The 144,179-nt window shown below is 37.3% G+C and overlaps 9 protein-coding genes, 1 long non-coding RNA gene and 1 pseudogene across 20 annotated transcripts in view; 4 read left to right on the top strand and 7 right to left on the bottom strand.

Moving 5' to 3' along the window:
* LOC109053195 (ras GTPase-activating protein 3-like) overlaps positions 1-16,800 on the bottom strand; it is a 79,595-nt gene extending 62,795 nt beyond the window's left edge. The window contains exon 1 of one of the 2 annotated variants that reach the window (XM_042751567.1): positions 16,613-16,800. In XM_042751567.1, the coding sequence (XP_042607501.1) occupies positions 16,613-16,667 (55 nt within the window). In that variant the 5' untranslated portion in view covers positions 16,668-16,800. The remainder of the gene's footprint in view (positions 1-16,612) is intronic. The other variant, XM_042751647.1, reaches the window with a different exon arrangement.
* An 8,441-nt stretch (positions 16,801-25,241) lies between these two features.
* On the top strand, positions 25,242-49,601 carry LOC109082630 (tripeptidyl-peptidase 2-like). Of its 3 annotated transcripts, none has more exons than XM_042751473.1 (29): positions 25,242-25,539; positions 26,382-26,510; positions 27,486-27,581; positions 27,688-27,792; positions 27,995-28,119; positions 29,479-29,642; positions 29,717-29,871; positions 31,156-31,232; positions 31,551-31,678; positions 32,062-32,310; positions 34,106-34,221; positions 34,297-34,468; positions 35,711-35,868; positions 35,954-36,030; positions 36,103-36,209; positions 36,318-36,472; positions 36,591-36,707; positions 37,309-37,409; positions 37,750-37,846; positions 37,960-38,097; positions 38,610-38,854; positions 38,929-39,007; positions 40,455-40,493; positions 41,390-41,538; positions 41,617-41,713; positions 41,790-41,920; positions 42,963-43,170; positions 43,252-43,371; positions 46,764-49,601. In XM_042751473.1, exons 1-29 carry the CDS (start codon positions 25,375-25,377, stop codon positions 46,851-46,853), a joined length of 3,789 nt encoding a protein of 1,262 aa, XP_042607407.1. In that variant the 5' UTR covers positions 25,242-25,374; the 3' UTR covers positions 46,854-49,601. The 3 variants fall into 3 exon arrangements, with proteins under 3 accessions (XP_042607407.1, XP_042607323.1, XP_042607473.1); XM_042751389.1 differs by having other exon boundaries at positions 40,452-40,493; XM_042751539.1 differs by lacking the exon at positions 40,455-40,493.
* Positions 49,602-54,152: 4,551 nt separating this feature from the next.
* LOC109082629 lies at positions 54,153-60,250 on the bottom strand. 2 transcript variants are annotated; one of them, XM_019097479.2, is made up of 8 exons: positions 60,119-60,250; positions 59,631-59,780; positions 59,032-59,174; positions 56,679-56,796; positions 55,841-56,590; positions 55,618-55,772; positions 55,283-55,406; positions 54,153-55,203 (listed from the first exon to the last, which is right to left on the bottom strand). In XM_019097479.2, exons 2-8 carry the CDS (start codon positions 59,731-59,733, stop codon positions 54,671-54,673), a joined length of 1,926 nt encoding a protein of 641 aa, XP_018953024.2. In that variant the 5' UTR covers positions 59,734-59,780; positions 60,119-60,250; the 3' UTR covers positions 54,153-54,670. The 2 variants fall into 2 exon arrangements, with proteins under 2 accessions (XP_018953024.2, XP_042607244.1); XM_042751310.1 differs by having other exon boundaries at positions 59,032-59,171; positions 60,119-60,203.
* Positions 60,251-64,787: 4,537 nt separating this feature from the next.
* mettl21e (methyltransferase like 21e) lies at positions 64,788-65,568 on the bottom strand. Its single transcript, XM_042773595.1, has 3 exons — positions 65,408-65,568; positions 65,242-65,359; positions 64,788-65,081 (listed from the first exon to the last, which is right to left on the bottom strand). Exons 1-3 carry the CDS (start codon positions 65,528-65,530, stop codon positions 64,798-64,800), a joined length of 525 nt encoding a protein of 174 aa, XP_042629529.1. The 5' UTR covers positions 65,531-65,568; the 3' UTR covers positions 64,788-64,797.
* An 11,028-nt stretch (positions 65,569-76,596) lies between these two features.
* Positions 76,597-94,665, bottom strand: ercc5 (excision repair cross-complementation group 5). Of its 4 annotated transcripts, none has more exons than XM_042750979.1 (16): positions 94,643-94,665; positions 93,384-93,486; positions 93,071-93,246; positions 92,874-92,989; positions 90,451-90,552; positions 90,311-90,365; positions 89,538-89,681; positions 89,229-89,430; positions 87,579-88,412; positions 87,010-87,239; positions 86,806-86,925; positions 83,895-84,108; positions 82,086-82,230; positions 78,365-78,565; positions 78,186-78,270; positions 76,597-77,406 (listed from the first exon to the last, which is right to left on the bottom strand). In XM_042750979.1, exons 2-16 carry the CDS (start codon positions 93,469-93,471, stop codon positions 76,963-76,965), a joined length of 3,156 nt encoding a protein of 1,051 aa, XP_042606913.1. In that variant the 5' UTR covers positions 93,472-93,486; positions 94,643-94,665; the 3' UTR covers positions 76,597-76,962. The 4 variants fall into 4 exon arrangements, with proteins under 4 accessions (XP_042606913.1, XP_042606733.1, XP_042606788.1 ...); XM_042750799.1 differs by lacking the exon at positions 94,643-94,665 and adding an exon at positions 94,134-94,247; XM_042750854.1 differs by lacking the exon at positions 94,643-94,665 and adding an exon at positions 94,200-94,229.
* Positions 94,666-94,708: 43 nt separating this feature from the next.
* blzf1 (basic leucine zipper nuclear factor 1) lies at positions 94,709-102,665 on the top strand. 2 transcript variants are annotated; one of them, XM_042751072.1, is made up of 7 exons: positions 94,709-94,821; positions 96,018-96,073; positions 96,180-96,604; positions 97,128-97,327; positions 97,565-97,693; positions 100,645-100,864; positions 101,499-102,665. In XM_042751072.1, exons 2-7 carry the CDS (start codon positions 96,049-96,051, stop codon positions 101,682-101,684), a joined length of 1,185 nt encoding a protein of 394 aa, XP_042607006.1. In that variant the 5' UTR covers positions 94,709-94,821; positions 96,018-96,048; the 3' UTR covers positions 101,685-102,665. The 2 variants fall into 2 exon arrangements, with proteins under 2 accessions (XP_042607006.1, XP_042607083.1); XM_042751149.1 differs by lacking the exon at positions 94,709-94,821 and adding an exon at positions 94,879-95,094.
* A 1,215-nt stretch (positions 102,666-103,880) lies between these two features.
* On the bottom strand, positions 103,881-106,525 carry LOC122141922. Its single transcript, XR_006158210.1, has 2 exons — positions 106,370-106,525; positions 103,881-105,142 (listed from the first exon to the last, which is right to left on the bottom strand). It is a non-coding gene; the product is annotated as an uncharacterized LOC122141922 (long non-coding RNA).
* A 152-nt stretch (positions 106,526-106,677) lies between these two features.
* On the top strand, positions 106,678-113,700 carry txnl4b (thioredoxin-like 4B). 2 transcript variants are annotated; one of them, XM_042750654.1, is made up of 4 exons: positions 106,678-106,925; positions 107,795-107,946; positions 108,381-108,564; positions 113,490-113,700. In XM_042750654.1, the coding sequence occupies exons 1-3, from the start codon at positions 106,794-106,796 to the stop codon at positions 108,544-108,546; spliced, it is 450 nt and encodes a 149-aa protein (XP_042606588.1). In that variant the 5' UTR covers positions 106,678-106,793; the 3' UTR covers positions 108,547-108,564; positions 113,490-113,700. The 2 variants fall into 2 exon arrangements, with proteins under 2 accessions (XP_042606588.1, XP_018973619.1); XM_019118074.2 differs by lacking the exon at positions 113,490-113,700 and having other exon boundaries at positions 108,381-108,706.
* A 588-nt stretch (positions 113,701-114,288) lies between these two features.
* si:ch73-41e3.7 (uncharacterized protein LOC572312 homolog) lies at positions 114,289-116,205 on the bottom strand. 2 transcript variants are annotated; one of them, XM_019111857.2, is made up of 2 exons: positions 116,049-116,188; positions 114,289-115,379 (listed from the first exon to the last, which is right to left on the bottom strand). In XM_019111857.2, the coding sequence occupies exons 1-2, from the start codon at positions 116,156-116,158 to the stop codon at positions 114,452-114,454; spliced, it is 1,038 nt and encodes a 345-aa protein (XP_018967402.2). In that variant the 5' UTR covers positions 116,159-116,188; the 3' UTR covers positions 114,289-114,451. The 2 variants fall into 2 exon arrangements, with proteins under 2 accessions (XP_018967402.2, XP_018967398.1); XM_019111853.2 differs by having other exon boundaries at positions 114,293-115,379; positions 116,053-116,205.
* A 3,014-nt stretch (positions 116,206-119,219) lies between these two features.
* Positions 119,220-121,356, top strand: LOC109091038 (annotated as a pseudogene).
* A 16,846-nt stretch (positions 121,357-138,202) lies between these two features.
* On the bottom strand, positions 138,203-142,101 carry LOC109095383 (C3a anaphylatoxin chemotactic receptor). Its single transcript, XM_019109091.2, has 2 exons — positions 141,911-142,101; positions 138,203-139,909 (listed from the first exon to the last, which is right to left on the bottom strand). The coding sequence occupies exons 1-2, from the start codon at positions 142,084-142,086 to the stop codon at positions 138,832-138,834; spliced, it is 1,254 nt and encodes a 417-aa protein (XP_018964636.2). The 5' UTR covers positions 142,087-142,101; the 3' UTR covers positions 138,203-138,831.
* Between the last annotated feature and the right edge of the window lie 2,078 nt (positions 142,102-144,179).

Here is a 144,179-nt window from a genome sequence, read left to right as displayed (position 1 = left end):
TACCGACATGGTTGACAGCTGTTAATACACAATTGCCATTTTAGATCGACAAACTGTACTATATAAGATTTCTTTTCAAACTGAGACCATGAATCTAGGCTATCCCATGCCATTTTCAAAGCACAATACAAAACTGTGACATTCATTCACTGATGCTTTATAATCAGCAGCTGCGCTAAATCCAGAAGCATGTATACTTACTTGCCGGCAACCCGCCAAAATAAAAGCCTACTGATTTTAAGTTTGAAAATGATGAAAACACTTTTATTTATTTATTTTTAGATGCTTTTATTCAAAGCGACTTACAATTGGGGAATATATAAAGCGATTCTTTTTAAAAAGGGGAAACAAAAAGTAGTAGCAAATATTTGCATTTTATTTTTAAGTTTACTATAAAATATTTGTATTTGATACTAGGCCTACCTTTAATTTTTAATAATATTATCACGCATTATTATTTCGTTTATTATTTTATAAAAAATAAAAAAACTAATTAAATGCAAAGTGCAATAATATTATAATTATTATTAATATTTTTTTTATAGTTATATTTAATGGGTCACGCTATATGCAGTGTGAGGACCAAACCAAATCTCCAACCAAAGAACCAGGCTGAAAAAAATATGTGCACTCCTGTATATATATATATTAACTATTATTAATGATTTTATATATATATATATATATATATATATATATATATATATATATATGTTATATTATTATTCCTATGATAGTAATGGCTATATATTGTAAAACAATTACATTGTGAAATAAATGAAAGTGATTTTTTTTGTAAAGACTAACTACCATTTAAACACAGATTTAACATCTACCTTTCCAGCATGACAGAAATAAAAACCAGCTGAAATGTGAAATATTTCATAAAAAACACTTAAACATTTGATCATCGTATAAAATCGAATTTAATATAATATATTAGATGAGATTATAAAAAATACTTTAATATAATTTTAATTGATTTATCATTATAACATAGAAACAACAGCTAACACATTAATCCCCAAATGTCCCACGCATCATGTATGTCGTCACGCGTTGACTTCATCAAATTGCGATCTGTTTGTTAGATCGGCCAAGTGTAGCGAGCACCGATCAAGTCATAAAATGTGATTATCGGCTGTACCAATCTCCAGCCGATTGATTGGAGCATCCCTTATATATTACAAGTAAATGAATCATTTTATTCAGTGACTTATTAAAAGCTTACACATTTCTTGTGTAAACCTACACATTTAACTGCTTATCAATTTTATATAGAGCCTATATAAAGTTGATAAGCAGTTAGATGTGTTGGTTTACACAAGAAATGTGTAAGCTTATAATAAGTCACTGAATAAAATGATTAATTTACTTGTTAAATGTTAAATTTGATTTACAGAACTTTTTATGCTGTTTTCTATCAGTTTGGACTTGAATAAAGAGAGAAAACTTGCATTTATTCTCAGCACACAGAGACTCTTTCACCTAGATATCACACTATAGAGACTGTGTCTATTCTCTGAACTAGAAAATACAAAAAACGTCCAAACCAATTTAAGAGTAACGATTTAATTGAGGTTCAACAAATAAACAGATGCAATACGGATAAACAAATGATAAAGCTTGGCTTATTGAATATCAGGTCCCTTTCTACAAAAGCACTTTTTGTGCTGATCATAATCTAGATGTGCTCTGTTTAACAGAAACCTAGCTAAAACCTGATGATTACATTATTTTAAATGAGTCTACCCCCCAATATTAATGTTATAAACATGAGCTACATCCAAAAGTGGGGAGATGTTGCTTCAATTTATAACAATGGTTTCAGTATTTTTCAGAGGGCGGGCTTCAAGTATAACTCGTTTGAAGTAATGGTGCTTCATATATCATTGTCCAGAGAAACGAGTGTTAATGATAAATCCCCTGTGATGTTTGTACTGGCTACTGTATACAGGCAACCAGGGCACCATACAGACTTTATTAAAGAGTTTGCTGATTTTATATCTGAGTTAGTGCTGGCTGCAGATAAAGTTTTTAATTGTTGGTGATTTTAAATATCCATGTTGATAATGAAAAAAGATGCATTGGGATCAGCATTTATAGACATTCTGAACTCTATTGGGGTTAGACAACACGTCTCAGGACCTACTCATTGTTGAAATCATACTCTAGATTTAATACTGTCACATGGAATTGATGTTGATGGTGTTGCAGCTGGAGGAAAAAAAAAACTAGAGGTATTTTGTATTGCTTGGCGGGAAAGTAGCCTATCCTACAGAAAAGCATTAAAAACTGCTAGATCTGATTACTTTTCGTCTCTTTTAGAAGAAAACAAACATAACCCCAGGTATTTATTCAATACAGTGGCTGAATTAATGAAAAATAAAGCATCAACAAGTTTTGACATTTCTCAACAGCACAGCAGTAATGACTTTATGAACTACTTTATTTCTAAGATTGATACTATTAGAGATAAAATAGTAAACGTGCATTTGTCAGCTACAGTATCGCATCAGACGGTGTACTATAGATCCCTGAGGAACAGTTCCACTCATTCTCTACTATAGGAGAGGAAGAATTGTATAAACTTGTTAAATCATCTAAACCAACAACATGTATATTAGACCCTATTTCATCTAAGCTCCTAAAAGAGGTGCTTCCAGAAGTCACAGATCCTCTTCTGACTATTATTAATTCCTCATTGTCATTAGGATATGTCCCCAAAACCTTCAAACTGGCTGTTATTAAGCCTTTCATCAAAAAACCACAACTTGACCCAAAAGAACAAGTTAATTATAGACTGATTTCGAATCTCCCTTTTCTGTCCAAGATACTAGAAAAGGCAGTATCCTCACAATTAAATTCCTTCTTAGAAAAAAATGGTATCTGTGAGGATTTCCAGTCCGGATTTAGACCGTATCATAGTACTGAGACTGCTCTCCTTAGAGTTACAAATGACCTGCTCTTATCATCTGATCGTGGTTGTATCTCTCTATTAGTGCTATTGGATCTTAGTGCTGCGTTCGACACTATTGACAACAACATTCTTTTGCATAGACTAGAAAACTTTGTTGGAATTAATGGAAGTGCCTTAACATGGTTTAAATCGTACTTATCCACCTTTTTCCTCAACGCGGAAGTGAGCCAATGGGTGAGACTTCCGTTTCATTATCCACCATAGGTAAATAACAAGGAGAATAACAACGTGCAGTAAATGGTAAAACGGTTCTTAATTAAGATAACAGATTAAAATAATATCAATATCAAACAGCAAAACTAACTGTTTTGTACAGCTAAAAATAGCTGGACGCAAATGAGACCGGAAGCTTTACCCATATAATTTACAAATGGCGGCACCGATTTTTACGTCAGGAAAAAGGTGGATATGACCACCATCAATTCATAGCAGTGAATGAAGAGGTATCATATCGATCACAAGTGCAGTATGGAGTACCTCAAGGCTCAGTACTAGGGCCGTTACTCTTCACGCTTTACATGCTACCCTTGGGAGATATCATCAGGAAACACGGTGTTAGCTTTCACTGTTATGCTGATGATACTCAGCTCTATCATTTTTCGCGGCCTGGCGAAACATACCAATTTGAAAAACTAACGGAATGCATAGTCGATATAAAAAACTGGATGACGAGTAATTTCTTACTGCTAAATTCTGAAAAAACAGGTGTTAATTATAGGACCTAAAAACTCTGCATGTAATGACCTAGAACGCTGTCTAAGACTTGATGGCTGCTCTGTCAAATCTTCATCATCAGTTAGGAACCTAGGTGTGCTATTTGATAGCAATCTTTCCTTAGAAAGCCACGTTTCTAGCATTTGTAAAACTGCATTTTTCCATCTCAAAAATATATCTAAATTATGGCCTGTGCTCTCAATGTCAAATGCACAAATGTTAATCCATGCAATTATGACCTCAAGGTTAGATTATTGTAATGCTTTATTGGGTGTTTTTTCTGCACACTTAGTAAACAAACTCAAGTTAGTCCAAAATGCTGCAGCTAGAGTTCTTACTAGAACCAGGAAGTATGACAATATTAGCCCGGTTCTGTCAACACTGCACTGGCTCCCTATAAAACATCGGATAGATTTTAAAATCTTCCTTATTACTGATAAAGCCCTGAATGGTTTAGCACCTCAGTATTTGAACGAGCTCTTGTTTAAAAAGTTAATGTACTTGCTACATCATTAGAAGAATGGCATCTACGCTCATATTAGTCTGTTTCTCTCTTATTCCGAGGTCACCGTAGCCACCAGATCCAGTCTGTATCCAGATCAGAGGGTCACTGCAGTCACCTGGATCCAGTACGTATCCAGCCCAGATGGTGGATCAGCACCTAGAAAGGACCTCTACAGCCCTGAAAGACAGCGGAGACCAGGACAACTAGATGAGCTGCAGAGACAGATCCCCTGTAAACACCTTGTCTCAGACGACCACTGGGACTAAACCACAAGAAACAGATGATTCTTCTGTACAATCTGACTTTGCTGCAGCCTGGAATTGAACTGCTGGTTTCGTCTGGTCAGAGGAGAAGTGGCCCCCCGACTGAGCCTGGTTTCTCCCAAGGTTTTTTCTCCATTCTATCACCGATGGAGTTTTGGTTCCTTGCCACTGTCGCCTCTGGCTTGCTTAGTTGGGGACACTTCATTTACAGCAATGTCGTTGACTTGATTGCAAATGATTGCACAGATACTATTTAAACTGAACTGAGATGAATGACATCACTGAATTCAATGATGAAATGCCTTTAACTGTCATTTTGCATTTTTGACACACTGTTTTCCTTATTAATGTTATTCAGTTGCTTTGACACAACATTTTTTGTTTAAAGCGCTATATAAATAAAGGTGACTTGACTTGACTTAACTTAATCTTTTCCCAGGCATTTTGTTTTCATAGTTAGACAGATACCGCTAGTATCATTATAGGCAGGGGTGCACATAATTTTTATTCATAAGAGAACCTGGAGATTTGGTTTGGTCCTCACACTATAGCGTGACCCATTAAATATAACTATAATTTTTTTTATTAATAATCTTTATAATATTATTATATTATAATATTATTGCACTTTATTATTTAGTACTTTTTTAAAATAAAAAATAAACTTCATAATAATGTATGATAATAGTATTAAAAATAAAAGGTAGGACTAGTATTAAACAAATACAATTATTTTATAGTAAACTTAAAAATAAAATGCTAATATTTACTACTACTTTCTTTGTTTGCCTTTTTAAGAAGAATTGCTTTATATATTCCCCAACTGTAAGTCGCTTTGGATAATAGCGTCTAAAAATAAATAATAAAAGCATTTTCATCATTTTCAAACTTAAAATCAGTAGGCTTTTATTTTGGCGGGTTGCCGGCAAGTAAGTATACGCGCTTCTGTATTTAGCGCAGCTGCTGATTATAAAGCATCAGTGAATGAATGTCACAGTTTTGTATAGTGCTTTAAAAATTGGCATGGGATAGCCTAGATTCATGCTCTCAGTTTGAAAAGAAATCTTATAGAGATTTGAATTATAGAGAAATGAGAATTGTTAACGCTATTGTTAACAACCATTTTAGTCGCAGTTTGGAGCCCTGTAATACATGAACTAACATTAACTAATGGAACCTTGTTGTAAAGTGTTTCTGCTTATTTAATAGAATACAAGATAACAAAGGTCAAAAACAATTATAACAACAACTATTTTATGTTTGGGGACAGAACCGGTGAAAATGTTGGCAGGGCAAGTAAAAATGTGAACTGGGCCAGTAGAAATAATCCTTAGTGTTGAGCCCTGAAGGGTATTTTGAAATATGTGATATTTAAACATTTTTATAATATAATATTTCTTTAATGTTTTATTTCTTAGCGTGACAGAAATAGAAACGAGATGAAAAATATGAAATGTTTCATAAAAACATTTGATCAATGTTTAAATATGAATAATATAATACACATGCTGAAAATAAGATAAATACACATACACACTTTTCTTACACAAAAATTTGTTAAAAGAAATTGATATTGTTCTTGTTATTATTGGTAAAAATGGTACAATTATATTAATAACAATATTTGTGATAAAAACAATTAACACTTTAATGTTAGCATTATCTTTTGTATTATATATTTTGTTATTAGTCAATGAATTGTTAAGACAACTCATCCTAGTGTGTAAGCAAACTAAAGCCTACTCTTGCCATTATGACTTTGCTGGTCCATAAACCATGCAGTAACAAAGTTATATTGGATTTGCTCTGTTAACTTCTGAAGGATATGCGTCTGTTTGCCCTCATGTACACTGCGAGAGTGAGAGACATTTCCTCACCTGAATGAGTGCGGGAGGTGGAAACAGGGACAGAAAGTACAGAAGCAAGGGAAAACATGCAGAAATCCGCCATCAACATACACAGATATTCCAAGGAGACTTGAGAACATCTGACTATGTTAACAGGAAACGTGTATTGAGGTTTACATGAAAACACTGGTAAATTTTCAGTCCACGTATAGCAGATGAGCACAACACAAAGACAGGAAACCACCTCATTCATTTAACTCATTATGCTTTGATGGTTTTCCCAAATACTCCAAAACCACTGCATTTCTCAGCAGTATTCCTGGAAAACTAGTCCAATCCATTCGCCTGAGTCATCTGTGTCATCTGTCCTCTGGAGGATAAATAGCATCTGTGACACATCCCTATGAGCCGAGTTAAACATTACTGAAGAGGAAGAGTCGTGTGTCATTAGAGGTCAGGTCACACCCTGCTAGAGACGCGGTCAGCGTGCTGCCAGACGGGCCTGTGGAAGTGGAGAACACCTCATGAATGCACCCCTGACCTCCTTCAAATGCAGCACTGGGACATTTTCTTCCTCTGCAAATCAACACTGGACAAACCACTGTTTTACTGACCGCCCTCCTCCTCTGACGCTCTGAAAGCTCCATCTATCCTGGTTTACTACAACATTCATTACATTAACCAGCATTAAACGGCTGCGTGGAGAGTTTAGAAAGGTGCATCACAACAATAGCCTAAGACAACAACTAAACAGACAGTTGACTAGTTAACATTATTTAAATCTAATTGTAATTTTTCTGAAGAAAAAAAAAATTAAGGAATTATGATTCATAGTTCCAGGTTTGCTTGTACTTGTTTGTAGAGTTGCACAATTTGGACAAAAAAATTGTGATAATATAAGTAATATATAAGTAATAATAATAATAATATCAAATTACAAAACCAATATTTATGCCTGTCTTAGTTTAATTTCAAGTCTGTCTCAGTTTCACTAAGTACTTCTGATTACAACTTTGGGAAGATGGTTTGTGCATGTTGGGTTTCCATGCATGATTACATTTATTATGTAGGTCTAACATATTTCACAATAAGATCATGAACATGAATTGAGAGTAAATACAGACAGAGTTGATCTGAAATGTGAGTGAAGAAAGGAAACATTGACCCAAATTCGGAAATAGTGACACAAATTTTGATTCTTCATGTGATATTTAAAGTGAACTTCCATCTGGTTTGCATTATCTCACTGCTTCCCAGGAATATGGAAAAACAAGCAGTGCTGCAGTTCATTCAGCCAAATCAGGAAGTGATTTGGAGCAGTTTCCTGTTTCCTTGTTGCTCCCTCTTCCAGAAGCTCCTGACCCCTGAAGGCCCGACAGCATTTCCTCTAGACACAAGCTCCCTCAGGAAACTCCATATATGTATGCAACCATGCGGTGAGCCTCTGCTCCCTTCCGTCAGCACATCAGCCTGATATTAGTCTGCTAACCATGTCACCATTATTCACAGAAGCACTCTACAAACACCCATAATGCATTTTGTGAAGAGAGATATTAGGATTTAAGGACGCCAGTTCAACAAAGAGCATTTAAACATGACCTGACTTTCAGAAAAATCAATTGTCTATGTGTACAAATAAGTGCATGTGGCAAATAACTTGGTTAGTGGAGTGTAAATTTCTCTGTAAATCAGTCATCAGTTTATTTCCTGAAGAGTGAATGACCAAGGACAGATGGGTGTTTGAAAACATGTTTTCAAACAGTTGTTATACAGCACAACAGATGTACAAATCCCATTCATTTTTACCATAGGGGACTGATTTGTAGCAATAACTCATAACCCGTTAAAGACAGACCTACCTTGAGCTACAAGGTTGTTAACTGATGGTATTTGCTTCAGCTGAAGCCATTAATTTTTTAAATAATTGTTTTTACCAGTGGAAATCGTCTCCAGTTACTCGTGTAACCTTAGTTCCCTGAGAGGAGGGAAGGAGACATTACGTATGGGGAAACCCTTCCTCAAAATGCTGAAGCCTGATTCAATCACTCTATTGCTCTGCAGTAGCCAATGGCATCCGACCATTCGCCTGATTGGCTGGCTCAGACCTATATAAGTGATTCTGAATACCTCAGAATCTTTTGACTGAGCGAGAGCTATTGAAGCCGTAAGGAGGTTTTTTCTTTTTCCCCTCACACGGCCATCTACATAATGTCTCGTTCCCTCCTCTCAGGGAACTAAGGTTACACGAGTAACTGAAAAAGTTTCCTTAGCCGGTCTCTCTACATTACGTATGGGGAACGTATAATATCCCGCCGTGTGAAAAATAGTGCCGCCAAACTCGCACATAGCCGATGCAGAGGGCTAGGCACTAAGACAGTTCAGCGCGCTCGCCCCTCCCCCTCTAGGTCGGGTATCGGACCTAGTTGAAAACTCAGATGCAGTTTTTGGCAGTGAGCTAACACGGCACCGGTCGACTCCCTGCACAGTCAAGCAACATTGAACTGGTGTGATATGGGAGTGGAAATAAGGCAGCAAAACTTGTTGGAGCTTGAAAAACACTGCCAGCCTTAATAAGTGGGCATAAATAAATGGGAACACTTCAGGATGTGTGCTTGTTTCACTTGGTAAATGACTTCACTTACACAAGAGAATAAATATGATGCTGGACCGTCTCGCCTAGACAACCTAGTTGAAACCATGTTCGTATATAGCTGTGCCAAACCAGGGCGTCAGAGCCTCGAGACATGAATACGTTATGACAAGGCGCTCCATCCCTCTCTTCACGCCTGTGGTGGGACTATTTGCAACGGCCTCAAATGCAGCGAGCCCAGCCAGAAGGTGGAGGCTGCAGCTGCCATTAGACCAAGCAGTCTTTGAAACATTTTCAGAGGAACCGCCTTGCCTTGCACAAAAGAGGCGAGTGTATTGTGAATGGGCTGGATTCTCTGCTCTGATAAGCACACGATCATCGTGACGAGTTCTAAACCAAAAACTGGTGGAGCGCGACCAGCATATCTGGCCAATCACTGAGCTGATGACGATCTGGACCTTGACCTGGGAGAAGGAGTGTCAGATCATTTGGGGAGGAGGTGCGGTAACATCTTTGACTGCTTTAGTGCTTCTGTATACTTCTCAGAATAAATCTCCACCACGACTCCAAAGAGACCCTGCGGGCTCACCGGGGCATCGAGGAGCTGCCTCTTCTCTGCATCTCACATCTCCATCAGTCACAGGTGACGATACAGAACCACAAGGCTGCCCATATTGCGGCCAATTCCCTGGGCGACCTTTTTAGATGTGGCCAAGGCTAGATCAGCTGCTGTCCGCAATTTGCAGAGTGACTCTTGGACCGGGCCTTCATCGTCCAGGGACCTCAGCAGTCGCTTCTGGAATACCTGCAAAACTGCCATCGTGTAGAGGGCAGATGCTGCAGAAATATTTGCTTTTTCAGTGATGTGAGCTGTGGCCTGACATGGCTTAGAAGGCAATGAGACGGTTTTCCTGCCTCAGGACGGACATAGGTGAGCAGCAACGGCATCCTCAACTATAGAGGCGGTCGTGTGTACCCTCTTTTCTCCGCCTCCTCCACTGCCGTGAGAAGCTAAGTTCCTTGTGCATGAGGCTCGGGCTGAGTGAGGGGAGTGCCATGAATGAGTGAGCTTCTCATGGAGCTCAGGGAAGAAAGGGGCGGGTCTCTGTGGAGCGTCCGCTTGGCGGCTCGCGCAGAGGAAAAACCCGTCCATCCAAACGTTTTGACAGCTGTTCAGGGGCTGCCCAGTCCAAATCAGGTGAAACCTTGGACGCCATTGGCTATCGCAAAGCAATAGAGTGATTCAAACAGGCTTTAGCATTTAGTTGAAAAGGGTTTCCCCATATGTAATGACGAGAAACCCACTCGAGAAGGGAACCAATTACTTGTGACTCTTCAAAAAATCTCCAACAGAGAATCGAAACAAGCAAATCACACCAAAAGCACTATGATTGATGTTATTGAGTCAGAGAGAGAGAGGTTGCCAGGTCTATGTAACAAAACCAGACCAAAAATAGTCCTATCCAAATATCAACATTCAACATATGCCTGTCCCATACCTAAAGTACATATTTTACATTCAATGTTATAAGTTGTCGACAATTTCAACTAGCAGCAATCATAAACCATCTGTTTTCATAAATGAGCTCAAAGGCCCTCCCTCAAACAGCTCATAATCTAACACAGTTTTATCATTGGTAGAACATAAAATATTTCAGTGTATGCTTTTCAGTCAATTACAATGCATGCAATATGACAAACCTTTAAAACATAGGAAATAATCAGTTTACAAGTATCGCAATTGTGTGGGAAAACTGCAAACTTGGCAACACTGAGTGAGAGAGAAAGAGAGAGAGGAGAGAGAAACATAAAACTTATTTCTATATAATCAAAATCTTTAAATCAATAGTTTCTCCTAGGGCTCGCGATATAATTTTTTTCAATAATGGTAATATGGTTTTTAAACACATTTCCGATATTTCGATATACATTACCAGTATTTCACATACACTGATTTACAGTGGGGCTCGAACGTTTGGGCACCCCTTGCAGAATCTGTGAAAATGTGAATAATTTTCAAAAAATAAGAGAGATCATACTAAATGCATGTTATTTTTTATTTAGTACTGTCCTGAGTAAGATATTGTACATTAAAGATGTTTACATTTAGTCCACAAGACAAAAAAAATTCTGAAATTATTAAAATTACCTCATTCAAAAGTTTGGGAACCCTTGGTTCTTAATACTGTGTGTGGTTACCTGGATGATCCACGACTGTTTTTATGTTTTGTGATGGTTGTGCATGAGTCCCTTGTTTGTTCTGAACAGTTAAACTGAGAACTGTTCTTCAGAAAAATCTTTAAGGTCCTGCAGATTCTTCAGTTTTCCAGCATCTTTGCATATATGATTTTTTATGTTTTTTAAGAGAATTCTTTAAAAACATAAAAAATCTTACTGTTCAAAAACTTTTGACTGGTAGTGTATATTAGCCTATAGTTCGAAGTTAAAGATATTAATTTTAATTAGGTAGTCTGAGACGATTATTTAACAGTGTTTTCACATTTATTGTTTGTATGAAGGCTAAATAAAAAAATTAAAAAATATGTTTTTTTTTCTAAAATATTATATGGTTTTAAATGAGGTGTCATAGACTTAGCAAATTAATTTTTCATAAGTTTGTATACACAGACATCTGTAGTGGGCGTTATTGGCCATTTTTACGAGGCTTTTTTAATAGTGTTCATATTGATATCGGAATTATAAATATAATTAAGAAATATTTCGTGATATAAATTCTGGCCATATCATCCAGCCCTAGTTTCTCCATTGTTTTTAATTGGATGTCAAGTGAAACGGATTATTTTTCTTGTCATCACAAAATTATTATTGTCAGCTGCCAGCCACCATCCAGATATTAGGGCTGTGCAATTAATCACATGCGATTGTCAAGGGCATCTTGTCAGTAAAGCCGGTTCCATGATTAGTAGTAAATGTGCATCACCTGCTTTCAGATGGAGCAGCATTTAATACACAGAGCCATAGTTCACTGACAAGCTAGGCAATATCACGTTCATAATCGAATGCCATTCATCTGCGATTATGAATGCGATATTGCCTAGCTTGTCAATAGCGATTAATTGCACAGCCCTACCAGATATTTAACATACTAAAATGAAATATCAGTTGCTCTCACAGATCTGATGAGATTCTCCATTCTCCAATATGACTAAACAGCACTGAAAAAAGCATAAGCATTCATCAGTCAAAGACAACTTAACAATGCAACAGTTGACTAGTAGAGCGAGACATTACTGTACACATGGCCAATGAACTGGACATGAGACTTTCTGTAAAGCAGGGTGTGACCGCCAATAACATCTACCACAGACGAGATTTCACTCAGAGAATACACTGGTTTCCTCTGCTGTTTGAAGGTGCGTGTTGTGGAGCATTGAACCATGACGGGACTGTGGCTACTTCTCCAAAACATGCGCAATTCTGTCAAATGCTGGTGAAGCAATCAGGTTAAAAATAACAAACTGCCACACAGGGACATGAAGATGTTAGCAAACAACACTTGCAATCACAAATCAAGCACAAATGTATTTGTTCTACTCATATCTATCAAAGTACAATGTAATACCATCACTATTGCTGCATCATATTCACAAGTGTTTATATAAGTATAATAACGACAATAATAATAACAAGCACATAACACTTAATTGCACATTCATTAAACAAATACTTATGAGTCCTCCCCTTATGAACATTTACCATAGTAATCACAAGTGGAATATGGTGAAAGTACTATGATTAAAGTTTATTAAATGAAAGTGGGATAGTTTACCATCAAAGTACAATCTAATTCCAAAATGGTATTATGGTACAGTATTTTCACAGTAAATTCCTTTTAAGAGTTAATAATAATAGCAAACTCTTTTTTTTCATCAGAAGTGGAGAATAACTTAATTGCTGCACTTAAAACATAAACAAATACTGCCTGCCAAAATACCATAGTACTATGGTTATATTTTATAAATGAAAACGGGATCTTTATCAAACAGGAGTTTCTCATTTTAATAACAGTGGTTGTTAGTAACAAATTACCAGTTATCACAAAATACTGCATTATATTTTTGGAAAAATACAAAAACACTGAATGTGAGATAAAGCCACTGCTTTACTAAAAAAATAAAATTAGTATCATTGAGACATTAAGCAGTTTAATTCAGAAATATTTTTATTTTATTACTTATTACAGAAATTGTAGTTTTAGTAATTTTGTTGTGTTTTTATCATTTTTATTTGTTACTGACTTGTTACTGACTGTTTTTGTTTTGTTTTGTTTTTTATATGTCTTTTTATTGATTTTTATTTCAGTGTTGTAGTTATATTATTATATGAAGTTAAAGGGATAGTTCACCCAAAAATCAAAATTATGTCATTAATGACTCACCCTCATGTCGTTCCAAACCCGTGAGACCTCCGTTCATCTTCGGAACACAGTATAAGATATTTTAGATTTAGTCCAAGAACTTTCTGTCCCTCCATTGAGAATGTATGTATGGTATACTGTCCACGTCCAGAAAGGTAATAAAAACATCTTCAAAGTAGTCCATGTGACATCAGAGGGTCCGTTAGAATTTTTTGAAGCATCGAAAATACATTTTGGTCCAAAAATATCAAAAACTACGACTTTATTCAGCATTGACTTCTCTCCCGGGTCTGTTTGGAGCTCGTTCACAGCACATCCGGTTCGCGAACGAATCACTCGATGTAACCGGATCTTCTTGAACCAGTTCACCAAATCGAACTGAATCGTTTGAAACGGTTCGCGTCAACAATAAGCATTAATCCACAAATGACTTAAGCTGTTAACTTTTTTAACATGGCTGACACTCCCTCTGAGTTCAAACAAAAACCAATATCCCGGAGTAATTCATTTCCTCAAACAGTACACTGACTGAACCGAGCCAGATAACGAACGAATGATTGACTCGTTCTCGAGTCAAGAACCGTTTCTGTCGGACACGTGCGATTCGAGAACCGAGGAGCTGATGATACTGCGCATGCGTGAAGCAGACTGACACACAGCGCGTCTGAACCGAACTGGTTCTTTTGGTGATTGATTCTGAACTGATTCTGTGCTAATGTTATGAGCGCGGGGTAAACCGAAGGCTTGAATCAAGGGCAATCATCGCCAATGAAGTCATTACGTCGACCGCGCGCAAAAAGAACTGTGTGAACCGTTTTCGGCAACCGGTTTATTGAATCAAACTGTCCGAAAGAACCGGTTCGTGGAGAAGAACAGAACTTCCCATCACTACCGGTGATCCGAAAAAAACCGATGCAACCGGTTCTTGACTCGAGAACGAGTCAATGTTTCGTTCGTTATCTGGCTCGGTTCAGTCAGTGTACTGTTTGAGTAAATGAATTACTCCGGGATATTGATTTATTTGAACTCAGAGGGAGTGTCAGCCATGTTAAAAAAGTTAACAGCTTAAGTCATTTGTGGATTAATGCTTATTGTTGACGCGAACCGTTTCAAACAATTCAGTTCGATTTGGTGAACTGGTTCAAGAAGATCCGGTTACATCGAGTGATTCGTTCGCGAACCGGATGTGCTGTGAACGCGCTCATAACAGACCCGGGAGAGAGAAGTCAATGCTGAATAAAGTCGTAGTTTTTGTTATTTTTGGACCAAAATGTATTTTCGATGCTTCAAAAAAATTCTAACGGACCCTCTGATGTCACATGGACTACTTTGAAGATGTTTTTATTACCTTTCTGGACGTGGACAGTATACCATACATACATTCTCAATGGAGGGACAGAAAGCTCTCGGACTAAATCTAAAATATCTTATACTGTGTTCCGAAGATGAACGGAGGTCTTACGGGTTTGGAACGACATGAGGGTGAGTCATTAATGACATAATTTTGATTTTTTGGGTGAACTATCCCTTTAAACTAAATAAAATTGAAACATGTTGCTTTGGCAACTAGCTGAAATAAAGTTTAAGGTTTTTTTATATTTTACTTTATGTCAGTTGATGTTTATTTTATTTAAGTAAAATGTTTTTTTTAATGCTTTTAGTTTTAGTTAACTATAATAACCCTGGTAGAGGGTCAGTGATTCTAACACATCATGTTCAAGAACTGATGTTTGTCTTACACTGTACAATAGTTCTAAAATAACATTCAATTTCAGTTTTCTACTTCAAAATTTAATATTTAGTTCAACGTGTTACTGGTATACCAATTTACAAGTAATTTCTGAGTGAATATTAGGTGACACTTTAGTTGAAGCCTTTTTATAAAACATTATAAAAGGTATTCATAAGGTATGTTGCAAATATAATGCATTATATCTTTTTATAAAAAAAGTGTAACAAAGGTTAGAATGCATCATAATATTTGCAGATTCCTTGTTACATCTGAAACTGGTTGTTTGTCATGTGGTTTAATGCATAATACTTTCTAAAGGCGTAACTATGAATAGATAAGGTTTATAACTGTGGTTACAGTTATTCATGAGATCATTATGAGGTGTGTTACAAGGCAAAATTAATGCATTAAAACACTTTTATGATGCATTATATATTAAGGCTTCAAGTTTTAGATTAGATTAAACTTTATTGTCACTGTGCAGAGTACCAGTCCATGTACAACCCAAACTGAGTGATATTTAAATGCAAAGCTGTTACTCGACCTCATATAAACGTGTCCAGCTGTACTGTGGTACATATGGAAATGAAGAGCCTCACGCTCAGAGCCAAACACGTGCCCAGGCGATGCAAGCTCTTGCAGCCGGAGTGCGTTTACTGTGCCGTACAGAGATTAGATTAGACCTGTGGGACTGTGTGTGTGTGTGTGTGTGTATATGTGTTCTGCTTTTAATCTGAGTCAAATAACAACTCAATGACAGCAGCAAACACGCATTCACCTCTTGCATAAGACCTGTATGAAGCTAAGGAACAGAACAACAACATCACACACACACACACACACAGAGAGAGAGGCTTCACAACACAAATGTTCAATTGTAAATGTCATGCACACTCAAAAAGAAATTGAAAGAGACAAATGGTACAGAGAGCATCTTCCCAGTGTTTATCGTGTTTACATCAGTCAAACCACATGCCAGCAGTCAAACTGAGAAAACAGAACACATGTCTGTCTGTGTCTCTAGAAAATCACATGCATTTCTGTTTTAGTCGGAAAGAATGATTCCATCAGCATGTTCTATTTGTTGCAATGCCTGTATAAATGATTTCAGATGCAGAACAAACTGAGAAAAAAAAAGAAGAAAAAAAAAACAGCCGTAACGTTTATGAGTCCAGGGCTAATAATGCTCTGCTGTTTCTAAACATCCACAGCTGAAGTGAGACACACACATCTGTGCACTAATCTGTGACTATGTGAATTAAAATACGTTTAATACACGAATATAACGATCTGAACGCACAGTCTCAGTATTTTCACGCATCTGGATTTGCAGCTATTTGAGGCTCACTGCATTCAAACTAAGCTGAGCGTCATTCAAACAAATAAGACATTATTTTCCGTGTGATATGATAAAAAAAAATGATTTATACATATCTGCACTGACAGCTAAATTACAATATTACGCATTCATTTGTGATTTTTATTTATATAAATGTCCACAGATTCTTACAATAGACAGTGAGCGCGCAGAGCGCGACGGTGCGATTTCACTCAGAATAGGGAAAGCGGTCTCGCGCAGAAACCTGCGCGCTCCAGAACTTACCGATTTTTATTTTGACACTCTGGAAAACCCGAAGACCTTCCTCTTCGACCGCCATGCTCGCAGCTCCAGTTCTTTCCCGTTCACTATCCGCCTCTTTCTCTCTCTCTCTCTCTCTGTATTCCAACGCGGACGGTGACTCACCGGACTGTGCAGGACGCCGCGAACGTAAAGCTCAAACGCGACCGTTTCTCGAGGGGGAATGGCCTGGAAAAAGCTTCTCTCGTTCTAATTGGATGACAGCGCGGGCGCGTCATTGAGTAGGCGGAGAATATCACATTACATTCTGTCTACAGTTAAAGCGTCGCGTCAAAATCTTTCTAGTTTCGTCGCGTCGCGTTGATTGCTGTGTGACATGTTACCCAAATTAGTCATCCTTACAGCATTAATAATCTTTGATTTTCTTTTATTTCTATTTAAATGCCATACTGCTCTCCTATGCTCGCTGTAATTGAACTCTGACAATGAAGTTCAATCTAAAAATTTCTTTCTTGTTTGGTTCTGCACAATTCTGAGACTTTTGTACTTCTGAGTTCTGCCCTACTTTGTTTCTATTAATAACACAAGCATGTTTTCGGACAAGAGTCATCCTTGCTCAAGGCGTAACCAAATATTCAGAATAGAGGGAAAAGCCAAGTGTGTTATGAATGAAAACCTCATATTAATCGTTTAAAAACGATGGCATAAAAAAAGCATAGTTTCCATTATACTATAGTTATTGTTACTGTAAAATCATAATATATGAATGTGGGATCTGCACAGTGGCAGAATCGTTGTCTCTTGAATAACACCACTCCGTTCCCATTTAATACAAATAACTGACATTTTAGTGTATACTAGTACTCTGGTGAATCCTGTGGCGAATGTAGGTGCTAGATCTGATTCTCATCAGGCTCATTGAAAATATGCTTATACACAAAATAAAAAAACATGGGAGCAATGATAATGTGAAATGCAATCCACTGAAAGTTCATCTACATTGTTACCAGTCAATGAAATCTCATCTGGCTTGTGAAGAGAGAACGAGAGTGTAATTTAAACCTGTGAAACAGATCTCATGTCATATGTCCATTCAGGCTACAAAGTGCAGATTTGTCCGTGAGCCTCTTACTGAAGGATCATGAAGTCCAGGGTGATGTTTTAATAACTCTGTACCTGCTGTTATCCGGACTAGAACTGTTGGGCCTCTATCATGTGGGCTTTTCTGGGCTAAATGTTGGACTTAAGCTCACTGAACCGATTCCCTAATTCTCACCAGATGCATCATCCTTCCAGGACAGGCGGCAGTCTTGTCAGCAGTGAAGAGGAAGACACCGAGAATGGACTATTGTTGCCACACTGCTTCCATTAGCTGTGGCTGTAGGTATTAGTGTCTGACCCTTTTAAAATAGCACCAGGGCTAATTGCATTGCTCCAGCATGTCAGCATGCAACAGTCAATGCGAGGTGTTTCTAGAAAAGGAGTGATGTCTGCATGGATGAAATTGATAGACTTCTGAAAATGAGCATGCTTTGACGCATATACAAAGCATGCTGAGACAAACAATACTTTGTCCCACAAGTAGCCACATGCAAATTTCTCAGTGAAGGGAGTTTACAGACACACGCAGGGCACTGTGTAATGGGGGCAATGTAACCGTCTATTTGATGTTTTTACTTTAGTCAAAACAGCACTGACTACGCCCTGTGGTAAACCACCAGGAGTGTGTGTGTGTGTGTGTGTGTGTGTGTGTGTGTTTGTTTGTTTGTGTGTGTGTGTGCATCAGCATCAGCACAATGACTAAATCTAAATGTAATTTAGCACTCACTTCTATCCAAAGCACTAGTTTGTGTAGCCACATTTGCACTGTCAAATTATTATTTCACTCATGGATTTTGATGATGATCAAAAATCATGTTCAAATGTGATTATCAGGCTTTTGAGAAACGTTTATTTGTTCATCTCTCAATCATAATTGTATTGCATTGCTTTATATATTTTGATCATAAAACTAAGCATTAAAGTATCATATTAATACATATTTTTGTAGAAATAGAGTGACGACCAATATTAATATAATTTTATGTAAGTTGTCTACTATACTGTTATAAAAATCTCAATGATTTACATTACGAGCATCATAATTTCCTCATATAAATATCAGCATCTGCACCAAATTCCATATTTTTGCTCCATATTCTCACTGTATGAGCTATAGCCTTATGGATCTTAAATGATACTCAACACAAAACACATATACATAGTTTTTCCTTTTAGACTTTTGAAGATATCATTCATATATATTCAATAAACTAGATTTTTTTAAATTATTTGATATATCAGACTCTACTGGGTTAAAATGCATTGTAAATCTGCTCAGCACACATAAAAATTACTTTAATGGATAAGTCAGGAATTTCTTTTGTTGAATGAACTGTTTAGGGAACACTTTCATTTCTTAATTTAGCTCATAAGCATGCACTCATCTGATGTCTGATAGGCCACATTTACACAGTCAACCCGATTATTCCACTGCAAATCTTGTTGCATGCATATAAACAGCACATTTTTCACATCCAATTTTTGCCACTTTCCAATGTAGTTATCTGATATCCAATCATCTGACCTAAAACTAAGTGCTCATATTCAATTTCCCTCCTATTTTTATATCAGTGGCAAAAAACATTAGCAGATATGCAAATGTCAGGTCTGTGTACAAGGCCTTGCCGTGTCCCTTGTCTCTGAATGTGTGAGGATTAGGGAGACAGATGTTCTTTTTATATACTGAGAGATCAGTGCTTTAATTTCACTCACAAGTCAAAGAAACAATAGACATGAGCTGGAAATAGCAGCTCAGATCAGCACGCACACACACACACACACACGCACACACAAAATTACAGAGCTGACATGTCTTGTTGCAGGGGTGGAAATACTTCACTGCGAGCACTGGATTCAGGATGAGAAAGCACAGAGATAGTATGTCCATATGGAGATTAACGTGAGAAATAAAGTGGATCTCTCTAGAATGAGGAATGTTTTGAGTCCCTAATACAACACATCCAAATGAAATGCGGAAAACACATCAGTAAAATCCATATTCATAAAGCTTCCGTTGTGCAGTTTTAATATATTTCTATAATCGCTTCCATCCCAGATTCTCATACTTCTGTACAGCAAACACTAGAAGTCATTACACGCTCTGTAGTTATTTTGTTTCACTTGCTTACATTCAGTGCTTTGGTAATACGAGTGTATTGTTGTGGTAATTGTGCAATTTGTTTTTGTAAACTGCACAGTAAATCCTTTTTAGCTGTCTCTCCTGTAAGAAAAGAGAAATCAGAAATGAGATCCTTTTCATTTAACTCCGTTGTTCTCCTTGATAGCAATTAGATTAAATAGAGAAATAGAGATGTTTGAGACAGAATTATACCGCTTCTCGGATGTTTTCTCTTGGAAACAAAGACTATTGTGTCACAGTAATCTCACATGTGTCTCCTTTAGAGTTCTTAGAAGAGAACAGCAATGTCTCAAACTGTCTGCAGTCAAATGTCATATTCTGAAATATGAAGAATATGACTATTTCTCATCAAAGGTTTCAACTTCAAAACACAAAAGTGCACAGTTTGGCACATAGAAAGTGAAACATCCTCTTAACTTTTGAAAACATTATGATGTAGGTTTTTGTTGTGTTTTTGATGATTAGAAACTAAATGAATATATGATTTTTTCTAATTCATGGAAGTGAATTCACTAGCAGTCAAAAGTTTGGACACATTGCTGAATCTATATGTTTCTGATCCAAACTTTTACACTGAAATGCTGAAACATTTCAAAACCTATATATTATGCACAATTTTTTAATGTATATTTTTGAGTAGATAGTAACTACTCATTATCAATTCATCATCAGCTACTCATCATCAATACATCATCAATTGCTCATCATAAATATAAACTCCTTTAGTGTTTAAAATCATCCCGGGAGTCCCAACTTTTGACTGCTAGTGTACATGTTAATACACAGGGTTTAACACACAAATGTTATCTGAATCATTCAAAATGATGTTCCTCTGAAAAGAGAATAAGTCCACGAATAGTGGAGTAGCAGCACACATTCAAACTCACTTATGCAATAATCACCAGTCTTTTAGAGTAGTGTGGTTCTGAACGATTTAACTGACCTTAAGATCACTAACACAAAGTGAAAGCTGCTTGTTTAACACAAATAAGCAATCAAAGCAGAAGAAGCTCTTTACCAAATGTGAAAAGACATGGTCGCTCAGGATGGGTTTCTAATATTTCTCACTGCCAGGTCAGCACTGGACGTACAAATGGAAGCCCTCTTGCTTTGGGCTATATATAATAATCATAGTGGAACAATAAAGCCATCTAGTGGTTGAACACATTTAGCCACACAGCTCAGGCAATGTTTCATGATCATTTAGGAAATTATGCTTGAAAATGGGGGGGTGGGGGTGGGGGTTAAATTTCCAAAAATCCACATTGCACTTACTGTTAATATTGCCAGATTACCATATTCACTGTAAATTGAATATCAAATATTCCTAGGCCTGATTTCACTGACAGGGCTTAGATTAAGACAGGATTAGACCTTAGGGAAATTGACACATTTAAGTTTCTTTTATTTATTATTATTATTATTATTGTTGTTGTTTTAATGTCCCTTAGTGAAAAAAAAAGATATATAAGATATGTCAGTGCAAGTTGCTTTCAGTTAAAACAGCTCAAATGCATTTTAGTCTGGGACTAGGGTTAAGCCTCTGTGAAACTGGGCACAAACATTCATTAATATCTTGTTGAATATTTCCCTATTACTGGCACATTTTTCTGTTAATTATTGCAATTTTGGGCATATTAAAAGAATATATTACCCGCAAAATGAAAATTCTTGTTTACTCACCCTCATGTCAGTCTAGATTCATATACTATTAAAAACATTATCCAGCTCCAAAAATGCCTTAAAAATATTCTGACAGTAATCCATACGACTTGTGCTATATTCTCTGTGTTCTGAAGTCATACAATAGTTTTTAATGAAGTACAGACATTAATTTAACTACATGATGTTTACTAAATGATTTTTGTGAACTATTAATTTAAAATTTACTATACATGTATTCATACCCGGTTAACGGGGAAATTCTCAGAAGGTTCTCTCAAAGTGGAACAAACATTCTTCCAGTTACATTAATAGATTGTTCATTTGGTCAGTTATTTGGTCTTTAAAAATGATCTCAAAATGTTAGCCCAAAAATAGCATCATTCATGGAACGTTTTATTTTCAGTAATTTCAGTAACTTTTTTGAAATGTTACTGCTTGTTTCAGAAGGTTCAGTGAACATTCAAAAGAAACATAATGTTTGCAACATGATAAAATTAAATGTTTCCTTACTGTTTGAATAACAACAACAACAACAACAACAAAATTTTTTTGAAACATTAAAAAAAAAAATGTTCTGAACATTCAGAAATAACTTAAAGTCCCCATGAAATCAAAATTAAAAATTACAAATCTAAAGTTTTTGGGTGTGAGTATCAATATGTTAGTATTAAGGTTATCTATAAAGCAGTGTGCTCCGAAACAGTGACAAAAGTCGCATTTAGAAGATATAAGCATTCAAAACTTGCAGTTCGTCACTTCTGCCAAAACGGCTCAACGCTTTTTTTGACGTCACATCGTACTTCATCTTCTCATCAAATCTTCTGGCCAATCAAATGCTCTCTCCGAAGCGCCCGCCCCCTGCACTATAAATTGACGCTGAAGCGCCGGTGTCCTGACATTTTATCCTACCCGTCAGATTTTCCTACCAGGGTTAACTGCGCATGCGCACAGCAATATCGCGTACTTTTTCTCATTCAATTCATTTCAATTCAAGTTTATTTGTATAGCGCTTTTTACGATACAAATCATTACAAAGCAACTTTACAGAAAATTAAGTTTCTACAATATTTAGTAGTAGCTTATCAGTGGTGACTGTCAGTTCATGTGCATATAGCAGAAATGTTCAGAAAAATCAATAAAAAGACGTAAACAAACAGACGATTAACACTATTAACAGCAATTATGCAATCAAACTTATAGCAAAATGTGGTAGTTCTGTATGTTGTCTCTGGGTTAGCATCATCTGAACCCTGAGGGGTTGGCATCATCTCTTCTCAGGTGTTCTGGATCCAGACTGGAGCTTGTGTAAATCCTAGTTACCACGGGATGTAAATCCCGTGGCAAAGCAGAGAAACAAATAGAGACATAATTAGCGTAGCTGCTGTTCCAGCCAAGTAAAATTAATTCGTTTAACCCAAGCTAAAGAATAATAATGCACATTTGATCAGATATAACTGCAGTCCAAAATTATGAGATGCATTATTTGAATGCTTGGCCAAAGAGGTGTGTTTTTTTAATCTAGATTTAAAACAGAGAGAGTGTGTCTTAGCCCCGAACATTATCAGGAAGGCTATTCCAGAGTTTGGGAGCCAAATGCGAAGAAGCTCTACCTCCTTTAGTGGACTTTGCTATCCTAGGTACTATCAAAAGTCCAGCGTTTTGTGACCTTAGGGAGCGTGATGGGTTGTAGCGTGGTAGAAGACTAGTTAGGTACGCAGGAGCTAAGCCATTAAGGGCCTTATAAGTAAGTAATAATATTTTGTAACTGATACGGAACTTAATAGGTAGCCAGTGCAGAGACTGTAGTATTGGGGTAATACGATCATATTTTCTTGACCTGGTAAGGACTCTAGCCGCTGCATTTTGGACTGCCTGTAGCTTGTTTATTGAGGATGCAGGACAACCACCTAGCAGTGCATTACAATAGTCCAGTCTAGAGGTCATGAATGCATGAACTAGCTTTTCTGCATCAGGAACAGGTAACATGTTTCGTAGCTTGGCAATGTTTGTAAGATGGAAGAATGCTGTTTTTGTAACATGGGAAATATGATTTTCAAAAGACAAGTTACTGTCTAATATAACACCCAGATTTTTTACAGTAGAGGAAGTAACAGTACATCCGTCTAGTTGCAAATTGTAATCTACGAGATTCTGTGTAATGTTTTCTGGTCCAATAAGTAATATCTCTGTCTTATCTGAATTTAATAGGAGAAAATTATTGGTCATCCAATCTTTTACATTTTTAACACACTCTGTTAGCTTAGATAATTTAGAAGTTTCACCTGGTCTTGTTGAGATATATAGTTGAGTATCATCAGCATAACAGTGGAAACTAATCCCGTATTTTCTAATGATATTACCAAGGGGCAACATGTATATTGAAAATAGCAGAGGACCTAGGACAGATCCTTGTGGCACTCCATATTTTACTGGTGATAAATGAGATGACTCCCCATTTAGATAAACAAAGTGGTAGCGATCTCATGATAAACAACTATATTTAATGAATTTGCATTACTGTAAGGGTAGGTTTAGGGTTGGGGTAGGTATAGACTTTTATAAAACACAATCTAATACGTAGAAAAAATTATTTATTGCTGGTTTACTGTAAATGTATCCCTTATTGCTTCAACCGCGAATATAACACATAATTACTGTATTTGCATTACTGTAAGGGTATGTTTAGGGTTATGGTATGTGTAGATGTTAATAAACCATAATTTTATAGGCAGCATTTTTCGTTGTCGAATTGTACTACCCACTGTTTTAATGGGAGGTAGGAAAATCTGACAGCGTAGGACAAATCGACAGAACACCGGCTGAGATCAGCCACTTTGTTCACGGTGTAGTATTTCTTGTACAGTGAATGGCTCGTAGTGCACAATGTAGTTAATAGGGAACGATACAGACATTATAAATAAGCTTTCTATTGGTGCAAATAAGGTCTGGTTTCACATCGTTTCACGCGAATTGCGGCAGCGCACACATCTGATCTGGACTTTGGCCCCGGCCAGGTACGCGATCCAGTCGGCATATATCAAAAACTTTTACAGCTACACAGCCTCAGCATTATTATGACCACTATTTTGTTTTAGTAAGAGTCTCATATTGAATCTAGGGGGTAATCTATTAGACGCCCAGACAGCAAGCATTTTCGGCCCAGATCCGGCCCACATCTGTCCCGCATGGATTTCACGCGGGCCAGATGTGGGCCGGATCTGGGCCGAAACTGCTTGCTGTCTCAAATGCAGCTTTTTACCGAGCTCAACTGCTCTGGCCCAAGCAGATATAAACAAAACGCTATTGGCTATTTTAAAAAGGGGGCGGTACATATAGATCAGTGGGCGGGACTACTCGATAAGTCCCGCCCTCTCTTCCTGCTCCAGTTGAATAATGTCCTCAATACATAAAATAATGCTGTGTGTTTCAAGGCACTTCAGGGGACCTTTAATGGGAATGTTAGCAAAATGTTCTTAGAACATATTTTTGTTTGTTTGGTAGACTTATTTATTTATTTATTTATTAAAAATTAAATTTATTTATAAATGAGCCTAATACAAGCTTAAATGTCCATAAAGGTAAAATGATTCAAGTAATAGGCACAGAATACCTGTAACGCCTGCAAAACAGTAGGAAACAAGTTATTAAAGTTATTATTATATAAGGTTATACGTTATTAAATACGATATTAAGGATATGAATATTATGTGTGCACGAATTATGAACTAAACCACATGAGACTGAGGTGGAGATGTGTGTGTTAACGGTGACTGAGACAGTGTTACTGCACCTTTAAGAGAGTCGCTCGGCTCTATCGCACATTGTGTCTTTACCGGTCCGCCGCTGTCGTGTTGTGTTTTCAATCTCACTCTGTACGGTCATGTCTGCTCATTCCGCTGAAGATCCGTTCCCGTTTCACGGGCTGCTTCCAAAAAAAGAGACTGGCGCTGCCTCGTTCCTCACTAAATTCCCAGAGTACGATGGCCGAGGGGTGCTTATCGCGATCCTCGACACCGGGGTGGACCCAGGGGCCCCGGGAATGCAGGTAAATTGAGCCCGCGGCTGCGGTTCATCACTAGGCCGCAGTGGGTTTTCCTCCCGTTTAAGGGACCACAAATGCTGGACATTACCGGAACTCCGGTGTCATATTTAAACAACGAAGCACTAACATATACGAAGTGAATCAAGGTGAATAAAGCTGTAAAATACATAAACGACATATTTGAAAGGACAAGCTGTGTCATGCTCATCAATGGTTCTCATTTACAAAGGACTAACGTTGCCGTAATATTACCATCGTTTCTTTGAACTACCATGGCATTTTAAGGAAAACATTATATGATATATACCGTGATAAATTAGTATGTTAGTCATTTATACAGTTAGATATCAAAGAACCTTTATATACGACAAAGGCTGTGTTTCAAAACCTAGTGAGTTGCCTACATAGACAGCACCATAGAATTTGATAACATGCTATTGATTTTGAGGCACAACTAGTTAGTGATGTTTTGTGTGTTAATAGATAGTGTTCACTTGTGATGTGTCTTGTGTTGTTGTGTTTAACTTGAGCTGTAAGAGGATCCAGCAGCTGTTTTGAGCTTTCACTCAACTGTCAGCAGTTCTTGTACACTACTGAGGGATTCATGTGATGTACATGTCTCATGTCTGTCCGTCCATCATCATTTTTAAAAGAAGAATGATCCTATAACGCTCAAATGGCAACATGTGAGCTGATCTGTGCACTTAAACACAGATTGTTTATCATAAATATACAGTCATGCATCTGTTTTTAGATCTCAGTTTTCAAACGCAACCAGCTGTGAATCTGATATGATTTGTCTGACTCCAGACTGATGCTGAAATATCTCATGCTCTTTCATGTAGACCACAACAGAAGGGAAACCCAAGATTGTGGACATCATTGACACAACGGGCAGCGGCGATGTGAACATGTGCACTGTGGTGGAGGTGAAGGAAGAGGTCGTGACCGGGCTGACGGGACGCACACTCAAAGTAAGAGTGCTCGTATTCTGCACCTTTATGTTAGGGGCCGCTGTCATTCATTACAGTTCACGCAAGCTTTCAGATGCTCAGGTTACTAAAACTATATCTGTGTGAACATCACAATACATTTGCATCTCATATTTCACTCTAAAATCAAAGGAAAGAAAATAAGAGATTATATTTTGCAGCCTGTTTCAGAACCATCAACATTTTTTTTACATTTTGACATTTTCATTTTAATTCTTAATGCAAAAGTACTCAGCAAACACTTAAAAAAATAAATAAAAATAAAAAATAACAGTCAACCCTACATCCATTTTTGAGTTTTTATCCAAAGCAAACTTGTATAGGTTTTTAAATTGATCTTTTATAGTATTTCAACTTGTTATTTGTCATGAAAATAGCCAAGGCATTAATACACCAACAAATGCAAAACATATCATTCTCTCATTACTGTGCATTACACAGAATGTTTTACTCTTTAGGATTTTTGTTTTTTTCTAAGTGGTGATTCTCATTTCCTAGTACAATATTTCTACTGTGGAATTGTAATACAAATTATTTTAATTCAGTATTACAACAAATATTACCATAGTATACAAATCATGTAGTTTGTTGCCAAAAAAAAAAAGTAGAGTGGTTTTTGCCATTTGAGAGCATGTCATGAAAATAATGTCAGATGTACAGTAGCATGTATTCCCTCATGCAATATTTATTTAATAAAGTGTCAAAGAATCCAAAAGAACAAAAAAAAAGATAATAACTTTATAAAAATATATATATATATATATATATATATATATATATATATATATATATATATATATATATATATATATATATATATATATATATATTTTTTATGTTGGGGTAAAATGTGAGACAGACATGTTCTCGACAGGCTGTGTGAGATTCACTCCACAATATTTTAATAACCAGACCCATGTGTTTCAGTAACACTAAAGGTTTCCTGTTTCTCTTCAGATTCCTGCTGCTTGGGTGAATCCATCCGGGAAGTATCACATTGGAATAAAGAACGGTTATGATTTTTTCCCTAAACCTCTCAAAGAGAGAATACAGGTAACGCGTGATGATTTGGTAGTGTTGATGTTGTGCACATGTCAGCTTCATACAAGTGCATGTTTTGACTTGTTTATACATAATGATTTCATGTCTGGTGGTTCAGAAAGAGCGTAAGGAGAAGCTGTGGGATCCAGCACATAGAGCAGCTCTCGCTGAAGCCAGTCGCAGGATAGAAGAGTTCGACCAGACTCACCCAAACCCATCACAGGTCAGATTGCTGCAAAGATTTGCATGCTTGAATAAGTGTTGACATTTTTTCTTTATGTAACTATGTCTTAGTAGCTGCTTTTATTATGTGAAGTCTGCAAATAAAACATGAGAAAATAAGGTATTATTCTGTGATGCTTGCGGATTGTTTTGCATGTTGAATATGGCTAAAAATAAATGAGGTTGTGTGTTTGTGTTGTCAGATGGAGAAACTACAGAAGGAGGAACTACAGTGTCATGTGGAGCTGTTAGGAACCCTGGAGAAGAAGTACAGTGATCCAGGGCCGGTTTATGACTGTATATCGTGGCATGACGGTGTCACATGGAGGTCAGAACATCCCCTACTAATCCATCAGCTTTAAAGGAATAGTTCACCCAAAAATGAAAATTTGCTGAAAATGTCCTCACCCTCAGGACATCTAAAATGTAGATGAGTTTAATTTTCATCAGATTTGGGGAAATGTAGTAGGGATGCTCATTTCGGTTAATTTTCCCGTCCGACAACCACCGCTCGTTCATGGATGAGCTAATGATTTATTAACATAGTAGAATGAGGCAGGGTGAGGCTGCTGAACGAGCGTGACACACGGCTCGAAAGCAGCGGAGCTTTTATTATTCCAGAGTTGACCGATTCCGCTCCTTCCGGTATGTAGAGTAAAGCCGCACTGTTTTATCTTACTAAATACGTTCTAAAGTTCTGTTATAATGCTACTCTGTGCGGTCTTCACCGGTCTATTAAAACGCACAACATATTAAAACTTCTCTGGTGTTTCCATGTTTTCTACAAATCAAAACCGGAAATCAAGGGGTTGGCAGGCAACACACTGACACTTTGGACACGGTCCATGTCACTAGTTAAAATTGCTTATATCTCTGGATTTAAACATTCTTCGAAACATTTGGGATAATTTAAGTACACAAGTCAGCAAAATATATAACACTGTTCTAGTGGTTATTAGATAAAAAAATCTTACATATTGTGCCTTTAACAAGTATGTATTGAATATTTTTCTTTCACAATGCTGCAAACTTGAAAAAAAAAACCTAAGTTTTAAAACCTTTTAAAATTGTTTAACTGATTGTATTAATCGGTCAAATTTTTTACTTTTGGTTAACGGTTAAATAGTCAATATGAGAATCCCTAAAAGGTAGCATTACATCACTTGCTCACCAGTGGATCCTCTGCAGTGAATGGGTGCCGTCAGAATGAGAGTCCAAACAGCTGATAAAACACAACACAATAATCTAAGTAATCCACACAACTCCAGTCCATCAATTAATGTCTTGACATCTAGTGAAGCCAGAAGTTGCGTGTTTGTAAGAAGTAAATCCATCATTAAGATGTTTTTAACTTAAAACCATTGCTTCCAGCTAAAATAGTCAGTAATAATGCTTCCTCCAGTGAAATATTCATCTGGTCTGAATCAGGAGAGAAATATGCACAGATCAAGCACGGTCTAATTGCTGAAATAGTTCTAAACAAATATGTGGGTGGATTTTGATGTGAGAAGACAACAGGGGATGGACTTTTTCATTCTGATGACACCCATTCACTGCAGAGGATCCAATGATGAGTAATTGATATAATGCTACAAACTCATCTATATATTAGATTGCCTGAGAGTGAGCACTTTGTCAGTGTATTAGTAAGATATTTATCTTGTCCAGAATCTTGTGTGTGTGTCAGGGCTGTGGTGGACTCTTCTGAGACTGGAGACCTGTTGTCCTGCACTGTCCTGAGCTCATATCGAGAGAGACAGGAATATGCCACACTGGGATATGCAGAGATGCTCAATTACTCCATAAACATCTATGACGAGGGAAACACTCTGTGTATTGTCACCAGCGGAGGTGAGACTGATGATAATGAAATGTATAGAAATTGGTCATTGAGATGCTTTACACTGATCAGCGTGTGTTTGCAGGAGCTCATGGGACGCACGTTGCTAGCATCGCAGCGGGTCACTTCCCTGATGAGCCCGAGCGAAATGGTGTTGCTCCAGGAGCTCAGATCCTGGCTGTGAAGATCGGAGACACCCGCCTCAGCACCATGGAGACGGGCACCGGCCTCATACGAGCTGTAAGAGACCCATAACACTCAGTCATCATGACATCACTGCATATAACATGAGTCCAGCTGACAGGCATCCATACATCATCAAGAACTATTAAAACTCTTAAGTCAGGGCTATTTTAGAATTATCTGTGATCTTTTACAGTAGTTTTTTTTTTTTATTCAATTCAGCTTTCATTTTAATTTTGGTTTGAGTAATTTTGTTATGCACTTTATCTTTTTTAATATTTAAAAAACATTTCTAATATAAAAGTGAATTATTTCTATTACATTTTTTTTATTTATGATTTAGTCATTTTAGTACTTCAAACTTAAAATTATTTTATTTCAGTTAGTTGCCAAACCAGCATTTCTAATATTTGTTCAAGTTTGTAATAGAATATTTATATTTTATTTCTGCTTTAAGTTAGCAAAAACAATTGTTAATAGTTTGTTTACAATAATAACACTTTAATCACATAATAAATGTCTCATGTTATTCATCAGATACAAAAAAAAAAAAAAAAAATTCAAACCATATGTAATTTTTTTTTGTATCTGTTATGATTTGTTTTATATTATATGGTACATTATTTTATGAATATTTGTAAAGATTGTTTTGAAAGGTGCCTATAAATAAATGCATTATTTATCTATTTATTTATTTAAAAAGAGATGCAGAAACACACTTTGTAGTCAGTGGGTGATGTTGATAGTTAATTATGCTGGACGTTATGGACCAAAAATTATATATCTGATATATTATATAAATGATATATAATATTGGCGATACATGATACATATATGTTTTTTTTTTTTTCTTTGAAGTGGGACAAATGTTTAGTTTTACAAAGCTCCATTACAATAGTGCTTTTGCTAATACTACTCTCATAAAACTACAATTACTTGTGTTACATGAAGGATTTAACATCCAACAATGAATAACTGAGCAAAATTAATATTCAGAATTATGATCCCAATCTATTGTGCGCAGTTTGATTGACATGCAACTTCGCTAAGATGCAGCCTGTGTTTTGAGAAGCACTCGGTGTCCTCTGTTATTTTTCAGGTTGCAACATCAATGTAATGATATATCTTACAAACTCTGCATTATGCCCAGCATTTACAGTTAATGAGTTGAACAGCACCAAACTTTTTACATCTACTAAAAATCCCCATCTGACTCAAACACGCTGAGATGAAGAAAAGAGACGTTAGAAGAAAGATCCTGTCAATACAGATACTTGATCTGATGAATAACTCCTTTATCATGGTTGCTTTATTGATGTTATTTGTGATCTTTGTTTGCAGATGATTGAAGTCATAAACTATAAGTGTGATCTTGTGAACTACAGTTACGGGGAGGCGACGCACTGGGCGAACTCAGGGTGAGGCACTCACACTGCGCTTCTAACGACAACTGACAGCTGAAAAAATACACATTCAAAGTCAAGTCAATTTTAAAGCAAATTCATTTCAACAGTAAAGCAGGATAATAGTGTCATTATTCAGATCAAGTTTTATTCTAATACATTAATTATCAGTGCAGTCAAATCAACAAAGCTGATTAGTAGTTGGATTGTTTGAACCACTTGTTAACTGGTTGGTGTTAAGAAAGCTCTGATCTTGTCCACAATCTTGTTGAAAAACAGCTGGATGGAGCATGACATTATTAACTTGAGCATGATCCATGTCCGTTTCTTCAGGAGAATCTGTGAGATCATCACAGAAGCTGTTCAGAAGTATAATGTGTTGTTTGTCTCGAGCGCTGGGAATAACGGCCCGTGTCTGTCCACCGTGGGCTGCCCCGGAGGAACCACCAGCAGTGTGATCGGTACTGACATATAATTCAGTTCTTCAGTTCAATTTATTGGCATGATTGTTTACATAGAATATTGAATTATACACAAAACCAGCAATGACAAGAAATATAACAATAACAAACAATGATAATTTTTTTTTATTAAAATAAGGAGATCTGCACATGGCATGCAGATAAAAATATAATTAGGGGGAAGTCATTTGTTCCATTCTTTTAGTTAAATTATGGCCACAGAATTGATACCCTCATTTTAGTAAATTGTGGCCACATTGTTCTAATTCAGGGGTCACCAAACTCGGTCCTAGAGGGCCAGTGTCCTGCAGAGTTTAGCTTCAACCCTAATTAAAATGTTGCATAATGCAATCAGAAAACATTTGATGGTTCCTGGTGTGCAGGTGTGGGCGCTTACGTCACTCCTGATATGATGGTGGCCGAATACTCGCTGAGAGAGAAGCTTCCTCCGAACCAGTACACATGGTCATCCCGTGGACCCAGTACAGACGGAGCTCTGGGCGTCAGCATCAGCGCACCTGGAGGAGCCATCGCCTCTGTACCAAACTGGACACTACGTGGCACACAGCTGATGAACGGCACTTCCATGTCCTCTCCAAATGCCTGCGGAGGAATTGCTCTTGTGCTCTCAGGTACTGATGAAGTTCGGCCTGTCAAGTTCATATTAAGGGTACTAAAGGTGTCATAAACCATAAGTTTATAGTTTATGACACCTATAGTATATTGACCAAAAAAAAAAAATCTTGATATTTATTGGGATTTTGTCAATAATGATAATTTGATGATATTTGACTGTTTTTGTGCTGGTTTAGACATGTCCTGGACAGATGACTCTCAAATCTTTTTATATTCTTCATGTTCTGTGCAGTGGTCCGTTCATAGCAGTGACAGAAATGACCTTTTCAACTATTAGTCAATATTTGTCAACGTAAATTGATTTCCAGGGGATTTTTTACTTTATAATGGCAATGTTTCCAAAACTTATAAGATGTATGCATAATATACTTACATTTAATCAATACATTCTATTTGAATAATAAGATACTCTAACCAGTCAAAAATCAGTATCAACAAAATCTGTCTTTCCACTACAGTAGTAGAAAATGGCATCTGAAGTGGCATTTATTTTAAATTAAAATGACTGTTTAAACTGCATTTACAATTGCATGAATAATGCTGTGAGATGTTTTTAATAAATATTTAATTGACCTATCGTTAAGCCCCTCCCAGAACACAGATGAGCCAATGGCAGTTGAATATCAGACATCTTTAGGTTTCAGCGCCATAGAGAAACATTGGAAGATCTGAATCTTTTATTGGTTTGATGGTGTTTATGCTACAAAAATGGCAACACAATGGGCCTGGGGTACTTATAACACTGATTCCAGGTATCCTGAGAGGATGAGCAATGGAATTTATTACATATCCTAAACCCAAACAAGACAGAGCAAAATGTCCCTGAGCATTCAACCCCAATCCCAATGAAGATGAAAACATTAATTTTCTGGTTGTCATACTCTCATTAAGTTACACTTTTCATCTGCTCATGCAGAACGTTAATGTCATCTTGTGCTTCAGCAAGGTGTCTCTGGCTAAACTAGCTAATGTTAAAGGGGTCATCGGATGCTAAATTCACTTTTACATGTCGCTTGAACATAAATGTGTGTACACATCTACTCTATAATGATAAAAATCCACTCAGTGGTTTTTATTTAATCCCTAAAAATAATATCCCCTTTTTCAAATCAGCCCGTTCTCAGCTTCTTGTCTCTGTGATGTCATGGGGGGGGGGTCTAAATGATTTTAGAAAAATGAAATAATTTTAATTTTGAAACTAAAACCACCAGTAGGTGGTGGCATGCTACTGTCATTGAATGTGAATGAGTCATTGAATTATTTAGTCAACCAATTCATTTAAATGGCTGATTCATTCAGCCACTGAATCATTTTATATACTGACTTATTTAAAACATGGATTCATTCAGTAATAAATCACTTCTGTGTGTTTCTCAGAGACGCAAAGCAGTTCTGCTGTGGTTTCATAAGGAAATTTTCATTGGCAAAATAAAGCAAAAACAGACAATACTGACAAAATATGTAGCGCAAAATGTTAACTTTTTGTTTATTGAACGGTTTTTATAACCAATATGACATTCACAGTCATGCTGATATTCTGGAAAACAGCACTGTTGCTTGTGTGGTATTGCTTTATTTTGATAGAAGACAAAACTCATAGCAAAAAAATGTCCATGTATAAGTTGAAGTTTTGGGTTGTTTTAACTGCATTAAAATGGGTGCATCGCACAGTTAAAGCATGAGCTATCAGGGCGTTTTGGCAAAGAGAGAGGCATCATGATGTGATTGCATAGCACACTCCTAGCTCAAACATTCGTAATCTAAATACTGAGTTGTGTGTGTGTTTGTCAGGTCTGAAGCAGAACGGCGTGCAGCCCACAGTGCCAGCAGTCCGCAGGGCTCTGGAGAACACGGCTCTGAAAGTGGAGGATATAGAGGTGTTTGCGCAGGGCCACGGCATCATTCAGGTACTGAGGAGCAGAGCAGTGATGCTCATGATGCATATGTCCATGCACTCATGATTGTGTTTATGTGATGCGCAGGTGGAGCGGGCGTTCGACTACCTCATGCAGCATGCATCGCTGCCTACCAGTAGCCTCGGCTTCACTGTGACCGTAGGAACACAGCGAGGCATCTACCTCAGGCACCCCACCCAGGTCACTGTACCATCTGATCATGGAGTCGGCATCGAGCCTGTGTTTCCTGAGAACACAGGTACTTGCTACAGTTCATAGTGGAGCTGAATGCATTGGAGAATATTTTTAGAGAGAAAGCTTAATCAGGTTGATGCCAAAACAAGCATGAAGTTTATTATTTGACCTGTTTGACCTGGTCAGTACTCAGTACTGAGATCCTCATGTCATGTATACCAGGGTTATTATCGTTAACTAAAAAAACAAACAAAAAAACATTTTCATAAAATACATTACCTGAGAGAAAATAAAACATGAAAAACTTTATTTTAGCTAGTTGCCAAGGTGTTTAATTTAAGTACTTAAAATAAACAGGACTTAATAAAATTTTATATTTCATTATAAAAATAATGAAAAACCGCAGAACTAAATTACTAAAACATTAATTAAAATTAAAATGGAAACAGAAAATATATAAATAAAATCAAATTTAATTAACATATCCTATAATGGTATATTTGTGATAATAAAATAACAAATGCATATGAGAGACTTGATTCAGTTTATTCTGAGAGAGTTTGCTGTTAACACATGACAAAACTAATGATGCAATACTCTGATATTCATAAAATTGTACAACATAAACCAGTATTGTGTACCGTCATACTTTTTTATTAGATTGAACACTTTTGTTTAAAAATTTACAATTGGTAATTATTATTTTTTTCATTATTATTTTCTGAAAGCAGTCTCTTCTGCTCACCTAGGCTGCATTTATTTGCTCAAAAATACATAAAAAAATAATATTGTGATATTACAATGTAAAATAGCTGTTTTCTTTGTGAATATTTTGTAAAATGCAATTTATTCCTGTGATCAAAGCTGAATTTTCGACATCATTACTCCAATCTTCAGTGTCACAAGATCCTTCAGAAATCATTCTAATATGCTGATTTGCTGCTCAAGAAACATTTCTGATTATTATCAATGTTGAAAACATGCTTCATATTTTTGTGGAAATCTTTTTCAGGATTCTTTGATAGATAGAAAGCTCAAAAGATTTTATATTTTAAAAGCAACTAAGCATATACCTGAAATGGAAATCTTTAGTCATTTTTTAAATGCCTTTACTGTTACTCTTGATCAGTTTAATGCGTCATTGATGAATAAATAGTGACCCCAAGCATTTGAACGGTAGTATATTTATGACCATCATTTCTCTCGACTTGTCCAACATTTCTTTAATTTCTGAAACAGATATCATTAGGGTGTGTATGTGAGTTTTTACCCATGTGTAAAGGATTGTGTGATGTTTTCTCTGCAGAGAATTCGGCCCGTATCTTGCTGCAGCTGCATCTGGCTCTCGTCTGCAATGCTGCCTGGGTTCACTGTCCATCACACCTGGAGCTAATGAATCAGTGCCGCCACGTCAACATCCGCATAGACCCGCAGGGCCTGAGAGAGGGTCTGCACTACACTGAGGCACGTTCGCAGATCTCATCTATGTGCATACACTATTTGACTGGCCTGATCTGTAACGATCTGTGTGTGTGTGTGTGTTTTCCAGGTGTGTGGATACGACACGTCCGCTCTCAGCGCCGGTCCTCTCTTCAGAGTTCCTATAACGGTTATAATCCCTGAGAAGTATGTCCAGCTGCTCTCTTCCGCTAGCATCTGTGTTTCTGCTGGTGTGTGACATGTGTTTGTGTCTTATAGAGTAGCAGATAGTCGCAGTCAAGAGATCACGTTCAAAGACGTCCACTTCAGACCAGGACAGATCCGGCGCCATTTCATTACCGTCCCTCATGGAGCATCATGGGCGGGTAATATTTGTGTGAATGAATAATGCATCACTGCAGTTTTGTGCACCCAAACATCACCCAGACATAGATCTATGATCTAATTGTTCAATGCATCCGTGTCTCTTTCAGAAATCTCATTAACGTCTCACTCTGGAGATGTGTCGTCGAAGTTCGTCCTGCATGCAGTTCATCTGGTGAAGCAGCGAGCGTATCGAGCCAATGAGTTTTATAAGTTCTCATCTCTGCTGGAGAAAGGCTCACTCACAGAGGCTTTTCCTGTGCTGGTACAAAATATGCATACTCTCATATACTTATTTCTGTGTTTATTTTACATATGTGATTCAATCCTAGTTTTTCTGTGTCTGTCGGGTCACATGTTCATCTGTGTGTATCTTTTTTTAGCCAGGACGGACTTTGGAACTCTGTGTTGCTCGCTGGTGGGCGAGTCTTGGAGACGTCACCATTGATTATGTCATTTCCTTCCACGGGCTGGTGACATCACCCTCTCCTCTTCATATTGTGAGTATCTTCAGGTTTTAGTATTTATCAGCACCTTTCTGTTCGGAGTCAGTAAAAAATAATACTTTAGTTCAGCGAAGATGCATTCAACTGATCAAAAGTAACAGTAAAATTTTGCAAAACATTTCTATTTCAAATAAATGCTGTTCTTTTGAACTTTCTATTCATCAAAGAGTCCTGGAAATTAAAATGCATCATGGTTTACACAAAAATATGAAGCAGCACAATCAGAAATGTTTCTTGAGCAGCAAATCAGCATATTAGAATGATTTCTGAAGGATCCTATGACACTGAAGACTGGAGTTATGGTGCTGAAAATTCAGCTTTGATCACAGAAATAAATTACATTTTACAGTATATTCACACAGAACACAGCTCTTTGAAATTGTAATAATATTTCATAATAATATTGTTTTTATGGTATTTTTGATCAAATAAATCCAGCCTTGGTGAGCAGAAGAGACTTCTTTCAAAAACATTAAAAAGTCTTACCCACCCCTAAATTTGCAAACTACTTTAGGTCCCTTAGTTTCATGGTTTTACTTTCAGCAGCATGTGTCAGATTCATTAATTGCTCTTGTTTTTGTGTTTCTGTATGTAGCATGCCTCTGAAGGGATTTCTAGTTTTGAGGTTTGTTCTCCGTTGAGATACGAAGATGTTTCTCCAACAATCACACTAAAGAACTGGGTTCAGCCTCTCAGGTAAACACATACATGTGCAGAAACATCTCAGTTTCACTCATCTGATGTCTGCTTATTTAATGTGTTGTGAAAAAAATGTCCAAAGTCTTCCTAAAGCCTTTGAAACCATAATACCATCCTGATCTAACACATTCATGTTTACTGTCTGAATGATGTTCAGTGAAGCCCAGAAATAAAGGTTAAGTAGGGACAGGGTTGTTGGATATGAAATGCTTTATGTCTCTTTGATCATAAAGCACCTTCCTATGATGAAGAGCTCCTAGAAGAACACTTTAGAAACAAATGTTTAAATACTTTCTGCATGATTAATCTCTTTACTGTGGGTGTTTCTCCTCCGCAGGCCTGTAAGTGCTAAAATAAAACCCCTTGGTGCTAGAGATGTGTTACCAAACAACAGACAGCTCTATGAGATCGTTCTCACGTATAATTTCCATCAGGTGAGTGTGATGATACCTGTATGTCCATGCATTTTTGATAGTGAATTATATTTTCTTTTACACAGTGTTTCTGTGTTTGCGTGGTTGATTTATTGCTGATCTTGTGCTTTCAGCCTAAGAGTGGCGAGGTGACGCCCAGCTGTCCGCTGCTGTGTGAGTTATTATACGAGTCTGAGTTTGACAGTCAACTCTGGCTCCTATTTGACCAGAACAAGAGACTCATGGGCTCTGGAGACGCCTACCCACACCAGGTGACCTGCTGCACCACCTTTACATGATCACATGATGACCTAAAACTGCAGGGTTTCATGATGTGATTTCAGATTGTGAAAGAAACACTTAAACCACATTCAATCTAAAGAAAAGTATATATATAATTATAATAATTTATAAAATTAAAACCATTCTGTGATGAAGCCTTTTCCAGTTTCAAAAACAACTTTTATTTAAGATTTACACCATTCAACACAATTTCTACTAAACTGGGCTGCACAATTTCACCATGAAGTCTAATTATTATTGTTGTTGTTGTTATTGTTATTAATGTATATTAATTGAATCTTTTACAAATTAAGACCTCTCAATATTACCATTGTACTGAGAGGTAAAAAAGGATATATTTTTTTAAATAAATAAGTAAACTAACTGTCAGAACAGAACACTTTCTCATCTTGTAAAAGTCAGTTTTAATTATGTACAATAACATGCAGATGTTGTGCGATTTGTTAGATCTTTTATTGGAGATGTTGTTCCTCTCTGACAGTACTCTCTGAAGTTGGAGAAGGGCGACTACACGGTGCGTCTGCAGGTGCGTCACGAGCAGCAGAGTGAGCTGGAACGTTTGAAGGACCTGCCGTTTATCGTGTCTCACCGTCTCTCCAACACGCTCTCGCTGGACATCTATGAGACGCACCGCGGTGCCATGCTGTCCAAGAAGAAGGCCAACTCCATCACGCTGAGCCCCAGTGCGACACAGCCCTTCTACATCACTGCCCTGCCTGACGACAAGTGAGTGGCCATCCCACCGCTGCTTTTGAGATCCGAGCCATCAGAGGATGCAGATGTTTGTCTTTGTGTTTCAGGATCCCTAAAGGTGCTGGTCCAGGCGGGTACATCACTGGCTCTCTGGTTCTGCCCAAGAGTGAGTTCGGCAAAAAAGCAGTGAGTCGCCAGTCTCTTCAAACCCAATGTTCATTCAGCTTGTATGTAGATGTGCAAGCTGCTTCACTGTGGCCGATGCTGCAGCTGCTTTTTCTTGTGTTTTTATCGCTCAGTCTCTCTAACGTGTGAGGGTTTGCAATATTGACAAGAATGACAATTTAATATTGTCTACCATTTTGTCTATAATGATAATTAGACAATATTTTGCTGTGTGTGTTTTTGGTCCATCGTGTCAGCTGACTCCCAAAGTTTTTCTTATTTTTCATATTCTCTGCAGTGCTTTGTTCACTGCAGTGACAGAAACATTTTAATTGAGGGGTGTCATTTGCCACCTTAAAGGGATACTCCATCCCAAAATGAAAATTTTGTCATTAATCACTTACCCCCATGTCGTTCCAAACCCGTAAAAACTTTGTTCATCTTCGGAATACTATTTAAGATATTTTGGATGAAAACAGGGAGGCTTGAGACTGTCCCATAGACTGCCAAATAAATAACAGAATAGTCCATCTGCCGTCAGTGATTCAACCGTAACATTATGAAGTGATGAGAATACTTTTTGTACACGAAGAAAACAAAAATAACGGCTTTATTCAACAATTCCTCTCCTCTGTGTCTCTCCAAATCAGCCTAGCAACATTTTGACAAATCTGAGCAGTATGCAGGCAGCTTACGCTCTTTAAAATCAAAATCACATTTGCAATTGTGCAGATATATGGAGAAAAACAGCTTGTCTTGCTTTTGTGATATTAAATAACTATATCATATATAAATATAAACATTTTGGCCCCATATATTGAATTTTTATTTATTCATTTATTTTTGCAGAGTGATTGACAGACTCAGTAATGTCAGCTTCCACATTGTTAAAACAACTATTATGATATTGTCATAGACAGTGCATATCGCACACCCCTACACATGTGTGTTCAATATTGGTTTGGTTCTGTTCTCTGTCTGATCAGCTGCTGTCGTCATGCTTCACTCATCCAGGGACTCTGATCATTGTGTTCTGTGCTTCTTAATGACTCCAGATGATTTGAGGTGCTGTCTAAAGCGAGTAACAAGAAACAGCACTATGAAACAAAAGCATGTCTATTAGCTTTATTCCTTTCCACTGTCATGGTGCTGGTGAACAATCTGACTAGTGTGAGCTGACTGAGTTCTCCAGAGCAAGGTACATTGCATCTCAGTTACGTCTGTCTTCTGAGATTGTCCACAGAGCGTCCAGCACCGTTTCAGTGGGCTTCCTGTCTGTTTAAGGGCTCATTTACAGGGGTTTTTACTGTCACTGTCCTGTATATAATCATCCTGTCATTGTCAACTGTACTGCTGCACCTTTCAGTGAATCATGATGATGTGAAAGAGTAGAGAGCAGAGTATAGTGAAGACAGAGTGTGTGTGTGTGTGTGATTCTCTCTCTGATGTGTGTTATTCTGACCAGCAGGGACAAGCATCAGCCAAACGACAAGGAAAATTTAAAAAGGTACTGGACGGGTAGAGAAAGACCAGAACTTCTGCCATGTAAAATATTTATATTGCAGGGGCCCAATTAAATGAGTCATTAATGACAATATTGTGTGAATAATACAAACAAACCCTAAATTCACACTCACACATTAGTGCTGGGCAGCATGACCAATATATTGTTTTTGCTGCAAAATTATATATTCAGTAACGGTGCGTTACTGTCTATTTTTGATAATCCAGCAAATTTAATTATGCATTTTTTGTTTTTATTCAGATTTTAATGGACTTCAATTAAATGACTCATCACTCTCAATAATGTAAATTAGTGTTTCTCAACCAGGAGGCCTCAGTAAATTTCCAAAGGGGCCACAGGATGATTTAAAAGTATTTAAGTTAATAAATTAATATATTAAAATCACTCTAAATTAAAATGTTTAAAAGAAAAATAACTACTGTTTACAGTGTTTCTGGAATCATAAAATTCCAGAATTGGAATATTATTATTATTATTCCAAAATCAATGAACTCTTTGTAATATTAATTAATAGTATATTAAATATAAAATAGTATTTGTAATATTAAAAGTTTGAGAACCACTGATGTGAATAATATAATTCAGCAGGCTAGCCTGACAAGGTTAAGCAGAATATACGTATATCATCTCACTGCCCAGCCCTCACACACACACACAAACACACACAGCCTTTATTTCTCATGTCAGTCATTTATTTGTTGCCATCTGTTTAAAAAAATTCAAAAATGATGATAGGAAATTAGTCTGGCTGTTTGAGATTAGTCTGATGATGTTAGAGTCAGCTGCATTCATCTACATGAACAGACAGTGCAGATGGATTTGAGGGATTGTGGATGATGTGATTCAGCAGTCACATCTCTGGTGTTGCTCTCATGCAGGATATGGTGCCAGTCTTTTACCACCTGGTTCCTGCTCCTAACAAAAACAAGAATGGGAAAGAGAAGGAGAAGGATGCCGAGAAGGAGAAAGACGTGAAGGACGAGTTCACTGAAGCACTGCGAGACCTGAAGATCCAGTGGATGACCAAGTCAGTCACACTCATTGGTTCGCACTCATTAACTGTGTTTTGATCTGTGAATCACTCTGTACTCACTGCGGTCCTCAGGTTGGATAACAGCTCGTTGTATGAGGAGCTGAAGGAGGTGTTCCCCACACACCTGCCGCTGCACGTTCAGAGACTCCATCAGCTGGACTCGGAGAAGGTACGGCTCACACATACAGCTCATTCTGCAATCGCTCACACAGACCTGTATGACGGACACTCTTCTATCTCCCCAGGAGCGTTTGAAGCGCCTGCCAGAGATCGCAGCTGCAGCGGATACAGTGCTGTCGCACATTGACCAGACGGCACTGGCGGTCTACCTCACCATGAAGACGGACCCGCGGCCAGATGCTGCCTCCATTAAGAGGTACAGAGACCGTTCATCTGTACATCACATCATTCTGTGATGGAGCCTTTTACAGTTTGAAAAATAACTTTTCTGTAAGATTTCCAACATTCAACAAAATATATGCTCATTTGAGCTACACGATTCTCCCAAAAAACTAATTGCAATTATTTTTATATACTGTGATTGCAATTCAAACTTAATTATTATTATTGCTGTGTAAACAATGTTTTAAAAAAGAATACAGCAATATATTACCAATGTACTATTATCAAAAAATTATAATTATTATTAATAATAATAACCATTAATATTATTATAATATTAAACAATGTTTTAAAAATGTCATTGTACTGTAAAAAGTAAAAAAAAAAAAGAATGTATAATAATAATAATAATAATAATAATAATAATAATTTATTATTATTATTATTAATTATATCAAACAATGTTTTTAAGACTACCATTTTACTGGTAAGTAAAACATATTATTGTCATCATCATCTTTATTATTTAAAATTAATTGTTCTAAAAAATTAAGATGGCAATATATTACTATTGTACTGTTAAATAAAACATTTAATAGTTATTATTATTATTTAAACAATGTTTAGAAATGAAGACATGCAATATATTACCAAAGTAGTGTTAAATAAAACATAATATTTGATAATTATAATTCAAGTTTTGATTTACAGGACAGTAATAAAAATTCTGTACTAATATTTGTATTCAGTTTTGTTCTTTTTAATTTGCGAAACTTTTATTTTGACAAAAAATTTGAGGGAAACAAAGCTTCTGTTTGGTTAACAGGTTTGTAAATGAGTCTCATTTCGAATCTGTAGAAATGCTGTAAACGTCTATCCACACACTGAATTATTAAATCACATTGCAGAGAAGTTAAACACGGCTGAGGACAGACCAAGATCCTCATGATGTTGTTGATTATGGAAACATTCATTTCAGGATTGTTGTGTTAAGCTTTAGTTGAAGTCATAGTTCACACACGTGATCATGTGGCACATGACAGAATGCAAAATGAGAGTGTTTCTTGTTCTTGCAGTGACATGGAGAAGCAGAAGTTGTCTCTGCTGGATGCTCTCTGCAGGAAGGGCTGTGCTCTAGCGGATCAGCTGATGCAGCCAGCAGCACAGGAGGGCGCCAGTGCAGGTGAGGTGGGCAGCTCTGATGACGAGCCGCAGAGCGTGGCCAAAGCGCTCACCGACATCTTCTGGGAGGTGCAGAAGTGGGCTGAGCTCACTGACTCTAAGGTACGGACGTCAGGCATTTACAGGTGTACTAGTAATTTGATTACTATTCTGTTTTATTTGACATGATGATTTTCTCTGCAGGTTTTAACATTTTCCTACAAGCACGCATTAGTAAACAAAATGTACGCAAGAGCCTTGAAGTACGCGACTAAGATTGTCGAGGAGAAACCCAGCAAAGACAACTGGAAGAACTGCATACAGGTTAGAATATCCCATATTCCTTGCATCTGCAGGGATGCAAACTTGCTCTGAACTAATTTTTGTTGGTGTAGTTTGAGTTCTACATGCTCGCAGATCTTCCTATTATAATGATTAATAAAGCATACATGGTGTACATAAGAGATTGATTGTGTAGTTAGTGTATATCATTGATTATATCAGGAGTTTTTGTCACTTTTTTTTTTTGATAATAATGACAAGCAATGTTCACTCTGATGTAACTAAATGACATTTTAGTTTACCCGAGAAAACTTTTTTTACAGTGCTGTTCCAAGAAATTGTATTTAAAAAAACATAAAAAAAAATCTCACACAGAAGAGTTAAATTCTTTATTATAATATAATATAACATTTACATTACATTTACATTTAGCAGACACGATTATCTAAAGTTACTTACAAATGAGGACAATAGAAGCAACCAAAACTAATAAAAGACATACAGTATATACACACACACACACACACACACACACACATACACACACACATACACACACAGTCGATTATAAATAACTGAGAGGCCAGGATGGAGTTAGGAAGGCTCAGTACAACAGGGTAATTTTCCAGTTGCTCGTATTTATTAGAGAGATGCCACCAACCAGTGATGATTTGAGGGTGATAATGCAAGAAAATGAAAATTAAAAGAAATAAACAAAAACACAACAAAACAAGTACTGAAACTACACAACACAAATGCTGTCAGCAGCAAAACCTACAGCTCAAACCAATTGCAGAGGTACTTCTTTCAGTTTATATACATCTCACAGCAGACATGCACTTCAAGTCAAATGGTTTCAGCCTTCTGCCCCCTCCCTTACAACTACAAACACACTGATTAAATAGGCTATTTTCCCGCCAGACATTAATGAATGAACCATACATGGGGGAGCACATATCCCAATGTACATCTCACAGAACACATTTCCTCAAAACAGAAATACAAAAAAACAAAACAAAGAAAAATACCTCTTATACACCGCATAACCACACTGAAACAGACGCATTCAAATAACCGATATGTTACCACATCTCCCAGCACCCTCCATTTAGAAAATGGAATGATCTTCCACTACTGGAGCACTAGGGATGGGCGATACCCCTTATTTTGTTATATGATACTTCTAAATACGAACTTTTAAATTATGAAATCTATTCAATTATTAAATTACTAAGAGTAAAATGGGTAATGATATCCACTTAACTTTATATTTGAAATCCATTTTAACATTCAGTTTTGGTAAGCCTTTTTCTGCAAGCGTCTGAGAAAACGAGCGCATCAGATTTCGCTCCCTTGGTGACGTGGCAAAGAGATCTCATTATAATATTACCGCCCCTTAATCTGTAAGTTTCCACCAATGGTGCCGTCATTTTGATTTTGCAAGCGACAATGGTGTTTGTCACCAGTTCTAATGCCATGACGAAGGTTTGAGCAAAACATGCTAACTGTTCTGTCTTTGGCTGCACAGACGAGCACAGAACACTATTTACAGTCCCAGCCTCAGAGGAGACAAGAACAGTGGATTTATTTACTTATATTACTGCTGCCACATATCTAAAATAAACATGCGATTTATTTCCCAGCAGTTTACCTTCACAGACATAACCAACTGTTTTTGTAACTCGTGTGAATTTAAAGTAAACTTCTGTGTGAAAGAGAACTTAGTTTAGTACTCACATGCTGTGATCGTTTCTTTCTGTCCATGTTCTTCGAATGTGTGCACTCAGAAAACCGTATATCTGAAGTTTAAACTCATATGGTTTAAAAAGCATGATTTCAGCATAATAAACATGATAATGAGAACCAAAACAGATGTTTTTGCAGGTTAGAGCTGTAAAGACAAGCTCTATTCTGGAAAAGCGGGTGGGGAGCAGCAGCTCATTTGCATTTAAAGACACAAGCCAGAAAAAAGTGTTTCTGCTTCCATTCAAAATAGCCATTTTTAAAATTATATAATAAATGATCTGTTGAGTATTTTGTGCTGAAACTTCACAGACACATTCTGGGGACACCAGAGACTTATATTACATATTGTAAAAAGGGGCATAAAATGTCTCCTTTAACTAAATGTAATTGCAAAAACTGTAGGCTACAATTTCAATTGGTTTATTGTGAAATAACTCAAATGTTTTTTTTTTTTTCTCTGTTAAGCATTGTTCTGGGCTGCCATTCCCAAAATCATGAATGCTTCCTTACGATACTTTTGGGAAGCGCAGCCCTGTTTGAATGCACTTTCAGAAGTGAGTTAACGCTCTCTGTGATTGATTGGTTCTGTCTTGCATCATTTGCGTGTGTTCAGATGAGCAGGAAAATAGTTCTATCCTACACAATTATCCACTAACATAGGTTATTTGTCCAATTCCATGCATATTATACTCATTAATTTTTTTGTTAAAGTCATTGAAAAAAAAAAAAAAAAGTCTCAATATTTTTGAGTATCGATACTTTCGATACTCGCATTAGTATTGATATATCGATACTTCAGGATCGATACTCCCGTCCCTAGGGAGCACTCTATGCCCAAACTGGAGCTGACATGTAAGACTGGTCTACACATCTATGACAACTACACTTATAAATATATTAATAAATTATACTCTACAATACAATAAAGTACTGGGAAAGACGCTGTCTCTTGTTGTTATTGCCTCTAATGTACAATCATTGCAAGTCACAGAAACAAAGCAACACTTACAATATGCAGAGGCACTGAGTGACGTTCACAAAGTTCTTGATATTCACAGTCCATGGGACATAATCCATACATATTTTGTCAACGAAAACTTTAAAAACATTGCTTCCTAAAAAATAAAAAATAAGATAAAGTAGAATTAAAATATAATAATAATAATATAATTTAATATAGCTAATATGAAAAAAAGAAGCAGTTATTGTTCATGAATTCCCTTTTTGAGGTCAATATAATATATAGAAAACAAATGTAAGAAGTGCGGCTGGTCAAGCACGCAGCTTTGAGGGTACATTGATGACAAGTCGAAATTGAGACTATCATAATAGCAAGAAAAATTCTAAACTATGTAAAAAGTTGGAATTTATTATTTAATCAAAATTAGATAAAGTCATGATTATGACAAGTTGATGTATTATGTCATTATAAGAAGAAAAGGTCAAAAAATGTAAGAAAATCCGTCAAATTCTTCTAATATATATAAAATGAGATATCTTTTTCACTGTTATTAAATACTTTCAAAGCTTTAAATTACACAGCTTTTCTCGCAAAATTGATTCCGTAAATGTGGATAAAATGCCCAGATTTGCATCATAATGTTTTCAGTAAAATAAGATTATTAGAGTTATTGTGGTAATTATGTGATTGTCTGATATGCTGTGATTGTGTTTTCTGTCTCCTGCAGCTGATGCATTCTCTGGGCTGGATGCACTGCGTCTCGTACACCGAGAACTGGCTGCCCATCATGTACCCATCTGACTACACGCCCTTCTAACGTCCTGTCGCGTGACACACATACATACATACACACACGCACGCACACACACACAGACACACACACAGTCGTTTTAATGCCTTCTGGAAACCATCAAGAACCAAACACCTCACATCACATGGTCCTTCATGGATCCCATAATGCCTTCCTGTGTGGATCACAGCACTGAACCAACAGTTCTCATCCTACAGCTTGAATCTTTATGGGTGTATTTCACTTGGATTTTTCATCATACTCACATGACGCCTCAGTGTTCGTCTTCGCTTTGGGGAACTTGTATAAAACCTGCATTATGTTTTTTGGAATTTGATTACTGGGCATTTGCTTGGTGGACATTTTTCCCCCCAACAACAATAACAGTTTCTTGTCGGTTAAACTTCAGATGAACTGCTGAATACAGATAACGTCAAGGCAATATGATGGACATCCAGTGGAGTTCTGTGGTTGAAACCTCCAGCTCTGTTTCACCATAGAATCAAAGGAAAACTTTATTTTTAATTTTTAATTTTTTTGTGATTGACCCTTATATATATCAAATGTATGCATGTTTTATAAAGACACAAGGGTCATGTTCATGGCTTTCAATCTTGTGCCGTTCTGGAAAAAGTCTGAGCTCGTGTGATTGAAAGTCATTCAAGTTTTCTTTTATTCTGAGCCTGGACTCAAAAATTTCTTTCTGAATTTGTCGTTTTGGTGTATAAGTGAAGAATAGATTGTAACTTTCTTTTAGAGTTTAAATGTGTGCACTTCTCTTGTGTCTCGAATGTTCATTCAGGGTTAAGACATTGAAAGCGAATCATCTTTCCATTTCCCTTTGTGAAGGGGGATGTTTGAAAGTAAGAAACAAAACCAGCAATTCATGCTACATGTTTTCACTAGTACACTGTGTAAAAGGAACCATTACTTACAGAAGATACGTCATTTCACTTTTCCTCAGAGGGCTTTTGCATTGGCCTGAAAATGCATTGGTTGCATGATCTTCCCCCAGTTTCTTCAGTTTTCTATCACGTGTGTTTGTGTTGTTTGTTGATGTTCAGGGCTCAGGCGTCTTGAACGGCAGGTTCTTTAAAAATGGCCTTAAATATTCACAATCTTCAAACCCCGTCCATCCCTTCCTTTTTTTCAGGAAATATCACATTATTATGGATCAAAAACCCTTGAATATCTTCAGATATATTTATGGATGTCTTGTATTTATAAAGTATAAATGAATACTAGGTAATGCCAATATTTTAAAGTCATTTTATTTCACACATAGATTAGGTAGGTGTTATTTTATATGCATTACTCCTCGTGAGACGTTTCAGAAGTAACAGCCGGTTATTTTGTTAACAGTAAATGTGCTGAACTATGTATTTGATGAAGATTCTGAATAAATTACGTAGAACTGACCATATTTTGCTCCTTTTCATGAAAAACAGGTTTTGAGTTATTCATGCTGAATGTGTTATGGACATAATCACATTTTATTACAGCTGTTAAAAAATTGTATTAAGTTTAGTTTTTAGATTTACATTAGATTGGGTTTACTGATATGATCAACAATATTTGTAATATCATTGTCATGTATGGTTTATTCATGTATGGTTTAATAATTGTGTGCTGACATTGAGTAAAAAGCACAAATATACAATAAAAATATAAAATGTAATATTATAGTTTGCAACCGCTACTACTGTCCTTCCCTAACTCATCATTCTTTTCCCAGATGCATTTTTTTTTTAATGGTTCAATCATTATGCCTGTATTTTGTTGGATTTTTTTGTGAAACATCATTACAGGATCAGCTGTTTTAAAGCTACATTCACAAACCATGATCAAATTCCAACATGAACTGGAATTTAAGCGCATCTATTTTAGCATCAGCATGGCTTTATTTACAATGCCGACAATCCAGATTTGTTATTCAAATCCCATTTTATGGAATTACTGTTCATAATGTTGTTTTGCAATCAGTCAAACCAGAATGACTTCAAATCAAATCTGTCAAACTAAAAAAATTGATTTTTTTTTTCCCATCTCTTAACCAAACTCCTTAGTTTTGTTGACTATAGCATGGTTGTTGGTATGGATGCTAATGCAGTCATTAATCCTTCAATCGATAAATCTGTGTGCACGGCATATGGTGATCAGTCTTCACAGTCACTGATTGATCTTATCGTAGATCACACAGACAACACTGTGGCGTTATCGTACATCAAGGGAGGTCTACGATCACGTCGCAACTCGCATGCCATCTCCTCCTTTGGAGTCCGATGCAGCTCAAGTTGCTGCGTGCCATCTACATTCCAGGGGAGCTCAACTGTGCTGCTGACATGTTCTCACGGCAGCTCACTTTCCCTGGAGAATGGCGACTCCATCCCCAGGTGGTTCAGCTGATCTGGAGTCGATTCGGGGAAGCTCTGGTAGACCTGTTTGCTTCACACTAAACCTCCCATTTCCAGTTGTACTATTCCCTGACCGAGGCCCCCCTAGGCATGGATCACTCGCACACAGCTGGCCCCGGGGCCTATGCAAGTATGCATTTTCCCCCATTGAGCCTCCTCGCACAGACACTCTAAGGTCAGGGAGGATGAGGAACAGGTCCTGCTTCTTGTGCCTGGTTGTGGCCCACCCGGACCTGCATGGTTTTTGGAACTCATGTTCCTTGCAACAGCCTCTCCCTGGCGCATCCCCCTGAGGAAGGACCTTCTTTCTCAGGGGCAAGGCACCATATGATACTCGCGTCCAGACCTGTGGAACCTCCACGTGTGGTTCCTGGATGAGATGTGGCAGACATAAGTAATCTGCCACCATTTGTGGTTGATACTATCACACAAGGCAGAGCTCCCTTTACCAGGCAAGCTTATGCCTTGAAGTCCAGCCAGGACTTCAGAGGGTTCCCTTTAAGCCTCTGGAGTCAATTGAGCTTAAGATCCTGTCTCTTAAGACAGCGCTCATGACCACGCTCACTTACATCAAGAGGGTCGGGGGTCTACAAGCATTTTCGGGCCGGCACACTTTCACGTTGTCCTGAGACCCCGGCCTGGATATGTGCCCAGGGTTCCCACCACTACCTTTCGTGACCAGGTGGTGAGCCTGATAGTGCTGCCCCCAGAGGAGGCAGATCCAGCCTTGGTGTTGCTGTGTCCCGTAAGAGCTTTGCGCATGGTGGCCCGCACCCGGAGCTTCAGAAGCTCCGAGTAGTTCTTTGTCTGATATGGAGGCCAGCAGAAATGGAAGGCTGTTTCCAAGCAGAGGTTGGCCCACTGGATAGTGGATGCCATCGCCTTGGCATATCAATCCCAAGGTGGGCCATGCCCCTTGGGCAGGGCTCCGAACTGCGACCAAATGGTCGCATTTTGTGACCATTTTTTCTGCTGGTGTGACTAATTTTTGAGAGTGGTCGCACTGGCGCGACCACCGCGTTGTCCAACTTATAAGCGCTGCCATTTCTGTTGCATTTGAGAAACATCAAACAGCAAATGAAACAAAAGCGAAACTAAACAACACTACGTTACAGCTGCACAGCGCAGACCGTTTATCAAAACGTAGTAGATCTCCTTGCCAAGACTGTAGTAGACTATGTGAGCCCAGGATCTGCGCTCTGGTGGTTCTGTGTTGGCAGGAGTGTTGTGCAAGTTACTTCAAAACTGTAATACATTATAGATTAGATCCAAGATGGTGGCGCAGTCAGACGCAGCAGCTGCTCCGGGTCCTAAAAACTGTGTTTTAATGTCTGTTAGTCTTGTCTCCTCATCCTCAAAACCAGAGGAAAAACAACAGGAACAACAGAAAACTACACTGCAACATGTCTATGACTGCCAGCATCTTCTGGAAATCAGTTGTGCTTGTAACTATCACCCATCACCAGTTACTACTGAGAGGCTAAGAGGCCTTTGTTTACTGCGGAAGCCAGACCCTGAGACTGTGGACTCGCCTAATGCTGCTACCCGCACAAGGAGGTGCCGCAAGCGGTGTGAGAGGGGACTCAAACGGGGCAAGCGCGAAGGCATACAAGCTAGGCTAAAGCCTAACCCCACACGACCAGCTCTTCCAACAATCTTGCTGTCAAACGTACACTCACTAGAAAATAAACTGGACCTAATTCGACTCTGTCGGACTACACAGCGTGAGACAAGGGAGTGCTGCGTGTTTGTTTTTACCGAAACGTGGCTAAACAACAACATCCCATTCAACTACACGGGCTAACCTGCTACCGAGTGGACAGAGATACAGCACTGTCTGGTAAGACTCACATAGGCAGCTTGTGTGTGTATATTAATAAAGAATGGTGCAACAATACCTTTTATTCTCGTTGTAGTGTTGTTGCCGCCACCGCTATGCCGTTTAGACGCTGTGTGTTTCACTGTGAAAGTGAAACTACTTTGTTTGGCCTTCCAAAAGAGGACGATATCCGCTTCTTCATGCCTGGGGCTGATCCGTGCTGGTCGCTGAGGAAATACATCAACTTTGCACTGTGGATCGCCAAATCGGCTTTCGCCATGGACGAAGCGGAGTCCAGCCCAGGGTCGTCACATGTGGTTGCCGCAAGCACAAGGTACACTCCTTCGTAGAATCCGCCTCAAGCGCCCGCCTCTGCTCACTCAAGCCAGTTGCGGCTCACTATAGGCCTCCAGCCTCCGCTCACTCAAGGCCGTGGTGTGTGACGCTGTTTCGTTGAGAAAGCGAAACTACTTTGTTTGACCTTCCAAAAGTAGACATGACTAGAAATCATGTTTATATCACGTTTATAATGGGTTTATATTTATGTCTTGTTGCTCCAGCCAGACAAGGCATCACAATATGTTAAGAGGCATAACGTTTCCATCACACGCTTGAGGCATTCAGCCAAACACAATGCGCTGTACAGCTGGCCAATCACAGCACACCTCTCTTTTCAGAGCAATGAGCCTTGTAAAATCGATGCGTTTCAGAAAGGCGGGGCATAGAGGAGAAACTATAATGTACAGTATGTGGAAAATAATGTTTTTTTTTAACCTTTGTAAGGGAAACAGGTCAATTTAGCTCAAAGGGAATCATTTAAGATTTTAAAGGGAATTTGAACAGAATCACTGTTTCACGGCTGATCAATGATAATTTAAGATTTTAAATGGAATTTGAGTTTAATATCTGTTTTGTGGTTGATATTTGTTTAATTTTTGTAGTGATTACTCTATTAATTAGCACAGTAACAAGATCGGCAGTTTAAGACATTAACTTGTAAGCACAAAACACAAGATACTTCTCTTTTCAATATAAATAAGGCTTTATTAGATAAATCTAAGACATATAAACTAATCTAACACATAAGCACACGCTCACATTCACACAAGTTGCAGGAAGATATAAAGTTAGGAAAGAATGAGTTTAAGAGGATGAAAATGTGAAATCCCAAGTTTACAGAAATACGTGAAATTGCATAGACATGAACAACCATTAATCACTTAATTTACCCTCGCACTGAGTTCCTCAATGAGGTTAAAATTATATTAGATAACACCAGTACAGATGTGAGTCTGGAGGTTACTTGCGTTGCCTGTTTAACGGGGTTCCCTTTGTTGTCGCTGAAAAGGGGGTTTCCCGAAGTTGCTGATTGGCTGGAAGTTCAGTAGTCGCTGAAGTGACGTCTTGGGAAGCCCGTGGTTGGGCGTTGGCTGACGATGCAGAGTTGTGGGCTGGTTGAAGTTTCAGACGGGCACTCGAGGTCAGACTCTGAGACACGGCGTTACAAAACTTAACTCAGAACACGAAACTCTCAAACGGAAAAGAAAAGAAGTAAAGTTTGACGAGACTAGGTGGGGTTTCTTCTCATCGTGGCTAAGTAGCAGCAGACGTGCAGGCCGAAGCACGCTGGAACGGCGCTCGAAGAACACTAAAAGTGATGACAAAGCATGACTAAAAGCAGGCTAAAAGCCGGCATGACTGATATGCAAAAGCTAAACGCAAGCTCAAAGCTAAAAGCAAAATTTGATGGTGTCCTGAGTATTTAAACTGGCCTTTTGGCCACACCTCAAATGTTGTCTTGACCAGTTAGATATTGTCTTTTCTCGGTGTGTTGCATTGTTTGTCCCACCCATTCATAAATCATATGTTATCTTATCAAGCACGAGGTCCGAATTTTCCCGCTCTTGCAGGGTATAATTTGAACATTATTCCTATAACAAGAATATGATACATTTGATAAATAACTGATGGTCAGAAACGTTTCAAGCAAGAAGATTCGAACACACACATACTTAACATGAATATGATCCCTTAAGCTATTCAAGAGCTATTTAAAAAGACATACACAATAAGTGATTAGAAACATTATAATCAAATGTGTGGGTTCATGTATGATATGGAGTTGAGCAATGGACTGATATCCATTTAGAAGTCTTATTTGAGTTCATTTTGGTGCATATATGCATTGGAAGGCATTCTCTGTGCCATTCTGGGGAGAAAGGATATGTCCTCTGAAGACCAGAGGGGTTAACAGGTCTCCTTAGGAATTTCAGTCTGGTTTTGCTAGGTGGGGGGAAGTCAATCCAACGATCTTGTTTACTTTCATGGCTTTACATTTGAGGGTCAGACTGTCCATTTCTTCGATTACTTGCCCCAAATTAGACAATCTCTTCGAATTGAAATTGTCAATAATTGTTCTAATGGTGTTAATGTTGAAAGCTGTTCTCTGAAAGAGTTGGTTATCAGACTGTGGTGCTGGGACTTGATTTACAACATCCTGCCTTTCTGTGGAATTCGGCTCATGTTTCAACCAGGCTCCCGATCGAATCTTTAATTTGTCTGGTTCACGCTACACCTTAAACCGCATAAACACATTTCATTACACCAAATACGTAAAATAATGTTCTCTTTAACAGCATCATATGACCCTTTTAACTTTAACTGTGTTTGTAGATGGCACCATAGCCAAACTGATAAACAAACACAGATGGGAAGTTAACTTAGGGCCAGGCGTGTGCGCCTGATGAAACGGTCTATAACTTGGGTCTGTTCATATTAGACACAACAGGACTATACAGTGTGTAAACTCTAATGCCATGACAAGATGCGCATATGTCCATCTCATGCATGTACAGTTTTCTGCCATCTTCACCCATTAGCCGCTTTTCTACTGGCCAATGTGAGCCCGAACTTACAGCGAACCGGCCAGGGCTAATAGCCTCGGACCTCGAGCACAGAGGCCTAAATCATGACGTGTTTCCACATGTTGGGCCAGTAGCCCACCCTAAACACACCTTCACTGGACTACGTCACACAATACAAAGTTCCACCAGTGAGAGGGAGATGAATGAAATAAATCACTAAACAAATATATCAGAAGCTGTCGTTTAGTTTTTATTTACAAACTTGGACACCACATGCAGCTATTGACTGACCACGAACAGGAAATATAACTTACTTGTGCCATTTGTGATTCGTTAATGTCTCGCGGATTTGCCGTTTTTTTTTTTTTTTTTTGTTTCTTTTTGAACAATTAAATTTTGGGCTAAAAGTGTGTTGGAACACAACATTACTGAACATGTACAGAGTAAAATGTTACTGAAAATTGATTAGTAATGCCTTACGCTACTGCATTACAGCTAAAAGTAATCCGTTACTGTAATGCATTACTTTTGTAACGCGTTATTCCCAACACTGGTTGGCAGGTTCAGCTGAGGGAAAGACAGAATAAGTGTATCCCTTCAAATAAGTCTTTCTATAAACACATTGGCATTGGTCCTCTACCATTTGCAAACCTAACCTTCTTCCTCTTCCACTGCAGATTTTACAAATTCCTGGAATCCTTTGTCTATGTGTTTCTCCTCCATCCATTTTCTAAACTCTGAGTATCATCACACTCCAGATGTTCCACTTCTTCCGCATTTGTTTCCTGTCTCGCTTGTAGAGTTCTGTTCCACAGCATACTGTTTGCTTGACTCAAGTTTATCATTGTCCTCCTCTTCCTTGTTCATCTCTTGAACATGGTCACCTTCCTGCTCTGGTGTCTTGCTGGTTGCTACATAAATCTTCACATCATCCAGCTCTTCAAGGAGTGTAATTTCAAAATATCTAAGAAAGTTGTTGATGAAGTCCAGATCTGAGGCATAGCGAACCTTGTTTGCCCAGACTAGAGTAGTTCCCTGCTGGCAAAAGTGACGCATAGTGACCAGCAGCTCGGCCAGGAAGTCGTGGTGATAGACCACATCAGTCGCCAACACGTAATCATATTGGTGTGTGGATCTGGGGTAGGTCTCATCCAGCTTGTGACCCCAGTAGAGTTCTGCTACCAGGGGCTCATGTCTCCGTCTGCCTCTCGTGTTCTTGTTGAGATTGTATCTCAGATTACTTAGAATCTCGGGTAAATCTGTGGCTGTTAGTTTGGCACCTATAGAGCAGTTTCAGTGATTATCTTGCAACATAGAAAACCAATTAAAATAACACCTGAATTTTATCACAACACTTACCCAATAACGTGATGACAACTGAAAGTAAGCCGGTTCCAGCCCCAAGTTCAAGAACTGATTTGTCGAGTAAATCAATGTGTTGACGACCCTGAGGTGTTTCCAAGAATCGGCAAAGTGCAAGTGCCTATATGAAGGGAACACAAACGACATTTTAAAGGTGCACCATGTTTGTTTTGACTGTTCTTGACTGTTCTCTTGAACTTTATCCTGGCACCTATTTTCTTGAATGCAGCATAACACAGCTCTTTGGTTACTGATGTTATTATAGATATACTATATTCACATTTGCATTTGACTCTCATGATTCATTAATTCTGCAGCTGAAAGTGTCTCACCGCTGGCCATATAGTAGCTCCGTAAGAATCAATGGACTCCTGAATTGTAATTTCCTGGCCCAAAAAATTGTGAACTTCTTTCCATGGTCTGTAGTAAATAGTTGGTGCCCATGATCTCTTGTACTCCTCTTGTTTATAATTTTCTGGGTTTCTTTCTAAAAGAAAAAATCAAGTCAGTCTCTAATTCATTAGATAAGCAACTGTTTCAGAATAAATCACTAACCAGATTTCTGCTCTACAAATTTTGAATCCATCTCACAGCAGCCGTCACTGTCTTCATCTCCACTACCCTCAGGTTCAGTTTCAAGGATTGTGTTGTCCTCCTCATCTTTGATTTTGTTCAAATTTCCATCCTCCAACTTTAATGTTTCCTCCTGGTTGTCCACATCAACATACCCTGTAGCCTGTTCTTCTCTAAATTGTTCATCTTTCTTTTCATATTCTTGATCCTGTTGTACAAACTTTTGTTCTGTCTGTTTGATCTTTCCTTCGTTCATCTCTTTCTTTGTCTTTTTATTGACTGTTTCATACTCATCCACTCCTTTCTTCGCAACCCCTTTAGTCTCTTCTGACATCACTAGTCTACTTTCTACTCTCCTGGTGGCAGAGTAAATCTTGACCTCTCCGTTGTCTGCCAGCAGGGTGGCGTTGAACGTTTTTTTGAAGTTCTCCTCAAACACCAGATCAGAATCAAAGCGGGTCTTGTTGGCCCATATGAGGGTTGTGCCCTGCTGGCAGAAGAAGCGCATAGTGGCCAGTAATTCTGCTAAGTAGTCATGATGATAGACAACATCAGCTGCTAATATGTAGTCGTATCTGTACACTGAATGAGGGAAAGTCTTATTGAGTTCATAACCCCAAGAGAGCTCCGCCACCTGCGGCGTGTATCTGCAATGGCCCCGTGTGTTTCTGGACAGGTTGCATCTCAAGTTCCCGAGGACTTCAGGCAGGTCAGTTGCTGTCACCCAAGCACCTGGAGATGATTATACAATTATGTAAACACATAACACAACCTTATGCTAATAATATGTTTGTGAATAATCCAAAACTTTAGTATTTACCCAACAGACTGGCCACGATGGACACAAGACCTGTGCCGGCTCCAATTTCTAGCACTGCTTTGTCAACAAGATCAACTGTTGCTTTATTGGACTCAAGGTATTGACACAGAGCCAGAGCCTAAATAATAATTCAGAAAATGCATCATGATTATGAATATCAGTGAGAAAACCACTGTAAAAAATGGTTAAAGGTATACTCCACCCCAGAATTAATCATTAATCACTTACCCTCATGTCGTTCCGAACCCGTAAAAGCTTTGTTCGTCTTCGGAGCACAATTTAAGATATGGATGAAAACCGGGAGGCTCGTGACTGTCCCATAGACTGTCAAGTAAAATACACTGTCAAGGTCCAGAAAAGTATGAAAAGCATCGTCACATCACCGTAGCGCCATTTTGGAGAATATGAGCTGTACGCAGGCAGCTAATGCTCTTCTGTGTCAGCCGTGCCACAAGAATGCACTGTTTTCTTTCAAATCAAAGCATAAATGCATGTAGAAAACCTATCCTTGTGGCGTGGCTGACACAGAAGAGCGTATGCTGCCTGTGTTCGGCTCATATTCCCTAAAATGGCGCTACGGTGATGTGGAGTGACATAGAGGAGACAAATTGTTGAATAAAGTCGTTATTTTTGTTTTATTCATGTACAAAAAGTATTGTCATTGCTTCATAATGTTACGGTTGAACCACTGATGGCAGATGGACTATTTTGATGATGCTTTTCATACTTTTCTGGAACTTGACAGTGTATTTTACTCTGCAGTCTATTGGACAGTCACAAGGCTCCCGGTTTTCATCCAAAATATCTTAAATTGTGCTCCGAAGACGAAAGAAGCTTTTACAGGTTTGGAACGACATGGGGGTAAGTGATTAATGACAAAATTTTCATTTTGGGGTGGAGTATCCCTTTAAAGGTGAACTGTGTCATTATTTGTTCCTCTGGAGGCATCAAATGTAGTTTTAAAAATAATGACCTGTTTCAGACTGGTTACTCAAACATTCCTACCATGTGCCCATCCTTGTTTGCCATTGGTCAGTCAGTCAGATAGCTCTGCCCCAAACTCACATGATTGGTTGAGTCAGGAGTTGGCATTTCAAGCAACTCATACAAACAGATCATTGTTAAAAAAATGTCACAGAGTCACAGGGTATTACTGTTCAGAAAGTCAAACTACCAATGACTGACTTCCCTTACGAAAATTCAAGTGTGCTATTAGTATACTTCTTTTAAACTAAAAATTTGAAAGTATGCTTTTAGTTTACTTTTTATGTACTTCTCAGAAATGGGCTTTATTTACTTAAAATGACATTTAAGTATACTTGACTTATACTTACAAAAAGCTATACTTGTGCTCCTAGAATCTGTGTTTTCATTGTTATACAGTAGAGGGAGCTAGTACACATCTTCTGTACAGTATTTCCCAAAAAAAAAAAAAAAACAAGTGAAGAAGAAAAAGAAACAACATATACTAACAGATGTAATCTAACATGATCATCAGACATGAAACAGCATCAAAACTGTAGCATTATGGAATAAAATCTTGACCGATGAAGAGGTAATAATTACAGTCAAGCTTTGGGGTGTTAATCGACTCCATCTACGTTTTGAATATCATTCTGAATCCAAATCATAGTCTTTTTTCAGCTTTTTGTTCAAAATGTTATTTAATTTTTATGAAACTTACCCACATTAAAGTGTTTAAAAAAAGAATGCATGAAGCTAAAATAAAATGTTTTTGTTTACAAGCAGATACCCTGTTCTTTCTTTGGATGTTTTGTATGTTCAGATATTCATATAAAAAAATATGTACAAATTAAAACCTAAATAGGGACATAGTAGTATACTTAAAGTATGATGTAAAGTTCACTTAAAGAAAACTTATGAGTATACTTGCAGTATAAAACTACTAAACTAGTAGTTTACTGAGACTATACTGTACTTCAAAGTGTACAAAGTTTTTCACTAGTAAACTATCAATATACCTATCAGTTCACTTTTAGTATAATTGCAGTACAAACTACAAACATAGAGGTAAACTAGTTGTGTACTCAAAGTTTGCTACTATTGTACTTAAAGTATACTTAAAAGTATAGTTTTATATACTACAAAGTGGGACAATTTAGTACCAAGGAGTATTGAAACAGTACACTTACAAGTATACTACTAGAACACTGATATTTGTATACTTGCTACATAAAGTATACTTAAAATAAACTTGAAGTGTGCTACTTTTTGGTAAGGGTTACAGTTTCTCTGAACATGAAACTGACACACCAGAAAGAATTTCAACATCCAAACTAATGACACACTTCAGCTTATATATTTTGAATATGTAATGAACTAATTGTCTCACTGCTGGCCAGATGACAGAACCAAATGAATCGAGAGACTCCCATATGCTGATCTCATGCCCGGCAAAATAATGGATCTCCTTTCTAATGGTGGAAAGCACACTGGGCTCCAAGGATGCCTTATGTACACGGACTTCAGTTCCTGCTTAAAATAACAAATGGAAAAACTGATGCATTACTCAATAAAATCTTCACAGATGCACTGCTTACAGTCAGAGATTAAAGGAATAATTGACCCAGAAATTTTAATTTGCTGAAAATGTACTCGGGCCATCCAAGATATACAGTAGATGAGTTTGTTTCCTCCTCAGATTTTAAGAAACTTGCTCACCAGTGCTTTAGATCAACATGAGTTCAATTGGTGCCGTCAGAATGAGAGTCCAAATCAGCTGTTTAGACTGTTACTCTGACAGCACCCATTTACTGCATGTAATGTAATGCTAAATTGATCCAAATCTGCTCCTCTGAAGAACAAACTCATCTACATCTAGGATGGCCTGAGGGTGCGGGCATTTCAGCACATTAAAATTTTTGGGTGAACTATTCCTTTAAAAGAAGGTGATCTTGAGATTTTATGCCAATAAATTTTTAAGTTATTTACCATCATGCTTTTCTTTGCCTTCATTTGTATCATCTTTCCCAGTGTTCACAGTCCCCTCCGTCTCCGCTGTGGCATCTCCATTTTCAAACTGAATGCAATCCATGATGATAATCTATATATATATATATGTGTGTGTGTGTGTGTGTTGACCTGTTAAAATACACAGATTTTTGCCAGTTTATCAAACATTGTTTTCTCAGTTTAGTTGTGTAAGTAAAACAATAAACAATTTAAATGGAATAGCAAAAACATCATAAAGTTCATCATGTGACATTATACAGCATGACATTTTTAAAATAGAATTTTTAATTTGGAGAGATGTCAATAACAAGGTATTTGTAAAAGTTTGCAAATAAGGAAGTGAAAAAGAAATGCATAGGTCCAATAAGATAAACTACAAATATTTTTTTTACAGTGGTCTCAGTTCAAAAATGTCAAAATTTACCCTAAGCTAAGTCTTACTGTAGAATTCAATGCAGTAACTGTACCTTCAGCCGGCTAAATCTCCAGAGGAGTCCATGTGTCTGCAGAGGTGAGCTTTACATTCTTGTTTCTGTTGTTTCTGCAACTGCATCCTCAGCCGTTACCCGGGAAGGTTATAGATGGGCATCACGCAACACTCTAGTGTCACACTGGTATTGACTATATTTAGCTGGAGATTCATGAAGCAGTGGCACATCCACACAAACACTGAGAAATAGAGCATGATGTAGGAGATAGGGAACGAGCTTCTGCTGGCACAAAATGAAGATAAACACTGAAGCCTTGGAGCTGTTCAGAATGCAGCGCCTGTTATATAGTTTAGTAAGCTGATATAGTATATATATCTGGGCCCGTATTCACAAAACATCTTAAGGCTAAAAATAGCTCATAACTTGCCAATTTAGGAGAAAATCTTAAAAATAATGGAGGTGTCAGTCCAAAATTTAGGACTCCTACATTTTTGCTCTAAGCTTGTGTTTCACAAAGCGTTTTAACACTAAAACTATAGATCCTAAATGTGAGAAACATTAGGAGTAGTCACTAAGAAGACCAAGCCACAAACTATCCTAAAATGGCAGTTGACGGCAGTCTGCCTCAAAATATAAACATTTTAGAAACATTTGACGATAATTATCTTTTAAAAAGGTATCACCTTTGGTTTTAGAAGTTATCCCAACTACAAATTTTCATTTGATTATATCCTTCTTTTCATTAACCAGCTGGGCAAGAAGTAACAGCTGTTCTTCCAGTTTGGTTTTCTTTTACATTTGCATGCCTTACTATCGGCCATGATTATTCTGCTCTCTTAATTAAAAGGCTGTTTATATGCATATTCATTAGAAGCACACATGTAAGATGCTGACAGTGAGCTGAACATATACTTGTTTAATTAGTTACACATAGTTTTATTTTTAAACCTTTATTTGAAAATGGCAACATAATATTGCGCTCTTCAATATTTCTATTAATAAATCTCTGACAGAGACCATCAGCCAATCACTGTGTGCATAGTTAGTAAGCAAGCTGACATCATCCATGCAAAACCTATCAAGAATATATTTGGATCATCCTTTACCCAAAAATCAAGAAAAATAATTCCTGGTTTTCTTTAAGAAAACTGTACCTCTCCCAATTAGTATAATGCAATAAAAATAATGATACAATTGTATATAATTTATACATCATTGTACTATTTGTTGCATTGACTGTATACTTTAGTAAAATGAAAAAAAGAAGAAGAAGCAAAATGAGAATTTTTAGGGTAAACAAAATTCACACAATGCAAAGATAATTCATGGTTTTCTAAGTAAGCTGGCCCTCTCCAATAAAATATTAATCATTTATTTAAATTAGTGCTGTCAAACGATTAATCACGATAAATTGCATCCAAAATAAAAGTTTATGCATGTGTGTGTATTTATATATACATAATATACATACACAGTACACGCACATATATTATGTAAACAAAAACTTTTATTTTGGATGCGATTAATCATGATTAATCGTTTGAGAGCACTAATTTAAATGTAATAATTTATGCATCATATGTTATGCAGTGCTTTTCAAGGTAAATAAAATACACACAATGTTAAAAAAATAGGCTTTTTAAATGCAAAAAATATATAATTTTGTTGGTTTTGTGGTGCAATGTAATATGAACATGTGGCATTCACCCTTTAAATTTTTGTTTACCCTTAATTCCATCCCTGTTGGTTTCAATGAGTCTAGGCAGCTGATATGCGCTAAATGGAATCCACAGAAGGGAAACCCAATATAACACTCATTATATCTCTGGAGGCCACATGAGGTCATTGCTGTTAAACTCTTATCCAACTGCCTCACACTAAATCTTCTCCAGTTTCTTGTATGATTGTCAAAATTCTCTGGAATCAATTGGCGGTTGAACATCTTCAACATGTAGGGCCTAATATTTTAGTGATTTGGCACCAGTGAACACCAAGCCACATTTACACCATTTGGCAGATGCGTGCATGAAGAGAGCATCTTGATATAATGTTAAAATGACTTGCTGTCCTGCTTGAGGATATTTTTGAAAACTCTCTTCTGCAGGAGTAGATGTATGTGGATTGTATGTGGTTTACATATGTTTGGATCATGTAATAATGACACTGGCAGACTCAAGCACATGCTGCCAGTATCAAATATCTCTGTTACATGCTCCAAATGGGCTGCTGTTCTCAGAAGATCCAGAACATGTTTGTAATCCATTACTGCTACGTGCTGTTAGTCATGAACACATCTGGTTCTTCTTAAGCTAAAAAAAAAAACAAAAAAACAGGTCTACTTTTATCTAGAAGTGCCCAATAAAGACCTCTAAACATTGTAAGCAATGTTTCAGAATCAGTTGTTTAGAGAAGGAAACCTGACACAGTATTTTAATCTGAATCGTCCATTTCCCAGCAATGAATATGCTTGTGTTCAAATTGTAAAAGTAAATTTTCTGTATCAAAGAGTCATCAAAACTCAAGAGAGTGAATGTTATGAAAAACATGATCACATCAAAATAGTAGTACTGGGTGGATTTTGATGTGCGAGACATGTGAGATGGACTTTTTCACTTTAGAAAGTGTTATTATGGATTATGGAAGCAACTGTTTGAAGATAAAAATATTTGGATTAAATTGATGATGGATTTGTTTCTTACAAATGTGCAGCTTTTGGCCTTAATAAGACATTAATTAATGGGCTGGAGTCATTACTTGTGGATTATTCTAATGTTTTTACGTTTGGACTCTCATTCTGATGGCACCCATTCACTCCACAGGATCCATTGACAGGCTAGTCTGATGAAGAAAAACTCATCTACATCTTGGATGGCCTAAGGGTGAGGATTTTCAGCTAATTTTTGAGTGAACTTTTTTTTAATCCTTCAATGACATTAACCAGCATTAAACGACTGTATGATATATTGGTGTGATATTAGTTAACATTTTCCAACAGCCATGTGCTCTATATCTTTTTCATTTATTTAATTGCAAGGGACTACATTTTACATTTTTTACATTTTAAGACAAACATTTGATTTCCTTTTTTATTTATTTTGAATTTTAGAATAAAGTCACTGATCAATCATTCACAATAAGAGCAGGAACATGAACGAAGACAGTAAATAATATAACTCATATAATAACTCTTCTATAACTCGTCCTTTCTAATCATCCTACTACTTGTCCGCTTGATCCTATTCCATCTCATCTCCTTCAAGCCATTTCTCCTGCACTCACTCACATCAACATATCCCTCCTCACTGGTGTTTTTCCCTCAACATTTAGACAGGCTCGTATAACCCCACTACTTATGAAACCCACCCTTAACCCATCTCTTTTAGAGAACTACAAACCAGAGCTATGTTCAACCAAGTCTCTGCCTTTCTCACACAGAACGACCTCCTTGACAGCAACCAATCTGGCTTCAGAAGTGGACATTCAGACTGCCTTGCTCTCGGTTGTTGAAGCCCTAAGACTTGCTTGATCTGCCCGCTGCTTTTGACACTGTTAACCACCAGTTCCTCCTGTCAACCCTTTTGGCAAAGGGCATCTCAGGAACCGCACTCCACTGGTTTGAGTCTTACCTATCAGATAGGTCCTTCAAAGTACCTTGGAGAGGGCTCAGGGCTCAGTTCTTTGTGCATCCCAAAGAAGCACAAAGTTACTTTTATGGACTTCTAAATGAAATGTTCCCTGCTGGTGGAATGACCTGCCCAACTCAATCCGAGCAACTGAGTCCTTAGCCATCTTCAAGAATCGGCTAAAAACACATCTCTTCCATCTTTATTTGACCCTCTAACTTTAGCACTCTCTATTCTAATTCTATTCTTTAAAAAAAAAAACAAAAAAAAACCTTGTCCCTTTTAGACTTGCACTCTTTTTATTTGCTGCTTGTTTTCTTAAAAAAAAAAAAAAAAAAAAAAACTAAGTAGCTTTCTAATCTTTTTGTATTCTATCTGTTTTCTTTTAATTTATTATACAATTAACAAAAGCAAAAAAGACCTCTAACACTAGCTTGCTCTATTCTTTTTCTATTCTATCTGTTTTCTTTCTTTTTATTTATTATATTATTTAAAAGGCCCTTGCTATGTGTACAGCGTTAAGATAACTGAGCTTTGTTATAGCATTTGTATATCATTGCTCCTTTGTTGATTTTGATTGCTTCCATTGTCCTCATCTGTAAGTCGCTTTGGATAAAAGCGTCTGCTAAATGACTAAATGTAAATAGAGTCTGTTTTAAATTATTGTTGATGTAAATTATGTAAAATATCAGATACAGTCTACACCAATGGCCACAGGATTATTTAAAACTATACATATATAATATAAATATAATCATATACAATTTATATTTAATTTAAAAGTATTTATTTTTTTTTAATTATTAATATATATATAATTATTCACATTAATTATATACAAATAATTAATACATTATTTATATATAATTAATAATTAATATTAATTTTAATTATCTAACTTTAACTAACTTTATTGCAGCAGTTCTTGAAACTTCTGGAATCACAAAATGAATTGTGGTTAATTAATGTAGCTATAATTTCCCATCCAAATTTCTGTTAATAATATATTATGAAATAATAGTTCTGTTAATATATTAGGTACAGCTTTATTTGGCTAGGCAAGTCATAAAGTTCCTCCAGACGAAAGTGTTTCTAAAATGTGTCCACGAAGCTGTTCTCTGGATCCAGACGGAACCGCATTGCCCACAGAATGATGGTGTCGTCTGAGCTCAAGTGCATGAAGGTCTCCATGAGCTTGTGGAGGTAGGGATCCGCGTACACCTGACAGGTTGTGCACGGGAATCTTTCCTCCAGCTGTCCCCAACTGAGCTCGGTTACGCATGGCTCGTGCCTGCAGCGCCCTCTGGTGTTGCGGTTCACATTGTGTCTCAGGTTACTCAGGACATCTGGCAGGTCTGTTGACGTCACCTTTGCACCTGCAGGTGGAGAACACCGTTGTATGGTTTTACTACTATCCCCTCAAACAAAACTAAAGAATATTATGATATTACTGTTTGCTAAATTTTAAATAACCAAAAAAAAAAGTAATTTAAAATATTTCTAATATTTTTAAACTAATTGGCTGGCCTGTCTCACCCAGGAGGCTGGTTACTATGGTAACAAGACCCGTTCCAGCACCCAGCTCAATGATGTTCTTGTCCATCAGGTTATATTCCTCACGGTGAGTGTCGAGGAAATGACACAGCACCATGGCCTACAAACAGATTAGTTAGTTCTGCTTCTCTGAGTGAGTGATACGTACTGAGGGCCACAGAACAGCCCCGTAACAGTCCGTCGACTCTGTGATTTTGATCTCCATGTCTGCAAACTCATATCCTTCCCATGCTTCAGTTTTGATCAGCGACGCACGAAAGTGTCGCCTCATAATTGCTGCTGCCAGCTCAGCATCTGCAGTGACATCTGCAAACACAGACAGATCTCTCAAATTTACAGCAATGCGTTCAGAAGACACTTTTATCTCAACCTCTTGGATTTAAAAAGCCTCTCCATTGTCCATCCCAACCCCAAAAGACCCACATATACACTGTAAAAAAGGAATTTTCAAAGTTGTAAATAAAACAGATTGTTTGAGTATGTTTTACAAGAAAATACTATTTTTGTCTTTCTGCTTCAAAATTCCAAATTTAAATCAGTGTTACTTTATATTTCTGAGTGAAATTTGTTTCAAAGTAAATCCTAAACCATTTTTTTCCCAGTGTACGATACAATTTCCTTTCTTCTGTATATTGACTAAAGTTATGACAAAGCTGCTTGTTTTTGAATGTTCAAACTGAGTGTCAGTATATTAATTAACCATAGGTTTCCATGATGCCCATCCATGATTCTAGAAATTTCAAGAACTGTATGTTAAATAAAACCAGGAAGAAAAGGGAGGAGGAAGAAAATCATACGTTGTTTAATACTTTAATTTAGATTCATTTCATATTTAATTAATAATATTATTATTAATAGCTCAATTATTATTGTCTTTATTACTGTAAGAAATGAATAATAAAATAACACTTTTTAGACATTCCACAGTTGGTTTTGGGTTTTGTTGGTTCCTGTCATGTGATTTTGCCATGTGGTCTTTTCGATCATGTGTCTTGTTCCCATTGGTTCCCATTGGTTCATTTTGTATGTGTCGTGTTCATTGGTTGGTTTGTCATGTGACCCCCTATAGTTTGATATAAGTAGCCCTCATGTTGCCATTGTCTCTCATCGAGTATTGTTTGTGTAACGCCTGTTTCACACTGCAAGCGTGAGCAGCACGAGAGCAGCACGAGAGCAGCGTGAGCGTAACTACAGTGTCACTGCAGCTGCTCCAGAGTATTCACACTGGAAGCGTTTGTAAAGCGTCACAGCAGCCGCTCCAAAACTTTATATTTCTTTACAAAGACTACTGTAAATTTGTTTTTAGAGGTTGGTCAGTCATAAACTTGAATCTTTTGAAGTATTGGTAAACGACAAAAACTGTTCCTGTTGTTTCAGTCAGACTCAAACGTGCTGTTTATAGGCCTACTGTTTTTTTTTAAGTACATACTTTACCCAGGCGCTTACCTAGATATGCGCTATTAACCAAGTTATAGCTCAGTGAGTGTCTATAATCTCCATGTCCATTATAGAAGCTGTCAATATGCTTTATGTAAAATTCTTGTGATTAAACTACGTTTTTGTAACTGATCGGGAGAAATGTGAATTATTGCTTCCGCTCTGCCTACCTGCTGCTAACGCGCTGCTTCCGCTCTGCTGCAGCTTCCGGTGTGAACCCGGCCTGACGCCGAAACCATCGTTGTAGTGCTGCTCACGCTACGCTCCTGCTCGACGCTCACGTGCTGCTGCTGCTGTGAATGCTCTCATTGATTAACATGGACGCCTAAAAAAAACCCGCGCCGCTCACGCTTACAGTGTGAAACCGCCGTAACCCTCAGTCTGTGAGTTTATGTTTCAAGTCAAGTCAAGTCAAGTCAAGTCAAGTCTTTGTTTGTATTTTGGATTTCACTTGTTCAGTAAACTGTGGACTAACATTTACAGAATACTCAACTACATCATGAACCCAGCAGTTGCTCTTCCTTGGACTACGGTAGGGGAATCATCCCATTGAAGTTTATGTGGAGAAATTTTGTGGACTTTGTTATCAGGTGGGATTTAACAATGTTGCTCTAAAAGGCATCTTTCGTAATGGCATGGTTGTTTTTTTTAAATCTTGTCTTATGCCTGGTGATTCAAGATCAATAGAGGAATATATTGATTATGCTCTCTTGCTGAGCTGTTCATCATTTACTGTAGGAATTGCTGATGAGGAACCCTGCTATCCTACAATATCCACCACACCTGAACAATTCCATTTCCCGACCGTCATGTCTGGATTTGCTCACGTCACCTCACGCCTGCCAAGCCATGGCCTGTTCACATCATGCCTTTCAGCCCAGAGCTTCTGCACAAGATGGCCACCATGCCTGATTCTCAACCTATCATGACCGCCATGCCAAAGCCTCGTCATGCAATGGCTGTTATACAAGTTTTCCCTAAGGATTTTTTTTGAGGGGGTGCTATAGTACCCAAAAAATTCAATATTTTCACTGGCCAAATTATTTTTATTTTGTAAATATAAACAAATTTTGATTTTGACTGCTGCAGCCCACTCCAAAAAAGTTGGGAAAAAGGCATGTTTAACACTGTGTCACATCAACTTTCTTTTTAATTACAATGTTTAATTGTTTGGGAATTGAGAATACCAATTGTTAAAGTTTTACAAGCAAAATGTTTGTCCAATTTCACTTGATACATGACTTCAGATGCTCAGCAGTCTCTGATCATTGTTGTCTGATTCTCCTTTTCATGACTGGTCATACATTTTCAGTAGGAGACAGATCTGGACTGATCTAGTACATATACATTTACATTTAGTCATTTTGCAGACGCTTTTATCCAAAGCAACTTACAACTGGGGGATACATAATGCAATTTTTCTTAAAGAGGCAAACAGACGCAGGAAGTGCTTGTAATACCAAGTTTTAGACATTGTTCAAATAAGTACAAGCTAGAAAGAGAAGGAATAAATAAAGAGAAAGACAGTTTTTTTTTATGATGAAGTCAAGTAGCTTCGAAAGAGATGAATTTTCAGCTGTTGCTTGAAAATTGTCAGGGATCCCGCATTCTGGATACGGTTGGGAAGATCATTCCACCAGCCAGGAATGGTGAACGAGAATTTTCTGGAAAGTGATTTTGTGCCTCTCTGCGATGGTACCACGAGGCGTCGCTCACTAGTGGATCTCAGACTTCTGGAGGGGATGTAGATTTATATTAGTAAGTGGAAGTAGGCGGGTGCTGAGCCTGTGGCTGTTCTATATGCAATCATCAATGTCTTAAACTTGATGCGAGCCGCAACCGGTAGCCAGTGCAAGGAGATAAAGAGAGGTGTAACATGGACTCTTTTGGGCTCGCTGAAGACCAGTTGTGCCGCTGCATTCTAAATCATTTGTAGAGGTTTGATTGTGCTTGATGGAATTCCAGCCAGAAGAGCATTGCAGTAGTCCAGCCTAGAAATGACAAGGGCCTGGACAAGAAGTTGTGCAGCATGCTCCGTTAGAAAGGGCCTGATCTTTTTGATGTTGTGCAATGCAAACCTGCAAGATCGAGCAGTCTTTGCAATGTGGTCTTTGAAGGTCAGCTGGTCATCAAAGCTTACACCAAGATTTCTGATGGAACTTGATGGGGAAATTGTAGAAGAACCTAGCTGGACAGAGAAATCATACTGTAGAGTTGGAGTGGCAGGGAAGACAAGAAGCTCAGTGTTTGCCAGGTTGAGCTGTAGGTGGTATTCTTTCATCCATGCCGAGATGTCTACCAGGCAGCCTGAGATCTGTGCAGCTACCGTTGGGTCATCTGGTTGAAATGAAAGATAGAGCTGTGTGTCATCAGCATAGCAATGGTTGGTAAAAGTCATGTGCCTATATGATGGGACCCAGTGATGTCATGTAGGTGGAGAAGAGGAGGGGTCCAAGAACTGATCCCTGAGGAACCCCAGTGACAAGTTGATGTGCTTTGGATACCTCCCCTCCCCAAGCCCCAAGATCTACCAGTGAGATAGGATTCAAACCAGCGAAGTGATGCCCAGACAGGAGGATCTGATGATTGACAGTGTCAAAAGCAGCAGATAGATCTAGCAGAATAAGAACTGATGATTTGGAATCAGCTTTTGCAATCAGCAGGGCTTCCGTGACTGACAGTAGCACAGTCTCAGTTGAATGGCCACTCCTGAAACCTGACTGGTTAGCATCAAGTTTGTTGTTCTGGGAGAGAAACAATGATAACTGGTTGAAAACAACTCTTTTGAGGGGTTTCTCTATGAATGGAAGGAGAGAGACAGGTCTGTAGCTATCTGTAAGTTAAGTGTTTAATGTAGGTTTTTTGAGCAGTGGGGTTACCCGAGCCTGCTTGAATGCAGTGGGGAAGGTGCCTTTGAGGAGAGATGTGTTGATGTGTGTGAGCACTGGTGAGAGTGTAGGAGAGATTGCTTGAAGGAGGTGTGAGGGGATTGGGTCTAGAGGGCATATTGTAGGGTGGCTGGAGAGGAGAAGTTTTGATACTTCTGCCTCAGTGAGGGGACAGAATGAGAAGATGGGAGTTTTAGCAGTGGGTGTGGTTGGTTTGAGGTCCTGTGTGTGGGGGGCAGAGAATTGACTACTGATTGTTCTGGTTTTGTCTATGAAGAATGTGGCAAAATCATCCGCTGTTATAGAAGTGGTGGAAGGTGGTGGAGGGGGTCAGAGGAGAGAATTAAATGTTTTGAAGAGATTACGTGTGTCTGGGGCACTGTTGATCTTGTCGTGGAAGTATGAAGATTTGGCAGTGTGGACTTCAGCAGAGAAAGATGAAAGCAAAGTCTGATACATACTCAGGTCTGATGGATCTTTTGAATTTTCTCTCTGCTGCCCTGAGTTTGGTCCGATGCTCATGAAGAACATTGGATAACCAGGGGTTAGAAGGGGCAGCCCGTGCTGGCCTGGAGGAGAGAGGACAAATGTCATCTAGACAAGAGGTTAAAGTAGAGCATAAAGTGTCAGTTGCTGCATTCACATCCAGAGATGAGAAATGGGTAGGTGAGGGAAGAGACGAGGATACCACTGAGGAAAGATGGGAGGGGGAAAGGCAGCGTAGGTTTCGTCTAAAAGTAACTGGTATAGGGGTTGGTGGCACACAGGTAGCAAAATGTAGTTTAAATGTAATGAAGAAATTGTCGGTGATATGTAGGGGTTTTACCAGAATGTTGTCTGCAATACATTTGCATGTGTAAATTAAGTCAAGTTGGTTGACTGATTTGTGCGTGCTTGTAGTGGTAAGTCGTTTGAGATCGAATGAAGCAAGGAGTGAATGGAAGTCTGTAGCATAAGGCTTCTCCAGATGAATGTTGAAGTCGCCAAAGACTAAAAGTGGACTGTCATCCTCCGGAAATGAGGAGAGCAGCCCATCCAGCTTCTCTAGGAAGGTGGATAGAATTTGCCCAGGAGGCCGGTAAATTACCACAACCTGGACTTTTATAGGAGCTGTTACAGTGATCACATGAGATTCAAATGAGTTATAATTGCATAGGGAAGAGTGGGTTGAGTATTTCCAATTGTTAGAAATTAACAGACCAGTGACCCCACCCCGGCCAACCTGACGGGGAGTGTGAGAAAAGGAGAAATAGTTAGAGAGAGCAGCTGTGGTTGCTGAGTCTTCTGGACGAATCCAGCTCTCAGTCAAGCCCAAGATGCAAGAGTGTGGAGTTTAAAGAAAAAGCAGAAATGAAGTCTGCTTTGTTGACAGCTGACTGACAATTCCAGAGACCCACAGAGAAAAAAAGAGGTGCAGTAGAGGATATAGAGATAGGATGCAGGTTAGCAAGACTGCAAGTCTAGCTTTCTCCTAGACTTAGAGTAACAGAGATTCAAGTTGCATTTATTGATGCAGCGGCAGACTGTGTTAAGTGACAGCGGTTTACCAAAGTACTCCTGAGCCCATATGGCTATATTTAACATTGCAGCATGACGGTTACTTATGCAATTCCATCTGAGGGCTCAAAGGTCATGCACATTCAGTTTCCTGCCTTGCCCTACACAGACTGAAATTTCTCTGGATTCTCTGAATCTTTTCACAATATTATGTATAGTAGTTGGTGAAAGACCTAAATTATTTGCAATTTTGCATTGAGAAATGTGATTTTTGATTTACTTGACACTTCTCATTAAATTTGGTACAAAGTGATGAGCCATGATCCAGCTTTGCTTGCAAAGAGTGAGATGCTCCTTTTCTTAAATTTACACGTTGGTCAGTGAAAACTTTGGAAATCTCTTCTTTGTACATTTGTCAGTTAAATAAAAATAAAAGAGCATTAACAAATCACAGATTCTTGATTTTATTGCATTTTACAAAACTTCCCAATTCTTCTGGAATTGGGGATGAAAACACTGAAATAAACATGACATTTTGAAGTAGAAAAATGTTTTGTAAAACATACTACAATAATCTTATTTTATTTAGAACTTTGAAAAAAATTTTTTTTTTTTACAGTGTACTGCATATGGGAGCCCTTTGAATGCTTTGTTGAACAATGGAGGGCCTTGAGAACCCCTGCTTTATTATTTGTTTTAATAATTAAAAATAAATAGAATACATATAACATTTAGTTTGACTTCTGAAGTTGATAATCAACATTTTATAAGATGCTACCTTTAAACAAGAACACATAACTGATCTGGTTGCTCTCTAAGTGATTGTTGTTAATCTGTAAATACATTCCAGTAGTGCATGAAGCACAGTTCACTTGTGCTCAGAATCATTGTGTATTTTCTATGTTATTGCTGTACGAAACTATGTATAAAGCAATTTTATTCACACCTTCCCTCATTGTTTTCATCCTGGTCCATTTGTGTGTCTGAAATCCGAAGGTCCTTATAAGTACCAATTCACGCGAGCACTTCAGCTTTCCCTCATTGGTCTCTGTTCCAACACTAGGTTTGAGATGACTGATGGCAGCAGCTGTGCAGTGAATGCAGGTCAGCCAGCGAAAGGGAGGGCATCAGATCCTACAAGATTAAAAAGATACTCTCTCTCTCAAACACAAGAGATGATCTGGACTCGGTTCTGGAATGTAGATATTTTTTGGCTGAGATCACAATAACACTTCAACCAAACGCGATGAGCAGCTGAACTCAGTTGAGTTCAGTTGAGGCTCTGCGCCAGGAGTTTTACTATAGTGTTATATAACAGGGGTAATAAACCATCTAACTGATGTCTATGGCTCTTTGTTGTTCTCCCTTCAGGTCAGCTTTATGACTTCAAAGCCCCTCATTCTAACAGATGATATTTTAAGACCCCCAACATATTTCTGATACTTTTACAAAGCTGCCCATTTTTAAACTTTATTTACAGAAACTAGGCGTGGCAATATATTAAAATATTCTAATTAATTCTAAAGTTCAAACTTTTGGGATTAGTAAATTAAAAATTAAATTAAATTTAGGATTAGTAAGATTTTTAATGTTTTGTAAAGAAGCTTCTTATGCTCATCAAGGCTACATTTATTTTATCAAAAATAACTTGTAAAATATTATTTCAATTTAAAATAACAATATGGGATCTGGCAGAATTGCTACAAGTTTAAAATATACTTTAAAACATAATTTATTCCTGTGATACAAAGCTGAATTTTCAGCAGCCATTACTCCAATCTTCAGTGTCACGATCCTTCAAAAATCATTCTAATATGTTGTTTTGTTATCAGTGTTGGAAACAGTTGTGCAGCTTTGTATTATATATATGTATGATAATTCCTGTGATAATTGTTCAGGATTCTTTGATGAACAGAGTGTTATTAAGGACAGCATTTATTTAAAATAGAAATGTTTTGTAACATTATACACTACCGTTTAAAAGTTTGAGTTCAGTCATTTTTTTGTCTTTCTGTTTTTTTTTTTTTTTAATGCTTACAGTTTTTGAAACTATGGCTCCATTTCTCATAACTCTACACACAAAACTACAAAACACACATCATGCAAAATGTCACATGTCAAATTGCAAAAGCAAACACTTCTTTTAAAACTATTTTAACTATTCTAAAAATTGTATCTTTGCGTAGTAACTCTACACACAAACATAATATAATTAGCCACATACACACCAAACTACACACAGATATAAAAAATGTAAAACACTACTCTTGTGTGTCTTCTGCTTGTTCAGAGTGCAGTGGAGTGCACGAGAGTGTTTACATATACAGTATATATATATATATATATATATATATATATATATATATATATATATATATATATATATATATATATTATATATATATACAGTTATGCAACTGAATTGAATCAATATTGAACTGATTTGAGCTGTATAATGACATTATTAACTTGTTAGAGCTGCTAGAGCAGAATTTGAATTTGATACTATTGTGAAGCTGCTGTGGAACAATCTATATTGTTTAAAGCTCTTTAGAAATAAAGTTGACTCTCTGACTGGGCTTGTATGCATATTCAGTGTGTGTATATATGTGCCCTCCATAAGTATTGGAAAAGTAAAGACATAATTGCTTTCTCTGCTGTGGAGTGAAGACATTTGCAAATATGATTAAAAGATGAATATGCGACAAAACTACATAATGTCACATTTTATTATTAGGTCTTTCGACACATGTTTTACCAAAGAAAAAGGAAAGCACTTTTAGACTTCATCCCACTATTTGATGTGAGCATAAGTATTGGAACAGTTGAATTTAAAGCAGATGCAAAAGATTAAAAGCTAATATTTAGTTGCAGATCCCTTGCATACATTCAGAGCAGTGAGTCTGCAACCCATAGACATCAGCAGACCCTTACCAAAAAGTAGTATACTTCAAGTTTATTTTATTAAGTATACTTAAGTAAAGTTCAAGTATATTTAGACTTTTTGTAAGTATAAGTCAAGTATACTTAAATGTCATTTTAAGTATATTTCTGAGAAGTACATAAAGCCCATTTCTGAGAAGTACATAAAAAGTAAACTAAAAGCATACTTTCCTATTTTTAGTTTAAAAGAAGCATACTAATAGCACACTTGAATAAACTTCTTTTTCTTAAGGGGACTCTTGGTCTTATGTTTTGAAATGCTTTTCCCCAGCCTTTAATGCAGCCAATTCCAGCTGCTTGTTTTGGGGAGTTTCTGTCTTTAGTCTTCTCTTCAGCTGGTGAAATTAATGTTCAATCGGATTTAAATCTGGATATTGATTTGGGCAATCTAAGGCTTTACATTTCTTTGCCCTGATAAAGTCCTTGACTGAACTGGCAGGGTGTTTTGGGTCATTGTCCTGATCCAATATGAAGTGCTTTCTAATGAGTTTGGTGGCATTTTCTTGAATATTGGTAGCCAAGATGATTGTGTACCCTTCCAAATTCATTCTGCTACTGCCATCATACATTAAATCATCATTAAAATGAAGAGGTCCTGTTCTAGAGACAGCCATGCATGCCTATGCCATGACACCACCTCCAACAAGCTTTACAGATAAGGTTGCATGCTTAGGATCATTTGCAGTTCCCTTTTTTCTCCACACGTTTGCTTTCCAATCTCTCTCCAATCAGTTCCAAAACTCTACTGGCTCACATTTGTGAAGAATCTTGTCTTTCTATTTTTGGTGCTGATCAGAGGTTTGCATCTTGCTGTGTAACTTCTGTAATTCTGTGTCAAATTCTCCTGCGGACTGTAGACTGACAGAGCATCACTCCAGCTTTCTGGAGGTTGTTGGTGATTATACAGACATGTATTTTAGGGTTCATTTTCACAGCTTTTATGATTTGTCTGTCATCAACTACTGTTGTTTTTCTCAGCCGATCAGGTCGTCGTTAGTTTCTGATGTCGCCGGTAGTTTCCAAACTCTGGATTTCTCCATGCCCTTTGTTTTTCCTATATTGACTTCCTCTTCTTTTAGCATACAAATTGCTTGCTTTTCTTTCAGAGTTGGCTTCCTCATCTTCATCCTGGTTTGTGTGTGTCATCTGAAGAAAATAATGCATCAGGACACAGCTGAACACTTAGAAAGACCTGTGAGGCAACTGTTGCTTTAAATACTTATGCTTAAGTTAGGTAGGTGGATGTATATATGTGATTGTTGTTTTTGTTGGTTGGTACATCTTTGTGTTGAATAACCCAATAATAAAATGTGACATTCTGTAGTTTTTTTCCCCCCTCATATTCATCTTTTAATCATATTTACAGATTTCTTGACTCCACAACAAACAGAACAATTTTGTCTTTACTACCAATACTTATGGAGGGCACCGTATATGTATGTACTGTACATATTGACACACACACATAGTAAATAATCATATATACAATATATACACTGTAATAGATATGCAACGGAGTTAAAATTATTTCTTTCTCAAAACAGTGTTTTGATTTCGAAGTGAACAAATGATGTATAAGTTTGTATTTAGAGTTTTGCAAAAAGGTTTGTTTAATAACAACATGAGTTTAAAGCATGCAATGTGCTTGTAGTTTTGCAGACTTGGGCTAAAGATTAGGTACAGGAGTGAATGGTTTCAATGAGTGGGCCTCAAGTACCACTTTTAGTGTCTAAGCAGTTTAAAAAAAAACTAATACTTTTATTCAGCACGGATGTGTTAAATAATAAAATGATATATATAAAAAAGAAACATTCTTTTCAATGTTTTATTCATCAAAGAATGGAAAAAATGTATTTTTTTCCAAAAATCTATTAAGCAGCACAACTTATTTAACATTGTTAATATCTGAGTATCAAATCAGCATATTAGAATGATTTCTGAAGGACACTGAAGACTGGAGTGATGGCTGAGGGAAAATTCAACTTTGGATGAGAGGAATAAATTATATTTTAAAGTATACTATAATATTAAAAGCATTACGTTATATCATAATAATATTTCAAAATATTACTGTTTCTCTGTATTTTTGATCAAATAAATGCAGCGTTGATGAACAGAAGAGACTTCTTTAAAAAACATAAAAAACTTACTGATCCCAAACTTTTGAACAGCAGTAAAAACAACAACAACAACAAAAAAACAACAACTATATATATATATATATATATATAAAAATATATATATATATATTATATATATATATATATATATATATATATATTTATATACACACACACACACAACACGTGTATATATATATATATATATATATTCTTTGTGTGTGTGTAGGTGTATATACATACACACACACACACACAAAGAATATATATTTTATATATATATTAATATATATATATATATATATATATATATATATATATATATTATATATATATATATATATAAAATTGTAACATTTAAATAATTATATTCCAAAATCCAGAAAATAAGATGTTGGATCGTTTTCTTTTTAAAGCTTTAGAACAATTTATATCATGAAAAACACTAGACATGAGTTTTTCAGACTTTTATTGTTCTTTATGTGAAGAAAAACTCTGTTCTTTTGCAAATTCATCTAAAGATGGTTAAAAAAAGAAAACAGAAATACAAACAGAAAAATAGCAATAGACCTGAGATGTTGATGAACCATAAATATTTGGAAGGCTGATAGATCTGTTCTGATTAAGAATTACATTGATTTTCTTTTTTCTTTTTTGGTCATTTGACATGATTTCATGTTGGCATTTCTCAAATGATCACACAGTATGTTTATTATACAGCTCATAGTTTGTAAAATCTGCTCAAGACAACATTTTACATGTAAACTCATTCTGCATATCTGATGGCATCAGTAAGTATGCTTTGTATGTGTTTATCATCATAATCTGTTTTGGCTCCTTCCTTTTCCTCCTCGTTTCCCTCTTCCTCTTGTTTTCCCCTCAAACACAGAACGTGCTGTAACCATAGCGACCCCCTTCCCATATTCAGCATCATCCTCTGAGCTGGAGCTGCTTGATTCCACCCTTGATGACATCATCGACATGACTCCGCCTCTCGTCTCATCCAGTGTGTCTTCAGGTGAGTCCAGGTGACACACTGACCCTATGAATCCTCCCGCTAACGGCCCTGCGGTAGCAGGGGCCTCGTCCGGCTGTGAGGCCCCGTTCCTGCCCTTCTTAGACGGAGAGCTTTCTTCCTCCTCCTCTTCCTCCTCTCTATCTTTTCTCTTGAGGCAGGTGACGGCTCTGCGCAGACGCTGGCTGTGGATGGACTGCCTCTCCTGCTGCTCCAGACGAAAGAATGAATCGATGCGCAGCTGCGTCTGCAGACAGACAATAACAGTGAGAAGATGATGATAACAGAAACCAAACAACTGCAAGAATACACTACTGGTTAAAAGTTGGAATAATTAACATTTTTTGTTTTTCTGCTCACCAAGGCTGCAATTATTTGATAAAAAATACAGTAATCTTGTTAAATATATAAAATAACTCTTCTATTGTAATTTATTTTAAGATGGAATTTTTCTTTTGAACTTTCTATTCATCAAAAAATCCTGAAAAATAAAATGCTTCACCGTTTCCACAAAAACATGTGTAGCAGCACAACTGTTTTCAACATTGATAATAATCAGAATGATCTGAATTTTCTTGAGCAGCAAGTCAGCATATTAGAATGATTGCCGAAGGATCTTGTGACACAGAAGACTGGAGTAATGATGCTGAACATTCAGCTTTGATCACAGAAATAAACTACTTTTTACAATATATTCACAAAGAAAACAGCTATTTAAAAATTACAATACTATTTCACATTTTGTTTACTGTATTTTTGATCAAATAAATGTAGCCTTGGTGAGCAGGGGAGACTTCTTTCTAACAAAACATTTAAAATCCAACCTTTTGATTTGTAGTGTACTGAATTCTAAGAATTTATAAAACAAAAGTAGTTATTAATATTTTGAATTAGCATTTATTTTCATATTGTCAGTTTTAATTTTAAATGTAATTTATTTATATTTTTATTTCTGTAAGTTTCTTTTCATGAATGAAAATTATTTGTAATAGTTTTCATTTTTTCACTAGAATTGAAGTCCATCACCTGTTGAGACTGAAGCTGCTTTAGCACTGGCTGTAGCGTTTCTTCAGTTTTTCTGCTGCTCCATCCGAAGCGGCTCTGACAGAATGTTCGACAGGTTAAGAACCACTTCTGCTCATTTTAAACTGCAGACATTCAGAATGTGTTAAAAGCTATCATACTATAAATGACATGAAGGATATTCTTTGATGAGCTCCAGGTGTGGGTGGCCCCAGCTGAACGAGGCATCTGATTGGTCGACGGTGGGCTGCAGGTAAGCTTCAGCCACAGCAGGGTTCGGGAAACCAGGATGAAGCTGAAGTTTCCTCAGTTTCTTCTTCACCTTTGTGTCTTTGGGATTGGCAGCCAACTTTTTATTCTCCTGTGCTTCAGTCCACCACTCACTACATCAGACAGAACACACATACACAATGACCCATATTTAAAATTCTATGGTAAAAACAGCAGCTGTGATTGCCAGCACTATACCGTAAAAACTATGGTAGGTTTTACATGAGTGAACTTAAAATTTATGGTAAAACCTGATTTAATCTATATATTGCATCTAAAGTAAAATCAAATTTTGTACCTGTATAATATACTGATATAACCATAAGACAAGTGGTACAACAGACGTATGACGAATTAAAGAAAATCACAAGCACCTTTTCTACAAGATAATGTAAATACTAATATATACACACAGTGTCATACACACATACATAGGAGGAACATAATGTATATAATTAATAACAAAGACTAACGGGAAGCATCATTTTTTAACCCTCATAAAACTTTTGGGTCCATTTTGACCCAGAAGATATGCATAAAAAATTCTAAAAAATAGAATGAAACTTTGCAAGTGTTTTAAAGGGATACTCCTCCTCAAAATGAAAACTTTGTCATTAATCACATACAGTTAGAATAGTCCATCTGCCATCAGTGGTTCAACCATAACGTTATGAAGTGACGACAATACTTTTTGTACACGAATAAAACAAAAATCAGCGTAGCGCCTTTTTGGCGAATCTGATCTGTAGCTGTCACAGAAGAGCGTACGCTGCCTGCGTACAGCTCAGATTCGCCAAAATGGTGCAACGAATATGTGGAGGAGACAAATTGTTGAATAAAGTTGTAATTTTTGTTTTCTTTGTGTAAAAAAAGTATTGTCGTCGCGTCATTACGTTATGGTTGAATCACTGATGGCAGATGGACTATTCTGACGATGCTTTTCATACTTTCCTGGACCTTGACACTGTTATTTATTTGGCAGTCTATGGACAGTCACAAGCCTCCCTGTTTTCATCCAAATTATCTTAAATTGTGTTCGAAAGACAAACAAAGCTTTTACGGGTTTGGAACGACATTGGGGTAAGTGATTAATGTCAAAATTTTCATTTTGGGGTGGAGTATCCCTTAAAGACTCTCGATTTTTTTTTCACAATTATTTTTTAAGAGATATAACTATTCTTAAAAATTTTTTACACATATCATGTATCATTGGCTGATGGGGTTTCAACTTAGAAATATTGTAGAACAAAGTATATTCATCGACCGCAAATATGGCTTATTTTAAAATTAAAACATGCAAGTTGTAGCAATTTTACTTGGCTGCTCACTCTAATGTTAACCTAGACAAATGTGCGCTATTAGGCCAATATCTGAGTGTTTGTGTGGAGTGTGGAAGCTATTAGTGCATTTACTGCATGAAATGGATTTGCAATATTCTTGATAACTGTGGAAACAACTTAAAATATGACGTCATTTTTGCTCATACAGGTAAGAGTAAATACATCATTCTTAATTGTAAATGGTTTATTTTTATTTGTGTACACTCACAATATCAATAAAATGTTTTCGTTTTGTTTTGTTTTTTTTGTTAAGAAAACAAACAGGATGTGCTTTCTGCCATTTCGGGCTGTGAACTGGAGCGCGTCACAAAAATGAACCGAGACTCAGTGTATAGGCTGCCTCACAGACATGAGAAATATATCTATAGAAAGCTTGAAATGTCTAATGTTAAGTGTTAAAACAAACCAATTCCAATCAAAAAATATTCTCTGATTACGTAATCCATATGAAAGTGTGCCAAAGGGGGCCATGGTTAAGCAAGGTCTGCAGAAAGAGTTGGGAGACAAGTGCTGCGCTGATAATGTATTAAGTAGGCCTACTTATGATGAGTAGCAATATTGAATATTTGATCGCCAACAGATTTATCAAGCTGTCATTCAAACAGTATATATACAAATTAAAAATAAAGGGAGAACACGCCTAAGCTGGATATAGGCTACAGCAGTCGACTTAATTAAATGGCACAACAGGCAGCTCTCTTTTAACAAACAGACAAACAGACATCAAGGCTGAGTGCCTTGGAATGCCAAGATAGAAGTGATAATCCAGCCCCTGTCAAGTTCGCCGTTTATGTGAAGGTTATTCACTCGCTCGCGGGACTCATCAGGTGCTACTGGACATGAGGGGCGATCAGGAACATTGGTTCCAGGCCCTCGTCCAGGCAGAGCAGGAGGACCACAAGCTGTTCTGGAGCTGGATGGACCATCTGCCCAGGCCCCGCCATCCCATGTGCCTCTAAACAAGATGGGTCCTCGCGATGATATGGAGGCATTCATTGACCTCTTTGAGAGGACTGCTGAGGCTTCTGGGTGGCCCCAGTCATACTGGTCAGTGTGCCTCATCCCGCTGCTTTAGGGGGAATCGCAGATGGCTGCACAACTGCTGCCAGTTCAGAACCTCCTGGCTTACCGTGACCTCAAAAGGGCCATCCCTCCAACGGGTCGGGCTGATCCCTGAGCAGCACCACTAGCGCTTCAGGTGGCTGGACCCTTCGTGATGGCTCAACAGTTCCAGGATATGTGCCACAGATGGCTGTAGGCTGGGCAAGGTGACGTCGAGCAAATAATTGTTTGGGTGATGCTGGAACAGTTCATTGCGCGTCTACCAAAGACAACCACGCAGTTTGTCCAGTGCCACTGCCCGACATCGCTGGGCCTGGCCATTCAACTGGTGGAGGAGGCAAGGTGTTTCTGTCACATACATTACACATGTTTTACGAATTATTGGACATTAAATCAGTTCACACCAGCATATATCACCCACAAACAGACAGGCTGGTGGAACAATTTCATCGTCCTGAGAGAGGTTTGGGAGGATGGACATTCAGATAGCAGAAACAAAATTCAGTATGTGCTGGACCTGAGAACAAAATTCTACACTTTGGAGCGGCTCTCTCTGGTGAATTTGTTGCAGGCCCAGGACAGACAGAGCCATCTGTACAATAGGGGAACCAGATTATGGGTTTTGAACCGGGAGATAAAGTGCATGTATTGCTCCCAACTTCTAGTTCTAAATTACTCAGCAAGTGGCAAGGACCCTTTGAGGTCACACGGCAAGTAGGAGATACCAATTATGAGGAAATTTGAACGGACAGGAACGGGGCAAGTCAGATTTACCACCTAAACCTCCAGAAAAAAATGGAGCGAGGCGGAGCCAGTGTTAGTTTTAGTGCCTAAAATGGATGGCTCCATACTATTCTGTGTGGATTATCGCAAGGGGAATGCTGTGTCAAAATTCGACACATACTCAATGCCACGAGTACAGCTCAATTTTATTAGAAACTGGACTTAACAAAAGGGTATTGGCACATCATAGTATACAGATTTTGAATGCATTATGAGGGTTAAACAAAATACCATCAAATGCTTCTCGTGCAGGGAACTGACAAGTTTATGGGTTTTCACTGTAAATTATAAGATAACAAGTTTTATTTCCAAAATTTAAAAGTCATAGTATTTCATAGTATTTTTCATAGTAAAACTACATAAAATTTCCCATTTTCCAGTTTTTCACCATATACAGAAAGTGTCTTTTATTTTTAAAATGACAATCACTTTTTTCAGTGTTTCTGACCTGAGTTGAACAAGAGGCTCTAAACCAGCACCAGGAAACTCGTTGAGGATCTCCATCCCAGTAACGTATCCTACTCCTGGAATGCCTTCAGTGTAATCACTGCCCAACAGATATGCCAGATTGATCAGTTTGGTCCTGTCCAGGCCTACAGATGGATGCAAGCTCACGTTGGTGTCTCTTTCCACCTATTATACATCCACACTAATTGATCTCAGTAGGGATGCACAATATTATCGAAACGTTATTGGAATCTGGAATATTGGAATGGCTTAAAACTTAATCATTGGCCCGATATGAAAAAATATGCCGATATGCCTTGCCGATAAGATGAATAACTCACATGCACTCAGGGTGTGCTAGTGATAAGATCACGCCAGCAGTGCGGTCATTCTGGACCAAACTTTTGCCTGAATGGTAATTAGATTCATTATTTTGGATTGTTGCATTTAATTTGAGAATGCTAATACAGAATGATGCATCAGGTGTGCGAAAGAGTCAACAGTCACTAGGGTGTGCAGTAGTAGCAATAGCCAGGTCCTAATGCCTGTCAAGTAAGGCAATTTATTTATTTAGGGCCTACTTGTAACAAAATTAAGATTAAGATTGTTTTTCAATACATTAAGATTAAATAAAGAAGTATGCTTTGATTTAAAGGTTAAAGTTGAGAAGCTATAACTTACATTAATAAAAATCACAAACATGACACTTGTAAATTAAAGGGGTGCTATTATGCTTTTTCACTTTTTCAACTTTAGTTAGTCTGTAATGTTGCTGTTTGAGCATAAAAAAGTTCTGCAAAGTTACAATGCTCAAATCAAAAACTTTTCAAAAACTACCATGAACGACTTGTTTGGACTACAACGCATATTTTCCAGGATTTGTGATGTCACAAAGATCGACGAATGGGATGAGACCTGGTTGAGCTGCACTAGAGAGCTGCAATGTTATCATCACTATGTCGGAGACGCGCTAGTGTTCTCAAAACAGATGAGCTTAGAGTGGTTACAATCATCCAGGTTTAAATCGCGCTCAAATTGATTTGATTTTGACGCAATATTTAAACTGATGCTCGCAGCAGGAAGCTATGGTGAGAAGCAGGTAATTTCCTGACCAGGCGCCGAGTTCTGTCAACCACAACACGCACTGGCCCAGCTAACCAATCACAGCCCATCTCGTATTACAGAAGGCAGGCCTTCATTTGATACAGGAACTATTCCAGCCGTTCATGCCAGACTGGGGAGAGAGGTATTGTAATAATGTAAAATATGTGAAAAACAACGTGTTTCTGGAACAACCTAGTATGAGAGCCTGTTCTAGTACACCCTCAAAACAAAATCAAGACTTTGTAAAAGAGCATAACAGGACCCCTTTAAATAATTGTATATTTATGGATTTATTCATTAATGTGTAATGTTTGGTTTTTTTTCTTTGCACCATCTATAAGTGTTAAATCATCAAATAAAATGTTATGGATACCACATCTGTCTGGAAAAAAAATGCAGTGATTGACTTATAGTTGATTTATAGTTTTTTCAGCTTTCGTTGTACTCTCATTATAAAAGAACTTCATTATTGTTTATTTAATTCTAACAAGTAAGTTTTTGTTAAAAACTAACCAAAATTAAAAAATAATTTGTTTACAATCTCTGTACAGGAGAGACTTGGTGTTGTTTCCAAACAAAAGGAAACATATCGGTATCGGCATTAGCTATCGGCCAAAATGAGTTGAAAAATGTCAGCAAAAATCCATTATTTTTTAATCCATTAATCCATTATCGTGCATCCCTAGATCTCAGTTCTGCAGCTCACCTAGTTGGTTCTGCATGTCCACAGACTGGTAATGCTCCACGTATTTGTTCTGGTTGAAGAAGTTCTTGTAGACTTGACGACCGCCGAAGAGCCAGATGTCGCTGTCGTCGGTGATGGTGCCGTGCGTTTGGTCCAGATGGTCCAGCGCTGCACATTGGGCTTCAGCCTCCATTGGAGCCACGATGAACGGCACACCAAACAAACGCAACAGCTCCTGAATGCCATCAGAGGGGAAAAAACACTTCATATCATGGAAAATGAGTGCCTTTGCATCAGAAGATACAGATAATGTATACTAGTGTACTACTCATGCTATTCTGAAGTATGTACTGGTTTTTATTTCATTAACGAAAAGTATGATGAAAAACGTTCATTGACAAGCTTTTTCCCCATGACTAAGACGAGATGATAATAAGGTCAATAAAGAGACAGACAGCTGTTGCGATTGCTGTTGAGTGTCGCTGTGCTTATTTGTCGTCTCTGCTTATGCCGAGCTCCCTACGCAGTAATAATTACTTATGCTCAGGTCTTTCATAAGCTCTCTTATTCAGTTGAAAGATTCTGATGAAATGTCGCTCAGCGCTGCTTATATAGGGCACTTTCCATCCACCTTTTGTGTGCACTCTAGCATTAAGTGAATAAGGCTTCAGTTTTTGAGGAGAAAGATGTTTCCCCCAAAGTGTCACATTATTCTCGTTTTACTTACGGTTTACTTGTTCTAATGGTGGATATGTGTCTACCTTTGAGTGCAGGTGAGGACACTTTTGAGCTGCACTCAGTGCAGCGTGCATCCATGACCTACTGGAAAAGCAGGTCCAGCTGTGAGAGCCGCGCTGGAAACATCCCGGGCTGACGCTCACAAGTCTGAGGTAGGTTTACGGTGCAATGTTAATACTCCCACCACCTCTACTCCATGTGTTTCTCTGCACAGGCCCAGTGCACCCAGGACGCGATTTTTTTCCAGGTCTCCTTTACTCCAGCACCAGAACACCACAGACCCTGGATGCACCAGTAGTGGAAGACGCGAGCCAGGCCCCGGGCAAGGACCTCTCCCACTCCGGTCTTCAAAATCCACCCAAGGATCATCATGCCAGGATCGCTTCCCACGTATTGACGAGTCAAATCTCAAATAACTGCTGTGATGGCTTTTGTTCTACCCACTTAAATAATAGAAGTACTTGTATTGTCCAATCTATAAAGACTATAAAGAATATAAATTTAATGCAGGATCTAGAAAAAATCTGATCGTGATTAATACAGAAAATGCAAAAAAGAAAAAAAGCTATTAGAACTATTGTTTCAACCACTGAAGATGGATTCACAAAAAAACTGCTATATGACATTACATCATGCTACAATTCATCACGCTCCTTAAAGTCACAAAACTCTCTCTCTTTGGCCAAGCATTCACATGTTTCTCATAAGCTTGTACTCCAGTTATATCTGATCAAATGCACATTATCATTCTTTGCTTGGTTTGAACAGCAGCTATGCTAATTTTGCCCTTATGAAGATCTGAGATGACCGAACATCTGTGAAGAAATTATGCCAATCCCTCTGAGGACCTCAGATTATGACAACCCTGAACCAACACACAAAACTACTAAATTTTCCTATAAGTTTGATCGCAACATATAATCATTGCTGTTAATAGTGTTCACCATTTCTTTCAATACATGCCATAAACTGCATGATTTTTACTGTACATTTCTGCCATATAGACATCATCTTGACATAGTCACCACTGATAAGCTACTCCTAAACGTAATGTAGAAAGTAAACTGAGCTGACAGGTTTAAAATGATAAATCTCCTCTAATCCAGTTGAACCATTCTGGGAAAAAAGGACAAAGACTATTTATCCAGTCAGCAATGATATGATTTCACTGAACTCATCAGTTCAGTTTCACACACGGCTTTACACCAGATACTTCACACACACACCTGCTACCATCACCAACACATGGATTAATGACATGAATAAGTGCAGCAATAAAGCCGTCATACTGGATTCACAACCAACTCACAGATGAGAACATGAACACAGATAATATGACAGACAATAACAATAACCTTCCTGATCACAGACAAAGTCAAGTCACCTTTATTTGTATAGCGCTTCATACAATACCGGTTGTGTCAAAGCAGCTTTACAGTGTCACACAGGAAAGTAGTTCGTCAATAATGCAAGAAACGCAAACGCAGGAGAATAATATCAGTGTTTACAACTCTAAAACGGAATTCAGGCAGCTGTAATCAACAGCTGAAACAGAGCTCTGTTTGGATTGGAAAGGGTTTTGTGTTGTGAATGTTGCACCAGTGTTATTTCAGTATCACTGAGATACTATTATAGTTTTATAAATATTTTGAATCAGTTTTTATTTTTATATTTTCTGTTTTCATTTTTAGTTTTAGTAATTTTTAGTATTTTTTTAAACATGTTTTTATTAGTTATTTTAAAACATCAAGATAAACTAAATTAAAATGAGAAATGGAGGAGTTTTTGTAGGAGTTTCCTTTTCAGACATTTTTGGGAGGAGAGTATATTAATAAATCATGCTAGGTGATTTACTAAGGTTTGCGCTAGTCAGTTTACTGATATTTGCCATTTTTTAATCCCCAAAAATGACTTCACCTATTTTGTGCCTATGTTGTTAGTAGATTACCCAAACATGACTATCATCAGCTGTATGTTAATTTATGCTGCTCTTGGTAGATTGCATTGGTCATTATGGAAATGATCTGTGTCTGTGTTCTTTAATCTGCTTATTGTCAGTAGATCAGCAGAACTTTACAGTCTCATTGGAGCTTTTGTGATTGCACTCTCATGTTAATTTGCCTTGTTTAGTAAATCTAGTTAGCTATAATAACCCTGTGTTGCACTAGCACATGTTCTGTATAAGGATGCTGACCTGGCTCTCCTGGCACATCTGTCCGGTGACCGTGGTGCTGCTGCGCTCCTGCTGCTGCTGCTGCTCTCTCAAGCTCATTTGCTCACACTGCAGTTCTCTGTCCAGCTGCAGCAGCTCCTCCTGCAACGCACACTGATGTGTTACACAGCACAAAATCACTGTGACAGAACTACAAAGATTCAGTGTGATAACAGTGAGATGCACCGTGTCAATGTGATCCCACTCGCTTGCAGCAGGAGGAGTTTCATCTATGGACTTGTTGACTTCCTCATTCTTATCCGGGCTCTGGACGCTGGACTCTTCCTTTCTGCTCTCCTCTTCCTCTGCTCTCTCCTCTGCTCTCTCTTCTGAGGGGCTTTCATCGGCTTCTGCTTTGACGTGAGATTCTTCTGTTTCAGATGGTTCCTCTGCATCAGACACCTCAATAAAACTCTCTGCAGAAACCAAACAAACAGGTATGAAACACTCAAAAACTAAAATAAGTCATTCTAAAATAAAAAAAAAAACATTTATTTATCTAAAATAAACTATTTATCTAAATAAAACACTTCAAAAAGATCAAATATTTTATTAATTAAGATGCATGTCGTGAACATTAACTGGAATAAGAAAACCGTGAACTTGTGTCAATAAGCTACTGAAATACTAATTTAAAATCTCAAAAGGGCTTCAAGAAAACATTTTAGCTCACAGGTTTGGGAATTCCTACAACTGTAACTGCTGTACTTTCTGTACCAGAAGCACAAACATGAAGTGTCTGTGTGTATTTGCACCTTCTGAGCTGCTTTCCTCATCATCTTCACTTTTCACTTTGTTGTCCTCCATCTGATCTGTTCGGTCTGCATTCACAGGTTTGTCATCAGAGGAAGCACTCAGGTGTCTTTGCTTTAGAGGAAGTTGTACCGCAGCATCTTGTAGCCCATGCGTCTCCTCTCGCCTTTCAGATACTGCTGAACCAAGAAGAAGCAGCGTTCTGGACTGATGCTTGGATTCTGAAGACTCTTCCTGTGAGGAAATGCTGATTCCAGGAACCTCCTCTGTCTGCTCTCCATCAGAGCTGCTCCTCAGCTCCTTTACCTCCACAGCTTTGTCTCCTAGAGCTTCCTGTATGGCTAACAGAGTCCTGGGAGAAACGCCTCCAACTCCAGTCACCTCATTGACAACGCTTCTGTCAAGAACCACAGCTTCATCCTCGTCCTCCGAGCTGCTTGTGATGACGTACGTCCTGCGTTTGTGGACATCTGCGGGATCCATCATGGCGCTCTGGATGGCCTGTAGAGTTCGAGGCGACACGCGTCCATCTTCATCTTCAGATCCTGCCGTCCTTTGTCCTCTCGTGGCCACGGCTTCTTCTTCAGAGCTGCTGTCCATCATGGCACTCTGGATGGCCTGTAGGGAGCGAGGAGAGGGAGGTGCTCCACCTGACGCCAGCGGCTCCTCCTCAGCACAGGATGTGGAGGAGGATGCCTTGTTCTCATCATCCTCTCTCACAGGTTGCCACAAGGGCTCAGGCTTCCCTTTAGGCCTCCCTTTAGGTTCCCATGGACAGCTGGACCACAGCGTTGGAGCCGGACGACTGTCTGGATTGCTGGCTTTCTTCTGAGACCCTGAAGAATATGGTAACATATTTTAGTAAGACAATTTTTGAAAGAAATACTTTTATTCATCAAGAATGCATTAAATTGTTCAAAAGTGACACTAAAGACATTTCTAATGTTGCAAAAGATTTCTATTTCAAATAAATTCTATTCTTTTGAACTTTCTGTTCATCAAAGAATCCTGAAAAAGAGCTGTTCAATTTTAAAAAAAGGAAATATTTAAATAAATAATTCTAAAATAAAACAATCAAAATAAAACTCTTACTGAAAAAATGCACGAAACCATTTACCAGAATCACTTTTTAAGAAATGAATACTATTATTCATCAAGACCACATTAAACTGATCAAAAGTGACAGTAAAGACATTCATAATGTTACAAAGGATTTCTATTTTAAATAAATGCTGTTCTTTTGAACTTCCTGTTCATCAAAGAATCCTGAAAAATAAAATGCATCATGGTTTACACAAAAATATGAAGCAGCTCAAATGTTTTCAACACTGATAATAATCTCCATATTGAAAATGGCAGCAAATCAGCATATTAGAATGATTTCTGAAGGTTCATGTGACACTGAAGATTGGAGTAATGATGCTGAAAATTCAGCTTTGTTCACAAGAATAAATTACATTTTTACAACATATTCTTACATAGAAAACATAATAATATTTCACTGTTTGTACTGTATTTTTGATCAAATAAATGCAGACTTCTTTCAACAACATTAAAAATATAACTGTCCCTAAACTATTGAATGCCAGTGTAGATGAGCTCAAAGCTACAAATATGCACAGATGGCGCTCTAACTTTTCCACATCAGTGACCTTTGATGAGGATGTAGTGTGACGAGTCCTCTGACACCAGACGGCGGATCTCCATGTCATGGTCTTTGTTCTGGCCGTACGGCTGCTCCACTCCTCCCGAGCTGCGCTGGTTCATCTCCTGCTCCACTCCTTCCAGACGCTGGTTGAGTTTGTTCCTCTGCAGGAGACCCGCCAACTGATACTGCGAGAACTCACCTGACCTCTGAGACACCAGGATCAAGAGTTTAACAAGATAAGGTGAGAAATATATCAGTGTTAAAAATTATAATAATGTGCCGCTGACTGTAATGATGATATGAAGGGCAGCACCTCTGGGGGTTTGTGGAACAGCGTGCGTCGCCTCTTGCTGAATTCCTTCATTTCTTTTAAGATTTCGTGCTTGATCTCCGGTGGCATGAGGGAAAACTCCTCAGAGTTGATGTCTACAGAGTTAGGGTTGTCATAGACCTCTTCCTGAACAAGACAAAAAAAGAAATCATTAAATAAATCAGAGATGTATGAGAAACATTTGGCTACATGTTTATATCAGTAAAAAGTAAAAATTATTACAAAATGTAAGTTATGAAATAAGTCAAAATTATGGCATTAAAAAGCCATAATTATGATCATAATCATGATTTAGACTTTTTATCTCATATTTATGACATAAAATGTAATATTTATGATGTACATATGCATGAATGTTTTTCTTATGTGGCTGAAATTGGCTTCCATATTAAGAAGATCAGAGTAGGGAAGAGTAAACTTTATACAGGATACTCACAGGATGCTCCTACAGTAGAAATATGAATGCATGTTATCCACAAACATGCAATTCACTCACAAAAAGCAATATATACTACAGTATACACCAAATCTAAACTGCTTGATTGTTTATATTTGTCATAAAATATAACTATATTTTCATCCAGCTCTAATCTGATAAATGGCATGATAAGGCATGAATATATTAAGATACATAAATTATTATAAACTTTAATTGTGGTTTTCAGTAAAGCTGCTTTGAAACAAAGTGTATTGTGAAAAGCACTGTATAAAAAAAATAAATGAAAAAAAAAAACTGTGGATGTGACTGATCTCACCTGGAATCTGCTGTAGGTCTGCAGTGATTCGTCTCCATCTCTTTCGTCCTCTGAACTACAGCAGCATTTACAAAGACACAAATGAAAACATGTTTCTTCATTATCATTATGTCTTACTGATGTTTTTCCCATGATCTCACCTGCTCTTTTCTCTGTCCTCATCAGGAGGAAGTGCAGGCAGAATGTACATGTCGTCTTGCTCATCTCGTCTCACAGACGACAGGCTGGGAATCGCCTCTTGACTGTGGAAAAAGAACACACTGAGCATCAGTGTTGGGTGTAACCCGTTACTGTAATTAAATTACTTATCCACTGAAAAGGCAAAGTACGGGATTACTGGTCATTTTAGGTAATTTAATTACAGTTACTTATAAAGTACTTGTGTTATATAATGTAAATAATTCAAACAGTTCTAAAATCAATATTGAATTTGAAATATAAATTTATTGAAATAAATTTAGGTAAAATTGAATGCAGCGTCTTTAACCCTCTGTGTGCTGGTGCATTCACTTGCAGTTTTTCCTTAAAACCGAGAAAAGAACAGAAAATAATTCTACGAAAATAAGGTCTATTTTTATTTGTGTACACTGACAATAACAGCAAAACATTGTGCTTTTGTAAAATAAAGGAAAAAAAAAGGTGCGCTTTCTGCCGTCTCAGTCTCCGTAAATGTCTTTCTGAAATACACCACAAAAATTAACCGAAAGCGAATACTTGACGCACAGACATGAGAAATATGTCTATAGAAAACTTGAAGTGTGTGCTTTTAAATGAACCAATTCAGTTTGAAAACGAATATTCTGTGATTGTGTAATCTGTATGAAACTAAAGCGGGGAACAGTCTTTCCCTTCTCTGAGCTCATTAGGCAACTTATTACATATAGGCTAAATGTTGTACGAAACGGGGATGTAATTTTTTTGCTATCGTATAATAAAAATATGATTTATATAATATGATATAGATATAAAGTAATGTGAATGTTTACACTATAGCATGATGAATGTTACAGTCTAGGAATGTTTAGATCTACTATCAGTTGACGATGTTTATCATGCAATAAGAATTTAGTTTATAAAATATCAGAATGTTGTAATATTGCAATATTAAATTTTTCTTAAGCTTTTTTGTTATTCAGATATTTTGCAGAGTAATTCTATTTATTAACCAAAGGTTACATTTTTTTTTATTAAAATGTTTACATATTACAGTTGTTGTAAAAACTAAAAGGTTCAAATTGAAAGAATAAAGAGTTTAATTTCTATTGTCTATGCTTTAAGGTTTATAGGGATTTTTTAAATGTAATTAAGTTACCTACTGAGTAATTAAAGGGGTCATATTATGCAATTTCAATTTTTCCTTTCTCTTTGGAGTGTTACAAGCTCTTGGTGCATGAAGAAGATCTGTAAAGCTGCAAAGACTGAAGTCTCTAATCCAAATAGATATTCTTAATCAAAGTTAAGACTCTGCCACGCCCCTCTAAAACGGCTCGTTCTAACATGCCCCCACATCTCTACGTCACTATGTGGAAATATTTGCGTAATGCCGCCCAAATGTTTACGCAAAGAAAGAAGGTGTGGTTTCAGTAACAGCAGTTAGTGTGGAAGCAGTCATGTCAGGGAGATGCTGTGTGTATCTAGGCCAAAGCAAAAGCCTATTATTTGGCCTACTGAAAGTAGATGCATTTAGGAACCTTTAAGATTACTTACAACAGAACAGCAATTTTATGGACGACCGTTTCGTGAACCTAGGAGAGGAGGTAATTCTGACTTTGCTACGACAATCTGGTGCTTCTGAATCAGCTACTGTACCTATGTTTTGTCATTAGTTTAAGTATTTGCTGTTGAATGTTCAAATGCAGAGTTTTGCCAATAGTATCTGCGTGTCATGTGTGTGTGTGTGTGTGTGTGTGTGTTTGTGTGTGTGTGTGTGTGTGTGTGTGTGTGTGTGTGTGTGAGAGAGAGAGAGAGAGAGAGAGAGAGAGATGGTCAAACAGTGGAGTCAGCTGTCTTAACCGTCTGTGGCTTGTGTATTGCAGACACATAATCACTAATCACATAATCACTGTGACACACGACTCTGTTCCCCTTTAGGGATTGAACTGACGGTAAAACTAAGGACATTAACTGTCTTTACATTTATTCTGAAAGATGAATCTCGCGATTATGGATTGGGGCGTTACATTTCCAACGAGTGCTTGTGGTGTTTCGGCCAATCACAATGCACTGGATCAGTTGGCCAATCAGAGCAGACTGCTGTTGTCGGGAGGAGGGACTTTGTAAAAAAAGACGCGTTTGAGAGAGGCGGGGCATAGAGGACCTACACTAATGTGCAGTATTTGAAAAAATAATGTGTTTTTTGAACATGTCAACATATTCTATTCCACCAAATACACAAAATAATGATCTTTAAAAAAACATCATATGACCCCTTTAAATTACATTTCAGACAGAGTAATTAAAAAAGTAATTTAAATACATTACAGATGTAATTAGTAAATAATTATTTTTTGAAAGTAACTTTTTCTGTGGAATATTGTGACTGAACGTGATTTAGGACTCTTACCTTTGATCCCCTAAAGCGGCTTTGATGGCCTGTCTCTTCAGGAACGTCCGGAGGAGCTTCTCATTGGTCTGTTTGGACTCACGGCTCATTTCCTCCCTCCGCTGTCTCCTGATGGCCTGAGGATGTTCGGGATGTTGAATCATCATTCCCTGTTCCACGCTTATGTTTTTAATATAAATAATGCTGCTAAAGCTCACCAGCGTCTGTTTCTTGAGCAGCGGTGCGTCTCCATCGTACACAAACACGGGTCTGATGCGGAAGAACAGCAGCTTACAGAGCCGATGGAAGAGTGTGAGGAGATGGGCGTTCTGAACCGCATTCCCATCGCGATCCCGCACACCTTTGACCGCCTGATTCAGCCAGATACTGATATCTATGACAAGTGAGTCATGGATCCAAACAGCCAAATTTATACAACCTACTGTTTACTTACAGAATGGTTTTCATTATTGAATCACAATCATGGAGGGGGGGGGTGAAGAAGAGAGTAAATCCTGCAATAAAGGATACCAACAGCTAAGATCTTCCCCTCTAGTGTTTCTGGATTGACAGGTTTTCCGGTGCTCTCCAAGAGTTTCCACAGTCCATGAACCCCCATCACTCCTGCTCACACCTGCAAAAAAACATGATCAGCTCACTCATCTTTAACTTCTACACAATGTAATGCAGAACCGTGACAAGAAAGGCCTATTTCCACCACACAAGAAAAAATAAATAAATGCTTCTGTAAACTGTATTTATGAGAATAAAAATTCTAAATTATGAGAAAGCTAAAATTATGAGAAAAGGTTACATTTATAAGAAAAAGTCACAATGAGATTAAAAAGTCAAACTAATAAGAAAAAGTTAAAATTATAAGAAAAAAGCAGCAGTTATGAGAAAAACAGACAAAATTCACAAAAAGCTACAATTCTGAGAAAAAGACAAAATTATATAAGGTAAAGTCAAAATGATGAGAAAGGGTAACAATAAAAAGTGATTTACGATCTTGTGATTTAACAAAGCATGATTTTCTCTTGTGTGGCGGAGACTGTATCCCATACGACAGAGATTCGAATAGAGCAGAGTAAACTCTATACAGGTTACTCAAGCAGAAATACATCAACAATACTGTGATAATAAATCTATTATTTGTGATTAAAATGAATCAATATTGCAACAGAACGTTTCTGCGTGTTGGTGTTTCTAATAAGCTTATTTAACTGTAACATGCTTAAGAATAGCTGTTTAAATATATGTTTATAAATATCTCCCACAGACCTGCTCACAGAATCAGAACTATAACAACCAGTTAACGCGTTCGGGCGCGTCCCCGGAAACACGTACCGAACACAACAGTTCCGCTGCTCATCCGTTCCGTCCCCAGTGTTGCCAGATTGGGTGGTTTTGAATTTGATTGCGCGGATAATAATTGGTTTGGCCACTTTTAGCCAATCACTAGGGATCAGTCAGTCAGAGTTGAAGGGGTTTAGCGCGACAAGGGATCAGATTTTATAAATTGCAGGGTAAAGAGTGGGAGAGTGACTCGACTCTCAAAACGTGAATTACACCACATGAGGGCTCTAATATCACTTTAACTCTAAAATCAGAGCACAGTTGAATGATTTAATCAAATCGAAACTGAATGAGAATGTGCCAAGTGTTGTGTTCTACTATATGTACTCCACGAAAGACTTCCTCTAGTTCTGATTATCCTACAATATGTAAGTTATCGATGAATGACACAGGTTTGACTGTCATGGTGTGTACATGAACGAGTGTGAAAATACCTGCGAATTACGTTGCTTATTCCGATCACTTATGTTGGGAACTTTTTAAATCTAAATTGGCTTATTCTGACTGTTTACACTGAAAAAAATGGAAATCGTCCTTGAAATCTGGCAACGCTGTCCGCCGCGATCAGCTGCTTCCGGTGTTAACATGGAGCCTGTGAGCTCGACGCTCTGAGGTACGTGGCAAAATTCATTTCGAAACAGTAAAATCTATCCTTTAGTAACTTCATTAATATCGTCATTATTGTGTGAGATTTAGAATTTGACATGACATCATAGGTTTTATTATCTAGAAGCAAGTGTTTGCTGTGTGACGCTAACTAACCACAAAGCAGATAAACGAACACAGATAAACAGCGCAAAGGTCGAAACTCTCTTTATCAGCACGTGTTTATGTTTTGAGAAACAGTCTCTATACATTTCTGTGCATAGACGAAGACATTCCGCTGGTAAGTGAACTAGTTGTGTTGACTAACTAACGTAAACATCTTTAAATCATGGCTTTGATAGATGGACTTCGCCCATATATTGTATCAGGTTTGGTCCAGTCAGGACAATAAACTATTTTAACTGAAATAATCCTGATTAAATAATGGTAGTTAGTTTTTACTAGTCTGTTGATTTGTTACAGTCACATTTTGATTCAAGCTCCTCAGAGGTTGTCTAACACTACTAAGCTAATAATAATAAACTAGTCTATGTGTTAATGCGGTTGCATCTTGGAATTTCATAAAAAAATATATAAAATTTTGGCATGTGTTTATTAAAATATATTTTTTTCTGCTCAGGAGTCACCTAGACTGTTGTAAGATTTTAATAAAAAATATAAATTTTTGTATAACAATTTGTGTAAAATATTATGTTTATTAAAATATTTTCTGTGCAGGAGTATCTAGACTTTGGCTCATAAAATTGTAAAACTTTTTAATATAAAATCCAAATATAAGTTTTGTACACAATTAGCATAACAGTAGAAAAATATTATTTCTATAAATAAAGCTTTTTATTAAAATATAGTTTTTCTTATTGGCTGTACAGGAGTCACAGACTGTTGCATCGTAAACTTTTAATAAAAAACATCTGAATTAGCATAAAATGTAAAATTAGTTTTTTTTTTTTTTTAAATGTTATTTTTCTATGCATCAGTCCTCTAGACTGTTGCAGCATCTTTTTTTATTCTTCTTTTTTTTATATATATAAAAATCAAATTTACATTTAAATTGTATTATATAAATTAACTTTGTTTATTAAAATGCTATTTCCTTGTGCAGGGTTCATCTGGTGCATTTAAAATTTGTATAAAAAAAAAAAATATTGTATAGGATTTGCATGAAATGTAACATTTGTAAATTAAAATGTGATTATTACACAGTGTGCGGTAGCTGTGTCCCCTGACTGCAGCCATGTCTGCTGAAGTGATCATCAAAGGTGAGTTCATCTGTCTGTCATTTGGTGATATACAGTTCAGTGACTTAAGTCTAAACATCACACACATGCAGATTACATTAAATCTCTCTGACGTCTCCTGTCTCAGATGTGTCTGCGGTGGCGGTCCGTGGCCCCGGCGATGGCATGGAGACGGACAAGCCTCCGGTGGCCCCTGAGCTGTCCACAGAGGCTCCGCTCCTGAAGATAGGTACTCCGAAGCACAGTCCCAGAGCGGTGGCAGCAGCGGTGCAGTCACCAGGAGTCTTGTACCTGGGGAAGGTGAGCAGGGACGCGTGTATAGAGGTGGAGGCTGTGAGGATCGTAGTTCCCCGAGCTGCAATCAGCCGGAGCGCTCATGTGGGGCCTCACGCTGAGGACAGGGGATCCCCTCAGCATGGGGACGAGCGTCCCCCATCGCCCTCTGCAGAGCCGCTGGACTACAGGAGCGCACTGGACAAGCTGCAGAACTCAGAGCGCCGCCTGCTGCAGGACACAGAGGGGCTGTCCAACCAGCTCAGGGTCCAGACGGAGGTCAGACACTGGCTTATACTGTGTAATAATCAATATAGAATGGCTTTAGGTTTGCCACATACATTTCTGCCTGTGTATACACAGTGGATGCATTAGTTTGATTTAGTGTGAAGGAGATCCTGTTTCTTGTGTTGGTTGGGATTGGTTTTAATGTTTCTAAAAGAAGTTTCTTCGGCTCACCAAGGCTGCATTTATTTGATGCAAAAGTATAAAGTAAAAACAGTAATATTATAAAATATTATTAGAGTTTAAAATAAATGTTTTCTATGTGAATATACTGTAAAATGTAATTTATTCCTGTTATCATTAGTTGTGATGCTTCATAATTTTGTGGAAACCGTGCTACATTTGATTTTTTTAGGATTCTCTGATGAATAGAAAGTTCTAAAGACCAGCGTTTTATTTAAAATAGAAATCTTTTGTACTATTATAAATGTCTTTGATTATTGAATCATTGTGCATGTTGTTATTCAAAAGCATATGTTGATCTGGTCCGGTTTAATCTGGTTTAACGTGTTCTCAGGTGAACCGTGAGCTGAAGAAGCTGCTGGTGGCATCTGTAGGCGATGATCTGCAGTATCACTTTGAGCGTCTCGCACGAGAGAACAACCACTTGATCCTGGAGAACGAGGCCCTGGGCCGGAGTCTGTCGCAGACGGCCGAGCAGCTGGAGCGCATGAGCATTCAGTGTGACGTCTGGAGGAGCAAGTTCCTCGCCAGCCGGTAAGACTTAAATCAGAAACATGGAATACCTTACAAAACATTGCGCTTAAATTTGATGATAATTACTTTTTTACAGTGTTATTTTTTTTAACATTACTGTTTTTATAATATATGCATGCATAATTAGCTCCCAGCTTAAGAAGTATGAAGAACACATATGGAGAGAAAATATACTCAAGAAAAAGTAGTTTGTATTTCATGTGAAAGAGGGTCATGCATGTGTGTTTGTTCCTGTAGTGTGATGGCAGAGGAACTGACCAATGCCAGAGCAGCTCTACAGCGGCAGACAAGAGACGCTCAGTGTGCCATTCAGGATCTGCTGCGAGAGCGAGACGAGTTCTCCAGAGACATGATGCACACACACAGGTGACCGCATTTCCCTCAGCCCACCTCCAAAAACCATTCAAAACATTTCCTGACAGAAATAAAGTATGAAAATGTTGTTATTTCAATTATATGCCAGGCAGCATTTCTAACAAAGTACTAAAATAAGTACAACTGAAAAAAGTAATAAAAACATTAAAGGCATAAAAAAAAAAAAAATCCAATAAGAATGAGAAAAAAAAAAAAAAAAAAAAAAAAAGATTTTGGATTTGGAAAACAAATAAATTTTCACCATGATTTTAGGTATAAAATGTTGCATAAATCAGTGTGAATGATATATGAACAAACCCCTCATTAAAAGCCTTCAGAATATAGAGAGGAATAAAACTTAAAAAAATGTGTATGTAAGAGAAAATACTCTTTAAAGATATGGATTGGAACTGAAATTACAGGTGCAAAAAAGACCAAACAGCTGACCAGTGCATAAAAAAACACTGGTTTTGTCTGTAGTATCTTGCCTTGATGATACTAAAGTAACTACTTTGTTTAAATCAATGTAAAAATCTTGCTAGTGATGATTCTGAGTGTTTCATTCAGCTGACAAAGTAATGCAAATGTAACTTCACGTTCCTTTCCTAGGGCCCTATGATTTCCGTGATGCAGAAAACGCGGACGGAATCGCAGAATCCAGTCATAAAAACAGAATTCACAGTTTAACGTGGAATGTCATGGAATTTGTCACATTTTGAATGAATTAATCAAAAGTAGGTCATTATACTTAAATCAAATCGCGATATGGACTAGTATCTGTAAATATTAAGCCGCAGAAGTCGATTTAAATATGAATTCTGCATGTTCTGCCTGTCTCTGTTAATGAATGGTGCAGACGCGTGGTTTACACACACACACACACACACACTGAAGCACAAGTGACGCTCGCGGTGATTTCAGTGTCTACCGTCTCACTCAATGAGGACGTAAACACATGAACAACATCTCCAGAACTGCTCTGAGAATCACAGCATTTAACCTTTTGATTTGAGTAAAACTTGCCTCATATCACATACACAGAACTGTAAAGGTATTCACGGCAACCCGCCAAAATAAGTTAATTTGAAGACCTTTTTCAGTAGAATGTACATAGCATACTACTACTACAACTAAAATGAAACAAACATTATTTTTTAAGGAATAATCACACAACATTTTTCCATGTTTTAATTTTAATAGTAAATCCCCTTTGTTTGCCCAAAAAAATTAAGTTTGCTTAATTTTAAATAATTAAAAATAAATGAAAAATTTGATAACCAGAAAAATGTAAATATACAACACAGAATTTCTGAGGGAAAAAATAAAATTCATAAGGCTACTTTAAGAAAAAAAAAAAGAATAAGTTAAAGTCCCTGTAAATGTCTAAACACATTATACATGTTAGAAATGTCTTGCTAAAATATATTACAAAGACTGTGAACTGTTAAACACTGAATTGTGGAGTTAGACCGTTAAACAGTTTCTCACCATTGCTGTGATCTGGATTTTTTGGGCGGGGCTAAAACGGGTGATTGATGACGCACTGCGTCCCCCTGAGCTCCTGGAACGCCCCTAACAATATAAATAGAGCACATTCGCATCAGTTCGCCGCTCAACCGTGAGTTACTGTCATACTGTTACTTACTCTGGAGGCTCAAACATATATGGTTTTATACAACCAATTAAGCTGTTAGGAGCATCCATTCTGGCTGTAGCGGTGACAGTTGAGTGTGGCAACTGCAGCTTTCCCGCGAGTGGGCGTGGTTTCAGCGCAGCCAGCGGACACGCCCCCAGCGTTTGAGAGCTGAGACTACTGCTCATTTTTTCGAGATTTTGATAGCTTATTTTATATAGCTTTTTTTATCATTCAAATTTTGCTGGGTGGCTAATAACCAGGGGCGTAGCAAGCTTTTCAAAAGTGTGGGGGATGGATGTGGTTTGTTTATTAACAATAAAAACAATTAATACAGTGACAGAGGGGTACAAAATGTATAACATACAAGATATAAAAAGCTTCCCATTTAAATGAGTGATACTAGATAAGTATTAAAAACACACTCGGAACACACGGAAAATAAGTCAAAACTCTGTTGTGCAAATACACAACAGTAGACTTGCTAAAGAATCAGAATCAGAAATACTTTAATATTCCCAGGGGGAAATTATTTTTGTTAAAAACTCCAGATATACGCATAGACAGTAAAAGATATACGCCTCCTCAGCACGAGCTGACCGATAAATCTAACACACCAGGAGAGGCGGGACTTAAAGCAGAACAGCCAATCATCAGCCGGTCACACTCATGTTTGAGAGGGAGGGGGAGAGGAGGCAGCCGCAGTGAGCGCAGACACAGAGCGGCCAGAGAAACAGAGGAGTGACTGTAGTTAGGCGTTTGTGCAAAACTGCGGAAAAACTGCAGAAAAAGTGCGGTTGTTGAACCCTCTCACCAGGAAAAGTGTGGGTGTTAAAACACCCACATCCCCCACGGGTGCGACGCCCCTGCTAATAACACATTTTTCTGTGGTATGACAAACTCAGAACACATACTTAAATTTGACTTTACAGGGACTTTAAGTTGTTTTATGCATTTAAATAATTAGACATGCTAAAACATAGGATTTGGTAACAATAAAAAATATGGTGAGAAAAAATAAAACATTCCATAGAGCCTAAACATGTAATTTGTGTTAAACTATTAATAAACTGATGTAAAAATGTATAAGTTTCATGATTTTAATTAATTAGACATGCTTTTTGATTAATAAAAATGTAATTTAACTATTAAAAAGGAGTCAAGAAAAATGTAAACTGAAAAAACTGAATCCAGAAAAATTTAAATGGAAAAAACGGAATTTGGAAAAAAAAAACGGAATTTAGGAAAAAATAAAACGGATTTCCTAGGGCCCTACTTTCCCTATGATTTGTGTGGCTGTTTTTTTTAATGTTTTGCATGTGATGTGCAGGTCTCTGGAGCAGCTGCTGGTGTCTCTGCAGTGGGGTCGGCAGCAGACGTATTATCCCAGTGCTCAGCCACTCAGCACAGGAGAAATGGCCGCAGCCAATCACAAGCTCGCAGATGCCATCAACTCACACCTGCTAGGAAACACGGGCGGCAGCGGCACAGTGAAGAATAGCCTGAGATCAGAACTCTGCAACACACCAGCCGAGAAGATGGCCGAGAAGGTGCATTCTTTCTCTGAGATTCTTCCTCAGATAATGAATTCATTAGAAATTAATGAAAGAAATGAATTAGATTTAAAAGAAGAAATTTAAGGTGCTGTATGTAAGATCTGGCAACCTTCGTGTGGGTCAAGTCCGAGGAGGAGGGGCTGAGTGAAAAAAACCCTCTCCAATATTTAGAATTTGGACTGCAATACCTAGTTCAACCACTAGGTGTCAATCCTACATACAGCACCTTTAATCAATAGAAATGGATTAATAAGACAATAAATAATTTGATTAATAAGAAATTGATTTAATAATATGAAAAAATTATAATTTGAAATTAGATTAATAAAGTAATTAATTAGAAATCACTAATTAGATTAATAATGAGAAATTAGATTATTATAATAAAATACAGTAATAAGAAATGAATTAGAAATTAAATACTGTATTAGATTAATAATAAGAAATAACTAGTTATACTTAGAATAATAATAAATTAGTAATGAGATAAGAATAATATTGTTTATATTATTATTTTAGTATAATATTTAAAAATGTATTAATAATTATTCAGTTTATTGAGAAAGCATTTCCAGGCCATTGCAGAAGCTTGTTTTTGCCGTTAAAAGCCTTTATGATTCATCTTCAGGTGCTGCGGAGTTTAGACCCCATATCCTGCACTGAGAAGGAGCCAGACCCGTCCTCGTCTGAATCTGTTCATTCCCCGTTCCTGCCCACTAAGAAGAGCATCGGCCGCTTCCACCCATACACTCGCTATGAGAACATCACCTTCAACTGCTGCGAGCGCTGTAACGGAGAGCTCATCGTGCTCTAGATCATCACGACTCCAGATCAACACGTCAACCTTCAGTCAGTATTATGACGCTTTCCTTAGGTTTGTGCTTCACGCCTGTTCTCATAAAAATACCAAAGAAAGATCCCACAAACTCAGCAGCAGATGCAGTGTTGAATCTTTGATCTGCACAGTTGATCTCACTGATCGTCTCCGTATGTGATTTCCTGTGTTTAAATGTCCGGCTCAGATTTGGAGGATGGTGCCGCACACGTGTTTGAGGTTTCTTAGACTGGACAGATTGATTTAATGGAGTAAATCTGTCATCGGTTATTCACCCTCCTCATGTTTCACACCTGCATGATTAGATTTATTCACTCAAAAGTTTAATAAGAAATTAGTAAAGTTAGAAATAATTTGATTAATAAGAAAAAAATAATAAGAAATTAAAAACTAGATTTAGAAATTAACCATTGGTAATTAATTAATTAATAGGAAATTCATTTTTAGATTAATGATGAGAAATTCATAAATTAGAAATGAATACATAAGAAAATAATAATCCAATTAAGAAGAAATTGGAATGTAAGATATTAATAATTAGAAATGTTTTTACATACAGTGAAAGTAAATCAGGTCCAACATGTCAAAAAAGCACCTTGAAAATGTAATATGTGTGCAGTATTCCACATCTGAAAAGAAGCAGCGTGAGCATCATACGTGTGTGAAACAGCATGAGGATGAGTAAATGATGAACTGCTGATGTAGATTTTAAAATGCTCTGTATGTGTTTATGGCTTTTGTTCTGTAAAAACAGACAGTGAGAGATATGAGCTTAGTGTGTAGGATTTATTTATATGATGCAGTGAATGATGCTGCTGCTGTAAGATGTCTGTATTTACACTTTATTTTCATATTTCATGAATATTCTCTAGGCAGACATTTAAAGGGATACTCCACCCCAAAATGAAAATGTTGTCATTAATCACTAACCCCCATGTTGTTCCAAACCCGTGAAAGGTCCGTTCGTCTTCGGAACACAATTTAAGATATTTTGGATGAAAACCGGGAGGCCTGTGACTGTCCCATAGACTGCCAAGTAAATAACAGTGTCAGGGTCCATAAAAGGTATGAAAGTCATCGTCAGAATACTCCATCTGCCATCAGATGTGCAATCTGTGTTATATGAAGTGACGGGAACACTTTTTGTAAGTGAAGAAAACAAAAATAACTTTATTCAACAATTCCTTTGTCAACAGTCTCCTCTGTGTCTCTCCATATAACAGTATGTTGTGTATGCTCTTCTGTATCAGCCGTGCCACAAAGATGCGCTGTTTTCTTTCAAATCAAAGCTAAATACACGTAAAAACAGCGCATCCTTGTGGTGCGGCTGACACAGAAGATCATACACAGCATACAATGATATGGAGAGAGACAGAGACTGTTGACAAAGCAATTGTTGAATAAAGTTATTTTTGAATGAATTCATTAGAAATTAATGATCTTAAAGTGTGTTCCGAAGATGAACAAAGCTTTTAGGGGTTTGGAACGACATGGGGGTAGAGTGATTAATGACAAAATGTTCATTTTGGGATGGAGTATCCCTTTAAGTGTTTTCCTGAACCAGTGTATAAAGTGTTTTTAAAGCATTTCAGGAATATTTTCTCTGTATTATTTCTCTCTTAAATTACCAAAATAAACTGTTTGGAGTGAAAACCTTTTCTTTTCTTGTTTTCCCCCATCATACTAGTAAAAAATGTATTTTTAATGCAATAATTTTTTTTTTTTTTTAAATGAAACCAGAAGAAAGATCATTTTCACTTTCCCTATCAGTTTGAAATAGTAAAACTTCATAGAAGGAGCTGAAAGTGATGCCATCATGAAGTTCAAGAAACCCTGAACAGAGCATTTTCAGCTCTATTTGCGGCCCAAAATGAAAGAAAATGGAAATAATCATTTACTTAAAGAAAATAAATCATGTTTTTTTCTCCCTGGCAATATTTTCAAGATACTCTGAGAACTATTTCTAAATCATGGTTATATTTGTTGTGCTGCCTTTAGTTTATGCTGCATTATAATCACTGTATTACAAGAATGAGATGGTGTTGTCTGCACATGTGATTAAAAATGTGTTTAACTGTCAAAATAATGTAAAATCCTAATGGTCATATCAGGCCTGAATGAGAATTTAGTGTGAAAATGTACGTTTTACAAGAAAATACTATTCCAGTCTTCTTAAACAGTCATCTGAAATCATTTTTATTGAAGAGTATGAGTTACAGTAAGTATAAAAAAAAAAACGATACAATATTAATCACGATCCTTCCACCATTTTTTTTTGTTGTTGTTGTTTCTTCTTGTTTTTTGTGACGTCTGTTTTGTTCTTCCAGTGGCTCTGAACTAGATTGGGGACGCGGATCTCTGATGAATCGTTCTTTGAATTTAAATGTATATTTATTCACACCGGATCTTGAAAACCGGCGAAAAAAGTGTGGGGGACGAATTTACGTGGTATTAAAAGTGGTGATCTATGCCCCTGCACGGTTGGACGGCAGTTCGTCGCTTGGCCATCCACGCACCACTTCTGATACATACTCACTACAGAGGCACGTGAACAACCCACAAGACGCACTGAGATCTCTCTCTGTTTCTGAGACACTACTGACCGAAAGCCAGTCCCTGGGCGATATATATACTGCTCTGTGAACTGCACCATCGGCACCATTCGATTGCCAGACATACTCATTGATCATCATATAATGAGGGTGGTGATAATATACTGTCTCATCGGTGTGTGTGTGTATATATATATATATATAAAAGTTTCAATGGGAATTTCCGACAATGAATGCCTTTTTTAGCACCATTTTAAACTTGGTTTAAATTTAGTATTTGCTTGCATTCATTGAGTGTAATTATGCAAGTATAAATAATAATAATAATAATAATTCATTACATTTATATAGTGCTTTTCTAAGCACTCAAAGCGCGTTGCATTATGAGCGGGTATCTCCTCGTCCACCACCAGTGTGCAGCATCCACCTGGATGATGCAACGGCAGCCATAGTGCACCAGAACACCCATCACACACCAGCTTATTGGTGGAGTGGAGACAGTGATGAAGCCAATCAGCAGATATGGGGATTGTTAGGAGGCCATGATGGTCAGAGGCCAATGGACGAATTTGGCAAGGATGCCGAGGTCACACCTCTACTCTTTTCGACAGACATCCTGGGATTTTTAATGACCACAGAGAGTCAGGCCCTCGATTTAATGTCTCATCCGAAGGACAGTAGTGTCCTCGTCACTACACTGGGGCGTTAGGACCCACACAGACCACAGGGAGAGCACCCCCTGCTGGCCTCAATAACTCCTCTTCCAGCAGCAACCTAGTTTTCCCAGGAAGTCTCCTATCCAGGTACTGAGCAGGCTCAGCCCTGCTTAGCTTCAGTGGGCAACCAGTCTTGGGCTACAGGGTGATATGGCTGCTGGTTAAAATCCTATTAAAGAAGGATGTAGGAATAAAGTTATTAACTTTTTAAATTTCTCATTTAAAACTCTAGTGTTTAATCATGTCTAAATATTTATTCAAATGAAGAACATTTTGAACAAAATAAATTCATGTATGACATGCAATATTATATATATATTTAGTAAAGTGCCATAGTGAGTAAACCATGGCATTACGAATAAAAAAAGTTTTTTGTTTTTTTTTTTGACCACAAAATGACTAATTTGCCACTTCCTATTGGAAATTAAAACCCTTTTATCTATTTTAACCTTAAATACTACACTAATTGTGATAGAAGTAATAGACATATTAGAAATATATATATTTAAAGTCATTAATGGACCATAATTATTGCACAAATAGTATTTAGAACCAAAAGATCTCCTCATAAAATATACAAAACTTATTTAACTGAAAAAATGTTAAGCTGTATGGTCACATTATAAGTAAGCAATACCTGAGAGTTGAGAAAACCATATTAATGTTGCCTCTCCATTACTTTCAAGAATAAAATGATACATTAAATGTCATCGACGTAATAATCAATGCATAATATGTTGTAATGTTTACCAAAAATTGCTGCAAATATGAATGAAGCTAATATAATGAAGCTGTCGTCTATCCTACTTGAACCTATGTAAATGTATTATTAACGCTGGTTTGTTTGGAGAGCTCTTTGGATCACGTGACCGCGCGGCGAGATCAAAGCTTGTCGCAACTTGTGTTTCCATGGCTCTGGCTTCATGACGTGCTACATTTTACTATTTACGCCACATCATGTGCGCCAAAACGGTATTCATTGTTAGAATTTAATATTAAACCGTACAAAAATTGTAAGCTGAGACTTTGTTTCAAAAGCAGGGTTGTCATGTTGGCGTGAGATTTATTTGGGCGGCATGAGAGCCTGAAAGCGTGTGTCTCACGACAAATGCGTGAGAGTTCAAGTAGTTGGCAACCCTGTTATTTACGACTCAAACCTGATAATCACAGATAGTGGCTCTCAATTCCGGTCCGGGGACTGTTTGCACATTTTGTATGCCTCTCTTATCCGACACAATCTATTCAGTTCACAGATCTCTGAACTGAATGAGGTGTGATAAATAAGGAAGACATGCAAACAGTGTTTACAGAGATATAACAGAGCTGCGACAACTAGCCCCAGGCTCTTCTACATCTGTAATCACATTCTCACACATTACAAGTAACATCGATATACCATGTCAGATGTAATTCTGTATCTTCACTCGGAAGTCACTGCACCCTCAAAAGGACACGCGCTGCCTGCTGTCATGTGGATGCCGGTGTGCAACAATAAAAGCTGACCGTGCGGAAAGCTGCAGTCGTTTATTAAATGAGCTGTCTGTAACTTAATTGAGTATTTTTAAAAGATGTTTGACTGCGCAAATGTGCTAATATTTGTCAATGTAATTTAAAATAGTAGAATACGTAATATCACTAACAGGAATAACATATTTATGTTGAGTTGAGTACGCAGTGTAGGAACTATTGATGGCGTTTCTAGTCCGCTCATATATAGCGGTGCGCCACACTCTAGTAAACATCCGGTGGAGTTCAAGCGTGCATTCCCGATATTAATAATAATAAAATACTTAATTCTAAGTGAATTCATTTAAAGCGTCATGAGTTTATTTCTTCCTAAACTGTCGTGTAAAAAAGACATTGATGATGCCATTAAATCGGTCGCTGAGAAGGTTTTAGTTCTGCGATTCGGCAGAGATGAAGATTCTGTGTGTTTACAGCTGGACGAGATTGTGAGTTATGATGATCCTCATATTTACTAACAAATAAATTATTATTATGTGGTGTATGTTTTCTGTTGGGTCTATATCACTTTTTATATTTGCATATGTGCGTGTTTGATAGCCATGTGCTTAACTTGCATTCTGTCTTTCTCTCGCTGTATATCTCACTGAATAATTTTTATATTCGCATATGTGCATAAACTTTGTTTAATTTGAAAACTTTATTTAAAATGTTGATTTAATAGGAGCCTGATAAAAATGCTCATGTAAAAGGAAAATCTCACAGACTTTTTTTTTTTTTTTTTTTTTTGCATTTGAAGTCTTAATGTATAATACTCACACTATTTTCATATTTAATAGTTGCAGTGGGTATAGAAAAGAATCACCCCCTCTTTAAAATAATCACATTTTGTTGCTTTGCAGCCTGAAATGAAGATGGACACAGTTTTTTTTTTTCAGCTGTATTTACTCAGTGCAACTTACATAAAGATAATATATTTAAATATTTATTATACATTTAAATGTGTACACTATATATATATATGAATAGTGTGTGTGTGTATATGTTTGTATATGTGCCTGTTTAATAGATATTTATTTAATAAATAAATAAATGTAATTATACTTTAAAAGTCACAATTTAAAAGTGTATATATATATATATATATATATATATATATATATATATATATATATATATATATATATATATATAATGTATATAAAATATATATTGACCCCTTGGTAAATGTAAACAAAGAAAATAAATCTGCATTGTTTATTCTTTTGATCTTTTATTCAAAATTACACAAAAATCTAAGCTTTCACTGAAGAATGTTGAATATGGTGAAATGTGGTTGTATTTGTGTTATTGACAGCTGTCAAAGACGGCTCATGATCTGAGTAACATGGCCAGCATTTATCTGGTGGATGTGGACACGGTGCCGGTTTATACCAGATACTTTGACATCAGCTTCATTCCCTCAACAGTGTTCTTCTTCAACGGACAGCACATGAAGGTTGACTATGGGTAAGTGTTGATGCATACAGACTCTTTTTTTCTTCTATATGTTATCCATTTACATTGGATATGACATAATTTTCTGTGTTTACAAGAGCCACTGTTTTTTCATCAAGTTTGCATGCAATGCAAGATCAAATAACTTTCACTTGATTTTACTATTAATTGTTTGGCTCTTGAGTCGAAGAAAACAGGATGTGTTTTTGCAAAAAGGTACAAACACAGGATATGCGGTTATGTGTGAAGTTTAAAGTTAGCTTCTGCTGAAACGGATGTTTCCGAAGAAGTCTTTAAAGACAAGAAAGATAAATTTAATGCAAGACTTTAAGACTTTTCACATACATTCATTCCAGCGGTCATAATTTCCTCTTTAGCTGTTTCCTTGATATTTCACTGAAGTTGTTCATATCACTCCACTCAGATTTTAATTTATTTCCATTCAGATCTCCAGATCATACCAAGTTTGTGGGAAGTTTCAAAACAAAACAGGACTTCATGGATCTGATTGAAGTGATCTATCGAGGCGCCATGAGAGGAAAACTGATCGTCCAAAGCCCGATCGACCCAAGAAACGTTCCCAAATATGATCTACTCTACCATGACATCTAGCATTGAGATTTACTCAACATTATTAGAGTCAAGAATCACATCTTCTGACAGAGTGACTAGTTAAAGTGTGCTTTCCTGTGGAAATGACAACCTGATGTATTTATTCTGCGTATTGTGAAATTTTTGTATGATGTTTTCTAAGTAAAGCATATTGATTGTACACTTCTAGAAGTTTAATGACGCTGATGGTGATTTTAAACTATTTCCAACTCTTTTTCACTTTTGTTTTACTACTATTTCTTCATCAGATTTGGAGAAATGTAGCATTTCATCACTTGCTAACCAGTGGTTCCTCTGCAGTGAATGGGTGCCATCAGAATGAGAGTCCAAACAGCTGATAAAAACATCACAATAATCCACATGACTCCAGTCCATCAGTTAATATGTTGTTAAGTCAAAAGCTGTATGTTTGGAAGGAAAAAAAATTCCCTCAAGACATTTTTAACTTCTGGCTAAAATGCCATAATCCATAATAATGCTTCCTTCAGTGAGAAAGTCCATCCCCAATTGTCCTCTCACATCAAAATCCACCAACATTTTTGTTTAGAACTGTTTTGACTTGTAAACGGTGCTTGACCTGTGCATATTTCTCTTCTAATTTAGACCAGATGACTCTTTCACTGTAGGAAAAGTCCATCAGTCCAAAAGTCCATCTATATTATGGATTATCAAGTCAAGTCAAGTCTGCTTTATTGTCAATTCTTCCACATGTACAGTACATACATGCAGACAATCAAAATTGCGTTACTCTCAGACCCCTGGTGCATACAGATAACACTAACAGTAGAGCCTAAAAATCTAGATCAATATGAAATATAAGATATAACTATACAATAAGGGAATGTAAAAAAGACATATAATAAAAAATAAAACTAAAGTTAAATAAAGCAGTGCAAGGCACATGGCAGATAGAGTGCAAACCAGTGAACAAACAGTGCCGATAAAAAGATTTTTAGTGCATAAAAAAAAGCTTATTCAGTCTGATTAATGTGACAAAAGGGCTCAAGAGCAATTATTTAAACTGACTGATGAGGTGGTAGAATGACGTCAGTTCCATGGTGAATGAGGTAGTGAGCAGACCAGTGCTGCACAAAGTGACTGGTGCATGTCATCGTATGTTAGTGGGAGGGGGTTCATAGTTCAGTGGTGCCTGGGGCAGAAGGGGGGGGGGGGGCAAGTTCGGGAGCGAGTTCAGCTTCCTGACAGCCTGATGGATGAAGCTGTCCTTCAGTCTGCTGGTCCTGGCCTGGAGACTACGCAGTCTCCTCCCTGATGGCAGCAGACTGAAGAAGCTTTGTGACGGGTGAGTGGGATCACTTGCGATGCAGAGGGCTTTGCGAGTGAGACGGGTTCTGTAAATTTCCTGGAGGGAGGGGAGCGAGACACCAATGATCTTCTCAGCTGCTCTCACTATGCGTTGCAGAGTCTTCCGGCAGGACGGGTTGCAGGCGTCATACCACACAGTGATGCAGCTCGTCAGAATGCTCTCGATGGTGCCTCTGTAGAAGGTGTACATGATTAGGGGTGGGGCTCTGGCTCTCCTCAGTTTGCGGAGGAAGTAGAGACGCTGTTGTGATATCTTGGCCAGTGCTGCAGTGTTGTCGGTCCAGGAGAGGTCCTCTGTGATGTGCACACACAGGAACTTGGTGCTGCTCACTCTCTTCACAAACGCACCGTTGATGGTCAGAGGAACATGCTGAGTGTGCGCTCTCCTGAAGTCAACAACAATCTCCTTCGTCTTCTCCACGTTCAGAGAGAGATTGTTGTCACTGCACCACCCGGCCAGGCGGCTCACCTCTCTCCTGTAGTTTGTTTCATCTCTGTTGCTAATGAGACCCACCACAGTCGTGTCTTCCGCAAACTTATAGACTCCTATTTTAGTTAAAAATGTCTTACTGATGGACTTGTTTCATACAAACACACAGCTTTTGGCTTTACAAGATGTTAAATGATGTACTGGATTGTGTGGATTACTGTGATGTTTTTATCAGCTGTTTGGACTCTCATTCTGACGGCACCCATTCACTGCAGAGGATCCATGCAATACTTGACATCATCAAGTCTGAAGGTGAACCTGTAGGGTTCACAGGTGACTTTGTGCTGCAGGTGACCGTTTTGAATTGGATTACCACTCGTATCCGAGCACTCCAACATCAGAGTTAATTTTGTTCTTAATTCTAAGTGAATTCATTTAAAGCGTCATGAGTTTATTTCTTCCTAAACTGTCGTGTAAAAAGACATTGATGACGCCATTAAATCGGTCGCTGAGAAGGTTTTAGTTCTGCGATTCGGCAGAGATGAAGATTCTGTGTGTTTACAGCTGGACGAGATTGTGAGTTATGATGATCCTCATATTTACTAACAAATAAATTATTATTATGTGGTGTATGTTTTCTGTTGGGTCTATATCAATTTTTATATTCGCATATGTGCGTGTTTGATAGCCATGTGCTTAACTTGCATTCTCTCTTTCTCTCGCTGTATATCTCACTGAATAATTTTTATGTTTGCATATGTGCATAAACTTTAAGTTTAATTTGAAAACTTTATTTAAAATGTTGATTTAATAGGAGCCTGATAAAAATGCTCATGTAAAAGGAAAATCTCACAGACTTTTTTTTTTTTTTTTGCATTTGAAGTCATGTATAATACTCACACTATTTTCATATTTAATAGTTGCAGTGGGTATAGAAAAGAATCACCCCCTCTTTGAAATAATCACATTTTGTTGCTTTGCAGCCTGAAATGAAGATGGACACAGTTTTTGTTTTTTTCCAACTGTATTTAATCAGTGCAACTTACATAAAGATAAAGATAATAAATATAAATATCTATTATACATTTAAATGTATACACTATATATATATATATATATATATATATGAATAGTGTGCGTGTGTGTGTGTGTGTATTATTGTATATGTGCCTGTTTAATAGATATTTATTTAATAAATATAATTATACTTTAAAAGTCACAATTTAAAAGTGCATATATATAATGTATATATATATATATATATATATATATTGACCCCTTGGTAAATATAAACAAAAGAAAATAAATCTGCATTGTTTATTCTTTTGATCTTTTATTCAAAATATGCAGGTGCATCTCAATAAATTTGAATGTCGTGGAAAAGTTTATTTCAGTAATTCAACTCAAGTTGTGAAACTCATGTATTAAATAAATTCAATGCAGACAGACTGAAGTAGTTTAAGTCTTTGGTTCTTTTAATTGTGATGATTTTGGCTCACATTTAACAAAAACCAACCAACAAATTAGAATACTTCATAAGACCAATAAAAAAAATAAAAAAATAAAAACATTTTTACTGAATTGTTGGCCTTCTGGAAAGTATGTTCATTTACTGTACATGTACTCAATACTTGGCAGGGGCTCCTTTTGCTTTAATTACTGCCTCAGTTCGGCGTATTCAGTTTGATGATCAGTTTGTGGCACTGCTGAGGTGGTATGGAAGCCCAGGTTTCTTTGACAGTGGCTTCCGGGCTCATCTGCATTTTTTGGTCTCTTGTTTCTCATTTACCTCTTGACAATACCCCATAGATTCTCTATTTGGTTCAGGTCTGGTGAGTTTGCTGGCCAGTCAAGCAGACCAACACCATGGTCATTTAACCAACTTTTGGTGCTTTTGGCCTGATGGAAAATGAAATCAGCATCTTCAAAAAGCTGGTCAGCAGAAGGAAGCATGAAGTGCTCCAAAATTTCTTGGTAAACGGGTGCAGTGACTGGTTTTCATAAAACACAATGGACCAACACCAGCAGATGACATTGCACCCCAAATCATCACAGACTGTGGAAACTTAACACTGGACTTCAAGCAACTTGGGCTATGAGCTTCTCCACCCTTCTTCCAGACTCTAGGACCTTGGTTTCCAAATGAAATACAAAACTTGCTCTCATCTGAAAAGAGGACTTTGGACCACTGGGCAATAGTCCAGTTCTTCTTTTCCTTATCCCAGGTAAGATGCCTCTGACTGTGGTTCAGGAGTGGCTTAACAAGAGGAATATGACAACTGTAGCCAAATTCCTTGACACATCTGTGTGTGGTGGCTCTTTATACCTTGATCCCAGCCTCAGTCCATTCCTTGTGAAGTTCACTCAAATTCTTGAATCGATTTTGCTTGACAATCCTCATAAGGCTGCGGTTCTCTTGGTTGGTTGTGCATCTTTTTCTTCCACACTTTTTCTTTCCACTCAACTTTCTGTTAACATGTTTGGATACAGCACTCTGTAAACAGCCAGCTTCTTTGGCAATGAATGTTTGTGGCTTACCCTCCTTGTGAAGGGTGTCAATGATTGTCTTTTGGACAACTGTCAGATTAGCAGTCTTCTCCATGATTGTGTAGCCTAGTGAACCAAACTGAGAGACCATTTTGAAGGTTTAGGAAACCTTTGCAGGTGTTTTGAGTTGAATAGCTGATTGGCATTTCACCATATTCTAATTTGTTGAGATAATGAATTGGTGGGTTTTTGTTAAATGTGAGCCAAAATCATCACAATTAAAAGTAAAGACTTAAACTACTTCAGCCTGTGTGCTTTAAATTTATTTAATACACAAGTTTCACAATTTGAGTTTGAACTTTCACTTGATTTTACTATTAATTATTTGGCTCCGAGTCGAAGAAAATAGGATGTGTTTTTGCAAAAAGGTACAAACACAGGATATGTGGTTATGTGTGAAGTTTAAAATTAGCTTCTGCTGAAACGGATGTTTCCAAAGAAGTGTTTAAAGACAAGAAAGATAAATTTAATGCATAAGACTTTTCACATACATTCATTCCAGCGGTCATAAATTCCTCTTTAGCTGTTTCCTTGATATTTCACTGAAGTTGTTCATATCACTCCACTCAGATTTTAATTTATTTCCATTCAGATCTCCAGATCATACCAAGTTTGTGGGAAGTTTCATGTTTTACCCAACATTATTAGAGTCAAGAATCACATCTTCTGACAGAGTGACTAGTTAAAGTGTGCTTTCCTGTGGAAATGACAACCTGATGTATTTATTCTGCGTATTGTGAAATTTTTGTATGATGTTTTCTATGTAAAGCATATTGATTGTACACTTCTAGAAGTTTAATGACGCTGATGGTCATTTTAAACTATTTCCAACTCTTTTTTTCACTTCTGTTTTAGTACTTTCTCTTCGTCAGATTTGGAGAAATGTAGCATTTCATCACTTGCTAACCAGTGGTTCCTCTGCAGTGAATGGGTGCCATCAGAATGAGAGTCCAAACAGCTGATAAAAGCATCACAATAATCCACATGACTCCAGTCCATCAGTTAATATGTTGTTAAGTCAAAAGCTGTATGTTTGGAAGAAAAAAAAATCCCTCAAGACATTTTTAACTTCTGGCTAAAATGCCATAATCCATAATAATGCTTCCTTCAGTGAGAAAGTCCATCCCCAATTGTCCTCTCACATCAAAATCCACCAACATTTTTGTTTAGAACTGTTTTGACTTGTAAACAGTGCTTGTCCTGTGCATATTTCTCTTCTAATTTAGACCAGATGACTTTTTCACTGTAGGAAAAGTCCATCAGTCCAAAAGTCCATCTATATTATGATTACAGACTCCTATTTTAGTTACTGTGATGTTTTTATCAGCTGTTTGGACTCTCATTCTGACGGCACCCATTCACTGCAGAGGATCCATCGGTGAGCAAGTGATGCAATGCTACATTTCTCCAAAAATTATGAAGAAACAAAAACATCTACATCTTGGATGGCCTGAGGGTGAGCTCATTTTCAGTAAATGTTCATTTTTACATTATACAGTAGTGTTACTAAGTCTTTTTCACAATAATCAGACAGAAATTACAATTTTGATGCAAAGTCTTTTATTTATTTCAGAGATCCTTCGGGTCAGTCCATATGTGTGATCATATTAAGTTGTTGTTTTGGTCCTTTGCACGGCTCTTGCTCCTGGTGATGATTTCAAATGGAGTTGGCGTGGCTTTAGGTTTGATGGTCTTGCTGAAGAATCGAAAAACAGACTCCATGCAGATGGTGGGCACAGAGTCGTGGCACCGAGTACCTGCGGAAATCTGCGGGGAACCAGCCTTCAGAGACCCGACGGAGCGATTCAGGGGTTTGGTGCTGAGAATCCAAGTTCTGGAGTGGGATTTCAGCCAGTCACGTCCAGCCTTTCCCAACGGCTGATGCCACAGGTTGTGAGACGAATCCAAGAAAGCCACAGCCTTCACACGATGCTGAACCTCTTCAAGCTGATAGCAAAGCAGATCCACAAAAGCCAAGCCTCCATAGCCATGAGCGACCACAAAAATGTGCTCAGCGGAGCTCCGAGAAACTAAGCGTTCCCAGACCAGATGGACGTGATGTTCTAGAGTTTTCCCACCCTCGTTAGGGTTCATTATGATAACGGCATATGACTCCAGTGCAGCCCAGCGAAGATACGGAATCTGACTGCCTCGCTCCAGTCCCTCGTGAGCTGAAAGCTTCCAGCTCCACACGCCGCTCCGCACTGTTCCCCAGTCCTGAATCAGAACCAGAAGACTCCCAGGTTGATACAGCGCTCCTGGACTCATGAATACAAATCCGTCCTCCTCGAGATGCACCCTAATAAGGTGAAAGTTCCTCTCTAAGAGGTCATACACGTGCTGAGTGATGTAGTGACAGAGGTTGTGATGTTCCCTTTCAGTTCCACGGACATCATCAAGTCTGAAGGTGAACCTGTAGGGTTCACAGGTGACTTTGTGCCGCAGGTGACCGTCCTCAGAAAATGAGTATGGAAAATCCAATTGAATTGGATTACAGCTTGTATCCGAGCACTCCAACATCATGTGGGACCTGAAATATAAATATGCAAAAAAATATCTGTAAAAGACTGGAATCAGGATTTGCTCACCAAGGCTGCATTTATTTAAATTAAAAAATACATTAAAAACAGTAATATTGTGAAATATTAATACAGTTTAAAATAGTTGTTTTCTATCTGAATATATAGTAAAATGTAATTTATTCCTGTGATCAATGCTGAATTTTCAGCATCATTCGTCTTCAGTGTCACATGATCCTTCAGAAATCATTCTAATATGCTGATTTGCTGCTCAAGAAACATTTCTGATTATTATCTTACCATAAACTTTTGAATGGTAGTATATCATAGTTTCCACAAAAGTATGATTCAAAATGCATCGACAAAAATCAAAAATGTCTCTTGAGCAACAAGTTTCTTCAGCTTTGATCATATGAATAAATTACATTTTACAATATATTCATACAGCAAACATTTTAAATTGTAATAATATTACTGTTTATACTGTCTTTTTGATCAAATAAATGCAGCCTTGGTGAGCAGAAAAGATTTCTCTCAAGACATAAAAAAATCCTAATTAATCCAATCTTGTTTGAAAATATGCTTTATAAGCCATCATTCATCTGATTTCACATTAAATTATGAATAAAGCATTTGTTTATAAATTTACCAACACAATAAATACTAATAAAGAAGACTACCTACTAACACTGTCGTCTGAGGACCTGCTAAAGTTATTCCTTGTAGCTCCTGAATGACTGCTGAGACGTGTGCTATCAGTGATCATGTGACAGGTGTTTCTGATTGACATGAGGGTGTGGCTTCAGAAGTTTTTTTTGTCTGACACACCCATTTCAAGTCTGTGAGTCTCTACTAATGATCTGAATCAGGTGTGTTTGATTAAGGAGACATGGAAAATATGCAGTGATGGGGGTCCTCCAGGAATGTGGTTGAGAATCACTGTACTAGTGCTCTGCGGTGCTTACCATGCCATAGTGAGGTAAATTTCAACAGATTTCCCCTACTCAGGGAGTAGGGAGCAATGAACACTGTGTAGGGACCACATGGGAACACAGTTCATGCACGGAACTCACTTCTAACGAGCTGATTATCTGAATCAAGTGTGTTAACAAAGAGAGACAATGAGACACAAAATGTGCAGAGCTGTGGGTCGCGAGGACTGGAATTGAGAACTGCTGCAATACTGTTTACCATGGGGTGCCTAACCCTGCTCCTTGTGATCAACTGTCCTGCAAAGTTTAGCTCCAGCCCTAATTAAACACACCTGCCTTTAATTTTAAAGTGAGTCTGAAGACCTTAATTAGTTGCTTCAGGTGTGTTTGATTAGGATTGGGGCTGAACTTTGCAGGATAGTCGATTGCCAGGAGAAGGGTTGGACACACCTGCTTTATACCATGGGTTCTCAACTCTGGCCCTCGAGATCCACTTTCCTGCAGAGTTTAGCTCTAACCTTGATCAAACTCACCTGCCTGTAACTAGTAATCCTGAAGACCCTGATTAGGTTGTTCAGGTGTGTTTGATTAGTGTTGGAGCTAAACTCTGCAGGAAAATGGATCTCAAGGGCCAGAGTTGACAACCCTGGCTATATACTCACCATTTTTTAAAATAGTCTAAAAATAAATAATTAGCTTTTTAGGGTGCTTTCACACCTGCCTCATTTAGTTCGGTTGAATCGTACTAGAGTTCGTTTCCCCCTTTGGTGCGGTTCGTTTGGGCAGGTGTGAAAGCAGCAATCGCACTCGGGTGCGCACCAAAGGCGGACCAAACAAGCGTACCGAGAGCTGCCTGAAGAGGTGGTATCCGCACGCTTTCAAACGAACTCTGGAGCGGTTCGTTTGGGGTGAGAACGTGATCTGACCTCGAACAGACCCAACTGCAAAAAGTATTGATCATTTTTGGACTAAACCAGCTGCCATAGTCAGCTGCGCTGTGCATTATGGGATGAGGAAGTGTTTGTTGACAGTTTGCACTTTAGCATGGCAGCTCGTGGATTAATGTACGCCTCCGCTTGAAGTTACGAGCGATGCCAGCTCGCCGTTTGCAGTGCATTAGAACATTGTTTTCAAGCTGCATCCGCTCTTCATTATAGAAATGTATTGTTTGCATATTGTGGTGTATACAAACAATGTAATAGATTATGGGCAGGGACAAAACCAGCCCGCGCAGTTGTCTCTCCATAGTTGTGTTGTCTCCGTGTTGTTTGCTGGCTTTTCCTCTTATGTTGGAATTTTCCCACACGTAAATTCTGACCAATCGAAAAGCAGTTTAGGAAATATGTCATGGCCAATGAGTGATGTGGATGTTGTCATGTGACTGCATTTTGGTTCGTTTCAACTGGTTCGGACCAAAGCAATCAGTGTGTGAAAAGGAACCAAAAAAGCTGAAAAATGCTACAATGTATAATTGTTTGCCCTTGGTTCGGACCAAATGAACCGAACTAGAGATGTGAAAGCACCCTTAATCCATTTTTGTGTAAAATGTCTCTATTGTAAGATACTGACTTAAAAAAAATGCAATGCTTTGTTGGATAGCTACAGATAGTATGCACTTTGTTCTGTTGTATACTGCACATTTTTGTAAAAATAGTAGTCCAATTCCATGCATATATTTTGTTTACATATTGTGCACAATTTAAATTATATATATTAGTTTGCCCTGATTCTATAATACTTCGCTTTTTACTTTTGCACTAAACGGCGATACTTTAAAATCAATTAATTTGTAAGTTATTATTATTATTATTTATTTTTTTTGTTAACTGAATTATAATTAGCCTTTTTCACACTTCTGTGTTTCTGGCTTCCGGATTGGCACTTGCTGGGAAAAAGTTTTTCAGGTGAGAACTGCGGCCATACTTAACAAGAATGAGTTCAAGAATCAAAGTCTTTTTATACAAATTAGAGATTATGAAAATGAAAACGTACTGTGCAATGGTACAACAGTAATACCCATTCTCTCAAGAAAGAAACTCGTAGTCTTGAGCAGAAATGGAGAAAAAATAACTTTTAAGTTTTTAGAATTGCTAGGAAAAACAGTATGTCCAGCTAGACAGGCTCTAAAAACTGCCAGGGCCGAGCATATCCACAAACTCATAGAAAACAACCAAAACAATCCAAGGTTTTTATTTAGCACAGCGGCCAGATTAACAAATAACCAGACGCCACCCGATCTAAATATTCCCTCACAGTTAAATAATAATGACTTTATGAATTTCTTCACTGATAAAATAGATAGCATAAGAAATACGATAACAAATGTAGATTCTACAGTGTCTAATACTTCAGCTTCATTCATCCCCCCCAAGAAAAACTGCAGTGCTTTACAACTATAGGACAGGAAGAGCTAAATAAACTTATCACTGCATCTAAACCAACAACATGTTTATTAGATCCTCTACTCACTAAATTACTGAAAGAGTTGTTACCTGTAGCAGAAGAACCGCTTCTCAATATTATGAACTCGTCATTATCTTTAGGTCACGTCCCAAATCCATTCAAGTTGGATGTTATTAAGCCTCTTATTAAGAAACCACAACTAGATCCTAGTGAACTGGCAAATTACAGACCCATTACAAATCTTCCATTTATGTCTAAAATTTTTGAAAAAGTTGTGTCTGCTCAGTTGTGATCCTTCATGCAAATAAAGATCTCTATGAAGAATTTCAGTCAGGTTTCAGGCCCCACCACAGCACAGAAACTTATTTATAAATTTTATAAATATATGCAGAGATATAAAGACAGCAGTTGTGCCATATTTATTTTTTTAAGAAAGCTCATTTTGGTTTTATTTTTTGATGAAATGTGCAGCCACTAGACTAGAGTGTGTGATTTATGTTTTTCTCTCATGCAGACATGGTTCTACCAGACAAGCCTAAACTGAAGTTCCTTGAAAAGTTCCCAAACTTAAAACAAGCAAAGAAGGAGATGAAGAAGCTGCGTGTCATCCAGGAACCAGCTAAAAGCACAAATACGATCAGCGAAGGACAGTATGAGACTGTGGTCAGTGTTTTGAAGTAACCCAGAAAGTGTATGTTTATTTAGTAAAGGTTGGAGTGGAGGGTGGAGGTTATTTGCACTGGGGTCACATGGAGATGATGCGTCTCACCATCAGTCGCCGCATGGATCACAGCACCATATTTGCTGTGTGGTGCATCAAGGCCCCGTACAAGCCCATCACCCGTAAAGGCCTGGGCCAGTGCATGGGTGGCGGGACGGGTGCCATCGATCATATGTGACTCCGGTGAAATGCGGCCGGTTGGTAGTGGAGGTCACATTGAGCTGGGTGAGGTGGAGGCTGTGCTCAAAGAAGTGGCCAAGAAGCTTCCTTTTCCAGCCAAGGTTTGTTCAGAGTAGATTTAGTTTCTAACTTCCTCTTTATGCTTTTTCATAATCAGCTTTTCCTCCAGAATGATGTGGCAATAAAGTGAATAAGGAAAGTGTTGTGTAACATTTACTTAGAGGATGAGCTGTGTGTTTTTTATTTCTGTTTATTTAGTGTTCTTAACCCTTTTGTAGTACTTGATCATTTTAGACCAGAAAATGTAACATTTTCATTTTTTTTTTAAATATTTTACTTTATTGGAAAAGTGTGAAACTTTGTGGCTTTTGTGGCACTTGCTATGCACATAGACACTTCAAATAAACATTACAAAAAAAAAAAAAAAAAAAAAAAAAAAAAACATTTACTAAAGTAATCTTTGATAATGTTTAAATTTATATCCAAATACAAAACCTAATAAAAGTAATTGATTATTAATTAATTTGGAATTATGTATGATAATTTCCACCAGATAGAACCAATCTGCATCCATTTTAAATGCAGTTGCTTTATTTTCAACTTAAATACTACATTAATTAAATTTTTTTTTTATAATTGTTTATTTAAATAATATTTGTTTTATTTTATTTAGAAATAAATTGTGCATAATTTAGAGGTAAATATTGTTTGGTACCATGAAATCCCCTTAAAATACAAAATATTAAACAATAAATATTATGTAATTATTATATGGTACATTCACGTAATTAAAAAAATATATAATTTAATTTTTAAAAATAGAGAATTCTAATTTTTTAATTAAATTATGCATTAGGCTATGGACTGTTGTGACCGCCAGGATCAGAAGTGATTGCACTGCAATAGATAAATAAATAAATAATTTAGTATTTTTGTCTTGTTTTCCAGTACAGATATCTGAAGATTTTTCTACCTAAAAACATTTACTTGAGAAGCAAAATGACATAAGATATCAAGTGTTATTTTTTAAAAAAAATAAAGATCAAAATTAAAGAACTTTTTGCAGTGTGTGAATTCAAAGTTAAGATTACCAGAGGGTTTTAAGTGTGGAAGGATTTCTAAGAAACAGGTTTTAATTTGTAAAAGCGCTAAGTATATGATCAGATGTGATTGAACATACTGACAGCCAGGTCAGTGTTTATGTGAATATGGACTGTAATATGTATTTCTGGTGTAGGTGGTGAGCAGAGAGCGTATGGCAGCACTGTATGAGGAACAGGCTGAACAGGCTGCCAACAAACAGAACCCCTGGACCTTCCAGAGAATCGCTCGCTCCAACATGCTGGGAATCCGCAAAGTCCTGAGCCCGCTTGACATTCACAATCACTGATGCTACGCTGGGAAGTTCTTCAACCCATTTCTTAGATTTCTGAGTTTACAGCTGCGTCCCAAATGATGCACTATACACTATGCATGTATACGCTATGTACTTATGCACTATGTACTCAACCATGTAGAGTATAAATTATATAATGCTATTTTATCTTTCATAATTGGAGTCTGATTTGACGCCTCGCGTTGGTTTCTTTGACTTTATACATAGTGAAATGTGTCGATCCCTCTTTTCTATTTGACATATTCATATACCATGGTATTGTACCGTAGTATATACCAAAGAAATACTATGGAATAACCATGCTGCATATCTAAAAATACCATTATCATATCTAAAAACAACAATACATTGTAATAATTGGTACTTATTATTGTCATTGTTTTTTTTTTTTTTTTTTTTTTTTTTTTTTTTTTTTTTAACAACATTGGTGATCTTTCTCCAGTCTTTATAGAGAGCTGTTTCACACCTTAGCTTGAGGTTTCTCAGGTTTTGTACACTTACACTCTGTGAGTCATATTGTGTTTTTCTGTGCAGCTTTTTGTGATGAAACCAGCGCGAGGGTCAGGAAGAACCTCCACACAGGGCCCCAGAGGAGCCGCAGACAGGAACATATGCAACACTTAAAGTGCAGCTGAACAGACTTGAGTTTTTTATTATTATTACTCTTGATATATATTCTAAATTTGACCATTTGTTATACTGCTGCTTAAAAAATACAGTGTTTTTAAGAATGAAGTAATACAGTGGACTGGAAGTTTCATTTCAGGTTTCTAATCCAAATGTATTGTTATGCATTAAAAATAAACCCCTCATCTTAAAAAAATAAAAATAAAAATAAAAATATAAAATCTGCTGATTTGCCAGAAAGCCTAATTGTACTTGATTTGATGATGCTGTTTAAAAATATCTATCTATCTAATATATACACACACACACACACACACACACACACACACACACAGCCTAAATTTAAATGAAGATTTTTAAAATTATATACATGGTTTCTGCAGGTCTTAATTCCCACTTTGACAAATAAGGATTTAAAATCGTAGCAGAAATTCTTAAATTCATGGCATTAAATGTTGCATGCACTGCAAAAAAATCTTCTTCAGTATTTTTGTCTTGTTTTCCTGTACAAATATCTAAATATCCTTAAATCAAGATATATTTACTGGAGATGTGAAGGAAATTAGCAAAATGAACTAAGTGATTTTATGCTTAAAATAAGAACAAATATCTGTCAGTGGAGAACAAAAATTCCTTTTAATTAAGATTTTTCTGAGCCCATTGCCAGATATTTGATCAAATTCTCATAAAACAAGACAATTTATCAAGAAGTAATAGAGGTCTTTTGGAAACATTTATATTTAGAGACCATATTGATGTGAAAATTGTCTGAGAATTGAACAGATAATCTGGCTCAGATGAAGACAGGAATAATGTGTTTGTGGTGTTCTGCTGATTAAGGGATAAAACAAAACTTCTTCACTACACAGATGGTTGTCGAAAGCAGAAATGCTACAAATTGTATAATATTTTGTGATAAAGTGTGATGTGCTTGAGCACAACAGACAAAACACAATTTCTTTGGTAATGAGCAGCCCATAATTAGTAAAAAACTAAATTTGGAATTCATTCAGCAAATATAACAACAACAATAATAATAATACAACTAAATCTACAATATAAAATTGCTCAACACTTTCTTTCAGACGTTCCAACCCAGTGCTAAAGACCCACATCCGAAGCCACCTAAGAAAAACAGTGGTAAGTTGAGAAATGATGGGAGATGTCTGCACTTGAGTGCTTTAGAAGACTTGTTGCGTAAGGTGAGGTTATTCAGAAATGCATTTATCAAGAGTTTCTTGGTTCTGGAAGCTTGCCAAAATAATCAATGGGCTAATGAAAAGCCTTTGTTTCCTCTTTCCCCTGAAAATGTAAATTCTGTCAACATTTTCTTACACGCATGTCGTTCCAATGTCTGTCTTGGGTAAAACTCAAAAGAAGAAGCAGAATATTTATACTTCTTTTTATCATGACCTTCAGGCTTTAAAAACATTGATATTATAAACATGGTCCATACTTGTGAAATATAAATTGTTAATCCCTGAATATCTTGCCAAAATCGAAATCATGAGTATTTATATTTAAAACAACAACAACAACAACAACAACAACAACAACAAAAAACAGATCTATTGCATCTATAATTTAAAGTTTAAAGTGCGAAGTCAAAAGTAATGTCGGAAATGTTCCATTCATAAAATAAATATTTCTTGAGGAAAAAAATCCAGCTTTATTTTTTTATATACAATGTAATAATAATCGTTAACATTAATGTATTAAAATGCTCTTGAAAAACCATTTATACATGGAGGAAACTACAATTAAAGTATGTTTATTAATTATATATTTCAGTAAAATTAATATTTACATTGCAGCAGGATTATTATCATTAACTAAAAGTAAAACCTTAAAAAATTTTAACTTGAAAAAATAAATGTTAACTGTGAAAATAAAATAAAAACCTTTTATTTCAGCATTTTAGTGCACTAAAATAACTTAAACTAAAATAAAAATGAATAAAAACTATATAGACATAAGAAAAACAAACAACTAAATTAAAAATATAAAGGAAAATATAAAAATAAAAATGGTTTTAGATTAATAATAAAAACTATAATAGTATCTCAATGATTCTAAATGTGCTAATAAAACCAATTTGATGTATTCACATTAATGATTATTCAATTATTTGAATTAAAATAAAATATGAAGAGCTCTAAAAATGTGCATGCCTAATGTAAAGGTGTGAATGAGGTCTGAGATGTCATCAAATCATGATGGAATTGGCATTTTTAGCTGAAATATTTCTTTCAAATCCTATATTTTGACTGAATATAACGATATGTTGTTTTACTGTAATTTATGGTCTAACATTCTTTTTCTCCTCTGGCTTTGTTAAAACCCCAGTGATTGCTGGAAAGAGTAAGAATAAGGGGAATTGGAAGCTGCTGACCAAATCTTCTCTACTGGCTCTGGAGAACATGCTTGGTTTGTCTGTCCTGTGAGTAATGTGTTGTGTAATAATTATATGTGTGGGCAGATTGCTTCATCATCACGGTCTGCTTGTGATGCTTTTTTATGCTTTTGATTCAGAACTGTTCTGTCATTGAAAAACAAAGAAAAAGAAGAATCGCAGAAGCATCTCATTCTCAGTTCAGTAAGGGGCATTCTGCCAAACATCTTTTATGTTTCACTGTTTTGGGCCCTTTCACAATATATTTTCGTAGGCACGGCAGGAAGACGCTTGAGGCTCAAGAGGTGATAAGCAAGCAGATACAAGATAAACAGTTGATCATGACGTAACTGGCCAACCGTTTAGGAGAACATGGGCTCAGCTGTTAGCAATCTTGAGGAGATGGAGGTTTAGATGGATAGTTTGGAGGAGAAATGCGGGTTATTGAGAAGCAAACTAGAGGACGAAGAAGAAGAGTCACAAGAGTTTCAAGCACGCTTCAGTGATTTGATGACACACAACTGGCTTCACTTGAACAGTCAGTGACTGTTTCTAGTTGTTGTTCAATCATGGTGTTTGATACTTATCTGTTCCAGTTTCTCCAGCTGTCAGAACAGATGGTGCAGTGTCTTCCTGCTTTACTGTCTCTCCCAGCCAACAAGCCAATGCTACAGGTACATCACACTTCACTTCCAGTCAAATTAAACCGATGAACTACAGTCGAGATTACTTGATTTACTTGGAAGAAGTCATATTTAAGCACAAAATCAAAAGAATGATAAATTAGGTTTTACTTAAAGAGAAGGTTTTTGTTCAAAGTCAAGTCACCTTTATTTATATAGCACTTTATACAATACAGATGGTGTCAAAGCAGCTTTACAGTGTTAAACAGGAAAAATGCGTGCTGTTAATGCAACAGGACATTTTATCAGTTAAAGTCATGTCATTGTTGATACGGTGATGTCATCGTCCAGCTCAGCTCAGTTCAGTTCTCTTCCAATAGTGTCTGTGCAGTCAAGTCAACAATGTTGCCAGAAATTGTGTCCCCAACTAAACAAGCCAAAAGTGACAGGAACCAAAACTCCATCGGTGACAGAAATGGAGAAAAAAAGAAAGAAAGAAAAAAGGAGTTTAACTGTAATGCATTACAGAAAAAAATATTTATACGTTAGAAGTCCATTTCCGCCACAGAATAAAATAAAAAGGTAACTGCGTCTGATTATCTCACAATTTATATCAAAAAGGGGAAGTCATGGCCTAGTGGTTAGAGAGTTTGACTCCTAACCCTAAGGTTGTGGGTTCGAGTCTCGGGCCGGCAAAACCACGACTGAGGTGCACCGAACCCCAACTGCTCCCCGGGTGCCGCAGCATAAATGGCATAAGTGTTCACTGCTGTGTGTGTGCACATTGGATGGGTTAAATGCAGAGCACCAATTCTGAGTATGGGTCACCATACTTGGCTGTGTCACGTCACTTTTTTTCACTTTCATATCAAGTTTATATCAAAATTGTGACTAACATTCTTGCAATTACGAGTTTATATCTTTCAGTTCTGACATTTGACTTTGTATTAGAAGTTGACCGATATATTGCCAAGGCTTATATATCGGCCGATATTTGCCATTTTTTCAAATATCGGCATAGGCCGATAAGTGTTTCTATTTGGCCGATGAGTTTGAGGCGGGACTTTCATTTTGATAGCGTGCTGGACATTTACTTTGATGATGCTGAGAACGGCAGCACCCAAGCACACAGAGTTCTTCCTCTTGTTCGCTGTTGTCCTTCAGTTCTAATATGGATAAGTCTAATCTAATCTATCTAATAATAGGATAGAACTGCTAAACAAAGGAATTAAAATGTATACAAAAAAGTATTATTACGATTGCTTTAATATTATTAGTAATAGAAAGGCAAAAATTATAATACTTTCTTGTTTGCTGTCAGCATTCAGCAAATATGCATTTATATAATTTAAACAAATCTTTAAATGACTAATGAACATTTAATTTCACAAACCTTGCAGACTTAGTCGAATCTAGTTGAGATCTTGTGAAGTGTGCATTTGTATCATGCATGGTCACGTGTTCTCTGCGTGACTTTCAGTCTGTGCGAATTGAATGTGGATTGGAGGAGAGTTCTGCTTGACTGGAGACGCGCGATCGAATAACTTTAAACTCGTGATTTCAAATTATGCTGCGCTTTATGCATTTGCCCACTGTCATATTCGTCATTTTCATTGCCTGCTCTATGTAAAATGAGTGTTACCTTGGCTTTATTTGGAAAAAAAAAATTATTCCCAATGCACACAAACTTCCCAGAATACTGAGTGCCACCTAGCAGTGCATTACAATAGTCCAGTCTAGAGGTTCTGATTTAACGATTAACGTGAGCCAGTTGAAAATCGATTCAAATATGTGACGATTCAAATCGGTTGAGATGCTAAACAAATTGCGATTCAATAAGGGGTAGGAGTTTATATGAATGTATGTCTGAGGGGAACTTCCTGTCTTTAGAACAGTTTAGATGGTATTTTTTCTTTTCATCTTGCCTCTGTATAATGCATACTGTATTAAAGTTCATCAGTGCAGCGCTGCTTTATTTACAGCAGAAACCAAGGAAACGCTTTAAGCGTCACCTGCTGGCAGAGAGTGAATCTACGTCTCGTTCAGCTCGCCCACTGTTTCTGTTTCATACAGATATTTTGTATGTATAGTTATAATAAAAGGACACATTTCATTTATAATTTGTCTTAAATCTCATTATATATATATATATATATATATATATTATAACTATTATATAATTGAATCGAACCGTGAAATCAATATTTTGAATTGAGTCGTGAGTTGAGTGAATAGTTACATCCCTAACTATTGGTATTTAATTAAAAAGAAGACCATGTTCTTGTTTCTTTATAAGGTGGTTTTATTTAATCATAAGATAAAGACATGTTATGTGTCACAGCATTTAAATCTGTGTCTATATTGCATGTTCAAACCTTAATATTATTCATATTAACAGGTAAATAGGTTTTTTCTGCAGGAATATATAATGAGTTTGGAAATCTTAGAAATGCTTAAAGGGGTCATATGATGCAATTTCAAGTTTTCCTTTCTCTTTGGAGTGTTACAAGCTGTTTGTGAATAGATAAGATCCCTAAAGTTGCAAACACTAAAGTCTCCCAAAGATATATTCTTTATAAAAGTTAAGACTCGTCCACGCCCTTCTAAAACGGCCTCGTTCTAACATGCCCCCCTCATGTCTATGTCACGAAGATTTGCATTACGCCGCCCATATGCTGCATAACTTTGATTCTCGCTGTTGCCGCCAGCGCCATGTCGTGGAGATGCTGTTTCATTGTGAAAGCGAAAATACTTTGTTTGGCCTTCCAAAAGAGGACACAACTAGAAATCAGTAGTAAAGTTGTATTTACAACAGTTTATAACAGTTTAAGCCAAATATTCAGATATGTGCAGCACATTTTATGGAGGACTGTTTCCTGATCCTGGGAGAGAAGACTACAATGCTGGCTGTTCTGACTCACAGTCTGTAAGTACGTTTACATATGTAAAGGATTTGCCACTGATGATTCAAACATGAGTTTTGAGCAGTGTAGAGCAGCGGTTCTCAATTCCAGTCCAACCAAGTAAAATTAGTTTAACCTAAGCTAAAGAATAATAATGCGCTGATATAACTGCAGTCCAAAATTGTGAGATGCATTATTTGAATGCTTGGCCAAAGAAATGTGTTTTTAATCTAAATTTAAACAGAGATAGTGTGTCTGAACCCCTGAACATTATCAGGAAGGCTATTCCAGAGTTTGGGAGCCAAATGCTAAAAAGCTCTCCCTCCTTTAGTGGACTTTGCTATCCTAGGTACTACCAAAAGTCCAGAGTTTTGCGACCTTAGGCAGCATGATGGATTGTAGCGTGGTATTAGACTAGTTAGGTACGCAGGAGCTAAACCATTAAGGGCCTTATAGGTAAGTAATAATATTTTCCAATCTTTCCAAGTAGTAATATTATCCAATCTTTTACATTTTTAACACATTGTTAGCTTAGATAATTTAGAAGTTTCATCAGGTCTCCTTGAGATATATAGGTGCATCTCAATAAATTAGAATGTTGTGGAAAAGTTCATTTATTTCAGTAATTCAACTCAAATTGTGAAACTTGTGTATTAAATTCAATGCACACAGACTGAAGCAGTTTAAGTCTTTGGTTCTTTTAATTGTGATGATTTTGGCTCGCATTTAACAAAAACCCACCAATTCACTATCTCAAAAAAATTGAATACTTCATAAGAACAATAAAAAAAAAAAAAACATTTTTAGTGAAATATTGGCCTTCTGGAAAGTATGTTCATTTACTGTACATGTACTCAATACTTGGTAGGGGCTCCTTTTGCTTTAATTACTTTAGGCCAGACAGTGATAGAGACCATGATAGGCCACACTGAGAGTTAGCCACGATTAGTCTCGCGTAGCCAGACCTTCAGACTGAAGGTCTGGAATTCATGGCAGCTTTCATTGGCCAAGGCCCGCCCATGAGGACGTTTGACCGACATGTCAAACAACCAATCATGGTTCGTTTTGTTAATAGTCATGTTTTGAGGCGTGGAAATGTCACCACAATAGCATACTGATGTGTAAAACTCTTTGACATTAAAGATTCTATGCCGTGAACTTTAAATAATTTCACATACTTTTTAAAATCCAGCGTTTAGCTGATCCTGATAAGCGCTCACTGTTTTAAACATGGGGCCTTCTTTTGTAAGGGGGTTTGGCACAAAGGTAATCTTAGTTTCCGCAGAACCTTAAAGAAGGTGACACACGTCTCGCAGAACTCCTGTACAATTTAACCAATCCGATGACGACTTCAACACTCCTGAAGTGTTTCCACTTTTATGTCCCATATGCATCAGACGTTTAGCCAACAGTCCATGGGCGTGTGACGACTGAGGCTAAGACTAAGCCACAGTGGGAATGAATTAAATGCCTCAGTAGACACAGAGAGGAAGGCCATGTAATTAGACCACAGTGGGAAATCCCACGAGATGGGTAACAGTGGGGAAGGCCACGAAAGACAGGCCACAGAAAGAAAGGCCAAGTTAAGCCACAGTGAATAATAAAGGTTGTTGGGAGTAATATGAAGAGGTATTGTACCACCACCATTAATTGCATATAGATTACCTTGAGGACAGCTTGATATTCCTTGAGATGTTTAATGGTTCAGGTCTAATGTAGGATTCAAATGCGGAGGACGACCATCTTCACAGTAGCTTGATATCTGATGTTTGATCTCCAAGTTCAACAGCAGTAGTGGCCGGTGTATAGAAGCGGTGACAGACCACAGCTTCTAAAGGTGACTACATGGAGCTGAACCAGCCAAAGAGAGAAAGGCCCGATAGGCCGTGAGAGAACAGCTACAAGAGGCTATAGATAGTATAGCTGCTAAGGCCATGACGGTAGTCTGCAATAGGTGGTGAAAGAGTAGATGTAATGAATAGGTGTGACACCACCACCAGTATTTGCTTAATTTACCTTAAACACACGCATTATATTACGTTGATAGGCAACGTACATTTCTATAAACTATGTGATGTGTAAGCCTTGTGCGTAGATAACCACGATAGGCCATTGTATGTGAAAAACCATGATAAATTGGACATGGGGAGCATGTGAGAAGTAATCACCACCAATAGTTTGATAAGAGTATTATACTGTACCTTGAGCATTACGTGAAGTAGTTTAGAGTCTGATCTTGACGGACATCCAATAAGGACGATCATGTACATATCAGCTTGATGGCAGATTACAGGAATTCTAAACCACCGCACTGAGTAAAAAAGGTCATTAGTTTAGGTTAATTGATAGAGGTAGAATTAGGGTTCTAGCAGCGACATAAGAGAATATACACAGATACATAATTCTTTAGGCTAGACTCCTGTGCACACTTGATAAAACTTGATCTATCTGCCAGAACCCGCAGAGGAAACCTATCCTCCCCCAAAAATAGAAAATGAGCCAGATCAGCATGACCATAAAAAGAGGTACTCAATGTTAAGCGAAGTCCCCGATAGGCTGTGACATGTGAAGGCCACGATAGGCCAAACTTCATAAACAGTAATGGACAAACGTACCTGATGACCACCATAGCAGAGTTATGCAAAGTGACACAACAGTCCGTGTAATGTGAAGGCTGCAACAGCCAGGTAAGACCAAACAAGCCTCGATTATTACTTAAAGTCTGCGTGAAATCAAAATTTACTTTACTAGCGCACATGGCTAGTATTGATGTAAACAATCTGTGCAAGTTAATCCACTGAAAAAGAAAAATAATCGTCTTTGTAATCCTTAATCATAATCTGAACATTTACTTCAGCTCTGGAATGGCATTCCTTTTCTAATGATGTCAGTTTGACGGCATGGGCAGAATATCCTTAAACACACCCCTCCAGTCATTAGTTAGTGATGAGTGAAAGACAGAGACCAGGAGCACAAACAAAACCCATGATCTCTATTCAATATTCCATTTCAGCTGAAAATACAGCAAATTCCTGGACTTTAAAGATGCCTGCGGAGCATTGAGCCGAATCTTAGTTTGATTAACATCTTGATCATGCAGTGCTAGTCTGCTAGATAAACAATCACGCAACACCAAGCACTTTGTCTTAAACGTTTGAGTAAAAAACCTTGCAGAGAATAAAATTTATGCCCAAGTGCCACAAGTGCATAAAACAAAAGTGATACTTATAAAGATGTAGGCAGATGAAGTGATGAAGACGAGATGCTGAAGGAAACCATCAGCCTTGTTTCCGACTGCAGGCCTGGAGAGATTTCATGGGTGCAGGTTCACGTGAGCATACAGATGAAATATTTTGTTGATTGAGACCCAAGCAGCGCCGACGCGACAGCTCAGAAAGCACCGGCGTTGCCACGTTCGCGATTTTCGCGTGGAATTGGGCTATTTTAGCATTCTTGCCGCGGGTTATTTTACATGTCCACGGGTTGAAGCGACCCCAATAATGTGATATTTAGCACCTGGAATACGAATTTTTCCGGGGAACCCTTCTTGAAATGCGACTGGTCTAGTTTTGAGTAGCAATTGGCGGTTTTGAAAAAAAAATGGCAACACTGGAAAGCACTCGGAACTTTGCCAATGTTTCACATCCTCTGCCGAGAAAACTCCGAAGCCTGTGTATCATCCAACACTACTAAACGACCAAAAACATTCACCGCGACACCAGAGCAACACCAGCGATCTAATGTGCATCTTGAGAGGAATGTCAAACTCGCAATAGTTTGCAGGAGACAAACTTAACTATATGCAAGTACCCCGGGGAAAGCCAGGCAATAAGTAAAGTGACAGTTTGAGCAAAAACTTTGTGGCAGTATCTGCAAACACAATGAAGTGTGAGTAGAGGGCTTTTATATTCCTCGTTAAGTGCCGACTGGCTAGATCTAATTGTAATGTAACGTGGCATTAAGTCTTCCTAGTAGAACTTGCGCTGATGCTCCCATTACTATTAAACTGTGAGGGAATATTTAGATTGGGTGGCGTCTGGTTATTTGTTAATCTAACCACTGTGCTAAATAAAAACCTTGGATTATTTTGGTTATTTTCTATGAGTTTGTGGATAAGCTCGGCCCTGGCAGTTTTTAGAGCCTGTCTATAGCTGGACATACTGTTTTTCCATGCAATTCAAAAAACTTCCAAGTTAGTTTTTCTCCATTTGTGCTCAAGACTACGAGTTTCTTTCTTGAGAGAGTGGGTATTACTGTTGTACCATGGTAGAGTGGCATCACACCTTTTTCAATTTGATGGGGGCAACAGCTTCTAATGTATTAGAGAAGATAGTGCCCATGTTGCCAGTCATTTTGTCTAGTTCATGTGTTATTATGGGTACACAGAGCAGTTGAGATAAATCATGCAGGTTATTTGTGAATCTGTCTTTGGAGGCTGGAACAATAGTTCTGCCCGGACGATAACGCAGAGCAATATCAATAATACGCAGAATGCACGATACAAGGAAATGGTCTGAGGTACTATAACTATATCAGTAAGATCGATTCCATGCAATATAATTAAATCTAGTGTATGATTAAAATGATGAGTGGACCCGGTGACATTTTGCTTGACTCCAAAAGAGTTTATTAGGTCAGTAAACGCAAGTCCTTATGCATGATTTGTATTATCAACATGAATGTTAAAATCTCAGACAATTAGCGCATTATCAATGGTAACCAATAGGTCTGAGAGGAAATGTGCAAATTCTTTTAGGAATTCTGTATACAGCCATGGTAGTCTATACACAGTAGCCAGAGCAAGAGATATAATAGATTTCTTTTGCATATCTGACAGTGAAACATTAAGCAGAAGTATTTCAAATGAGTTAAACCTGTATCCTGTTTTCTGGGTAACATTGAGAATATCACTATATATTGTTGCAACACCTCCCCCACAACCAGGCTCATGCTTATAAAAGTAGTTTGGTGGAGTAGACTCTTTCAGACCAATATAATTATTTGGTTTTACCCGGGTTTCAGTCAAGCAGAGTACATCAAAACTATTATTTGTGATCATTTCATTTACAATAACTGCAGGAGTGAGTGATCTAATGTTTATGATCCCAAACTTTAAAAATTGTTTTTGTTCATTTATTTTACATTTTTCTGGTTTAATCACAATCAGATTTTTTCTAGATCCTACATTAAATTTATATTTTGACCTCACTATTCGGGGAACAGACACAGTCTTAGATTGGACAGCGCAAGTACTTCTATCATTTATGCGGGTAGAACAAAAGCCATCATAGCAGTTATTTGAGAACTGGCTCACTAGTCAAATGGAGCGTAGCATCCTGGAGATGTTTTCCGACAGGAGTTCTGCTCTGACTCTGCTGGGGTGCAGGCCATCAGCGCAAAAAAGCCTAGGACACTCCCAGAAAAGATTCCAATTATTAACAAAGAGCAGTTTCTGTTCTTTATACCATGACAATAACTATTAATTTAAAGCAAAAAAGTCTACTGAACCTTTCGTGTCCTCGTCGATATGTGGGAAGCGGTTCTGACATGATGATCGTCGTCACAAGTCTCGATCAGGCTCCTGAAGTGCCTCTTCAGTGTCTCCGTCTGCCGCACAATGGTGGCATTAACCCTGGCGTTAAGCACGACCACTCCGGGGCTCTCGTCGCCCTTCAGAATTGTGGGTATCTGCGCACAGTTCATGCACGGAGTTCACTTCTAACCAGGGTTCCCCCGGGTCTTTGATATCCTTGAACGTTTGTGAATCTGAAAAAAAAAAAATTCAAGGCCCTGGAAAGTTTTTAAAAAAAAATATACATTGGCCGGTCCTTGAAAGTGCTCGAACTTATTTTGTGCAAGAAGTTTTCTGGAAAAAAATTCCATATTATTCCCTCTGGTCCGCTAATGTGTTATTTCGCCAACACTTCGTGGCCTGTGTGTACTAGCTTGCTTGATTTACATTAGTCACGTTCATTTACACGTTACGTTAAGTGTTTCCCAAGTGAGGTACTTTGTCTTGTACATTGCCATGACGTTAGAGTGACCATATTTCCTATTTTTCGTCCTCTTTATTTCTGAATCGCCCAAAATGACGGGGTGTCGGCTTGTACTTTCAACAGTCACCAATGATTGTGTGCGTTTTTGTATTAGAGCGCTGCAAGGGACTGTTTTCTTAATCCCGCTCCCACTGAATTTCTGACCATTATTGCCCACTCCCGTGATTTTTAAGTCCATTCCCGCCCGCTCCCACAAACATTCTAATATTGCATAATTTTCGTGCATCGGGGAGCATCTATCAATATGCAGATTATTTAAATCTCTTTTGAATAAGTGCTCGCTGTTCACTTTCAATTCTGTTTACGTGATCATGCATGCTCTGTGTAAAGTAAGATCAGATATTTGTCAATAAGCTCAGGATCTGTTGAGCAGCAAATCCTCCAGCATGGTCTATCAGCCCTCTTTCTCTCCTTATCCCATGATCAGTCAAATCTGACACCTGCAGCTTGTGTTGAATGCAGGGTTGCCAAGTCTGCATTTTTTTTTCCTATGGCTACTTTTAAACTGTTAATGGGTTGTTTTTCCCCCGCGGGTTAAAGGTTTCAAATGTTACTTAAATTACATTTGACTGAAATGCTTGTATTGAAACATTTTGCATTCTGCCTATGATAAAACTGCTAGATTTTAAGTTTTGTGAAGGAGGGCCACTGGTAGGATGCTTTTTAGCTGTGTTTATGATCAAGATGCATAACAGTAACTGTAAAATATGTATTTTAGGTATGGAAATGACATTTTCAGTTTTGATATTTGGGATATGGTCATTGCACTACTTTGGACACTACTTTAACCACCAACCAACCACACCTCAAACCCCCCGCCCGCCCCCAACCACTGTCCTCTTTTTGGAAAACTAAAATATGGTCACCCTACATGACATTCATACATGCACAAAACTACTACGATGGTACCTCAACGTTTCACAGACACACGGTGAAATTAATGTTGAATTGCTTTGCTTGTTAAGATAATGTAAACCCATGAGGTAAGAAAAACTTAAAAGCATATTCATATATCTTAAAACTTCTGGTTACGTGAGCCTAAGTTCTTTACAATAAAATCCATGCAAAAGTTAATATCAGATCATTTTAGAATATAGGATATACCGAATATTCTTCAGTTTTATGCAAAACAGAAATACAACAAATAGAATATCAGATCTCTGTCATGGCCAAAAATAAATGCAAAAAAGCTTTTTTTTTTGCATTTATTTTTGGCCATGACAGAGATCTGATATTCTATTTGTTGTATTTCTGTTTGACACATGAAAACTGTAACAATGTATCTTACAAGATAACACAATGTAACCTCGCTCTCACTTGAAATGTGTCCCCACAAAGTCCTTGAATTTGAGGGTATTGGACCTGGAAAGTCCTTGAAAGGTCCTTGAATTTGAAGTTAATCCAGGTGTGGGAACCCTGTCTAACGAGCTGATTATCTGAATCAGGTGTGTTAACAAAGAGAGACATGCAAAATATGCAGAGCTGGAGGGCGCGAGGACTGGAATTGAGAACCGCTGGTGTAGAGTAGTGCTTGTTGTTTGTCATTTCTCCGATCACAAATGCAGACATGTTTTTATGTTTGCATGGCGTAAGATGCAACTAAGATGTTTAGATGCAATGCAACACATAAAAACACAGTGTAAGTCATCATAATCAGTAATTATGTCCCCACTGGATGCAACAAATGGCTCGTTTGTAATGGGTTTCCTTGTTTTTGTCTTGTTGCACCGGTGTTCTGACCAGGACATGCATCACCGTATGGCAAGGGGCGTACCATTTCAGACACACGCTTGAGGCATTTGGCCAATTACAACGCACTGGATAGCTGGCCAATCAGAGCACACCTCGCTTTTCAGACCGATGAGCTTTATAAAAAATGTCGCGTTTCAGAAAGGCGGGGCATAGAGGAGAAACAATAATGTACAGTATGTGGAAAATAATGTTTTTTGAGCCTTAAACCGCATAAACACATTTCATTACACCAAATACACAAAATAATGTTATTTTTATCACCATCATATGACCCCTTTAATAAATGCATTACACTGTGACTAAATCCATTGGATTCTACAGTAGACTTAGTCAACTAAAATTTAATAGTATTTAGTTGAATAAATTTGACTAAAACTAAAACAATTCAGATGACTAAAATGAATAAAACTAAATAGCAATGAGCTTCCATAGTTTGCTGCTTTTATACTGATTTCAGTAAAAACCATTAAAAGCATTGGAAAATTGGAAATCATAAAAAAGGTTTGTTGCATTGCTGTAATGATGATTTGCAAGGAAAATGTGTTTATTTGCCACAAAAATAATGTCACAATGTTGAAAATTATAATGGTTCTGAAAATAGGCTTCATTTTCTTTTTGCAAAATATAATTTCTTTTTGTTTTCTTTAGAGTTTGGTTAAAATGGGACATATTTTAGTGACATTTCTCCCAAATAAAATAACCTTTGAGATGTTTTGTTCATTTGGTTGTGATCTGAGTAATATGAATATTAATTTTAGCACTTTGGAATTCACTTATGGTTTTCACTATGACCACAAGTAGTGTTTTGGATTATAGTATCTCTGTTAATTGATAAAGCTGTACTGAGTAGTTAGCCTTAAGTCTTAATGCTTAATTTATGATTGACAAATCAGCCAAGTGTGGCCATGTTTTCAGACTGAGCCCGCTTGTGTTTGTCCTAATGACACATATAGCTTGAGGTTTTGACACGTTCTTCACCATATTCTCTCAGAAATACATGCTATAGTGTGTACGGAACTAGAAACACATTTAGAAACATGCCTTGACCTTATATGCAACATTAACACTTTTTTTTCTCATCACTCACTTTAACAAACATATACAGACAGACTTGATGCAATCTTTTCAGGAAAAGAGTTTCAACACTGAACAGGGTACTTTTTTGAAATGTTGTGCAAGTGATTCACAATGTGCCTTTGTTAATCACAACAAATGTGTGACTCTGGGATCCAAAATGGATGGTTGTTTTTAAGTGTAATTGCACCTTAAATCAGCAGGTGATTTGATTTTGGACTGTGTGCTGAATTACCAGGGTTTCTGCAGGTCTTAATATGAATATTAATTTTAGCACTTTGGAATTCACTTATGGTTTTCACTATGACCACAAGTAGTGTTTTGGATTATAGTATCTCTGTTAATTGATAAAGCTGTACTGAGTAGTTAGCCTTAAGTCTTAATGCTTAATTTATGATTGACAAATCAGCCAAGTGTGGCCATGTTTTCAGACTGAGCCCGCTTGTGTTTGTCCTAATGACACATATAGCTTGAGGTTTTGACACGTTCTTCACCATATTCTCTCAGAAATACATGCTATAGTGTGTACGGAACTAGAAACACATTTAGAAACATGCCTTGACCTTATATGCAACATTAACAATTTTTTTCTCATCACTCACTTTAACAAAGATATACAGACAGACTTGATGCAATCTTTTCAGGAAAAGAGTTTCAACACTGAACAGGGTACTTTTTTGAAATGTTGTGCAAGTGATTCACAATGTGCCTTTGTTAATCACAACAAATGTGTGACTCTGGGATCCAAAATGGATGGTTGTTTTTAAGTGTAATTGCACCTTAAATCAGCAGGTGATTTGATTTTGGACTGTGTGCTGAATTACCAGGGTTTCTGCAGGTCTTAAAAATAAAGTTTTCATTTGCCCTTTTACAAATTAAGGCATTAAAACATAGCAGAAAGTCTTATTATTCAAAATGTCATGACATTAAATGTTGGATGCACTGCAAAAAAACGAATATCTTCCTCCGTATTTTTTTTCTTGTTCTTCAATATAAATATTTAAACATCCTTAAATCAAGATACCTTTACTTGAAATGCAAAATGAAGATGAGATTAATATTTTTTCCCCTAAGAATTTGTATAAAATGAAGTGACTTAAGAACTTGCTTAAGAACTTTGAAAGAAGATTATTCTTGTTTTAATAATAAACTCACTTGATTTAGATACATTTCTCAGAAAACAAGACTACTTATCTTCTCTCATTTTGCTTCTTAAGTAAACTGAAGAATCTTCAGACATGTGCACTGGAATGCAGGACTAAAATACTGATAAAGAACATCACCTTTTTGCAGTGTGATTAGAAGGTGCAGTAAAAGTTATTTCCATATTCTAGTATTTGGGAAGCCAATACTGAATTAAAAAGTAATGGAGATCTGTTGGAAGTTGTATTTTCAAACTCTGAAGTGTTGCTAATACTTACTATGTACTCCATAGACATTTACAGGAAATACTGACATATTGCATTCCTTTCAATTTATTCCTTAAAATGTCTTTACTTGATCTTAAAAAGGTCTTAAAGTCTCAAATTTACCTTCATAAACCCTGAATTACTGAATTCATGAATTACATGAAGATCGTGCCCAATCCTCCAGCAGTGATCAAAGTACTTCAGATGACTCCTATCCTTGAGGATGTGAGGACCTTTCTGGAGCTTGCACATAAAAAGGTGGATGCAGTGCAAGCTGCTCATAATGACTGCTCAGCCATGGACTGACTATCATAGGAAAAGATTATTTCTTAAGCTTTACACACAAATGACAGCTGATAACCAAAGTAACTGCTTATTTGTTTAATAATAAAAAGTTTGCATAGAGGACTAGGCACAGAAATTACATACATTTTAAGCATTAATGCAGCAATATCAAGATAAGCACTGGAATTTAATTTTCATTTTAAGATTTATCATTAATGGGAACCTTTCTGCTGTCTGTAAAGATTCTAAATGGTAAACTGATCAACTTCTTAATCTTTCATGTTTGGTTTCTTTTAACTGGGTATTGATCTGGGTGAAAAAAAAATTTATGTAGGGCTCATTTCTACTACATAAGATGTTAAGAGAACACACTTTATGCTTAATTTAAGCCTGTAATGACCAGCCTTTAGTCAAAGGAAGGAATGCCTTTCATTTGTTGTAAAGTTCCTAAAATAAAAGTGCTACAAAATGCTTCACAGTTAAATCCAAGAATAAAACAATCATATCAATAATAGGATGGATCTTGGGAAATGTTTTTATGTCCATCAAATGAAGTCTGTTAATCTCTTCTTGTGTAGAGATTTATATTGTATGTGTTTTCTGCTTTTAGTCAATGTTCATTATTTGTCTAACAAGCAGATCTGGAAACTAGATCGCAGATGTTGGTTTCAGTCTTCTGCAGATCAGTATTTTACAATCTTCAAGCACCACTAAAACTGAGAGTCTTTCCTTCGTAAGGACTTTCTTCGTAAAGACTCTGATAATTCCTCATTGAAGACTCGCTCAATTGTTGAGAAAAGTGAGGCACGAACCGTGCGGCCGAGTCCACGAGCTGCGAACACGTACAGGACTGGGTTGAGTGCACTTTTTATGTAAACCAGAAACAGTGCCACATATGCAGCTCCGATTGCTCCATTTTCTAACTTCTTCCAATCTGGACGATTGTGTGAGAGGGCCCTCAAAAAGCGGCAGGTGAAGTACGGCACCCAGCACGTGAGGAAGAGGAGCATGGTGAGGAAGAGTACGCGATAGAGACGGGTCAGACGATGGGATGTGTAACCCGGTCCAGATGATGAGGTAGGTGAAGACACTGCGCTCTCAGCCTTCTTTGCACAAAAAATTACTGCAATATTGCATGACAAGAAGATCACTAGAGGTAACAAGAATCCTGCCACAGTCTCCAACACAACTAAGGCTTGTCCTGCTTCCAAATTGCTTTCTCTACAGTTGTTGCGACCCCCACTGTAATTGACTTTGGCTGTGTTGATGTAGGGTGCAGCGAACAAAGCTGCTAACACCCATATTGAGATGCAGGCCAGAGGTACAGCCCAACGAGGGCGTTTCATTCGAGCCCAAACTGGTCTAAGGAGACACAAGCAGCGCTCCACTGCGACAGCACACAGCAAGAACGCACTCGCATACAATCCAAGGCATCGCAAATAAATCACCAGCTTGCATACAGGTTCCCCCAATGTCCAATTGAAGTGGTTCACCAAGTAGGGCAGCATCAGTGGCGTACGTAACAACAGCACCAAGTCAGCAAGTGCCAGGTTCACCACATAGATCCGGAAGCTGTCGGCACTCTGTGTCTCACCGGCAGCTCTTCTGTTGTGGCACCAAACTCGAACCCCCAATGCCCAGACCACCAGACCGTTTAGAGAAACGCCCACAATGAAGATCATCACGGTCACGATCATCTGCAGCACACGCATGCCCTCGCTGGGGTAGCTGGAGGAATCAGTGTGGTTGGAGGTGACATTGATCAGATCTTTTGCAGACATTGATTCTCTGTGATAATACAGGTGAGAAACATTTATGTACAAACTGTTCCAAAACACACGGTTCATGATTATGGAAAGCATTTCATTAACTTAAGAAACACATCTCTATGCTCACCGGTGATAAAATGGGGGAAGTTGCATGCAATTTCCTCTTTTCTTTTCAGAAGCATTTTGAAATGCTTTTTCATTGAAATCAAGTATGGCCATGTCACAATACTTTCTTTTTTTACTTCTTCATTTTATTTTATATATTTTTTTATTATTATTATTTTAAGTAGGTACTTGTTCTATTTGAACAACTGGTTAAATTAAAATACATTCTAGGTCCCCAGATGTCATATAGGACATTCAAGATTGACTCATGCATTTCTGCTGAAAGGTGAAAAGCCAAGACCCCCCTTTCCATTTAACTTACTTTATTGGACTTTATTGGACTGTCCTGCTTACTGTCCTGCTATACGTAGACAACATTTTTATTCAACAAGCTTACCTAAGTGCTTGTTTAATAAGATTTTACCAAAAACGTTTTAGAATTGTCATATGTAAATGTAAAACATTTATATAATTTTTACTGTATTGTTTTTTATATGCAACTCTTGCATATTTCTTAATAATAACTTAATTCTTAATATGCAAGTAGCCTCAATTGCTGAAATGGCATGCATTAACACTGTTAAATAGATAGTTCGCCCAAAATTTTGTCTTCATTTATTCACCCTCAAACTGTATGAATTTTTTCTGCCGAACACAAAAGAAGATATTTTGAAGAATGTAACCTAACAGTTGTTGGTTTTTCATGGCGTTTGTTTCCAATTTGGTTACCCATATTCTTCAAAATAAATTTACAACAAAAGAAAGAATCCCAAACAGGTTTGGAACAACGTGAGGGTGAGTAAATGAATTTTCATTTTTGGGTAAACATTTCCTTTAAAACTTAAGAACTTAAAGTTTGTCTTTAGTTTGACCAAATAACCAAGGGATAATCAGTCTTACTTTTCAGATTCACATTAGACCAATCTACATTATGTAACTGGCTTAAAAAGTTATGACCAGTCTTAAAGGAAAACTTGTAAGACTAGTCTAAGCCGTCTATGCAACCACCCACAGATTAAAACTTAAAAAATAATAAAAATTTCAAGGAGCCTAGATTGTCGGCAGTAGTGCTAGTGCTAAAACCTCTAAACAAAAGATGATATTCGGAAAAATGTTGGTAAACAAACAGTTTCTCGTAGCCACTGACTTCCATATTATGGGGAAAAAATACAAAGTCAAAGGCTACCATCAGCTGTTTGGTTGCCAAAATTCTTTAAAATATTGGCTTTTGTGTTCAGTAGAAGAAAGTCATACAGGTTTGGAACAACTTGAGGGTGAGTAAATAATGACAAAATGTTAATTTTTGGGTGAACTATACCTTTAAATGTTAAAATTGATCACATACATGCAGCATTTGAGCTCCAGACTTGAATGATTCCTCAAATCATGTGAGTAAACAAATGCACAGTTTTTACCCGCTGGACTAGAAAAAGGGTAAAAAAGAAAATGGGTAAAGACCCATATCTAGAGACCAGAAGAACACAGAGACCTGATAGTTTACTCTTCTGACAGTAAGCAACAACCAGAAAACCCAACACTCTAGCAATCACTGAACACCTTTGCAGTGAACTAGCAAATACAGGTAAAATTGTGAGCCCTTGTGGCGTGATGCTGTGCATGTTCCTAGGAACTCTGAGTTGCAGGAATGTTAGATTTATCACATGAAGGCTTAGCATTATTTCACCCACAGCTGTCCTCCCATTCACAACCTGTTTACACACATCCATAATGCATTCCTGGCATATGAACACACCTTCAGTACTGCTCATCTAGAATATGTTCACTGCATGTGAGCATTTTTACAAACTTAAACTCTCTAATAAACATTTGATTTTGTATTTATTTATTTTTTGATGTTGTTGTTGTTGTTGTTTTAGAGTATAGATTTATTTGTTATAATAGGAGTATGTCTTACCTTCTTATGAGGCTTTGGTCAACTTGTTTGCATTGACTCAGAGATCTGAGAGCTTTGGCAAGTGTGGTTAACGCCGTTTCAGCTGATGTAGGATAAAAACTAAGAGGGAGTGTTTTCTGTTTGTCAGTGGGAGGATTTTGAGCTTGACTCTCTGTCTTTTGTTTTGATTTCAACATTAATGGACAGCATAAAACTACCTAAACAGTTTCTTAATAGTGGTTCATTCATGTATTACACTGATTTACTGAAATAGTTTATTGCGTGGGATTCAGGGCAGTTCAGCAGAGACTTATTTGAGTGTGGAGGTAAATTTTATAAAAATAGAAAATGAGACTTTCTTTGGCAATTGTAAATATTAACTAGATTTAATAATAATAATAATAATAATAATAATAATAATAATAATAATAATAATAATAAATATTCATTTTTTGAAAATGAGCAGTGTGTGCCCATGTAAAATTGTCTACTAAGATTTTATAGAGTTCTGTGATTCCTTCAGTGTTATTTTAGTATCATTGGGATACTATTAAAGTCTTCATAAATATTTTGAATTGGTTTTTATTTTCATTTATTTTAATTTTAGTTAAAGTTTTAGTCATTGTTGTTGCATTTTTGTTTTATTAGTTTTTTTTAATGTCATGTATAATTTTTATTTTTATTTTAGTTATATTAGTACATCAAGTCACTAAGTGAAAATAAGAAATGTTGCCTTTAATTGAAAAGGTGTTTTACATTTTATTTCAATTAAAGTTTATTTTATTTCAAGAAATATAATTTTCTTTATGGTTTTAGTTACTATAATAATTCTTTATCCCACAACTTTCCTCAACAAGAGAATTGAGAGAGCAAAGAGAGCAAACGCTGTGGTACTAGACATTTAATACCTAATTTTGAACAAATGCATAAACAATATTACTTTCTTATCCTAGCAAACACTACTAGTAAAGATCTCATTTGTCATGTGTAAATTGTACTTTAACTGAGATGAAACTAGTGGAGACTTGTCTGAGCTCATGCGGCATTCTGTCAGAGTATCATAAGTGTTGAAGTGTACATGTGTGTTAATTCACTGCACTGTTGACACATTCTGAGCTCGGTAGGAATGAAACTTCCTTATCAGTAAACCACTAGTTTACCCTCAGCGATTTTCAGATGTGTTGGTTTGACTGATACCATCAAACTCCTGTGGTTTCTTTTTTCTCTCTCTCTCTCTCGCGCTGTGAGAATAGGTTTTTGTAGTGTTCCCACATACAGTATGATGTGTCTGTCTGTGTTTCCAATCAAGTTTATATTAATGTTGGTGGATGGTTTCAGACAAGACTGTTTAACAAGTGTGTGAATGTGGTAATTAGTGTTTAAAATGGTAGAGCTTTAAGCGGTGTTCTTTTTTATTATTATTATTTTTTCTTCTATTAAACCATTTTAACCATTGGGTTGACTTTCTTGGTTTCAAGTACTGAGCCATTACTAGCCAACAAACAAGTTTATGCAATAAATAAGACACTAATAATGATTTAATTTGACTCACCTTTGATTGATGTGACTAACAGCTTTATTCACCAGGACTCTACTAACCAGAAACCAATATGTGCCTTTTTCCAAACAAAATGCTTCACTTGTGCCATTCCGTTCATCACCAATAGATGAAGCTGCTGTGCAGCATGTAATATCATGAAGTGAGGCAAGGAAATACATCATTTTGTGGAAGTTATTCATATGTCATAATATTATTAATTAGCACTAAAACAGCTGTTATATTCTGGCTTCAAACATTAGAAGTGACCATGGAAAGTTAGATTATGACAGCTACTCAATGTACGTCTCATTTTGTGTTTTTTCTTGGGAGGTACACATGTTTGTCCTGATCCTGTTGGCTTATTTCAGAAGGCTTAACTCTATGGACAGCACAGAATTAACAAAATTAGCAGCATCCTTGTTCGTCCAGGTATTGCTATGCAGTTGTAGATTGTGTCCTGTATTGCGTTGTTTCTGTATTGGCACAAAAATCTATATAACCCAAGTTTTAGCTACAAAAAGGGCTATTTGACCAGGAAATTTTTTTTATAATAATAATAATTTTATAGAATTGTACAATATATGTATAAATTACACAGATGTAGAGGGAGAGATTTAAGATATTTATTATTAATATAAGAATTGTATATTTATAATAATTTTATACTAGCATATATATATATATATAATTATAATATATATTTATTTTATTTAGGACAGAATTTTGTTAAAATAATGTTATTTATACAAT

Source organism: Cyprinus carpio, chromosome A1 (assembly GCF_018340385.1).
Source record: "Cyprinus carpio isolate SPL01 chromosome A1, ASM1834038v1, whole genome shotgun sequence".
Classification (NCBI taxonomy): domain Eukaryota; kingdom Metazoa; phylum Chordata; class Actinopteri; order Cypriniformes; family Cyprinidae; genus Cyprinus; species Cyprinus carpio.
This window is presented reverse-complemented; position numbering and strand designations above follow the sequence as displayed.

Bases quoted from the DNA above. Each gene is read 5' to 3' on its own strand.
- LOC109082630 (XM_042751389.1), top strand. From the start codon at position 25,375: ATGTCTGCTCATTCCGCTGAAGATCCGTTCCCGTTTCACGGGCTGCTT. The intron at 34,222-34,296 runs GTACTGAGGAGC...TGTGATGCGCAG, and splicing joins AGGGCCACGGCATCATTCAG to GTGGAGCGGGCGTTCGACTA. The intron at 35,869-35,953 runs GCACGTTCGCAG...TGTGTTTTCCAG, and splicing joins AGGGTCTGCACTACACTGAG to GTGTGTGGATACGACACGTC.
- LOC109082629 (XM_019097479.2), bottom strand. From the start codon at position 59,733: ATGGATTGCATTCAGTTTGAAAATGGAGATGCCACAGCGGAGACGGAG. The intron at 56,591-56,678 runs GTAAATACTAAA...AATCATCTCCAG, and splicing joins CATCGTGGCCAGTCTGTTGG to GTGCTTGGGTGACAGCAACT. The intron at 55,204-55,282 runs GTAAGTGTTGTG...ACTGCTCTATAG, and splicing joins AGTTGTCATCACGTTATTGG to GTGCCAAACTAACAGCCACA.
- mettl21e (XM_042773595.1), bottom strand. From the start codon at position 65,530: ATGAGGCGACACTTTCGTGCGTCGCTGATCAAAACTGAAGCATGGGAA. The intron at 65,360-65,407 runs GTACGTATCACT...ATCTGTTTGTAG, and splicing joins GGGCTGTTCTGTGGCCCTCA to GCCATGGTGCTGTGTCATTT. The intron at 65,082-65,241 runs GTGAGACAGGCC...CTCCACCTGCAG, and splicing joins CATAGTAACCAGCCTCCTGG to GTGCAAAGGTGACGTCAACA.
- ercc5 (XM_042750979.1), bottom strand. From the start codon at position 93,471: ATGGGGGTTCATGGACTGTGGAAACTCTTGGAGAGCACCGGAAAACCT. The intron at 89,682-90,310 runs GTGAGATCAGTC...TGTCTTGTTCAG, and splicing joins AGACCTACAGCAGATTCCAG to GAAGAGGTCTATGACAACCC. The intron at 89,431-89,537 runs GTGCTGCCCTTC...CTGGTGTCTCAG, and splicing joins TGTTCCACAAACCCCCAGAG to AGGTCAGGTGAGTTCTCGCA.
- blzf1 (XM_042751072.1), top strand. From the start codon at position 96,049: ATGTCTGCTGAAGTGATCATCAAAG. The intron at 96,074-96,179 runs GTGAGTTCATCT...CTCCTGTCTCAG, and splicing joins TGCTGAAGTGATCATCAAAG to ATGTGTCTGCGGTGGCGGTC. The intron at 97,694-100,644 runs GTGACCGCATTT...TGTGATGTGCAG, and splicing joins GACATGATGCACACACACAG to GTCTCTGGAGCAGCTGCTGG.
- txnl4b (XM_042750654.1), top strand. From the start codon at position 106,794: ATGAGTTTATTTCTTCCTAAACTGTCGTGTAAAAAAGACATTGATGAT. The intron at 106,926-107,794 runs GTGAGTTATGAT...TGTTATTGACAG, and splicing joins GTTTACAGCTGGACGAGATT to CTGTCAAAGACGGCTCATGA. The intron at 107,947-108,380 runs GTAAGTGTTGAT...ATTTCCATTCAG, and splicing joins CACATGAAGGTTGACTATGG to ATCTCCAGATCATACCAAGT.
- si:ch73-41e3.7 (XM_019111857.2), bottom strand. From the start codon at position 116,158: ATGTCAATCAGAAACACCTGTCACATGATCACTGATAGCACACGTCTC. The intron at 115,380-116,048 runs GTAGTCTTCTTT...TTTATATTTCAG, and splicing joins TCAGACGACAGTGTTAGTAG to GTCCCACATGATGTTGGAGT.
- LOC109095383 (XM_019109091.2), bottom strand. From the start codon at position 142,086: ATGTTGAAATCAAAACAAAAGACAGAGAGTCAAGCTCAAAATCCTCCC. The intron at 139,910-141,910 runs GTAAGACATACT...GTATTATCACAG, and splicing joins GACCAAAGCCTCATAAGAAG to AGAATCAATGTCTGCAAAAG.